This window comes from Vipera berus (assembly GCF_964194415.1).
Source record: "Vipera berus genome assembly, chromosome: Z".
Classification (NCBI taxonomy): domain Eukaryota; kingdom Metazoa; phylum Chordata; class Lepidosauria; order Squamata; family Viperidae; genus Vipera; species Vipera berus.
The window spans coordinates 40,802,629-40,911,694 of NC_138205.1; the positions used below are offsets into that span (position 1 = coordinate 40,802,629).

Consider the following 109,066-nt stretch of genomic DNA (forward strand, 5'->3'; position numbering starts at 1 on the left):
TCTTTTCAAATGTAATTACTAGGCAGGTAGAGTTAATGTGTAAATTACAAAAAATTGGCCATATAGCAACTGTAAATTCTATAATCTTTCTCCTTGTAAATGTCTCATTTCACATCAGAGTTAAACAATGTCTTCATTTCTAACTTGACTTTACTGTTGGATAATAAAATTTGTTGCTACTTTCACTGGCTCCTAAATCTACTGTAATTCTAAACAAGTAGATTATTTTCTAGAAGCTTAAAGTTGTGCCTTAATAATAGGTTATTCCTTAATTGGCAAGAGTCTGTAGTCTTGTCTATTAAAAGCTGTACTGTACTGCATTTGAAATCTTGCTTGAATATCCTGCTAATTTGATCATAGTTATGCTTTAAACAGCAATATCTTCCCAGTTGGTACAACAGAAAGCTGAAATAGACCAGTGAGTGTTTTTGATTGTATGTGACTTCAGTTGTCTGACATTCATATAATTGTTATTAAATTTAATTCTTTGCAAAATTAAATGCTGTTCAGAATTGGAATCATTGCTTTTGCAATTCGGTAACCTAATGAACTTACGGAATTTGTGGTTCAAAAAATTGCCACAATAATTGGGAGAAGCTATTTTAAAATATCTCCTCAGGACCAGAGTGGCTGGATGAAAAGGGCAAGCAGCCTCTAATTTTGCCATTGAAAACTTAATTTGTAAGTACTGTGGTTTGGGACTGTAGTCTGTAGAATCATATTGTACTGTATTCTCTCAATAGGTAAGAGTTCATGTGAAAGAATGTAGTTCTAATATATGTGGATAGATGAGTAAATTCTATTTTTAGTTGTCACCTAATTTCAAGTTGGAACTGTTTAAAAAAATTATGGAGAAGAAAATGGCTGCAGAGCCAATCACCTAGTTCCTAACTGGAGATACCCTTTAAAAAAAAGTGCAAATTGCCCTCTGTAGATTATATAGCTTTCTCAGTCAGTGTGCTGTGGAAATCTTGACTATTTTAAGCAACTTCTTAATTTGCAGGAATGGATGATTTATGATCCAATCAAAAGAAAGAAACATAGCAATATGAAGTATCTATATGCATCAGGGGAGTAACCAATCTTCACATTTTGAAAAATCTGAAAGTTTATCTTGATATCTTAAGTACCTGTGATTGTAATCCAGGGGTCTTTGCCTCCCCAGTTAATCTACTTGCAGCACATTGCTTCCTGCAAAGGAAGTAGCGGACCCTAACTCAAGAAATGGGGATCTAGATTAATATACAGAAAAGCACAATATTTTTTTTCATCATCATCATGCATGCTTTCTCCATTTGTTTTGTTCTTTGGTATAAAGTAAGAAGTTTTTTTTGTCAGATTTGCAATTGTGATAAGTTAGTGATAGTGAGCTCATACCAACTGAGCTCATGGATCATAGATCTGCACATGTGTGTTCTTTTATAGTGTGATATATATAAATTAACTCTCTGTAGCATCAAGTCAAGCCACAATGGCATATTGAGCAAATGATGAAAACAATTTGTTCATAGTATTTAGGAGCATTATATGAGAGTTTGGGCTAAAATATTATTAGCTTTCTGTGTGGAGAATTTATTAATTTTCTTGCTTCCATTGTTCAAACTGTTAAGTAACTAATTTGCTTGCAAAGTCTGTCCGTTTTTTTCAATGTTGAGATTATATTGATTTTGAAAAAGCCAACAGATGGAATGCTAGAAAGCCACAGCATTACAGCCTCTCTATCTTGGATACTTTTCCCTCCGGTCCAGCTCCAGAAATGCCACAAAGCTTTTTAAAATGAATAGAATGAAAGGATTATTTGGAACAGCTCTTTAGATTGGAGTTCCTTTTGCCAAACCCAGGATAGTAATTAGAGTGGCCTAAAGATGCTTCTAAACTGTGTTCTTGAAACTTCAATTGAAAGTGTTCATTTTGTTGTTTTCAACTTAAAATATATTTTAATGGAGGGGGGAAAGAGGGGAAAATAAGAACATACAGATAGATTTTAAATGAAAATCACTTACTATGTTCATGTGATGCACTGAACCACAAATTTGCCAGCTATATTTAGTCTAGTGTTTTCTGAAGACCTGTATTAGCTGTATTAGTTTATGGTTCAGTGTGCTGTTTTCAGTCCAGAAAAATAAATCTTATTAACTGTATAATCATGTCATATAAGCACAATATATGTTGTCTGTGATTCTGTGAAGATTAAGAGTAACTCATACTGCTTTTTAACTTTGTAAAGTGTGTGAAGGCTAAATATACCTTTTTCAATCAAGGAAATTAAATCACAGTGCCTCTAGCTCATATTTTTGTGGCATCTATTTATTTCACTATTTTTCTACTGTTCCTCTTTTCTTTGGAATTTTGGCTAAGGGTGGGTGGATATCGATGACTCAGTAATAACCAAGTGTAATTTATGAATTTGCAACAGAAGCATACAATGGGGCAGATGTGACAGTCCCATTACAAACCAAAATCATACTGTCTCCCACAATGATTTATTTGGGAAGGCCATAAATCATGCTAATGACAAGGGGTGTCTACTGTCCTTTACCGTAGGGATTGCTTCATAAAAAATTAATGCCCAACATTGATAAGTATTTGTCTTTTGAAGAAAAATTTCATTTTCCACATTTTAAATTGTAATTCATACAACTTACAATTGATTTGTAATTTGGAATAAAAAATTGGGAATAAAATGTTTGCCAATTATGGGGAAAGCTGGGAAACAGCCATTATCAGGAGGGCTGCTGAAGGATTAGCTTTGTGAATGAGTTTGAGAAGCCTTTCTTTTGCCAAAACAACAATAGAAAGGCTATCTTTACCCATGTGCAGCTGAAAATTTGAACTCAAAGTGCTGGCATTTCTTCATTCCCTTGCACATTGCATTTTATCCAATTCGAGGTTTATTGTGTTGTCTGGATCCGAAACAATTATCACTGAAGCTTCATAACTTAGCCTTGTCATAAAGTGCAAGGATTTTGTAAAACCAAAATACTAACCATTTTGGCTCTAGATACTGTAAGTTTCAATCTTTAATTCAAATCCTACAATGCAATAAGAGGGAGGGCTTTAAAATATTGTGAGAATGACTAGCTTGAACAGCTTAAAGTCCCAAGTTCATCCATGGATACTTGAATACTTCTTAATGGATATTTAAGTGGTATCTTTAGGTCAGCCATTTGCTGTTAGCCCAGCCCAAGGTGGCTGTTGGGATAAAATGGATGAAAGTCACTTTAAGTCTGTAACACATATGGGTTTATAAATCAGATAAAATGATGGCGTATTCATGTACATTCAAAGCATTTTGGTTTAGTGTGGTAGAAACCTGACCTTAAAATTTAGAGTACTGTATATATTTTAATCACACAATAGTAGGGGAGGCTGAGACTAGAGTCTACTAGTTATATAAGCAGAAGTGTGGTATTCCAGCAGTGGTTAGTCCAGGGGTCTTCAGACTTGACCCTTTTATGACTTGTGGACTTCAACTCCCAGAGTTGAAGTCCACAAGTCATAAATGGGCCAAGTTTGAAGACCCCTAGGTTAGTCTCTCAAACATTTGATTTCTGAAACTGATCAGACCAATTTATCTATCCGACATGTAGTACTGATTTCAGAGGGAAATCATTCTGAATCTGTCATGGATTAACAACTATCAGATATGCTTGCAGTACAAAAATGTGTTCCTTGGCTAACCTGGGAAGTTGAAAACACATTCTGAAAGGCAAACTACATCTGGTGAGAAAAAGTGCATGGATATAGTCATCTGCATTTTAACTTAAGTTGCAACACCTTTTACAAACCATTTAAATTAATGGTTTTATTCTTTGGGGCAGGGAAAGGTAAATAGCCTGTGAACTCTAGGTGAGAATGAATGAGGTGGCAGTTTTGTGCTGTCAGTGGTAAAATTGATACTTATACTGTTCACTTGGATAGTTTTTCTTAATCACAACATCTAGAAGATATGACACCGTAGAACAGGGCTTTTCAACCTTTTCACCCATTGTACCACTTTTAGGATAAGGCAATATCCGAGTACCACCAGTCAGTCACCCAGTAAGGTGTCAAAAACTGACCAAAAAAAGAGGAAAAAATGATAAAGTACAAGTAGTCCTCGACTTACAACAATTCGCTTAGTGACTGTTCGAAGTTACAATGGCACTGAAAAGTGAATTATGACCATTTTTCACTTATGACTGTTGCAGCATCCCCAGGGTCATGTGATTTACATTCAGATGCTTGACAACTGATTCATACTTATAACATTCAGTGTCCCAGGGTCATGTGATCAATGGCCAGGTCATCACTCAGCTGGCGGGGTGCCTGTGTGTGTGTGGGGGGGGGATCCGTGGGTCTGGTGGAGGGGAGTGGGACTGGGATGGGTGCCTTCCATCTCTCCCATTGTCCCTTCCTTCTTTCTTTCCTTTCCTTCTCTCCCGCTTTGTCGCTCCCTCCTTCCCTCCCTCCGTCCTGTGCTACGCCACCCAGATCGCAGCCTGGTTTTGGCAGGTAGCAGTGCATTCTCATCCACACAGAGCGGCCGGGCAAAGTAAAACCACTGACAACACAGTCCTGCCTGTTCACACACAAAGGCAGAGAGCGCCTGCACCTCAGCCTCTGCGCACGCACACAGGCAGGGTGGAGATGTCACCAGTTCACCTCCTGTTTTCAGGCATGTACATTACGAACTGACTACTTCTCCCAGTCATTTTTCCCCTCCCGGAGCCCAGCATTTGAGCCAGGTTCCCCAATCCTCTCCGTGTACATCATTCTTCCCATAGCTCTTCCCAACGCTGTCAAGAGATACCCATTTCTGGCCGCATTGCTACCATTGTTAAGTTACATTTGCACCCATCCGAAGGAAGAGAGTGACGCTTTTCTCCCTCCTCCAAAGGAAACAAACCCGCATCGCCACCAAGTCACCCTTCAGGCGAAGTAATCTCTGGACCCAACTTTGAGACTGTTTTAGCCTGAAGCAGAGTCGGAGAGCTGCGTCACTCTCACCATTTGGATTCTACTTTTACGCCCTGGGAATAGCTTGCCTTTCAAACCTCCAATATATATAATAGAAGGGGAACCAGCTGCAAAGGCCCGTCTCGCAGAGTCTTTCCCAAGCGACGCCTGCACTCCACTGCTGCAGAAAAAGAAGTGCTGCGTTTCTCACCAGTGCAGTCAGCCCGGGTCCTGTGAGAGGCTTAGTGGGAATGAAGCAGCCCTAGGGTCTGTGCTGCAGAAAAGCCGCAAGCTCCGGTGTTGCCTGGGCTCCTCCCCAGCTCACTTGCTTGCAGAAAAGAGGCTGCTTGCTAAGTGAGCTGGGAAGCAGCCCGGGATTAGCGTTTCTGAGTTCAATTTCTGAGCGCGACTCAGCTGATCCCGGGCTTCTGCCCAGCTCACTTGCTTGTGGAAAAGAGGCTGCTTGCTAAGTGAGCCAGGCAGGAGCCCAGAATCAGCTAAGCTGCACTCAGAAGTCACTCTCAGAAATACTGATCCCAGGCTCCTGCCTGGCTGAGACTCTGGATTTGAGCCGACCAGAGGAGAACACCACTGATCAGCTGGGAGGCTGGGACTTTGGATCCGATGCCACCAGACAGCTGGAAGTCCCAGTGGGCGGCCCCGCCACTGCCAAACAGCCAGGAGCATCGGCAACCTTCTCTCATGGCGCCAGTCAGCTGGGAGCGCCGGTGCTTTTGAGCAGGAGCGGCTCTCAAGCCCTGGCGTTGGATCTGGAGTCCCAGCCTCCCAGCTGATCAGCAGTGTTCTTTGGTCCACGGCTCAAATCTAGAGTCTCAGCCTCCCAGCTGATCGGCAGAGCAACGAGCGGCTGGCAGGCCAGGTAGCCGGGTTGCTGCACAGATCCCCCCCCCTCGGTGGTTTGTCAAGCCCGGGGCTTGATAGCCGCTCCTGCTCGAAAGGCAGGGTTTGGCGGCCAGTGAGACGCTCGCGCTGGGCTCTCCCGGAGCTGGCGGGTGATGGGGGAGGAGCAGGCCGATCGCCTTATAGGTACCTGGGACTCCGACGCGCCTTCCCGGCCATGTGTGCCTGAAGAAGCGCCAAGCAGAAGTCAATCTGGTTGCTGCACAGCAATTCCCTGGGGAGGGCGGGGTCTTGCTCTGCGCCTGCGCGCACCCTCTGTAGGGTTCCTGCAGGCCACTGCCAAGCAGCATGCTTTCCAGCAGCAAGTGAGCTGGGAAGGAGAGGAGCTGGGGGGGAGGAGGAGGTGGGGGGAAGCGGGGGGAGGAAGGCGACCCTGCGTACCTCCAGCCAGGTACTTGCGTACCGCTAGTGGTACGTGTACCACTGGTTGAAAAGCCCTGCCTTAGAAGACTAGCTTCGGTTATGAAAAGTCATTATTTACAAACCAGACAGGGCAAGTAAGTTTAAGTGTACCAGTTGGGTAGTGTAAGCTCCTTTGCTTATCCCACGTCTTGACTAGAGTTCTGAGCTTCTATGAGTTTGTGATCATAGGATGCATCTGTGGACACCCTGATATTATTGCAACTTGCATTGCTTCCTCTTTGAGGGATTTCTTGCAATTTTGAATATTTCCTGTCTTCCAGTGTGCTTCCCAAACAAGAACATAATTTTCATTGTTACAACACATGTATTATATTTTCTCATTTGTTAACTTGCTTTGGGTTAAATGCAATTCACACACCATATATAAAAATAATGTATACAAGTCATGTAGAGCATTGTGGCTCATCTACAGGATTCAAGGCATCTTAAGAAAACAATTAAGTTCCACATTCAATTGTTTTTCTAACCATTCCTCCCACCTTTCCCCTTGCTCCCAGACATGGCATAAAGAATTGTGCTATTCTGAGCATTTGCTGTGATAATTTTAGTTTTTCTTAAATTATGGGGAAAGCGATGGTAGCCTAAAACTGGACTTCTAAGCATACCTAGTCTACAACAGGTTTTGGATGGACAATAGGGACGTGGCCATATATTGCTAAAGGCGGTTGAGGATTTGGTTTCATCGAAGTTGAGACTGAACAAATTTGTAGTCCATGCATATCTAATCTCTCCTGAAATAGGTAGTTATTGCAATATGTTATTGCATGCTGGAGTTTGAGAGGGAAAACAAAAGTGCAACTTTGCATCAGTCTTAAAGTGCTCCAGAGGGAGTCAGATTATACAAAATGAAGGTATTGTAACCCATGCCTCCTCCACACCCACCCACCCGAAAAAGAGGGGCATGGACAAGTTGCTTTTCCCCTCTACATACTTTAGAGAATATAATCTGTTCTCCCTCAGTAAATGAAGGGAAAGCTAGAATCCATAAAAACTGGCTTGATTTGGGAGAGGAAGTAAGATGTATTGTCTGTTGCCTGTACAATGGAGCTACAAAAGTAGGGGGGGGGAAAGCATTTTTCATGAGTTAACCCCATTCCCCAAGCTTCCGGCAAGTGGGGAAACATGCATTTGGATTAGGATGTGGTATCCTTCAGATGAACTAACAGTTGTAAAATCTCAGTATAGAATTAGAACTATGCATTGTAATGATGGATTAAATCTTTATTAAAGATCTCCTGAGTTATCTAATTACTGTCACCTTCACTCTATATTTTTCTGTCTCTTGTAGTAAAGCTCCTAATAATATACATCTGAAGGTTGGAAGTGGTGAGATAATATATTATAGGTAATATATACTGGCAGCAACCCGGAAGAAAGAAGTGTTCAGCCACAGAAGAATGACACCATGTGGCAAGAAAAAGAACAGCAATTCCCATAACCAGTGTGATTGTCACCAACACTCAGAAGAATGAGTAGTTTTTGAAAGTGCCAAACTTTTGCTAAATCCTGAGATGCTGTTCAACTGACCAGATTAACTCCCTAGACTGATTGTTGTGCTAGAAAAGGATGCTGAACTCACTAAATATTCTAGAGGAATATATAATCATAGGAAACTATTTGCTAGAGGGAGGAAGAGAAGAGCAACATTGTTTTCAATGGGTTTCTAATTACATTGGATGCAACGGTCATGCAGTTACAGTTGACATGTAGTAGAATGTGAAATATAGATCACAATATGGGGCAGACCTAGATAGTATGAAAATGTATAAAAAGGACAAAAAAACCAACCCATGATTCCTGTTCTTCCCTCATTTCTCTTTTCACAACTCTAAGAACTTGTCATATATTCATAACTCTTAAGGAAGCAACAGGGCCATATGTGGCCAGGACCAAAAGTGAGATTTTGCAAAAAGAAAAGGTTATAGGCCACTGAAGCCAACTCATTCCATATCAGAATGCTGAATATGGTTTAGATTCTAAAGTGATGAAATTAATGCAGCACCTTTGCAGAAAAAAATTAAAAAATGCTAGAACAGAATGCTATTGTATATATGGTGTTTGCTCCACTCAAATAGCTTGGATTTACTAATTAGCCCTGTTTTGCTATGCTATAATGGCTTAAATGATCCTGAGGTTACACTTTCTCAGGAAGTAATCATCCTTACAACCACATCAGTACTTAGACAAGCACAATTTTTGTGACACTTGAAGGAGAACAGACAATCCTCTCCCGCCTTGCCTCTAGTATAGAAGAGGAACTGAAGAACTGAAATAGAATGAATGCCTTAGATAAAGAAACCAGAATAGTTGGATATAAAAGAAAGCAGGGGGGAAAGGATCTGGATCAAATTGCTTTCTTCTTCTGCAGAGGCAGCAGCAGCCACAAAAGTTTTTGGAGATTGAAGATGCTTCTTGTGATTTGGTGGTGGAGTTTTCTAGCACCAGTGGCTGTCCCTGTGTTAGAGATCTGAGTCTCCCCATCCTGCTGACTGCTGTCATGGTAGGTCAATCAAATGTGGCCAAGATGATTGTTGCTTATTAGATGAAGCAATGTTGTTGATCCAGTGGGCAATGTAGCCAGCAGGACTTACATGTGCAAAGGTTATAAGTGAGTGTATATGTGGGGGAGGGGAGAGGACAGTCATTCTGGCCTGAATCCCTTTATTCCTTGGAGGGAAAAGTCTTTGGTCCAGGCCTGAGTCCTTGCTTCACCCAGCAAACCAAGGCTTATTTAGCTTGTTCTCATTCAAGGCTGTCACAGTGAGATCTCGGAGGTCACCTGAAGAGTCTGCCCAGTGGCCCGTTTTTTGCCACTGTGCCGACCAGTGTCCCCACGTCGGTATGGCTGGATTCGTAGACCTGCCATGAAAGAAAACTCAATTATGGCTTTGGAAAGTACATATTCTCCACCCAACCATAAAAAACCCCACAGAACATCTTCAATAAATAGGAAAGAAATTATTTTACTTGCTTCTCAGTATTCACTATGTTCTAAAAAATGTCGGGATTCCAGCTTTAAAGTTTTGTTAAGAGTATCAAAAATGTGGCTGTTGCCAAGAATACTTTAGAGAAACCCTACATCTTTGCATCAGACACTAAGATTTCAGTACAAATTTAAAATAAGCACGTATCATAAAAGTATTTGTTTTTAGCTCTTTACTTCGGAAAGCAAGATGGATATAATGGGGAGATTAAATCTCCAGTCATGATGCTCATCATGTAATTTTCCTGTCAGATGAGAATTTGAGGATAAAAAAGAGGGTCCTTTTTGGGCCATTCTGCCAGACTCAATGAGGATAGGTGCTCCAAATAGATTTAGAGAATTTTCTCGCTGTTGGAAAGAGTTAATCTGCCAGGCTAATTGGTATCTGCCATAAACCTTCCCCCAAATAAATTCAGCTCCTGCTGCTGACCAATGTTACCTAAAGCCACAAGTTACAGTGGGCTTTCTTCATTGAAGCTGGCATCGCAGAAGAGGCGAGATGAACGTTTCCCCGTCCGAGCAGTAAAAGGAATAGTTTTCAAAGCTAAAAAAGGACAGTTCAGGGAGGAAAGAAAAGGGAAAAGGGAAAAAAAGAAAGGAAAAGCAGTAGGCAAGTGAAAGAATGGGTTGTACAAAGAAATATGCCTTGATAGTAAGTTGCATTACTCTACTTACTACAAAAGGTACCTAGGGAAAGGCTACCTGCTTTCTCTTAGAGAGTCTCCACAGCCATCCAACCCCCAACTCCCCATGTCATATTCAAGGTTAAGATGCCTTTGAATGAGCTATTGGTTGAGTCCGTGCACTTTCCTTGGCAATGATATCTAAGTGATTACCCAGGCTTATTTTTTTCCTCCCAGGCTTCTCAGTTTAGCAACTGACAACCTCATTTTACCAGATGTTCCCCATCCAATACTAACAGGTTGCTGCTGTGGAGAAAAATAGGAAGCAGGAGCATTGTGGATACCATTCTGAGTTCCTGAAAGAGGTAGAATATAAATCAAACAATTAAGGCTGACCTCCTCAGTTTCTGAAATTAGCACATTTGGCTAGATGCTGATGCCGTGACACAATATTAATCTCCAAATTCCCTGTTTGCACGATGGATGTATTCTTTGAGAATCCAAGGCAGGAGAAAGATATTGGTATTATCTAAATTGAGCGTGGTATCTTGCAGGAGTTAGTAAAAGCAAATGAACATGACTTCCAAAAGAAGTGATAAGGCTTAAGAAGGGCAAAAGAGAAACAAGTCAAAAAAGTCAGAAGGAAATGAATAGCTAGCCTCAGAAACTTCCTTTAAAGTCCCACAGAGCTTCAAATCACGAATCCATGTATAGCTTGGTTCTACTAATCTATACAAATTTGCCAGAGAAGATAAATCCAGATTTAGGCATGAATTGGGATTACAGAAGTAGAGATACTTATTACTTTTGCCCCCACAGCCTTTCTGCGTTTCTATTGATCAGTTTAAATAGTTTAATGTTTTGATAGTGCTTTGAGCATATTACCCCACCCACCCCTGAAGAAAAGAAATTCAGACAAGGCATGGCTTGTAATCAATAATTATCTATTTCATTGTTATTCCCTGCTATTATTAATTGGGATTTGGCAGGATAAAACTGTAAGAAAAAATATAGTTCACATTTGCAATAAGAAAAATTAAGTGGGCACTTTAAATGGATCTTAGAAATGTGCTACAGAATGCTAGCTTCTCAACAAATATGGTAGGGACCCAAAGAAGTAACATATGTCAGCTTATTGCTACCCAGAGATAAACAGAAAGATCCTCAACAGTACCCATGCAATGAAAAATATTGCTACACCTCATTTGCTTTTCCAAAAGAAAGCAACAGTATCTAAAGAGCAACAGTAACTTGGAACAAATTATTTGTAGGTCACAAAGGATCAGTTTTCCCAGTCAATAGGATTCTGAGCAGTTCTCACTTCATGTTTGGGCCTCTAGGGAGGATCTGCAGAGATTTCAGAATTTTTTGATAAATCTGTCAATTTCCCTTCTCACCTGAAATAATGTCTTCAATGGCGCCATCCTTCTCTTCATAAATGAGAGGCTCCTTCACCATCTGCTTTTTCTTCAGCTCAGCTATGAGGTCCATCTGTTGTCGCTTGGCCTTATGGGTGGGAGATTGTTAAGGAAGAGAAATTGTTGCTATGGTTACCCATGTATCATGATGAAAGTGAAGATGTCTGTAAAGCTCACCCAACAGTGATGTATAGGAAGTAAGTCCACTTATGGAGAAGATATGTTGTACATTTTGGAAAACAAGGAAAGGATGAGAAAATCTTAACCCTTACCTTAGGTACTGCCTGTTCCTCCTTGCCAGGGGAAATTGACTCCTCTTCTTTGGCTGCTGCTTCTTGCTTCTTCCACATTTGGATATCTTCCTCTGCTTTCTTTATATTAGTGGGATGAGAAAAAAATAACAATCCTATTAAGCAAACATGGATATCTCAACTAGACCATTGTTTTTCAACCTTAGTAACTTTGCTGATGAGGAATTCTGGGAATTGAAGTTCACACATCTTAAAATTGTCATGGTTGAGAAACACTGATTTATTATACAATGAGATGTTTTCCCCTCAACAAAGATTATGGCCCATTCCTCCTTTGCACACCCTGCTTTTTTTTCTTTGAAATTATCTTGATATCACATGGTTGCCATTTGTGACCTTCCCTCCTGGCTTCTCCACTGACTTCGTTTTCAGAAGCTGGCTGTGAAACTTGCAAGTGGCAATCACATAACCACAAGAAACTGTGATGTAATTGTCAGCTGGTTGTCTGGCCCCTGGATTGAGATCATGTGACTGTGAGGATGCTGCAACAGCTAAAACGGCAAGCACTGGTCATAAATACCACTTGTTCAGTGCCATAAGCTGAGCAGTTGCTGAACAAGTGACTGTTAAGCAAGGACCATTTTTAGGAGGTTGAAATAGCTTTCAGTTGTTACCATGATATTAATGCATTGATTAAGGCCGCACTAAATATCTTCCTATTGGAAGCATTCAAAAATAGCTAGGGTGAGTCCAGGATGTGGGGTGATTCTATGTATAATAAAGATGGGATATGTTTGCCCTATCTGACTGAATATCAAATTCCAGACCCTCTACTTGAATTCTGCTAAGATTTATTGATGCCTAAAATATGTAAGGCTGTTTTTGAGAGAACCCAATCTATCAGATTGTGGTCAATTTGCTTTCATAGAGTGGAACCAAAATCTATTATTCATAGTAAGATGAGCCAAGGAGGTCCTCCAATGAATTTATTTTGCCAAGACATTAAGGACATAGTTTTGCATGGGCCATGTATTACTCTCTTCTTCAGATCCTAGAGCTTCACTCAACCTGTTAATGAAAGAAGCTTGTTAGAGTTATGAGAAGTGTGTAATTGTTACATTTCTTTTAATGTATAAACTTCTCAAATATGCATGCATACTAATATGCAGAAACTTTCTTTTTTAATATTAGAAGGAATTAAGACGTAAGAATGAGCTGCTATTATTGGAAGAAACTATTTTTAACACCCTTGCTTATGAACTACAGTTACATTCATGCAATTTTCTATGAATATCATCAATAAATAGTCCTTTACCACGAGGTTGTTTTGTATCCCTGCAATAATAACTGTCAGGAAAACATTAGAAATTATTAGCAGCAAATGCCATCCACAGAATGATACTTTAAAATGAGACAAGAAAATGAGGCAATTTCCATGATGGACCATAGCTTAATAGCTGCAGTCAATTAAACAATTTGGAAGAGAACTGATGGACTCTGTCAACCTCCCTCCCCACACCTGAATGGATTAACTTCTACCTGAGCATTTTTCATAATTATTTAATTAATTTCTACACCACAATTATTGTCTTAACTTTACATCGATTTAGTGCAGCCCTCTCCAATGTGATGCGCTCTAGGTATAATGGAATTATGCATTTCATAACTCCCAGCCCAGGTGACTAATGATGTTTTGGGTTAAAGAAAAACTGGTTTAGTATATTTCAAGAATTCAAGTCTCTTTATATCGATCTTCTGTCCAAACTTTATAAAACTTCAATAGAGGAAACTACTTTAATAATATTCATATTGCAAAAATGGCACAGAAAACAGAAGAGAATAGCCATCTCGAGAATCCATGATTCAGGCATGAGATGAACCCAAATACTCTCCATGGGTCATTAGGCTACAACATATTGGAAACAGGTGTTTTGTTTTACCTGGTATGCTTTAATAAAGCGCACAAATGTAGGGAAGAACATAGTTGGGGGAGTAGTCTTAGGATTCTCCCCAAAGTACTCCACTGTTGACTCATATGCCTCCTATGGAGCAAGAAAAACAATCACTGATTCACACTTATAATTATAAGAGCCATTGTGTCAATCACAAACTCATTATTGTCTGTCTGTCTGTCTGTGTCTGTCTGTCTGTCCGTCTGTATCTATCTATCTATCTATCTATCTATCTATCTATCTATCTATCTATCTATCTATCTATCTATCTATCTATCTATCTCTATCTATCTATCTATCTATCTATCTATCTATCTATCTATCTATCTATCTATCTATCTATCTATCTATCTATCTATCTATTGTATTTCTATACTGCTCATCTACCCTACAAGGTGACTCTGGGTGGCTTAAAATTGTAGAAGCAAGTAAAAATAGTTAAAAGATTAGAACAAACCAACATTAAAATATTATTAAAAACTGGGCTAAAACCAAGCCTACAGGAGCCAAGAGATAGACAGGCCAGGGATGAGATCTTCTTACCCTGTCAACCACCTCCCGTAGTGAGCAGCCTCCTCAGGGCTCCAGGCCAACTGGCAAAGCCAGGTTTTGATACCCTTCCAGAAGACCAAAAGGAAGGGGCAGTTCTCATCTCCAATGAAAGAATGTTTCACAGGGATGGGATCACAGCAGAAAAGGCTCTTCTTGATCCTGCGTGCTTCAATTTCTTAGCAGACGGGATTCATAGCAGGCCTCTTCTGCTGGCACAAGTGGAGCGGGCTTGTCCCATCAGGGAGAGACAGCTCCTCAAATACCCTGGACCCATGCCGTGTAGGGCTTTAAAGGTAACAACCAACATCTTGAATTGGACCTGGAAGCAAACTGGTAGCCAATGCAACTTGCACAGTAACGGTGTTATAAGTGGAGCCTTATCAGCCCCCAGGTCTGTGCACACCACTGCATTTTGCGCTAACTGCAGCTTCTGAATATCTTCAAGGATAGCCCAATGTAGGGTGCATTGCAGTAATCCAGCCAAGAGATGACTAGGGCATGAGTGACCATGGATTGTGCGCAGGGCCTCACCATCCAGGTAAGAGCACAACTGGTGCACAAAATGCAAAAGTTGCACAAAGCCCCTCCTAGACATCAAGAGTTAACAATGATAAGTCACCGGATCTTTTTCCACCCATAGCATCTTGCCTGGGTTCTTTTGAAGCCTGTGGCCCCCTCATCCAGAACCTTATAGCCTCCAGGCACTGAGAAAGGGCAGTCACAACACTGCTTGGATTTTTAAGTCTATGGATGTATAGAGTTTACAAACATCCATTTAAAACATGATTTATGGTTTGAGAATTCATAAATGGATTGTGGAAAAAGAAATACAGTTTTATTTTCCCAACATGGATGAACTCTCTTCCAAGCCCACAAACATCGTATTGTTGCGACAGCCCTTTTAAACAAAGGCTCACTTTCTCCTTACCTGCGCAGTTTTACTGTCTGCCTGAAGCTTTTCCATCATTTCCGTGTTCATCTTTAGGAAATCCTTGAGTACAATACTGTCATCCTGGCGCATGAATTCTTTGCGTGCTAGCTCCATGCCCCGCTGTAGGCTTCTCACATCTTGAAGCACACTGTCCAGTGACACTATATAGGTGGGAAGGAAAGAGAAAAAGCATGGACAGGTGAAGCAAGAACAGCCAATTTGGATTACTTCCACCTCACTTACTTTCCCTTTTAGGTTCATTTTTTTAATAGGACAAATCCTCTTCTACCTATTGCCATCCTGCATTTTCCATAGGCAAAGAGAAAAAGCAGCACTCTATTTTTCATTAGGAAGCTGACTCAATGTTTTCTTCTTGCCCATAACCTGCCACTCCATACCTATCCCTGCTTTGTCCAAAAAGTGCAGCTCACTGGAAAAGTTCAGGAGATCTGGATATTTTTCTTGGATCACCCGCACTATATAATGAAGTAGTGTCTGTTTCCGGTTTGTTGATTTCATGTCCAGAAGCTACAGGGAAAAATAGCAATTAGGATAAGAAAAAACTAAGATATCAAAGCCGTTATAGAACACTTGCCCTTTCTTTTTCTTTCCACTTCTGCTTAATTCCCGTTGGTATGGGTAATGTATTATATGAACATACCTCTGATATTGTGAAGACATGTCCTTGGAGTACAGTATCAACATTCCCGATAAGTTGAACATCATCAGGGAACCCAAGGTAAGGAAATGCTGAATGGCTCAAACTATAGTAGCTTGGGGACGATTACTAGAAAGCACAACCTACTGCTAATTATAAAAGTCTGTTCTGAAATGCTGAAGTACACATATTAGGTGGTGTGTGTGGCTGATGCATAATTGGAACTCAATACCTTGCACATTGCTCTCAGCCTTAGCTCTTTCCTGATTTGTGGCCACAACCAACTTTCAAGTTCACACCCTACTATTTGGCCATGTTTTTCTGCTAAAAGCAGGTCCTACAGATTCCATGCCTCCTTCCCACCTACCGCATCAAGGCTCTGCAACCGGAATCCATAAGCTGCTCCCCGTTTGCTGCTGTTCAGATAATTCCCAAATGCCAGGACAATCTATGGAGAGGCAAACAGGCAATCAAAATGAGTCATATTTAACTGGAATCTCTTAGATGATAGCATTGATAGGCCAGGGTATAGGAAGGATATCATTTTATGTGATCTCATATGAATGGCCAACTACTGGAGGGGAAAATGGATATACAACAATGATGGCTTTGAAAGATTATACATATTCATAAAAATATGAATGGTTATTAATAATTATAACACTGATTTTACTATGTCTTTGATGCCCAGTTATCCGGGGAAAGAGTGAAAGGGTGAAAACTATTGCCCTCAGGTTCCACCCTCAGGCTTGGGAAATGAATGTCTATGGTGGCTCTGATGTCTTTATAGCATAATATTTCCAGGCATGCATAATAGACCAGAGTTCTGTATGACAATCAATTGGTTGCATCACATAATCCAATAAACTCATGAATCAAAGGAACCCACATAGCAGATCCTGGCTACTGTGAAGGTCCAAAAATTCATTCTTTCTTTCTTTCTTTCTTTCTTTCTTTCTTTCTTTCTTTCTTTCTTTCTTTCTTTCTTTCTTTCTTTCTTTCTTTCTTTCTTTCTTTCTTTCTTTCTTTCTTTCTTTCTTTCTTTCTTCCTTTCTTTCTTTCTTTCTTTCTTTCTTTTTCTTTCTTCTTTCTTTCTTTCTTTCTTTCTTTCTTTCTTTCTTTCTTTCTTTCTTTCTTTCTTTCTTTCTTTCTTTCTTTCTCTTTCCTTACTTCCTTCTTCCCTCCCTCTCCCCTCTCCCCCACCACACCCACACCACAAATTCACATAGAAATGTACTGGGAGACTTCTGTTGGTTAATGTTATTAAAAATGCCTGCCAGTATGGTATACTGAATAACTTTGAGATAGTCCTATATTCAGTCTCATGGGATTGCTGTGTGTGTGCATGCGTGCGTGTGCACACGTGCACAGGGGAATTAGAATACAATGCATGCCACTGATTTCCTGGAGGAAATGTGGTATACAAACCTAACAAATAAATAAAACAAATAAATGAAAGTATGCTAAGGTTTAAGAATATGTAGACAACAGGGTGCGACTCAGTTGTCAAAATTCTGGGAGCCAACTTAATTATTACTACCCAAGACCAAAGAAAAATTGTCCTTCAACTTAAATGGTTGTGGAGACCTCTTTATCTTTAAGGAACCTCACCTCTAAAATCTGACGCAGTTTGGTAGATGACTTGACTGACATTGAAGCAACAATCACAAAATTTAGTTGCTGCAAATGAAATGTGAGAATAACATAATCAGATTTCCTACTTGGCTTGACAACTTCTGACCTTAATTCTGACCCCAATTTCCTACCTACCTTAACTGATATACTTATTGGAACTAAGTGTAAATGTGGACATTTTAAGGTTACTTATCAGACTTTGAACATTTATATTTTGTGTACATTTCATTTTCCCATTAACACTTGATTTTTTAAAAAAAATCATGAAATTGAATATTTTAAATACAATCAGAACAAAAAAAAATTAAAGCACCATTTTAGCGGCCAGCACTGCTAGATACTGCATAAGATACTTAATAATCCTAGTTTATCATGCAAGGTGTAAGCCTGGATCTTTTCAAAAGGAGATAATTGCAACCTTTTCCCTGAGGTAATATAACATAGCTTGAGAATTTGATGACAAACCCTGATAATGCCATAGAGGTTAATTTCACATAATGGCTTGGCAAGGCCTTGAATTGCTTCCACAATCAGCACGTTGATAGAAGAGAATTTCTGTAACACTACCATCAACAATAAATACAAACCCTACAGCAGTCTCCATCACCAGTTTCTCTATGAATTTCCCCTATAGCTGGGCTACTGAATGTGAGTAAACTTTCACAGGTATTTCTGCTGAAATTTAAGAATTCTTCCCAGAGAGACTGTTCATGTTCTTAAGTTTTACTTTTTATAACAGACAAAAAAGGTTAAAAAAAACTTTAAAAGGATTTGCCGCCTGCTGCTATTTGATGTCTTATGTGCCAGATTTGTTGCTGTCTCCCCCAACAATACTGGATACTTAAAAATGCTATAGTTAGCCCCGGATCTACTTCCTATGCAAAGTTGCAATTTTCATTCTGCTGCCCTTATTAAGCCATTCAGCACATCGTGCCTTTTTTTCTGCCATCTGGAATAAATAAGAAGACAGAAAAAGAAGAAAAATACTATTTTAAAAGAATCATCAATCAGGATACGATATCAACTTTTATAACCATTTTTATACTCTTCCAACTGATATTAATCCAAGATATTATTGATTGACACCGCTTCTTGGTTATAATCAGTTGCCTGCTTTGTTCCTTACTGGCAGAAGGAGTTGTACAGTATCTGCAAAACTGCCTAAGAAGGTCATGATGTTCATGCGTTCTGTTAGGCGGGGAATTTTGCTGAATTTGATCATGAATTGGTCCTCATTGGAAAGCTCATCCTGTGGATGTTGCTCTTTTTCATATTTGCGGATTAGTGTCATCTCATATTCCGTTGGGATGAAGCGCATCAGTAACTCCAGAAAATCCAGACTGAGGGTTTGTAAGTCATATCTAAACAAGAATAAAGCAAGCCAGGAATAACTAGTTAGGTAGGAGAGGACTAAAGTGTTTGTCTAGATTACAGAACTGTATGTCGTTACAGTAAGTAACTTCCCATCACAAAATTAACCATTTTGCATATCTAATGTGGATATCAAGAACATACACATACGTGTTCACTTCAGTCTTCCCTCTTGATTGGCAGGTGGAATTCATGAGAAAATGTGGACATACTTACGTCTGAATGGCTTTGCAAATGCTGTCGATATTGAGCCCCCCTTTACGGAGGGTGATGGCCAGGTTCTTTGCCCGGTTGCATTCAATCAGTGAAACCTTAGTGGGAACTTTCGGTAAAGTTTTTGCCTTTATGGAACTGATTTCTTTGCTTGGACCCTGAGCTTTGGTTTTGAATTGTTCTTCAAAGTCACTCATGTCAAGCTCCTGCACCAAGGAGAAGCCAAAATAAACAGAGTGATATGCATTTGGTGGGAAGGGAAGAGAATAGGAAAGGAAAAAGTAAAGGAGCACCCACCTGAAGGACTTTTTCATCATTGAGTTCATTGAAGATGGTCCCATTGATCTGGTTAGGCTTCAAAGCGACCCAATTGAAAACAGGCATACGGAATTTGGTCTGTATAGGCTTCTTGATCTTGACAGCTTCCAATGAATAAGAAAGTTTGTTAGTGCTTTATAAATCTCTACAATCTCAGTTACAGATTTGTCTCTTCCCAATTTTATTTTTCCAGAAAGAGCCTTCTTACAGATTGGGCATAAAATGAAAAAGAAACTTTTATCTGTGATAAATTGGATGTGGCTAAATCTTTCTAAACAGTAGAAGCATTGAGCAATCATTGATAAAATATTGGATTGAGAAGACCTGGGTTCAAATTTACACAATTTACGCAATTTCATGATGCCTAAAGAGTGAAACTGGCTGATTTCCCCAACATATTAAGCCATACGATTGCTTATTTATTTGGAAATGCGTCTCACATAATACAAAAATTTAAACCCACCAATTAAAACAACCCATGGCATCCTGGATAAATGACATTGCCAATTATAAAACTTCATCAGCAACAGGGCTAACCTAACCCCCAGACTGGAACACCTGGGGGAAAAGCCAGGTCTTCAGAGCCTTGCGAAAGGCTACCGGGTTCTCCAAGAAGTTGCTATTCCACAAATCTGGCTTTAGCTTACCAATAGGAAGTATAGCTTATGACTTAGCAGTAATGTATGATCTCAGCCATGTGTGGCTATGCAATAAATCAGGGTTAAACAAATCACTGTTTAGCACTATATTTGAACCCAATCATTGTCTTTCAGCATAATTCTTTATGAATGCCGTTTTAAGCAGAAGCAAGAAATAAATGCAGTAACTAAATAGAGATAAACCAACTCAGCATGGAATATAAATTCTACTCACTTCGTAATTTCTAGCCCTGAGTATTCTGTAGGCTAGAAGCTAGAACTTAGATCTGAAAGATCTTAACTTTAATTTCTTTAAAAGTCTGCTGCCTCTATTATTGAGGAAAAACTTGGTAATGTTATATATTAATATAATATATTCATATGATATTTTAAGAAAGAGCAATTGAAAAAAGAAAATGTCTGGCAAGTAATTTGCCATATTTCCTCTCTTCCCAGTGTTATTGTTTTTGGTATCTCCTTTACACTTTCCAGTAAATATCAGCAAGCTTCTGTCCCCCTCAAGAAAATCATATAACATTGTTAGGAATGTAACATGTAACCATGTAACCTGTTAGGCTGAAAATCTGTTAGGTTCAGCGAGTTTTACTGAGCTCACCATGGTTCTGACATGCCCAGTTTAGAATTGCCCTGTTAATTAATTACATGTATGAACATAAACCTATAAATGATGCTTTAGATTAATTTTAAAAATCAATTTCTTTATAATTACATATTATGATTTTTAATGGAAATTTTTATAAAAGTACAGAATGAAAACACCATCTCAGAGGAAGTATCCCAACTCTCAAATAAAACTCTGAATATATTATTTATATTTAGTTATCTTAAATATTTCAATTTTATCTTTCTGTTATATACAATAAGATACTCAAGGAACTCTCTCTCTCTCTCCATATATATTTATATAAAATTTACACATGAATAATATGCAAATAGAATGGCTGTTAAGAAAGATCTATATATGCAATTTACCTGCAGTAACTGTACTTGCTGGCAAAGTTGTCCCATCAGTCATGGGAGGAGGAGGAGGTGGTGGAGGAGGAGGAGCAACAGGGCCACCCAATGTTAAGAGGAGTGGTGGTGGTGGTGGAGGAGGAGGAGGAGCTTGAGATTTAGTTACAGGCAGTGGTGGGGCAGGTGGAGGCTCACTGATCCCTAGTGAGGGTGGTGGTGGTGGTGGTGGTGGAAGAGATGTTGGAACAGGTGACAGCCCCTCCTCTTGAGAAGAATGGAAAGCCACAGAATCATTGCCTTTCATGAAAAGTAAAGGTGGTGCAGGTGGTATTTCTGGAGCAAGAGCAGGGACAGGCGATGTAGATGGGGAGGGATAATCTGAAAGAAACAGAATAGATATGTGGAATGTCTTCTTGTCTTGCCCATTGGAAGATAATCCTGCCTAAATCTCCTGGGGAAGAGAAAGTTATGTCCCAACCATATTAAAACACTTGTCCCTGTATGATAGGTGGTGATTTCTTAGCTAGTGCATATCATGGAGTGGTCTCCAAGAGATAAGCCATTTGGAAGACCATAGGGTACAAAGGTTGATGTGTTGGGGCAGTTCAAATTGGAGTATTGGCTACCTGAATAATCTTCTATTAAGACAAAACATTGCAAACGAACAAATCCTCTGTTACATACATAACCAAGGAGGAAAATTTCTAAACCATTCTTGTCCTTGATCTGCTAGCTATATATGGGAATATAGTCATATAGGGTAGGGTTTCTCAAACTGTGAATGGTGAACCATCAGGAACACATTAGCAACTTGGGATTACAATTTTTACCGAATTTAATAGATGGGAACTTTAACACAATTTAAATGGTGAAAATCTATTTGCTGTACAGTACAACTGAGACCTGTCTGTTTATTTACTTATTATGATTACCCACTAGATTGGTGGCTAAAAAAAAGATCTTGTAAAAAATATCCAACTATTATTGGATTTTTATAATCATTTGATAAAGACTACTGATAATTGTGTTTGGCTTTTCTCAGAAACACTTGTTTCCCTCTGGAATTTCTGCCAGCAAAATAGCAAATTCAAATTCCTTTGAGTAACTAAGGAAATACATGTATAAATAAAGTTCAGTATTTTTAATCCTCTTTGTATATAAAGTTGTAAGGTTCTTTAACTCATTTGCTTCACATGTAGATTAACATTTAATTTGTAGAACTGAGCAATATAACATTTTGTTTTATTCAATGAGAAGTCAGACAAAAATTTACTATAACGTATTAACATTGCAGAATTGCAATGTTAAACAATACCCAACAGAAGAAAAAACTCAGAAATATAATTCTTCATTTATATTGCAAAATGCTCCAAGTAAGGCTTCACCTTGCTTGTTCCATGAGGATGTACCTGTACTAGTTGATGAAGATGCTTCAACAGTAACAACAGGGATGACCTCAATGCCAATGATGATGTCACTGCCAGACCCCCGCTGAATCCGGATTAAACCTCTGTCTTCTAGTTCTTCCAGGTTGTGCTCCAAAGCAGAGTACTGTGGAGTTATTTTTGACTCTTGTGGAAGCAGCATTGGGAGCCAAGAAGGACTTCCTGGCTTGTTAACTTTGCTGATTTGATCCAGCTTGCTCTGAGAGAAAAAGTTTAGAGTATCATAAGTTTTGAATAAAAAGTCTAGTGAACTTATTCTGTTATTCTGCATTTGAGCAGGTTTTATTTTCTAAGATCTTGAATTTGCTGCTATGGTATGGACTTGGCATTTATTTTCCCAATTTTTTAAAAAAAAATATTCTGGGTTTATTGGAATAAACAATATTTTTATACAGTACACTAGCTCATATCAGTTTGAGGGGAAAAACATACAAAGACAGACACTTCTCAGAGATGAATGTAGCACATGTTAATGTGACAGGTTCTGAATTTCAGATACCCCTATTTTCATGATTGATCACGACATAGGGGAGATTGTTGTGTCAGGCAAATAATATAACCCAGTCAACCAATCCATTAAATCTTGAGAGATTTAATTTTTGCTCCAAAAGAAATTTGGGACTAAATTAACTTTCTTTTGTTCAAATGGGTTTAATGTCTTCTACAAAAATGCAGCTTTTCTATTCACTTTTTCTCCACTGTTTTTTCTTTACTCTTTTTCTTCCTGGGGGATGAAATAGAGCAAAAAGAAAGGGGTGGGTGGGTGAGTGGGAAGAGTGAGGAAGCCATTTCCATGACTCTGGCTTTTGCAGAGCTGATTCTAACTGCACTGCATTTTTTTAACCTTTAGGAAATAAAAGAAACAAGCAAACAAATACATTTAAAAGCCAGGAATGGGGTGGGGGGAGGACATAAATTTCTAACTAATTTTTGTGACAGTTGGGAAGATTAAACTGGGATGGCTAATAAGCTGACCAATCACTGACTAGCCATCTCCAGACTATGTCGCAGAGAAGAAAAGATGAGGGGAAGGCTGGATCAGGTCAGCCCTTTCGTGTGAATATGGCAATTACAGTTGCAAGAAAAAGTATGTGAACCCTTTGGGATTACATGGAGTTTTGCATGAATTGGCCATAAAATGCACTCTAAACGTCATGTAAGTCACAACAATAGAAAAACACAGTCTGCTTAAAATAATACTACACAAACATTAGCTGTTGTCATGTTTTAATTGAACATAAGATGGAAACATTCACAGTGCAGGGTGGAAAAAGTATGTGAACCTTTGGACTTAATAACTGGTTGACCCTCCTTTGGCAGCAATAACCTCAACCAAACGTTTCCTGTAGTTGCAGATCAGACCTGCACAACGATCTGGAGTAATTTTGGACCACTCCTCTGCACAAAACTGTTTCAGTGTAGCAATATTCTTGGGATGTCTGGTGTGAATCGCTCTCTTAAGGTCATGCCACAGCATTTCAATCGGGTTGAGGTCAGGACTCTGACTGGACCACTCCAGAAGGTGTATTCTGTTCTGTTGAAGCCATTGTTTTGTTGAATTACTTGTATGCTTTGGGTCATTGTCCTGTTGCATCACCCATCCTCTGCGGAGCTTCAGTTGGCGGACAGATGGTCGTACGTTTTCCTGCAAAATGTCCTGATAAACTCTGGAATTCATTTTCCCATCAATGACAACAATCCGTCCAGGCCCTGAGGCAGCAAAGCAGCCCCAAACCATGATGCTCCCTCCGCCATGTTTTACAGTGGGGATGAGGTTTTGATGTTGGTGTGCTGTGCCTTTTTTTCTCCACACATAATGTTGTGTGTTTTTCCCAAACAACTCAAATTTGGTTTCATCTGTCCACAGTATATTTTGCCAGTAGTGCTCCAGGTGCTCTTTTGCAAACTTCAAACGTGCTGCAATATTTTTTTTGGACAGCAATGGCTTCCTCCGTGGTGTCCTCCCATGTACTCCATTCTTGTTTAATGTTTTCCTTATTGTAGATGTGTCAACACAAATGTTAGCATGTGCCAGAGATTTCTGTAGGTCTTTAGCTGACACTCTAGGATTCTTCTTTACCTCATTAAGCATTATGCGCTGTGCTCTTGCAGTCATTTTTACAGGACGACCACGCCTAGGGAGAGTAGCAAAAGTGCTAAACTTTCTCCATTTGTAGACAGTCTGTCTTACCGTGGACACATGAACATCAAGGCTTTTGGAGATACTTTTGTAAACCTTTCTAGCTTCATGCAAGTCAAGAATTCTTGATCGTAGGTCTTCTGAGAGCTCTTTTCTGCGAGGCATGGTTCACATCAGACAGTGCTTCTTGAGACCAGTAAACCCAAACAGGTGTGTTTTTAAAGGGCAGGACAGCTGTCAGCAACACATCCAATATCATCACACTTGGTTGGAGTCAAGGTTGGCTCACTCCTGGCTCCAATTAGCTCTTGGAGAAGTCATTAGGCTAGGGGTTCACATACTTTTTCCACCCTGCACTGTGAATGTTTCCATCTTATGTTCAGTTAAAACATGACAACAGCTAATGTTTGTGTAGTATTATTTTAAGCAGTCTGTGTTTTTCTATTGTTGTGACTTACATGACGTTTAGAGCGCATTTTATGGCCAATTCATGCAAAACTCCATGTAATCCTAAAGGGTTCACATACTTTTTCTTGCAACTGTATGTTGAGCACATTAATACTCTTCCACTATTACAGGACCTTCTCATCATCCATTACCTCCAATTAATTCTACATATCTGCCCACCATGTGCAGCTTGTGAGCTTTGTGGAGGGGTGACTATGTTAGATGGATACTTGCCCTGATGCAGCAGATCTCCTAATTACATATGCAATTTATTTCAAAGATTCTGAGCTTAGGATTTCTGAAACCTGGTTTTAGTTGCACAGCTGGAACTATCAATTTTGAGGTTAGATTTGTTCAAGTAAGATTGAGATGAGTCTGAATTCTTCTCGTAAGATCAGACTTTCTAAGGTTGGAAGGGAATGTTTTGGATCCAGAATGTTTTAAGCTTGAAATGCTTTGCACTTTCCCCCCCACTTCCAATGAGATGGTGATGCAAGAGGCTGCATGTACTTGAATTCCATCTGATAATTTTAACATTTATTCAATAAACATAGATTTTTTTAAAATTGAAACACACAGTATCAACTGAGGTTTGAGTGCAACAATCTAAATTTACTCCAGAAGTGTGGATATACTGATAACACAGAATGTAAGTTCTTTTCCTAATCTTATTTTGAAATCAGTTCTGATCAAAAGCTCTCCTAACACTTTACTATTTGCTTTCATACCGGCTCATCACTTGCTCTTGCTCTCAGGATCTCCAGTTCATTGCGTGACTGATACAGCTGTTTCTCTAGCTCAGCAATTTTGGCCTCGGATTCATTTTCTGCATCCTGGAGTTTCTCAGTGAGCTGTGAAAAGAACCACTGTATTGAGAATATGTTTTGGGAGGGCCAAACTGTAAAGCAGTCAACAAATATCCTATGTACTGAAGCAAGGATGCACTTTGTCCATATGAACTCCAGGTGCAGGAATGGAATATATTCTCCTGGTGACCTGATTGTCACCAACCATCCCACCTTCCTGAATTGCTGCTTCTCGATCATCTTAAGATGTGCATTGTCCATAGAATTTGTTTAGTCAGCTCCCCTACCTGTCCAACTTCTTCTTGCAAATCCTCTATGTGTTCCAGAATGGCATTTTTGGTCTCGGTCTCCTCCAGCAAGGCACCAACATCAAAGATGTTATCCAGGTAGGCTTGGATCTGCACTTGCAGTTTGTCACTTTCTGTACAGCGCAGCTTCTGTTCAATCACAGGAAGGAAACCTTGATTTAAAAGTTGGGTCTGGATGATCATTCTTTACAACGTGAACTTTTGGAATTATAAATGTCAGTACACGGTCTATCTGCAAGTGTTTCTTTTCCTTCTGTTTTTTTAATAAAATGTTTGTAGGCATTATTTAATTTTCTATGACACAAAATCCAAATAAACATGCTAAAAGAACCAGGCCAGCAAATTTTCCCAGAACATTTTTGAAAAATGCTCTTATCACCTCCAAATCTACTGCAAATTTTTTATTCCTTCAAAACCTATATATTATCAATTATGGTGCAGACACTTAATGCTTCAGTTTTAAAATGAAAGTTTACTTAGATTGAAATGTTTATAAAGAAAGTAAATAAAAAGGCAAATATAGTTATGAAGAACTTAATTCTAATTTCTACCAGTATATAGAAAACAATTTCCAAAAGTAATAAAATAGCATCAGCAAAATAAGTAGAGAAGCACACGAATTCTCCATCTCTATTTCCTATTTTGAGTAATAAAATTAGTTATTTTGTAACTAATGTTTGTTGCTTGTTTCCAAGAATGGTAAACATTTCAGAATTGCTAAGCACTTTTCAAATGCAGAACAATTAATGGGAAATTAAGAGCAATTAAAAATAACCACATACCTGTAGGTACTCATCAAGACCTAACTGTGTGAACTCATATTGTAAGAAGGCACGAAAGTTCATGTTCTCCACAGAATGAACCACAATATTGATGAACTGCATACAAGCCACCTAGATGTTTGGGAATGGAGAAAAAAAGGGCGTTTTCTAGAGGATTTACAATTTTGAAGGGCTGGGATTTTGGTGGTTAAGACTCTCTTGGCATGTGGACTTTTGTTACTTGGTTTTCATACTTTTTGCTTATTACATCCCTACACACAAATATTCGAGATATATATTTTAAATAATTGGATATTAACTTTGGGAGAACCAGTTTGGTGTAGTGGTTAATGCGCCAGACTAGAAACTGAGAGATGGTGAGTTCCAGTGCCACTTTAAGTACAAAGTCAGTTTAATGCTCTTGGACCATTCACTCTCTCTCCAACCCTAAGCAGAAAGCAGTGGCAAACTACTTCCAAAAGTCTTCCAAGAAAACTGCAGGGGAGAGAGAGAGAGAGAGAGAAGAGAGAGAGAGAGAGAGAGAGAGAGAGAGAGAGAGAGAGAGAGAGAGAGAGAGAGAGAGAGAGAGAGGGAGGGAGGGAGGGAGGGAGGGAGGGAGGGAGGGAAAGATGCCAAAACAAACAAACGGAGAGAATGTGACTTCTTTTCCTGCTATAGGCATAAAGCCAACTGGGTGACCTGGAGCCAATCACTCTCTGTTTTAGGAAACAGGCAATGGCAAGTCACTTCCAAACCTTTCGAAGAAAATTGCAGGACTTGCCTGGGCAGTCATGAGGAGTCAACACAAACTTGAAGGCACACACACCCCACACCCCCACCCCGCAAAAACTAACTTTGAGCTTTTTTGAAAATTAAAAAAGTGTTTACTGATATTGAGAGTTTCAGGGGTTTTTTTAATCATAGGGAATATCATTATATAGTTCATTTAGTTTTTAAGCCCCTTAATGACAATTTTAAGAATACTTTATTGAGCTCTTAGTAAGGCCAAATATGCTTTGAAAATGATTCAGAAGGCATGCTTAAGATTTTACCTAAGCCCAAAACAGCTAGAGACATTGTTCATCATACTATCAATTTATGCAGTACAAGATTTCTCCAACATGTGCTCCATAAGGGCTGATACTTTGAGGATTGTTTTTAACCCTGTTTTGAGGATTGCTTCTCTGATCCCAAAGCATTAATTACTGGATAAACTTAAATCGTGTAATTATTCTTTGCTAATTAGGTATAGGAAACACGGCATGAACATAAGCGAATTTCTTGGCACAGTGTGCCTATTGGAGAAGAGTATTAGAAAAAATCTTATGGGTGACCAAGAAATCAGTCCCTCTGCTTCATTTTGTTACCATGAAATCTATGTTGCTGTCTTCATTTCTGAAATACTCCATCAGCTTCTCAAAACGGTTCTTCTCACCACAAACCTTTAGGGAGAGAAAGGGAAGGAATTCTGTTTGATGGTCACTGCAGACCTGCCATGGCAATAAAGAGTTTAAACTGTTGATACACATATTAGGAGCTTCCAGCAACTAGACTCAAGTATTTTATTCTCTGTGTTCTCATGGCAGTCACCAAAAAGGGAACCGCTCGCTGCTTAAAACACTTCCGTTTTAATTAATTTGTGGAGGATTAGATGATAGGTCCCCTTCATGGATTACTGCCTTGTCGTGGCGAAGGGGCTTGCGTAATTCAATGAAGCTATGAGCTATGCCGTGCAGGGCCACCCAAGACGGACAGGTCATAGCTGAGAGTTCTGACAAAACGTGATCCACTGGAGAAGGAAATGGCAACCCACTCCAGTATCTTTGCCATGAAAACCCTATGGACAGTACCAAAAGGCAAAACGATATGACGCTGGAAGATGAGCCCCTCAGGTCGGAAGGCGTCCAATATGCTACTGGGGAAGAGCAGAGGGCTAGTACTAGTAGCGCCAGAAAGAATGAAGCGACTGGGCCAAAGCCGAAAGGACGCTCAGCTGTGGATATGTCTGGTGGTGAAAGGAAAGTCCGATGCTGTAAAGATTTTTTCTCCATAGGAACCTGGAATGTAAGATCCATGAATCAAGGAAAGCTGGACGTGGTCAAACAAGAGATGACAAGACTGAACATCGACATCTTAGGTATCAGCGAACTAAAATGGACAGGAATGGGTGAATTTAATTCAGATGACCATCAGGTATACTACTGCGGGCAAGAATCCCTCAGAAGAAATGGAGTAGCCTTCATAGTCAATAAAAGAGTAGGAAAATCAATACTGGGATACAATCCTCAAAATGACAGAATGATCTCAGTTCGAATCCAAGGCAAACCATTCAATATCACAGTAGTCCAAGTCTACGCCCCAACCACCAGTGCTGAAGAGGATGAAATTGACCGGTTCTATGAAGCCCTACAGCACCTTATAGAAGTAACACCAAAAAATGATGTCCTTATCATCATGGGGGATTGGAATGCTAAAGTAGGAAGCCAAAAGATAACTGGAATAACAGGCAAGTTTGGCCTTGGAGTACAAAATGAAGCAGGGCACAGGCTGATAGAATTTTGTCAAGAGAATACGATGGTCATAGCAAACACTCTTTTCCAACAACCCAAGAGACGGCTCTACACATGGACATCACCAGACGGTCAACACAGAAATCAGATTGACTATATGCTCTGCAGCCAAAGATGGAGAAGCTCTATACAGTCGGTAAAAACAAGACCAGGAGCTGACTGTGGCTCAGACCATGAGCTTCTCCTTGCAAAGTTTAGGCTTAAACTGAAGAAAGTAGGGAAAAGCACTAGGCCACTCAGGTATGAATTAAATCATATCCCTGTTGAATATACAGTAGAGGTGACAAATAGATTTAAGGAATTAGATCTGATAGACAGAGTGCCTGAAGAACTATGGACAGAGGTTCGCGACATTGTACAACAGGTAGCAACCAAAACCATCCCAAAGAAAAAGAAATGCAAGAAAGCAAAATGGCTGTCTGAGGAAGCTTTGCAAATAGCTGAGGAAAGGAGGGAAGCGAAAGGCAAGGGAGAAAAACATAGATATGCCCAATTGAATGCAGAATTCCAGAGAATAGCTAGAAGAGATAAGAATGCCTTCTTAAATGAACAGTGCAAAGAAATAGAAGAAAACAATAGAATAGGGAGGACCAGAGATCTTTTCAAGAAAATTGGAGAGATGAAGGGAACGTTTCATGCAAAAATGGGCATGATAAAGGACCAAAATGGCAGGGACCTAACAGAGGCAGAAGAGATTAAGAAGAGGTGGCAAAATTACACAGAAGAACTATACAAGAATGAGCTTAACGTCCCAGATAATCACAATGAGGTGGTCACTGACCTCGAGCCAGACATCCTAGAATGTGAGGTGAAGTGGGCCTTAGAAAAGCTGAGCAACAACAAAGCTAGTGGAGGTGACAGTATTCCAGCTGAGCTATTCAAAATCTTAAAAGACAGTGCAGTAAAAGTGCTACACTCAATTTGCCAGCAAATTTGGAAAACTCAACAGTGGCCACAGGATTGGAAAAGATCAGTTTACATTCCAATTCCAAAGAAAGGCAGTGCCAAAGAATGTTCAAACTATCGCACCATTGCACTCATTTCTCATGCTAGTAAAGTCATGCTTAAAATCCTACAAGCTAGACTTCAGCAGTATGTGGATCGAGAACTACCAGAAGTACAGGCAGGATTTCGAAGAGGCAGAGGAACTAGAGATCAAATTGCCAACATACGCTGGATCATGGAGAAAGCTAGGGAGTTCCAGAAAAACATCTACTTCTGCTTCATTGACTATGCTAAAGCCTTTGATTGTGTGGATCATAACAAACTGTGGCAAGTTCTTAAAGAGATGGGAGTACCAGACCATCTTATTTGTCTCTTGAGAAACCTATATGCGGGTCAAGAAGCAACAGTGAGAACTGGACACGGAACCACTGATTGGTTCAAAATTGGGAAAGGAGTCCGGCAAGGCTGTATACTGTCGCCCTGCCTATTTAACTTATATGCAGAGCACATCATGAGAAAGGCAGGGCTAGATGAATCAAAAGTTGGAATTAAGATTGCCGGAAGAAATATCAACAACCTAAGATACGCAGATGATACCACTCTAATGGCAGAAAGTGAAGAAGAACTAAAGAGCCTCTTGTTGCGGGTGAAGAAGGAGAGTGCAAAACTTGGGTTGAAACTTAACATTAAGAAAACCAAGATCATGGCATCTGGCCCTCTCAATTCCTGGCAAATAGATGGGGAAGAAATGGAGGTAGTGACAGATTTTGTTTTCCTGGGCTCCAAGATCACTGCAGATGGGGACTGTAGCCAAGAAATTAAAAGACGCTTGCTCCTGGGGAGGAAAGCCATGGCAAATCTAGACAGCACACTAAAAAGCAGAGACATCACCCTGTCAACAAAAGTGCGTATAGTCAAGGCTATGGTCTTCCCAGTTGCAATGTATGGCAGTGAAAGTTGGACCATAAGAAAGGCTGAGCGCCAAAGAATTGAGGCCTTTGAACTATGGTGCTGGAGAAGACTCCTGCGAGTCCCTTGGACCGCAAGGCGATCAAACCGGTCAGTCCTAGAGGAGATCAATCCTGACTGCTCTTTAGAAGGCCAGATCCTGAAGCTAAAACTCAAATACTTTGGCCACCTAATGAGAAGGAAGGACTCACTGGAGAAGAGCCTAATGCTGGGAAAGATCGAGGGCAATAGAAGAAGGGGACGACAGAGAATGAGGTGGCTGGATGGAGTCACTGAAGCAGTAGGCGTGAGCTTAAATGGACTCCAGAAGATGGTAGAAGACAGGAAGGCCTGGAGGAATGTTGTCCATAGGGTCGCGATGGGTCGGACACGACTTCGCGGCTAACAACAACAAAAGATGATAGGTCCAATGGATTTTTAGTAAGCCCTATGAGACAGCAATAATGGTTTAACCTTTGTTGTGTGCTGTTAATGGCATTCCAAAAAAAGGAGATAAAATAGGTGGGGCCAGGAACCACCACCACCACCCCCAAAAAGAGAGAGAGAGAGAGAGAGAGTATAGCTTTTCTCCCCTTTTGTCACATTTGAAATTATAATTTGGGAGAAGCTTTGGGGACACATGGCTTTGAGTCTCAGTTTGCATGCAAGGCTAGAAAGCCTCCATCCTGATTAGTATGTTTCAGCAATTATAGTCCTGCTATTTGAGTCTGTGTTTCATTGCTTACCAGCTGGCTGGCCCAAATCTAGCTACCTCACATGTCTCCTACCTTCTCTCACTTACTTTACTCTTTCAGGTCACCAGCCCTAGTTCCTCTGTCCTGAAAAATGACTTCCATGGGGGGATAAGAGAATACCATTTTCCTCTTTTCCCTAGCACTGGTTCCTAGATTCCCTTGGAATGGAAGCCATGACAGTTTTGGAGAGAAAATCATGACAATTTTAGCACCATGCTAAAATGAGATGCTTGTAATGATACTACCATTTGATCTGTCTTATTAAAAGTGACAACAGGCTGGTTATCTAGTGTATATTGTAGCCCTGTCTTAGCCAACTTTATTTTCTAGTAAATAATAAATAACTATATCATAATCTAATGGCATGAAAAGTTTGGATTTTGGATTTTAATATAAATTTTACAAATCTTATACAGGCTTCATCTACAATTCAAATACTGCTCATTTGGGATTTCTACTCACATTAACAACATGCACACATTTGAGAACTGATGTGCAAGTGAAACTCAAGGTCACTTCTGGCATTATGGGGAGAAAATAATGTTAAATTTAAATTATCTAGATTGTGCCCAATAGCAAAATAATTTGAGCTAACACAACATTTATTCCAAAGAATTATGAAAGCTTTATGATTGTAACTAAAGACTCTGTACACAAAATTCTAGTAATACACAACAACTCCTAAAATATCTCTTGATCAGAGATACTATTATTACTCTGCCAAGTATTATTGCAACAGTCAACTCCTCTGCCTATGACAGATGTTGATTTAGGGGATAGTGGTGTATAAGAGAAGGGGGGGAAGAGGTTACTTCCATGGGAGGCTGTTGTCTCTCTTTTGCCCAGCTGCCATTTATAATGTAGATAAGTTACCAGATCTGAGAGCAGCAAAGGGTTACATTTTTCTATTGGTCACCCAGATTTTTGCAGCCCCAGTCTTTAAGGTAAAGGTAAAGGTTCCCCCGCACATGTGTGCTAGTCGTTTCCGACTCTAGGGGCCGGTGCTCATCTCCGTTTCATAGCCGAAGAGCCAGCGCTTGTCCGAGGACATCTCCGTGGTCATGTGGCCGGCATGACTAGACGCCAAAGGCGCACGGAACGCTGTTACCTTCCCACCGTAGTGGTCCCTATTTTTCTACTTGCATTTTTACGTGCTTTCGAACTGCTAGGTTGGCAGAAGCTGGGACGAGTAACAGGCGCTCACTCTGCTACGCGGCACTCGGGATTCGACCCAGTCTTTAGGATATTAGAAAAGCTCAGGTGCACTGCTTTCCATCTGTAAGTGGAGAAACCTTTTCCAGAACGTATTTTGAACCCATGAATGAGCCAAATATCCTTACATAGAACCAGTCATTTCAGGCGGCTGTAAATGTAAAACTGTAATGGCATAAGGGAAAGACTTTGGGAGTTGAGGCAAAGATGGTGCCTCGGGAATAACCAGGTACAGGACAGCATAGCCTGCAGCTAGATAATGGGTGAGGCAACTGGCTTAGAAGAGACCCTCCCAAGTTTCACAGGCTATAAAGGAGAAGCGTACTTTTATATTTGCAAGATTCTGTTAGTGTAACTTTACAATAATGTAGAATTAGCTTATTTGCTGCATTTCCTATCAGGTCTACCCAGTGGTGGGATTCAGCCAGTTCACACCACTTCGGCAGAACCGGTAGCTAATTTTTTGTTGCCCAGGCCCAGAATGGACTTCCGGAAGTGGCATCCACACAGAGAACTGGTGGTCTACATATTTGAATCCCACCACTGGGTCCACCTGATAAGGCTGGCAAAAGCTCTCAACAGTTATCAAGCTCTCAATGATGACAAATGTTTCATAATTACTTATTTATAAGAATTTGTTTCTAGAACAACAGAATACTTGGCAGCCAGATCAGTACACGAAGATTACAGTATTTAGTATTCATTCCAGTAAGCTCAGTGACATACAGTAAACAGATTTTGAGTTAGTGCAATTGCTCTCATTTTTTTCACCTTACATAAGTTTAATATCTGCTGAACTTTTTTTCTGGGTTTATCTCAATAACCTTGTTTTTAAGCCTGATTCTCACAAGCCACTTTACCAGCCAAATGTAGATTACTCAGCCATGCTGGGAATAGGATCAGTTTGCATCTATTCAGTAACTGGAATCCTCCCTCCTAAAGGTTTTAGTGCAAACCAACTGTTCTACTGCCTACCATCCTGGGTAATTTAAGTGGTCTCTTGTCAGATATCCATGGATCAGTTTACAGAAAGCAGTATGAAGACCAAAGACCCAACTTTCCTGTCTGTCTGTCTGTCTGTCTGTCTGTCTGTCTGTCTGTCTGTCTGTCTGTCTATCTATCTATCTATCTATCTATCTATCTATCTATCTATCTATCTATCTATCTATCTATCATTATTATTATAACAACAACACAACAATAATAGAATTGGAAGGGACCTTGGAGGTCATCTAGTCCAACCCCCTGCTCAGGCAGGAAACCCTATACCATTTCAGACAAATGGCTGTCCAGTCTCTTCTTAAAAACTCCCAGTGTTGGAGCATTCACAACTTCTAGAGGCAGTTTGTTCCACTGATTAATTGTTCTGTCAGAAAATTTCTCCTTAGTTCTAGGTTGCTTCTCTCTTTGGTTAGTTTCCATCCGTTGCTTCTTGTCCTGCCTTCAGGTGTTTTGGAGAATAGCTTGACTCCCTCTTCTTTGTGGCAGCCCCTGAGATATTGGAACACTCCTATCCTGTCACCCCTAGTCCTTCTCTTCATTAAACTAGACATACCCAATCCAAGCAACCATTCTTTATATATTTTAGCCTCCAGTCCCCTAATCATCTTTGTTGCTCTTCTCTGTACTCTTTCTCGAGTCTCAACATCTTTTTTATATCGTGTTGACCAAAACTGGATGCAGTATTCCAGGTGTGGCCTTACCAAGGCATTGTAAAGTGGTATTAGTACTTCATGTGATCTTGATTCTATCCCTCTGTTAATGCACCCTAGCACTGTGTTGACTTTTTGGCAGCTGCAGGACACTGCTGGCTCATATTTTTAAGTGATTGTCCACTAGGACTCCAAGATCCCTCTCACAGTTACTGCTATTGAGCAAGATTCCACCTGTGCATTTGGTTTTTCTTGCCTAAATGTATTTATTTGTTTGTTTATTTAGTGCAGGGGTAGGCAGTCTTGGCTCTTTTATGACTGGCTCAGGAATTCTGGGAGTTGAAGTCCACGAGTCATAAAAGATCCAAGGTTGCCTACCCCTGGTTTAGTGTATTCCATTTCCAGAAGCCTTTGCAACATCTCCAGGGATTCCCATGGAGTATCTTAAAAACCAAGTTAAGCAAAAATGGGTAATTTCCTCCTAATGCAATCTCAAGCTTCAAATGAAAAATATTTTTTTCTGGGTGGCAAAGCAGAGAAATTTGCTGTGACATTAATTCCCACTCTGCCTCCAAAGTGATTCAATTTGCATTTTAAAAGGAATAGTACTAAATGCAAAATTATTTTTTAAACCATGTATATCAGACATGTCAAACACAAGGCCCGGGGGCCAGATCCGGCCCGCGAAGTGGTTTCATGTGGCCCACGAAGCCATCCTGGAAACAGTGAGGGAACGGCCCCCACTGCCTTGGCCCTGGCCCAGAGACCCTCCTTCTGCCAGAGACCCTCAGATCTGTCCCACTCCTGCCCAGGCCCCCATAGGCACCCTTGATGCGAATGATGTAGAGCTGGCCACGCCCACCCAGTAGGCCATACGCACTCTAACCACGCCCACGCAGTAGGCCACGCCCACCCTGGCCATACCCACCCGGCCCCCTGAGGGCAACTGCAATGCTGATGCGGCCCTCAATGAAATTGAGTTTGACACCCCTGTATATAGATACTTCATTCATTTTCGCTATTCATATGTACTGTACATATTACATTATAGTGAGAGGACATATCCCCTTGTATTTGCTTCTGCTTTCATTTTTAAGAGCCATTGAAAAAAATATTTCAACAAATATTTCAACAAAACCTCTGCTTTCATTCTTCAATTCTTAGCACTTCAGTTCATTTGGGCAAGGGCTGAATTATGTTCAGGCAGTTAACAACAAAGGGATCCAGAATAAAATATATGGAGCTGGGTGTGGCCTCACATTTATCCCCTTTCAAAGTACCTGCACTTCCCTTTCTGCTCTCACTGATTTAAATCTGAAAGTGTGTTACACTCTTACAACTGAAGACTTTCTTTTGAAAACAAATAATTATTGATCTGCTTTTACAGAAGTTCAGGTTATGTTATTCCACATAGTAATTGTCTTGGGTATACTCCTTCTGTGGGTGCTACAACTTTGCATGAGGTAGCAATGAAACATACCAATCACATTTCAAACAAACTAATAGCAAAATGGAATAATTTTCATTGGAGCTTTTTTTGGAAAGAGAACATTAAGTAATGCAGCCAATTAACATGTGATCTTCTAGAGCATATTTTGGCACCAGTCCTGATCAGATATTTTGAGAGAGAAAAAAGTTGAGAAATAGCAATATTGATTTGAGCAATTTTGAAGGAAATGAATATATACACTGCCATCTAGGAGAGAAGTTTTTGTAAGGCCATTAAATCTAGAATTTAATATTAAACTTTAGCTAGTTATACACCTAGAACATTTTAAAAATATATAATTAACTTCCCTCCGCCCAGTACACTCCCACAGAGAGGGCCTCCTCAGGGTGCCATCGGTCAAAGAATGCCGACTGGTGGCCCCCAGGGGGAGGGCGTTCTCTGTGGGTGCACCGGATTTATGGAACCATCTTCCGGTCGAGCTCCGGATGGCGCCCGATCTCCGCTCCTTCCGGCGCGATCTTAAAACCCATCTCTTTAAACAAGCTGGCCTGGCCTGATGGGACGGGGTGGGATTTTTATAAATGAACTTCTATTTTAATCTGTATTAATTTATTATGGGCATTGTTTAATCACGTTTTAATAATTTTTAATTTTTGTATCTAGTTTTTATGTATTGCCCTGTTCACCGCCCTGAGTCCTCCGGGAGAAGGGCGGTATATAAATTAAATAAATAAATAAATAAATAAATAAATAATTATTTTATATTAAAGCTCCAAATTGGTGAACATCACTTTACCTAAGTACCAATCACAAAACAAGAAGGTAGAGCTCACAAACCTCTTTGAAGTTGTCAAAGGCAGCCAGAATAATATCATGACCTCCTCGGACCAAGCAAACAGCAGCCAACAGCTCAAGGACAAGAGCTTTAGTTCTGCAATACAGAAGACAATGAGAGCAAAGGTTTCACATTTGTTCAAAGAAACTGGGGTCTAAGAGTGAAACAAGTGGAAGAGAGTGAGGCCAACATAGGTCAATGACTGGAGGCAAAGTCCCCCGAAGCAACAAACAAATGGTAGATGATGGAGAAAAAAGAGAAAGAAATTAACTAAGGTGGTAAGCTTCATCTGCTAGTTCAGGTCTTCTTATTGGTTTATTTGAATTTAGACATATTTTTTGTTTCTCAACTATGATTACATAAATGGACTGGGCATATTTGTGTTTATATCAAGGACAAAGTTAATTAAACGTAGTAGCACACAGGGGAGCACAGTAATAGAATGAAGGACAACTATGTCCCAAAACTGCAATTAGAACTTAGGGGGGCAACCAGAGAACTTTAGAGGTACTATTTCTCTACACACCTGACACCTTAATTGCTGCTGCTAATATAGTATAAGCAGGAAATTGCTATTCCATAATGCGGTTGGCTTCTTTGTGACTTGACATGTTATATGAGCAGGGATTGTAATATGGATTGTAAACCATGATTTAGTGACAGGTGTAGCTTATTCAATAATCTGTGGTTAAACTAAGCAATGGCTTAAGGAAATGTATGGACTTGTTTTGGATAAAGTAATCAAAAAGAAAACTGCAACCAAATGTTCATGGGAAAGTATTGCTCCTTGGAACCTTAGTTTTAAACAGATGTAACATGGGAAGCTGAATAATGTTTATTGCATAGATGCTACAGAAGTTCTATTTTTTGTCATATGCATAAGCTAAAATATTTAATTTTCCTAGAATAGAGCAATCTATAATTAATTTAAGCCTGTACAAGAATGTAAGAATTACCCTCTTCTATTTGGATTACAGCATCATTTAATCCAGTATATTGCTTCCCAAGCAAGGGCAGCTAGGTATTCTTGGAAAACGATGCTCCACTCTTCCAACACCTGGTGGTTGGAAAATAGATAAAAGGACTGAAGGATATATGAAAGTTGGGAAAACTCGTAAATCACATGTTAAACTTTATATCCCAGCAACCACTCTCAACGTGGCCAGTAGTGAAGATTGCTGAGAGATGCAGTTTAGGACTATTTTTGCAGACCACAATTCCCTATTCTGATGGATATTACATATATATCAGTAGCCCTCGGTTAACAACTGCCCTGTTTAGTGACTGTTCAAAATTACAGTGCTACTGAAACAATGACTTCAGAACTGGTCTCAAATTTATAACCATAGCAGTGTCTCCATGGTTGCATGATCATCATTCAGTCCTTTCTCAATTGGTGTGCATTTGCAACCATCAAAGCATCCCACAATCACATGATTGCAATGTGAACTGCACAGCCAGCTTTTTACAAGCAAACTCAATGGAGAAGCCAGCAGTGAAATTGCAAGCTATGATGTCTGCCTTAATGACTGTGTTGTTTAGTGTTGGTGTTGCCAGTCCCAGTTGTGCTTGTTAAGTAAGGTTTACTCTATGTAAGGACTAGGCATCATAGCAAAGAGATAGACTAAGTCACTGAGCAAGGTATGCTTTCTAGATGTGGATGAAGCTATCTGTTGGATTCCTGCATATGAACCATTGCTGTGAAGCTAAGAAAGATTTAGACTGAATTGAATGATCTGAATCTAAACACAATTAGCTGAATTTCTTTAGTTCAGAGGGCAAGTACAACATGACCCTCTATAATGCCAAGAATTTTTGAGGAGGTTGTTATTATTAGGACAGACCCAGTTGTGCTATATTATTATTAGGACAGACCCAGTTGTGCTATAGTAGATGAGCAGCTGTATAAGCCCGATAGATGATGATGATGATGATGATGATGATAGATCAATAGATAGATCGACAGATAGATAGATAGATAGATAGATAGATAGATAGATAGATAGAGAGAGAGAGAGAGAGAGAGAGAGAGAGAGAGAGATGTATAGATGTGGATATATTTGTTTAAATGTGTAGATTAAAGATTGTAATTTTAAGCTATGAGTTTTTAACCACATATTTCTGAATAATGCATATGTGGCTGAAATCATATACTGTAAATTAATCCATTATTTACAAATTAAAACAGAGATACGATAGATGATAGATAGATAGATAGATAGATAGATAGATAGATAGATAGATAGATAGATAGATGATTAGATTTACATAACACATTAAGGCAAAGACAGCCAAACTACATTATGATTTCCTGCAATGTTTGAATCTGTTGAACCGAGGTGTATTCCATATCCCTTACCACTAGTATACCAATATTGTACTCTTTGCCCAAATATTAACTCAGAGAGTTATTATTAGTCAGAATACTATGAGATTTAACCAGTCCTGAGTTTTAGTAACTCACTCCATAAAACTAAATGAATACTGAGAACAGGTCAGGATGCTTGTGGATTTTGTTTGGTTTGTATTGCAATCAGCACTGTGAAGTGAAGTAATCTGCTCCATGCCTCTCAAACATCTATGCCAACTGAAGCCCTTTGGATGTGATGCTTCCATTCTCAGCTCAAAATACATTCCAAAGTGCACACAGAACGTACATTATTAGAAGATATATTTAAAAATACTGTATTCTAGGAAACATTCGTTGTTATTTTATTTAAACATTCATTTATTTTATTTTAAAATAAAAGTAGTGTTTAAATGCAGAAATGATATAAAATTCATCTCTGACACTGACCTGGATAGCAATTGGCTAACACAACCATTCAGACTGAGAAGGATAACCATAAAGAATTCCTACCTGGGATTCTTGTTGTTGAGACTGAGTGTGATCTCATTTACACAGGCTGGATGGGTCATCACAAGGCTGAATCCAGACTAAGGGAGAAGTGAGACAATTAGCAGCCAAAATTAGCAGCTGAAGTGAATCTAGATGACTGAAAGTGGAAAGACACACAGGCATGGCTCTTTGGTTACAAAGAGATTCAAAGAGTATAATTTTTTTAAGCAAACTGAGGCCATATGGAATGATTGATTGTGGCAAGCCAAACTGCTGGTTACCCATTTTCAAGTGATAATTATGAATTTCTTTGCACATAGAGTTTTAAAATCTCTCTTTCTCTCTCTCATTTTCTATCTCACACACATACACTTTCATAATTTAACCAAATTGTTTGTGTGATGTCATTTAACAATAACATATAAAAGTTTTAAGAGCCATACTAGTCCTTAAGACACCTGAGCTCTTCAAACATTTGATTATTGCTCAAATATTGGGCATTCCACCAATTCCCACAACCATATATGATGGGAGTAAAACATTCTTTTTCGAACAAGCTGGCCTGGTCTGACGGGATGGGGTTGGGTTTTTAAAACTAGTTTTAACTTTAATATGTATTGATTTTATGGGCATGATGTTTAATGACTTTTTAATTTTTGTATTCGATTTTTATTGTGTATTGCCCTGTTCACCGCCCTGAGTCCTTCGGGAGAAGGGCGGTATAGAAATCAAATTATTAAATATTAAATTAAATTACTGGGCAACATCTTCCTTTCAAAAATAATAGTGCAAAATATTGTGTAAAATGATTTCCTAGGCATACCTACCTACTTATAAGAATTCATTGCAAACAGATTGTGCAAATCTGTCTGTACTGTACGAAAAATTCCAGTGTTTAAATTTATAATAAGTTTGCTTTTAATAGTTTTAATATGGTGTTTATGTTGTTTTAATTTTTAATTGTGAGCTACCCAGTTTGATATAAAATGAGCAGCTGCATAAATGTTTTAAACAAACAAATAAATAAAAGAGGGTTCATCAAATCTAACATTGGTTTGCAACAAGCACCACTGACTACTTTAAGGGCTATTGAATTCTCTCTTTCCAATTTGCTTACTGTGGTCAAAACCAAATTCCTCTTATATGTTGATGACTAAAAGCCCCATGCAAGCAGGCCATTTAATAATTACAGATAACAGAGTCCAACAGTTTTGGAAAGCACTAGCTGCTTACACTCCATGTTCTCAGAAAACCGCAAAACAATGAAATCTGGAATTCTAACATTAAAACATTAGGATTTTTCTTAGAATGCATATAGGCATATTATTCCTACACCTACATCTGATTTATGAGTCATTTGAGATGACATATTAGAAAACTGCCCAATATTGAACATTGTTTATTCAGATTAGCTCTTCAAATGGGAACCTTTCCAGCCCTATCTAGAAATATTGGGGATGGATTTTTTTGTATGGTACAGATTTTCTGCGGGGTTTTTCCTCCTTGCCTCTCCCCGATACCATGAATATACATCACTTCACACATCAATTCTAAAATGTAGGCAAGTTTCAAAATCCCTTCCCAATGTTGTATATCTATTTTCTACACATGGAAACTTTCACCTTTCTTATCCTCTTTCTCAATTACCTGATAATTCATAATAGCACGGAGACACATGATGCAGACATGAACATCATCCTTCTGGCTGACGATGCGTGAGTTCCGTAGTGCCTTCCTGTTGTGTGCCGGATTGAGTCTGGGGTAGAAATAAATTTAAAATGGGGAAGAGAGGGGGGAGAAACAGCTCAATGACAGTGGATGTCAGTCTCATACAAGAGTCCAAAAGTATAAAGAATAGCATATGAGAAGAATTTGAAGGGGAGTAGCAGGAGTCAGTATTAGTAGCAGGTTAGTAGTTTAAAATTTCCTTTCCTTCTAAATTTCCAATATAAATAGCTTCCAGGAATAGTTTTATCCAATCTGTTGTCCTGCAGCTGTGTTGCACTTTAGTCCCTATAATTTCTAGATGTGACTGGCTGGACATTATAGAAGTTAAAGTCCAACATATCTGGAAGGTGAGAAATTCTGGCCTACAGGATGTTGTCACCTTTGAAGATTTCCAGTCCAGTTTCCAGGGCATTGCTGCTTCCATATGATTGGACATGGAAAAGAATCTCAAGAATGGAGCTAACGACTATAGGAAAAAATATTATGCAAAGCCTTTCACATGGATATGGTTGAAGGACAATACAGAAGATGGATCCTGGTATCAGTTCTTCAGATTCTGAAAAACTGGTGGCTTTGGTGTCAGCCTTACAAAAGGTTTCTAGATGTCATGACTGAAGACAAGCCAGATGAAACTTTATATTATTTTTGTAAAACTTCAGGCTCATCTAATGCTCGACATTCCCTTTCCACAACCTCTGTACATCTCAGCCAATTTCCTAAGCTTCATGACAGTAGCAAGAAAAAATAAATAAATAAAGCCAAAACAAACTAACCAAAACCCCTTGGGATGACTATTGAAAACAATGAAAATCTAAACATGCAAATATCCCAGATTTTCCAAAATAATTCCAGTGACTGAACTTTTAGGGATGGATTGCCTCATTTGGGATGTTTAAAATAGCAAACCTCCAGCCCTCAAGACTCCCAGTGTTCAGTATCTGGAGTGCCTATGCATGAACACAAAGGTGAAAGAAGGGCGAGGGTGGCCTTGTCCCAGCCAATCCTACAGCCTCTGGCTGCATATGTGGGAGAGGGGGTTCTGATGAAGTCTGGGAGAAGCTCACCGGGGTGAGTAAGAGTTGACAGGTGGCCTGGGCTTACAGTCCTGCTCGGTGCCAGGGGCGCTGGAGGAGGGGATGCTGGGGTGGACTTGTTGAAAGAATGTTTGGATCTGCTGGTTCAAGTGGCAACACCTGAAGGAAGTGGAAGAGTGCAACCCTGCAGGACAGGAGGGAAAAATAGGATGCTTCAGGTGGATGCCTCCCTGTCCCTCCCCCTTCCCGAGCATGGTGGGAAAGTGACAGTTTTGGAATTATAGGGAGGGTCACTTGCAAAACAACCTTGACATCCCTTTAGCATTTTCTTTAGGTAAATCCAGCCCATTATTACCCAATTTTCCAATGCAAGTCTACTTCTACTCTTTGGGATTTTCTCTGCGTTATGGGCAGGAATATTTTCTTCTCTAAATTGTGTGGCTTTGTTTATCCCAAGATTGTGTGGGGGGGGGGGAAATTGCCTGCAGGAGTGGGGAATCCACCTTGGGTCAGTTAAGTCAGTTGTTTTCCAAAGTCAACACCATCCTATTCAGGATTAGGATCTTATGTTACAAAAAGGCTGATTAGCCTAAGAAAATCTGGAATCAGTTAAAGCATTTAGCCCATTGAATCACAAGGCCCAGCCCCTCCAATCTTGAAGGGGGGGGTGTATTGGTTTTCACTTCACTTCTGAAATGTAAGTAGAGAGAAAGGCTTCTAATGTTGCATAAGAAATCACATTAACAAAGCATGGAAGGTGTCTTTTTTGCACTCCTCCGAGATGGGGTAGGTCACATATCGATTAATGCCTCAATGCCTATCAAAAATGAAAGAGAACGAGGAAAAAAAACATACATGTGGGCTTCCTTTTCAAACTATGATTCAATGGATCATAGTGTTGAATCTCTCCAGAGCTGATGAACCCAAACTACACACGTACTATATCCCATCAACTATATTCTCCCTATCCAGGAAGGCAATATCTGGGTACCTACCATGAGGCATTTCCCCAAAGGAAGCATGCAAAAGAAGCGTGGGGTTAGAATAAGAAGGAAGAAAAGGAGTTAGGACAGAGATGAGAGAAAGGAGAGGAAAAGATAACACTGGTTTTGCAAGTTTGTTAGAAAGTTAGCAGTTAACACGGGAAAAGCCCCCATCTTCTCATATTTGTTATTGAAAGCGCTACCTTTGAGGTAATGTGAAAAACTTGGAAACTAGATTATGATTCTATACTATTATTTTAGATTGGTTTACTTAATATAGTAACTCTAGCATGTAAGAAAATGTTTAAAAAACTCTCCAACTACAACCTGGCTCCTTTGTAGCCATTTTCCTCTGGGGGAAGAACAGTGCACACTGCATTCTTTGCATTGCAAGTAAACTTTTAATTTCTAAACTAGAGATTGAAAAATGAGTAATCTCTTGGGAAATTTTTTTTTTAACTTTAAGAAATTTTAAGAAATCTGGTGGGATCAGAGCTTTTAGTATTAGTTATTAAGCTGGCCTACAGAAGTCAAAAAACAGGAAACAATCTGTGGAGCATTTCCTCATACTGCTTCCTACTGGGCTCATTTTAATGAGCAATTAATCTCATTGTTCCATTTAAACTCGGAGCTATCTTAAATCCAAAATATTTCTGATTGTTTTAGATGGTTCTGAGATTCACCCTATACATATACTTGTATATACATAGATAAGTAAATAAACAAGCTACACCTAGCCAGCCTGCCACCCTCTGTCATACAATTCTTTCATTTGGCATCATTCTGGCCTGATCTAAAAGAGTAAGAAATTGTGGCTTACACTAACTGAAATGGCCTCTGATTTCCACACTGCTTATATTATAGCAAATGATAACTTTATAGCAAAGGCTTTTTAACATGTGCCAAAACCTAAGACAGGGGTCCCCAACTCCCGGTCCATGGACCGGCACCGGTCTGCAGCATGCCAGAAACCAGTCTGTGCAAACAAGCCAAGGCCCATCCACAGGATGCAAGCAGCGTGCAAAACCACACCCGCTCTGGTCTGCGAAAAAACCTTTCCCCATGGAACCAGTCCCTGGTGCCCAAAAGGTTGGGGGCCACTGCCCTTAACTTGCTGGCTTTTCTATAATTTTTGTATTTTATTTTCTAGAGAAGTTTGTTGTGCAGAGAAAATATAAAACGGGGCTGCCTGTCTTTCTGTCCCATGTGCTTCATCTGAGTAGTGGGAAAGTTGTTTAAGAAAACCTACCCGAATTTCATTTGGTTACCTGACAGTCAAGTGCCTTGTTTTGATGGAACCCTGTGTGGGAGAGCAATTGTTTCTGCTGAGGTCCTCTAAAGATCTGTCCAGGGCCTTTCCCTTGTCTGACCCGGGGCTCCCATTGTCAGTGCTGTCCATATCATACCTGGAGCCACACAGACAAACACAAATGTGCATCAACAGGTGAGTGGGTGGGGTTTATTGAGGCTCTGGCAGTGAAATGGAAGAAGATGGCATTACCATTCTATACATTTCAATAAATTCTCCTCCCTGTAAAGATTCACAACTCAGTTGCTGAAATAAACATGGCCCTTAGGCTCCATTTTGGCTTTGGCAGCGTCAAAGCTGGGCTGCTATCCAAGGTGCTAAGCAAACTGTCTTTGTGTCTTTTACTTTGGTGTAAACAGTTTCCAGGATTCTTTCTCTCTTTTTAACTAGGTTCCTGAGGTCCACTAGCTGGACTCAGGCACAATGTTATTATAGGTGTAATAAATGGAGCAAGATGGTAGCTTAGGAGGCGGAGTCATTATATACTTTATATGGAAGGTAGCTTACACATAAATACAAACTTACATCTGCATTACTTCAGATTAATAATATTAACAGCTTTTTTTTACCAAACTGCTAATTGTTTTATTTTTTTATTGTCATAATTAATATTTAAAATCAATGAAATATTGTTGTCAAGAAATCATTGAACTAACAGGTAGTCCTCGACTTACAACTGTTCTTATAACAACAGTTCAACATTATGACAGTTTTGGAAAAAAGTGATTAAGGCCTGTCTATACACTTTCAACCACTGCATCACACACACACACACACACACACACCTGCAGTCATGTGATCACAACTGGGGCACTTGGGAACTGGATGGCATTTATAACTGGTTGCAGCATTTTGCAGTCACTTGGGCTCAATTGCTTGACAATCACATTTGTCAATTTCACTTCCATAAAAAAAACCTCAACTGGGGAAGGTGGATTTGCTTAATGACTGTGTGATTCACTTAATCATAATCATAATAGTAAAGTTGGAAGGGACCTTGGAGGTCATCTAGTCCAACCCCCTGCTCAGGCAGGAAACCCTATTCCATTTCAGACAAGTGGCTGTCCAGTCTCTTCTTAAAAACTTCCAGTGCTGGAGCATTCACAGCTTCTGGAGGCAGGTTGTTCCACTGGTTAATTGTTCTAACTGTCAGGAAGTTTCTCCTTAGTTCTAGGTTGCTTCTCTCCTTGATTAGTTGCTTCTTGTCCTGCCTTCGGGTGCTTTGGAGAATAGTTTGACTCCTTTGTGGCAGCCCGAGATATTGGAACACTGCTATCATGTCACCCCTAGTCCTTCTCTTCATTAAACTAGACATACCCAATTCCAGCAGCCGTTCCTTATATGTTTTAGCCTCCAGACCTCTAATCATCTTTGTTGCTCTTCTCTGTACTCTTTCTAGAGTCTCAACATCTTTTGTACAGTGTGGGGACCAAAACTGGATGCAGTATTCCAAGTGTGGCCTTACCAAGGTATTGTAAAGTGGTATTAATACTTCACATGATCTTGATTCTATCCCTCTGTTAATGCAGCCTAGCACTGTGTTGGCTTTTTTGGCAGCTGCAGCACACTGCTGGCTCATATTGAAGTGATTGTCCACTAGGACTGTGATGTGATTCATTTAACAATTTTGACATAAATGGTTCTAAAATAAGGTTATTCATGTGATGACTCACTTTATGACTTCCCCAATTTATGCCAGAAATTCTAGTTCCAATTGTGGTCATAAGTCAAGGACTATATGTACGGCAAGGGATTAATTATCTGTCCTTGATCTGGATCTACCTCATATGCACTTCTACTAGATATTGTTGAGGTATGTTTACAGGTAGTCCTCAACTTACCACCATTCGTATAATGACTGTTCAAAGTTACAATGGCACTGAAAAAAAGTGACATGACCGTTTTCGCACTTACGACCATTGCAGCATCCCCATGGTCACATGATCAAAATTCAGACACTTGACAACGGAATCATATTTATGAAACATGCAATGTACCGAGGTCATGTGATCCCCTTTTGTGACCTTCTGACAAGCAAAGTCAATGGGTTAACAACAACAACCGGGTTAATAACTTAACAACTGCAATGATTCACTTAACAACTCTGGGAGGAAAAGTCATAAAATGGGGCAAAACTCTACTTAACAAAAGTCTCACTTAGCAAGAGAAATTTTGGCTCAATTGTGGTTGTAAGTCAAGGATTACTTCTATTTTTCCTATAATACGCAGTGAAGTTTGCTTTTAGTTTTGGGCATAAAAACCTGCAGGTGGCCATTTTTTTGCCTGTAATGGCGGAAGCAGAATAAATTTATGCTAAAAGAACATATACAATTGTTTCATTTGTAAACAAAGCTTCCTTAATACAACATACTAAAGCTGGGCACATGAGATCGGCTGGGAGGGTTGCTTCTGTACCAGCCTCTCTGCTGCAAGGCCACCTCCCTGCTTGAGCTGCTTGACGGTGGGAGTTTCCCAGGTTTGTGGATCTGGAGGACTTCAATCTGCCATCCTTTCAGTCTGCCTCAGAGGCAGCCCAGAATTCATGGATGCCATGGTGGTCATTGGCATAGGCCCAGAGCATCCAAGGACCTCCTCAGGATAGCAGTCACTCTGAATATGATTTTCTTGTTGGAACAGTGACAATGTAATCTGGTAGGGGATTTGTCATTATTCCCAGAACACACCTGGTAGCTGTGAGATTTTCCAATGCTCACCGCCACGCAGGGAGGCAGACCTATTTGGGTGATTAATGGACCCACATGGGTTTCAGAAGGAGCTGGGGGATATCCTGGTGGTTCTGCTGCATGGCCCAGTGGAGGCTTTGGCTGCAGCCTGGAATCAGAAAGCAGTCGAAGCCCTGGACAGTATCACTGCCATGCACACTCTCCTGGCCCAACAGTCCCCAAGATTTATGGAGGAGCTGAGGGTGCTGAAAAGAGACAAAAGACAGATAGAGCACTGCTGGAGGAAATCTAAGAATGAAGCTGACTGGATACGGATCACAGCCACAATTAAAGCCTACCTCATGGCAGTAAGAGTGAAAAAAAAATCACTATTTCTCCAGTCTTATTGCATTCTCAGAGTGTTGCCAGAGGCTCTGTTCAAAGTCCCTCCTTGAGAAGTGGGGCTTTGATAATCATTTCAAGAGCCCCGCTCACATCCATTCTCAGTTTGAATCCAAGTGTGGAGCATGTCCATTGGAATCATTTGATCCTATTGGACTTGAGGAAGTGGACAGGATCTTTGGGGCTGCTAAGGCAACTACTCACTTATTAGATCCATATCCCTCTTGCTTGGTGAAAATCTCCAGGATAGTGACCTGCAAATGGGTCCAAGTGGGATTAACACATCAGTGCAAGGGGAAGTGTTTCCAACACCATTTAAGGAGGTCTTGGTGTACCACTTCCTCAAGAAACTATCACTGAACCCAAGTCCTTTGGACAATTTTCATCCAGTTTCCCACCTCCCCTTTCTAGGGAAGGTGATGGAGAAAGTGGTTGCCTTGCAGCTCCAGAGGGTCCTGGATGAAACAGATTATCTGGACCTCTTTCAGTCAGGTTTCAGAATGGATTATGGGATGGAAATCACATTGGTCATACCATCAACCATAGTATCCTTTTGGCCAGCTATGGGCTTTGAGGCTGAGTGGCACTGTATTGCACTGGGTCAGCTCCTTCCTCCAAGGCCAGTCCCAAGAGATGTCAATAGAAAGCAAGAGGTCCAGTCCATGGCCACTCCTTTGTGAGAAGCCACTGGTACTTTTTAACATCTACTGAAAACCACTGGTAAGATCATCAGACCCTATGGGATTAGATATCCTCAGTATGTATCTCCATGATGCAGTTTTACATACTCCATCCTCTGGTAATCCAAATGATGCTGTGGCCATCTTTTCTCAGTGCCTGGAGGCTCTAGGGATCTGGATGGGGGACAACAGGCTTCAGCTTAACCCAGGCAAGATGGAATGACTGTGGGTGGAAGGGACTTCAGGATCCAATTGTTTATCATCATTAACTCTGGATAGGATTGCACTACCCCACACAGATCCGGTGGGGGAACTTGGGAGTCCTCTTTACTCATGACTCCTGCACAAAGAGCAGGTGACAGTTGTGGCAAAAAGGGCCTTTGTGCAACCTCATGTTGTGCCCCAGGAACACCCTTACCTGGATCATGAAGCACTGAGCATGGTCACTTATGCCCTAATCATCTCTCAGCTGGATTACTGCAACAGACTCTATATGGGGCTGCCCTTGAAGAGTATTTGGAAGCTGCAGCTGGTATAGAATGCAGTGGTGCACACACTCCTGGGAGTCCTAGGACTGCACATATAACACCACTACTACATACTGCAGATTACCAGTTTGCTTCTGGATGCAATTCAAGGTGTTGGTTGTTACCTTTAAACTCCTACATGGCTTGGATCCAGAGCATCTGAGGATCTGTCATTCCCTGATGGGACAAGCTCATGCCAGCAGAAGGAGCCTGTACTAGGAATCCTATCTGCTAAGGAATTCCAGCAGGCAAGTTCAAGGATAAGAGCCTTTTCCACTGTGGCCCCATCCTTGAGAACTGCTCCCACCCTTTTGGTCCTTCAGAAGGATATTAAAATGTGGCTTTGCTGGCTAGCCTGTGGCTCTGAAGAGGCTACTCATTGCTTAAGGGTTGAGAGGGTAAGAAGACCTTATCCCCTATCCTGTCATCTCTTAGTTCTAGTTTTAATATACCTTCCATACTCTTAATCTGTGTGGTTTTAGTGTGTTGTAATATTTTAATTATTTTTCTATTCTTTTTTAACTTGTATGCTGCCCAGAGTCACATGTAGGGGAATGGGTGGCATAAAAACTTAATAAATATTAACAATAATACTTGGCCTTGAAGAAATGAACTGGTCTTAGACTGTCAGTCATGGTTAGAGAAGCAACCACCCATATCACTATGGCTTAAATGTCTTCATTTATTGAGGAATTACTCCTCAGTAAAGTGGTATATGATTAACATATATTTAACAGAAAAGGGTTTTTTTCTATAAAGCATTATGTTTCCTTTGAAATAATTTACAAAGGGTTCATTATAGTAAGACCAATGCTATAGTCTGTTAGCAGAATCAACTCTCTCTCTCTCTCTCTCTCTCTCTCTCTCTCTCTCTCTCTCTCTCTCTCTCTCTCTCTCTCTCTCTCTCTCTCTTCCTTAACATAAAAAAATAGCTTTTCTGAACTGATACCTTGCAGATGTCTCCTGAAATTAAGTAGAAGTTTGAAAATCAGGCAAAAAATTACAAGTTTGCCACCCTCTAGTTTCCTGTACCAGGAAGTGGGAGGGGGGAACCCTTATGGCTCCTATATGACTCATCTATCCTCATTTGGGAGCACAGTTTCAGCAAAAACAGCAAACATTCTTATTAGTGTAACTTGACATTTCTCTTGCTGATTCTTTCTTGACACAGTTGGAACTGACTGATATTAACCTACATTGGAAATGTTTTTCCAATTCTTGCTTTCCAATTCCAATGTTAAAACTAGAAGAAGAAATCTATGTGATTGGAAACCTTGCTTTCCTGTCTTAAATGTGATTTCAGTCCAAACAGCTATTATCACCTTTCTCGTTATCAACAACTTAACAAGCTATTTTGTTTGAGGTTTAACATGTATTGTAATTGTGTGTCAACTGATTCATTGGAAAGTGACAAGAGCTGAATGAATATATAATCTTGGATAAGTTTCACTAGTAGAACTCCCCTCTAAAAGGATAATCTGATACCAATTTCATGCATATGTGTATGCAGACAAAATACAGTGTATGTCCAATTCTCAAAAGGTCATGGAAATTATTTCTGTGAGGTCAAGAAGCCTTTAGGCTCTTTCCCCATTAAACAGGATAGCAGGCTTCTCCTGAACATGACCTCAAAATTCCCTTGGTAATGTTTCAAACAATTTATAATTAAATAAGGAATGTCTCTCTAAGCAATATCAAACCTACCTAAAGAGTGACACTATTGAGATAAAGCAGCTACTGGCATCCTTATATCACTGGGTGCCCAGACTTGTGTTCGCTGCACAACTGGATTAAGCAACTCCCAGTTTTAAAGCTATGTTTATGACAGAAGCTTCATCACAATTCTGCTTTTTTCCTTACTTATTGCTTTTAGTAAACAACAGTGAACTTACGTGACAGAGCACTGGGCAAAGGCGAGATAATTCACCAACACATCAAGACCTCTATTCTCTTCATTTAGGAACTCCTGGACCCAACTGTGGAGAAGAGAAAACAACACATGAATTTACTCATTTACTTCTCCCTCTGCCTGGAACTTCCCCAGGACACTCACTTCCAATAGGGTACAGCTCAGGGCTGAATAGTGGAGTCCCAGGTGTTGTTTGAAGTCTATTTTCTTGCAAATATGTTACTTATCTAGATAACATCTTCAGTGCTAGAAAGGAGTAGGATTTGCTCTCTGTTTACATACAATAACTTGGTAGGGGCATGGTTTGTCCTTGGCAGTTCCTTGATTAGGCTGTTGCTTACTGTTTGATTGTTTGTCCAAGCTGGTAGTTCCTTGATTAGGATATTATTTACAGCTTGTTTATTTATCTAGTGCAAATCCCTGCTTATTTGGGTATTGACTACTGAAAGAGGTGTTCTGAAGATAACTCCTTAATTTAATTATAATGGACAGAAACTCTCATAGTTTCAACTGGAAAACTGAGCATCCTAAGCCAGGCTAAATCTGGCACTTAGGCAACTCAGGCATCAACAGGCACATAGAGATAAATATTTATATACAATTCAAAAGAGGCAATAAAAAGGAAACAAAAACACCATAACACCTCCTCACCAATCAGCACCCCAGGTAAGCAGAGATTTACACTAGATAAACAATGAAGTAAGAAAGAACATTCTAATCAAAGAACTACCAAAGAGAAAACAATACCCCCATCAATTTGACAGGGCAAGCTGCCATATATAAACAGAGAGCAAACACCACTCTCTTCTAGCACTGAAGATGTTACCTAATCAGTAATGAAATGTCTACAAGAAAACAATCAAGATCAGAAAGTACCAAAGATTCCAGAGAATACTTGCTTGTTCACACATTATTATTTTTTTACTATGGTAAATCGAAGGTACTTTGATTTATAAATGTGTCATATTGTAAGTACCATAATTCCTTTGTCAACATTTGAAGAACAGAAATTTGAGAAAGCCTAGTCCTAACAAGTATTTTCACTATTGATTAACATGCTATGTAATCATTTATAGCAATTTTATTGTGTGCATTAGTATCTTCTTTTATTTTTCTTAACAAATGTTCTCCAAGTTATATTTCTTGTGCTGTAATCCTATATTCTATCTGCCTAGCATTAAAATCAAACAAACGTAATTGAGGATTCTTCTTCATTGGCATATGTAGGATAGACGCAAAGGCCTTTTCAAACATGAACTGAAATTTACATTCACATAAATCACTAAAATTCTGGAATAATCACTCAGTCAGGCAATGCCCATTCCCAGAAAATCAAGTATTGGGCAGGATGCATTCAATGATGGTGGCATGCCTTCTCTCCTGCCTATCCCATCCTACTCCCACTTCATCCTCATTTTCTGTGTTGCTTGGTGTTACTCAAAATACTTTTCTCCATTAAAAGTATTTATTTATACCAATGTTTTCAAAATCTGCAATTTTAAGATGAGTGGACTTCAAATTCCCAGAATTCCTCAGCCACCATGGGGAACTGAAGTCCACTCAGTTGCCAAGTTTGAAAAAAAAAAACTTATTTATATTATGAATGTTAAGACTGAAAGGATGAATTTCTCCTTTGCCCAGAAAAAAAAAAGATGGGGAACTAAAATATGTTTCGGTGCCTGAAGTTCTAAAATGATAAAACTTGAGATTTTGCACCCATAAAAACCTGTTCTCTCCATCTCCATCTACAAATTCTCCTTAATTAATCCTTACAATGTTTTTATTTTTCAAACTTTTGTGCTATACAATTTTTTTCTAGGATTTGTTTTTAAATTAGTAGTAGCTAAATAATAAAACTAAATATGGCACTATTCACACAATTAACAATTGTGTGGATGGCTTCTTGAAATGCAAAAGAAGAAGACTGTCCTACTGTGACAGATGGAAGTCATTAATAGCTTGTCTGCCATTAAGATCCTAATTCTCATCCTGGATTTCATTTCTCTTCTCCCCCCTCCCCCGCAAAATTAGCTTTCTATGCAGAAAATGGGAACTATAGCAGACACAAGGGGAATCTAAACTGAGATGGTGCAAAGCAAAGTATTAAAGAATAGTTTGGCATTCCAATGAAGTGTGTGAGAGTATGTATATGTGCCTACATCCTACTTTTATCTGTGGAATTCTAATTATATAGTTTTTCCTTTTTTATACTAGTCTACTCAAAGATAGTACAAATTAGCACTATGCATTACTTTGGAATGAAAGGGGAAAAGGTGTTTAGTATAATCATGTAGTACCTGGTTAATGTAGGTAATATACAACAAATTATAAATGTGATGCAAATGCCAAAGAAAAGGGGAGGAGGAGGAGGAGGAGGAGGAGGAGGAGGAGGAGGAGGAGGAGAAGAAGAAGAAGAAGAAGAAGAAGAAGAAGAAGAAGAAGAAGAAGAAGAAGAAGAAGAAGAAGAAGAAGAAGAAGAAGAAGAAGAAGATTAAGAAGAAGAAGAAGAATCTTTAATGGCCAAGTGTTATTGGACATGCAAGGAATTTGTCTCAGGTGCATAAGCTCTTGGTGTGCATACTATGAATTCCACTATGTCATGAAAAAATTGTTTGGTACCATTTCTGCTGGGTTGCATTGCCTCTCCTGGTACCCAGGACCTATATCTCATTGTAATGTGTAATTTGTTTTGTCTTTTACATTGTTTTGGGCTTAACAGTATATTTGATCAGAAAATGCTGACAAAATGTGGGCTTGTTGGCTTCCCTTTTATCTCCTCACTGCTTGGCAGGCAGTTGGTCCAGAGAGATAAATGCTTTCTCATTCAAACTGTTAATTAGCCTGCATACATCACTGTCCTTAATGGTGTTGGCTGCTGCCTCCGACATGCCCGGGTCACCTTCTCTACAGAGGGCCAAGGCCTTTGCTGGAAACGTCAGAGGACTTTTAGAAACAGGGAAAAGAGTGGGGTGGAATTCAGCTTAGCTCCCGGCAAAAGAAATTAGCCACTTAACCAGATTAATTAGTCAGTTAACCATTGAGGCTGATGTTCATTTTAACAATTAAAATGTAACATCACACAGACAATTCTTAACACATTTTTCATCCCCCTGGTGCTTCAGCAGAAGGCTAACTAGTGAGAAATGAATTTATTCTGTTCCCCTTTGTCTTGGTTTCTTCTCTTCAGTCATTAGTTTATTTGTTCCAAAAGTAAGACACTAAAGGAGTTGGTATAGGATTACTAGTTGAAGCACTGAAAAAGAAAATGCAGGACTGAACCATAAGACAGGGAACTGCAGTCAATGAATTCAGTCTACCTTCCCTCTTAAGTTTCCAGCTTAGCCCTGATTCATAAGATCCTATTGATATTATGTACTGTATTTACCTTCTTCCCTTTCAATAAAGTCACAAGCAAAGAGTCTTCAGTCTATCCTACTTTAAGCCAGACCAATAGTTTTAGCACATACCTCCCCTCATTATACCTAATTCATGTGTTGGCAACCCGCGGCTCCGGAGCCACATGCGGCTTTTTCAGCCATCTCCTGCGGCTCCCAGTCCTCTGCCATGTGCAGTCCCCCCCCAAAAAAAGTTCAACCAATCAATTCAAACTTCTCACACACAAAAAAAAATCTCACAGTTTCAATTGATTGGTTGAACTTCTTTGGTTTGTGGGACTGCCCACAAACCTCTTTTCTTCTTCGGACTGCACATGGCGGCAGAAGGAGGAATGCTGGACAGAAGGTGTGTGGGTTGGTCAGATGGGGTGTGTGGGGGAGGCGGAGGATGATTGAACATGCAGGTGAGGCAAAGGTGCTGCTCGGGGCTGGAGGGGAGGCCGGGCAGATTGCCCCCGCCCTGCCAGGCAAGCGGAGCCACAGCACTGTTCGGCAGGCACAAGCAGCCGCGATCCAAGCACAGCCCCTCCCCACCCTCCTCCTCCTCCCCTTGGAAGAGCTACGGGGCTCAGGAGCCTCCCCCCATGGTCCCCCCTGTTGTGATTCAGGGTCAGCCTGTGGGTTCGGCAGTTGGGTCGGATAACTCAGATGAGGGGGAGGAGGGGGTGTTGAAGAACTTGCTGATGATGGCTTTGAGGCTCTGCAGAGCCCCCAGCCAGGCCCCTCCCACCTGGTGGAGACCCAGCTGTGTGAGCCTGACAGCGTGGATGAAGATGACCCACAGCTGGCCCTGTTCAAGGACGCCCGACGCAGGAGGCAGTCAAGTAGGAGTAAACAGAGGAAGGCAATGGGGCTTCTCGGAAGGAGGGAGAGAGAAGCCACGCCCTGAACTCTTTATAAAGGACGTGTGGGGAGGGCTGGTTTGCTGAAAGCAACCGCTCAGATAGTGTTTCAAAGCTCCGGTATCTTGGTTCGTGTCTTGTTTGTTTTTGTAATAAATTTGGCAGACGTATTCCAGCCTCTTGCCGTCTGTAAAGGGGTTGCCTTTTCTGCAAGGCCGGTAGCAGGCTGGTACAGAACACCCCCATCCACACGAGGGAAGAGATGCAGCAACCGGATTGACGGCGCCTTCTCCTCCTCCTCCAAAGGCGCACTTCCCAGCTCCGAGGGATGGAGGCAAGCCGAGAAACCGAGCTCCACTTTGCCTGATGCTTACTTTTGCTTTCCAAAGTGGCCTCGGTGTCACCTGGCCAGTGTCCTTGCTTGCAAGGAGCTCAGCCTGGATCAGCTGGTGGGCAGGTCATGCATCCTCCTGGCCTTGCGGCTCTCCTCACTCCCACTCTTCTCCAGCCCAACCTGCTGCCCCAGTTGGAATGCTTGCAGATTCCCCCCCCCCAAAAAAATAAACAAATAAATAAATAAATAGAAAAGGCTGATTTTAAAGGTTGTCCAGCTAAAAGGGAGGAAAGAAGCTGGGCTGGAGTGCCCTGGAAAGGTGAGCAGGCAGCGCTTCTGCATGGGTTGGTTGGGATTTTGGCAGGTTTCGCCTGCAATTAAGGCAGGGCAAGGTTTTTGGCTTACAGGAGGCTGAGGGGGGAAGCTGCTTGTGGGGGCATGTGTCTGATCACATAAGTTCGAATGTGTTTCTTTTGCATAGAGGCTGCTTTGCTGAAGGTTATATCTTTCTTCCTTCCTTCCAGGAAAAGTATGTGTGTGTGTGGGGGGGGGGGTGATTCCCAGCTGCAATTCCCGTGCAAGATTTCCTGCTTGCAAAAGGGCAATCACTTCTGCCTCTCTTGCAAACACTGGGATTGGGCAAAGAAGGGAAACCCCCTGCCCCACCGCCTGCCTTCTACTTTTGTTCTGCAAGGGGGGGAGGAGGAAGGAGGCGGCGGAGAAGCAGCGGGCGAGATTGCAGCCTAGCCCAGAGAAGGGGAAGGAAGAGCCGCTTGGAGAATGCGTCTTTCTCCCTCCACCCGCAGAGGGAGAAGCCCCCCTTGCCTGCCTGCACAAAGCTGCCAGCCACGCAACACGCCCGGCCACAGCGAGTCAAGCGGCAACCGTTTTCTTTCTTTCTCTTTATTTTTTCCTTCCTTCCTTCCCATATCCTTCCTGCCTTCTTCCTTTCTTGTCTTCCTTCCCTCCCTCCTTCTCTCTCTCTCTCTCTCTCTCTCTCTCTCTCTCTCTCTCTCTCTCTCTCTGTCTGTCTCTCAGTAAGCAAACAATCTCGGCTCTGACTGGCTGCTCCGCACTTCCTCCTCCTCCCCACCCCCCCCCCAAGTAAACTGCATGCAAAAATCCCACAAAAAACCCCAAATCCCACAGCAGGCTGAAATAGGCAAGCCCAAGCAGCAGCCTCGGAAGATTTGCCTCAGCAGCTTCTCCCCGTCGGCCTCCCCCCCCCCCCCGCTCCCTCGGAGCAGTCTTTTCCGAGGGGAGGAGAAGCCAGGATGGCAGAGCCATCCATACCAGAGCTGGACAGGGGGCTGGGCCAGTGCATGTCTTGCCTTAGGTAGGCTCCACTCTTTAATCAAGCGCCCTGTTCTGTGCATGCACACATTTTGCGGCTCCCAGGGTTGTTGTTTTTTTTGTGAGGGAACTGGTTCCAAGTGGCTCTTTCACCGATTCAGGTTGCCTACCCCTGACCTAATTGTTCATTCCAAACACAGGTAGAGAATCCCTGGCATTCTTGCCTACTTTGAGGCTGAGAAAGGGAGGATCAAGCCTGGATTTACTTTCTTTCAAGTGTCACTTTCCCACTTCACAGGCATTCTCCAGGTCAACACAGATTGCATGAAATAGTTTTTACAAAAGCAGAGATAAGAATTTAATGAGCTTGAGGTTCAATGCATATGAAGTCAACAGCAGGAGCAGGAGACATTAACTATCGTAAATTATACCAAGCTGTAGTTTCTCGATTAAGTCATAAATAACATTAAACCTCTAGTGAAGGGCTTACAAACTGTATTCTAAACTGGAAACCAACAAAGCCATATTATGTGTAAAATGTGAATTCCAGCAATGTTATAATCAGTTTGGTTTCATTTACTTCAGCATTTCAGATGTATTCTAAAGGAAACTTTATTTCTTCATTCCCTAAATTGATATGCTCCTCAGCCCCAGAGGAACTCAGTGGCTAACAGCCAGAAACTTCATTTTAAAAAGTCCTCAATAATGATACCCCCCATTAGAAATCTCAACAGCAACATAAAAGATTAAAAATAGATATGCAAAGTCATGTTTATGCATTCTGACATTCAAAACATTTCTTCCTCCTGAGCTAGATGGAAGGGCCAGCTCTTAACTTCTCATCTATAATCCAGGAAGGAATCTCCATATACATAGAATGAAGGCTACTGCTAAGCTTGTAAGCCGCCCTGAGTCTTCGGAGAAGGGCGGGATATAAATGGAATTAAAATAAATAAATAAAAATATGGAGAGAATTCCATAAGCTGGGACAGTGACTGGAAATACTTGTTTCCTAGATTTCATTAGAACATAGGTAAGCTGGATCTGAAGAGACTTGGCCCTGTTTGATCTGACTGGACAAACAAATGAATGTTGGATGTACTGTATATAATCAAGTCATCTAGTTATTCAGATAGCCTAATTCAAACCTATTCAGTATATGAGGATTGGACCATTTATTTATTAATAAATACATTACTCAATTACTTATGATGTTTAAAAACACAAAACCTAAACAAGAATTAAGAGCTTGCCAGAATTTCGGAGTGGGAGGGAGGATTACAAAAAAAATCTGGAGACAGTAATAGCTAGTTATCAACTATTATGAGCAAGAGTATATAAAATTGAGCTTTAAAGTTTTTTTTTTAAAAAATCCATTTATATCCCGCCCTTCTCCGAAGACTCAAGGCGGCTTACAAGCTTAGCCCAACAGAAAATAGAAAAAATAATTATTCTGTTTTATTTTTAAATTTTTTATTTGGTGTCAAGAATCACTTGGTGAGATGGGTGGCAAAACAAACAAATTTAAAAATTACTGGTCTTATATCATTACATTATTTACTTATTATATTTGTATATTCCCAACAACTCGGGGAGGTTAACAGGTAAGACATAGGAAACAAAAATAATAGTAAAAACAGGGAACAAAAGTTAACCTCAAATCAGCACCAAAGCCTTCAAATTGCAAGCAAGGTGGTTGACTCAACAAGCAAAGCAGTAAGTCCAGAATGGCCAGTACCAACATTAATCACTCAGTCTAGTAGCTGCCAGATATCATTTAAAAACTCAGTGGTCTTAGAGCAGGGATCTTCAAACTTGGCCCTTTTCTGACTTGTGGACTTCAATTCCCAGAATTCCTCAGCCAGGCACACTAGCTGAGGAACTTTGGGAGCTGAAGTCCACAAGTCATAAGAGGGCCAAGTTTGAAGACCCCTGTCTTAGAGGATATACTTTATTGATGAGCTATGGGCAGTTTGCAAAAGACATTATTAGAACCCATAATTTTATTTGGACCCTTACAATATCTATACTGTGTAAGTAAGGTCAGAACACCATTACTGCCATTGTTTGCAAAACTAAAAATAGACCTTATGTGTAAGCCCTGAGGATACCCTCTTGATCAGGGGTGTCAAACTGCCGGCCCGCAGGCCGGATGCGTCACATGGAAGCAGCGCGCACCCCATTGCTGGCAATGGCAAAACACTCCTGATACATTGCGTGACATTGCATGATGTCACGAGTTTGACATGTCTGCTCTTGATTAATCAATTTGTATGTCAAACCCGGAAAACAAATGACATAAAACGGCATTTTTCTGGCTGTTCTACAGTTATGGGACTGTCTTCCCACCCAGAAAATCATCAGAGATTTGAATGTTTGAACAAAAGGTTATAAATAGCTATTTAGCAAACAAGGGCCTTGTCTCGTGGCTTTGAACTGTTGATATATTGTATATTACAGACTGTAGTTGCAATTCCAATTTCTATTTAAATATGTGCTAACATCAATTCAAGCTGCCATTCTTATTGAGCCCTAAGGAAAGAGCAGGCCAAAAATGGAATGAAGAAAAGAAGTATTAAAAACAATCACACAGATTCTAAATACTCCCCACCCTCCCAGCTTCATCTCTTCAGTTAACAAATCCTCTGGAAGAACATCCAATCTACTTCAGGGCAAGGGATATTAACTTCTGTCTCTTGTGTTCAGATCTTTTGTTACCCTGGACTGGTCCATCAGGAAGGTGAGATCTGTTGGATCAGTTTGTCCAGGAGTCTTATGGATCCTGTTGGTTTACAGAGAATGGTTGGGGAGTTTTCCAAGATTGTGGTGGGCTATTAAATAGAGATTTTAGTCAATTCTTGGAATGAATGGAGGGTGACAGCCCTTCATTGGATTGCTCTTAAGTAGCATCTCTTTGCCTATCAATGCTAAGCTTGTAAGCTTGTAAGCCGCCCTGAGTCTTCGGAGAAGGGCGGGATATAAATGGAATTAAAATAAATAAATAAATAAATAAATAAATAAATAAATGCCTCCTGGTTCACTGAGGAGCTCTAGGAAATGAAGCAACAGAAAAGACATCTATGACATTGTTGGAGAAAAACTGGGAGTGAGCCTGATTAGGCATCCACAAGATTTTAGATTAAGGAGTATCTTATGGCAGTAAGAACAATAAAACATGGTTTTTTTCATTTTTAGCATATCTGCAATGTGTCACCCAACTGATCATATTTGGGGTGAGCTGTACTTTTTTAGGAAGGGAATGTTCTGATGAACATCTTGAAGAGATGCTGTGAAGACCACACTAAGTTTCTATAGATATAATCACTCAGATTATTATTTCTGACTAGGTGAATCCTATTGAAGTGGGTTAAGCTCTATTATCTGGGAGGAATTTGAACCTATGAGTCTTGAGGAACTGCATACCGTGTTTCCCTGAAAGCAAGGCCTACCCCGGAAATAAGCCCTAGTTTGATTTTGGAGGGTGGGTCTAATGTAAGCCCTGCCCAAAAACTAAGCCCTATTTTTGGGGTGAGGCACAGAACTAAAAATCAATCTAGGGAGGAGGTAGAGATGTGGAACTGCCCCACGTGCCCTGCACCCACTTACCTGACAGCCAGGTGTCTCCTTGCCAGTACACATCTTCTGTGGTGTCTTCTGCAGCCATGCCTGCATTTCTCAGTCACGGGCCTTTCCAGAAGACCATTGCAGCCAAGAACTGAGCTATGATTGAATCTATAGCTCGGTACTTGGCTGCAGTGGCCTTCTGGAAAGGCCTGACTGCAAAATGCAGGCTGGAGCTCCATTCTGAGCTGCAGAATGAAGCTGCTCCTTCGGCTGCAGAAGAAATGGGCTGGCTGGGTGGAGTTGTCGGTGCCAGAGGTGAGTATAAAAGACATCCCCCCCTCTGAAAATAAGACCTGGCGCCTCTTTTGGAAGCCAAAAAAAAAAAAGACACGGTCTTATTTTCAGGGAAACACGGTAGGATTTTCTGAACTGTGAGTGAAAGTCATTCAAAGTCAGTCATTCAAAGTAGGTAAGATCAAGAAATAGAAACAGCAAGGATTCCAAGGATGCATTTTATTGCCATAGAGTAGAAGAATAGAATCTTGAAAGCCTGTCAGAGTTTGTCTCTGCTCTTTCTCTTACCAAAGAAAAGATTAAGGCAGGAATATTTTGAGTTCCTTTCTCACACTTTCCACTTTATTAGGACTAAGCTATCTTTTGTTTTTCTGTCAGTGATTCATTGCTCCCTTTCTCCTTTTGAAGGCCAGATCCAGATCCTTTAGATCCATGTCTCTTCTGACTGGTCAAACCCACCTGGGAGATGACACGTGGTTAGGTCCAGATGGCAATGAATTTATCTTTGAAAGAGGAAGTGATATGCCCCTTCCTTGACACTAGTCCCAATTACACTGGATAGTTTTTCTCCAAACTCCCATGGGGGAGCATCACTATCAGATGGATTAGTAACTGACTGATCAATCACACTCAACATCTAGTCCTTAATGAATTTGCATTTACATGGAGGGAAGTATGCAGTGGGCTACCTCAAGGCTCAGGCCCAGTACTCTTCAATATCTTCATAAATAATTTGGATGAGGGGATAGATGGGGAACTCATCAAATTTGCAAATAAGCTGGCAGGAATAGCCAACACTCTAGAAAATAAGCTCAAGATACAGATGGATACAGACTTGAACACTGGGATATATCTAACAAAATGAAATTCAGTGATGAGAAAAGTAAAGTTATACCACTTTGGTAAGAAAAACCAAATGCACAGATACAGAATAGATGGTACCTGGCTCAATAGTAGTAACTGTGAGAGGGATCTTGGAGTCCTAGTGAACAAACACTTAAATATGAGCCAGCAATATGCTGCAGTTGCCAAAAAAAATCTAACACAGTCCTAGATTGCATTAACAGAGGGATAGAATTCAGATCATATGAAGTGTTAATACCACTTTATAATGCCTTGGTAAAACCACCTTTTGAAGGTTGCATCCCGTTTTGGTTGCCACAATATAAAAAAAGATGCTGAGATTCTAGAAAGAGTGCAGAGAAGAGCAAAAGAGATGATTAGGGACTGAAGGCTAAAACATATAAAGAACCCTTGCTGGAATTGGGTATGTCTAGTTTAATGAAAAGAAGACTAAAGTTGACATGATATTTGTGATCCAATATTTGAAGGACTGCCACAAAGAAGAGGGGGATCAACCTATTCTCCAAAACACCTGAAGGCAGGACAAGAAGCAATGGACGGAGACTAATCAAGGAAAGAAACAACCTAGCAATAAGGAGAAATTTCCTGACAGTCAGAACAATTAATCGGTGGACCTGCTTGCCTTCAGATGTTGTGGGTTTTCCATCACTGGAGGTTTTTAAGAAGAGATTGGATAGTCATTTGTCTGACATGCTTGAGCAGGGGGTTGGACTAGAAGATCTCCAAGGACCCTTCCAATTCTGTTACTCCGCTTTCTTTGGGGTAATTCCACTCAGTAGTTCCACTTTGGGGCCAATTCCACCTTTCCTTGAAGAAAGGGAGAGATGGAATCTGAGGCTCATGGTTTGGATCTCTTATTCCTATTTAATCTTAACCTATTCTTATCCAACATCTACCAGGGATTGTTGGGGGCGCTTATTGGGGGAGGGCATGGAGTCAGGTATCATCAGTATGCTGATTTGTACATTTGTATATTTTGTACATCTTGATCCCTGGCCATCCAGGCAATGTTATCAATGTGCTCTCCCAGTACCTGGAGTCTGTTAGGATGTAGAAGGGGAGTTAACAAACTTAGGTTTAACCTTACCCAGGCCATGTTGTTTTTCACAGAGCCCACTGAGCACAATGAGAAATGCTCTGTATTCTTGTCCAAACATATACCTCCTTGTCTCTCCAATAGGCATGGCATTCTTTGGGGCATTTATTTACAAAAAGTGTTATTTCTAACTTTAGAAAGCATACAGAGTATAATTTTTGTAGAATATAAACTATTTTGAGAATTCATTCATTCATTTGTTCATTCAATTTCTATAGCTGCCTAGTTCAGTCAATGACTCTGAAGGAGTCGATGAATGACCTAAGTGCTAAAAGGTAGTCTCTGAAGTGGTCATGAGGCTTCAGGTTTTTCAAATAATGTTCTATAATATTCAAATAATGAATATATTATAATTGCTAATAATGAATATAATTTGCTCATGACTAGGAATAGCAAGTTGGAGAGTGCACAACAAGTAAGTGAATAACTAATGACTTTGTTTTCCACTGTTACTCACCCAATGTGGTTTGTTCTCAGGGATATCTCTAATTCCCGAAGAACCTGGGTAGATTCTTGAACTCGTCTCTTAAACTGGGTAAAGAAAGCAAATCAAATCCCGTAGAAATTACAAACCTGGCATATATTTATCTACCTGTGACTTACTTATGAATTATATAATGATCCTGGGTTTGAAAAAGTTATCTAGGCATCAATGGGAAATAATATAGATAGCACAAAGAATTTCAGGCTGCGAGTATGCCTTGCAATCAATAGTGAATTACGAAACAGTTCTTTTGCTGGTTGCATTTTCATACTGATTGCAGGCAGATTATGGTTATGAGCAAAGAAAAATCATACACCCAGAAAGCAAATAAAAATACCCCAAATAAAGGGATCTGTTCAAATAAAGCCTATGGCTCAAATTTTAAAAAACTAAGACTATAGGAAGTGTGAGTTTCTGGCAGGTATATCAAGGCATTCAATTCATTCAAAAGTGATAATTTTTTATTACTAAAATGTGATCTATTTCTTAACATAAGGCTGTCTGTGCATTTCCTATTTTGCTCACATCACAATAATTCCTGCAAATTATACTTCCATGCATCTGGCCAGACCCAGAAAGAAATACTGTGCATGCCATCGCCAGTCTATCTTTTGTGTTAGATGCACAGGTGTTGCTATAATATAGAATATGTAAATGTGCTCCCCCCCCCCCCAATCCCACACCCCTATCAGGCCTTTAGCATCACTGGCTCTGTGTAAAGGATCTTGTGACTGCATTTCTTTTTCAATAATGCTCATTGTATTTCATCTACAATTGCTTATATTGTTTGCAATCTAATGAAGGATTGTTACTCTGAAATACAAATAGCTGCAGTAAATAAATAAATAAATTTGTAACTGCATGCAGAGTAGTAATTTCTACTCATTTGGGAAATCAAAAAGTTTTTTTTAAAAATCCAGTTGTATTTGTCTACTGAAGATTTTTTTTGATTGATGGTTTTTGCTTTGTTTACCTAAAAGTAAAATCAGTCTTGGGGAAGAAAACTATGATAATCAGCTGCTAATGGTTTGTCAGAAAAAGGACATCTTTTTTACATTTACTATATATAAAATTAGACAGCCTGTGTCTCATAGGGTCATCTTTTCAGAGATATTTCCTTACTACAGTCCCTCTATGGCTCAATTATGACAGAATAACTAATTACTCCCTTCACTGGAAAAAGCTGGGATATATTCAGCGATGTATCTGCCTTGAAAATAGCTCATGCTGAACTTTGTAGCACAAACATCAGCACAGGAAATGTTTTATATTATTTTGTATTATGTCATAAAGTGTTTTATGATTATTTTTATGTTATAAAATGTTTTATAAAGTTTGCCACATTTGAAATCTACAGTAATCACAGGTCGAAGATTTTGGACACATTCTGTAAGTTACTCCATTTGAGGTACATTGGTTCCAAAATTATTGCCCTATGATGCAGCATTTTGCCAGGTTAAAGGTTATGGGAAGGAATGTTTTAGGCATATATAGATTTCCAGCTGAGAGAGAATAGAAAGAACAGGAAAGCAATTGTGGGAGGCAGAGAATATGAAATGGCCACATTAGCCACAAGTTACCTTTCCACTGAATCCACCTGTGTCTAAATAGCTCTTCAATTTCTGGATATAGGCAGATGGTGGGTTCTTGACCTGGAATCGTTCCTATGGATAGGCACAGATGGGGTAGAAGAAGAGAAACAACACATTTGTTTTCATTAAATCCATAAGGAATAGAGAAGATTCTGAAAATGCAAACATGTTATGAGGATGTGCAAGTTAGGTGTCTCTTTTTATCTATTTTTGTGGAAACTGCTGAGGAGACATAACCAAAATTACAAATATTGCAGGTGCTTCTGGGCACAGCACTAGCAGCCTTTAGCTGCCAGATGTAAATGTTTATGCATCATGCTAAACTGTCAAAGTATGAAAAGTAATATGAAGAGGGAAAAAAAGTCTCAATATTCAAAGGCATTGGATATATTCTGGCCTGCTGAAGTTTAGAAAACTCCAATTTTACAGTCCAGCCATTACAGGTAGTCCTCAGCTTATGACCACAACTGAACAAAAATTTTATGTTTCTAAGCGAGACAGTTATTAAGTGGGTTTTGTCAGATTTTATCATCTTTCTTGACACAATTGTTAATTGAATCACTGCAGTTGTTAAGTTAGTAACACTGTCAAGTAAATCTGGCTTCCCCATTGACTTTGCTTGTCAGAAGGTTGCAAAAGATGATCATATGACCATGGGACACTGCAACCATCATAAATATGAGTCAGTTGCCAAGTATCTGAATTTTGATTAGGTGACCATGGTGATGCTGCAATGGTCATAAATGTGAAAAATGGTCATAAGTCACTTTTTCAGTGCTGTTGAGACTTTGAACGTCACTAAACAAACTGTTGTAAATTGAGGACCACCTTTACATATATGTTCCCCTATCACAACAATACCTGTCTCTTAAAACACTTTAGCCTGCAAATGTATACTTTGGAATGTGTTATGGTTTTCACCCAACTCTGATCATTGTAAACGTAAACTTTAAAGAATCTGTGGATCTGTAGAAAGAGGTTGCAGATAATCCTTTTCATACACGCTATTTAAATGTATAATTCAAATCAAATTAGTCCCATGTAAGTCACCCTGCTTGTTTTTCCCATAATAACTGGATTGCATCACCCTGTGCCACAATATGACACAATGTTTCACAAGAGTGATGGTGCACTGCCTCCTGTTCTTAACTGTTTGAAGCATAAGTGCTAAAACATTTACTTCAAAAGATTCTGCAATAATTAGAGGATGCATTGTTAATATTGTAGCAATTTAAAACCTGGGTGTGTGAATGAATGAAAGTGTCTAAAAAATAGAGTAAGGCAGGAGTGTCCTCAGAGTATGGTAAAAGCTTCTACTTTATTGTAGCAGTTACCATTTTTTTTTTGGGGGGGGGTTGACCATTCTCTGCAGATGTCCCTGGAGCAGTTCAAGAAAAAAGTGAGAGAGATGACAAGGTGATGTGTATATGTATATACATGTAAAAAAAAGGATTGTTCTTGAATGTGCATGTGGACTAATGCTTTTTGGATGATGTGTTTGACAAGGAATTTTAATTCTATATATTTCTAGGGCTATTTCTGGTCTAGGGCTAAAATATTGGCCTGCAAAAATTTCAGTGATCAGAAGCATTCATCTTGACTTTTATAGCCTGGGACGCGAGGTCTAAGAGATATGAAAAAATTTAAAAACTCAGAGCTGCTTCCATCTGTAAAAGTGGGGATGCTGCTTTCAGCCTATCTTTTGAATCCATAAAAGAACCACTTTCCCTTACAAGCAGATGATCCCGAGATGGCAGTGGCGGGGCAGGAAGTGATCTTAGGATTGTGGTGGATATATTTATTTATTTATTTATTTGTTTGTTTGTTTTATATACCGCCCTTCTCCCGGAGGACTCAGGGCGGTGTACAGAGCAATAAAGTAAGAATACAATAAAGCAATAAAGTGAGAAAATTTTAAAACCCAAATCCATCAGGCCAGGCCAGCTTGTTGGAATAGATAAGTTTTTAGATCACGCCGGAAGCAGCGAAGGTCGGGGGCCATCCGGATTTCAGCTGGTAAGCGGTTCCAAAGGATTGGCGCACCCACCGAGAATGCTCTCCCCCTGGGGGTCACCAGCCGACATTCTCTGACCGGTGGCACCCTGAGGAGGCCCTCTCTGTGGGAGCGCACAGGACGGAGGGATGTTGACGCTGGCAGTAGGTGCTCCCGTAGGTAATCCGGACCCATGCCATGTAGGGCTTTGTATGTCATCACTAGCACCTTGAATTTCACCCGGAAGGCAACTGGAAGCCAGTGCAGCTCACGGAGCAGAGGTGTAATATGGGAGTATCGGGAGACCCCCAAAAGCACTCGTGCAGCTGCACTCTGCACCAGCTGAAGCTTCCGAGTGGTTCTCAAGGGCAGCCCCATGTAAAGAGCGTTGCAGTAGTCAAGACAAGAGGTCACAAGTGCATGGGTGACTGTACGCAAGGCGTCCAGGTCCAGATAGGGTCGCAGCTGGCGCACCAGATGAACCTGGGCGAAGGCCCCTCTAGTCACAGCTCCTATATGATCTTCTAAGGAGAGCTGTGAATCTAAGAGGACACCCAGATTGTGAGCCTTATCTACGGGGGGTAATAACTCACCCCCGATATTAAGAGATGGAATAATCTGAATATCCTGACATGCCGGTATGTACAGCCATTCAGTCTTGTCCGGGTTGAGTTGAAGCCTGTTCCTCCCCATCCATTCCCGGACCGCTTCCAGGCAACGGGACATCATGTCGAGGGCATCACTGATGTGGTTTGGGGTCGAGATGAAAAGCTGGGTGTCATCAGCATACTGATGATAACCCACTCCAAAACCACGGATGATCTCACCTAGCGGCTTCATATAGATGTTAAACAGGAGAGGTGAGAGGACCGACCCCTGAGGAACTCCATAAATGAGAGGCCTCGGGGTCGATCTCTGGTCACCCGCCAACACCCACTGTGAACGTTCCAGAAGGTAGGAGGAGAACCACTGAAGAACAGTGCCTCCCACTCCCAATCTCCTGAGACGCCGCAGTAAGATACCATGGTCGATGGTATCAAAAGCCGCAGAGAGGTCTAATAGGACCAGGACAGAGGAATGACCCCTGTCCCGAGCCCACCAGAGATCATTCATCAGAGGGACCAATGCCGTCTCCGTGCTGTGTCCGGGCCTGAAACCCGATTGGTACGGGTCTAGATAATCAGTATCTTCAAGGAACAGAGGAAGCTGATGCGCCACTACGCTCTCAACAACCTTCGCAAGAAAGCGAAGATTGGAGACCGGGCGAAAGTTGTTTAAAACAGCTGGGTCCAGGGAAGGCTTTTTGAGGAGGGGTCTCACCACCGCTTCTTTCAAGGCTGCGGGGAAACTGCCCTCTTTCAATGAAGCAGTTACCACTGCATGGATCCAGCCTCGTGTCCCAACCCGAGCCGCATAAACCAGCCAGGAGGGGCACGGGTCCAATAAGGATGTAGTGGAGCTTAGCTTCCTCATGATCCTTTCTACCTTGTCCAGAGTCACAGGATCGAACTCTTCCCAGATAACATCAACAAGACTGTCCATGTTCTCATCGTCAGACTCTGCCCAGTTGGAATCCAGACTGGTCCGGATCCGAGCGATTTTGTCCAGCAGATGTTGGCTAAATTCCTCAGCACGACCCTGCAAGGGATCCTCCTTCACCTCTAGATTAAGGAGGGAGCGGGTCACCCTAAACAGGGCGGTCGGGCGATTATCTGCGGACGCGATAAGGGCAGCAAAGTAATTAGACCTTGCCCTCCTTAGCGCCGCAAGATAAGACCTCGTAAAGGACCTTAGTCGCGATCGGTCGGATTCGGATCGGCTGGATCTCCAACAGCTCTCTAGGCCCCGTCTCTGATATAGGTAGTCCCCAACTTACAGTCATTCATTTAGTGACTGTTCAGAGTTACAACAGCATTGAAAAAAAGTAACTTAGGATCACTTTTCACACAACCATAGCTACATCCTGAAGTGATCAAAATTTAGATGCTTGACAACAGGCATGTATTCATGAAAGTTGATCATGTGATCCTTCTGCTGACAAGCAAAGTCAATAGGGAGTCAGATTCAGCTAACAATTGTGTTACCAACTTCACAACTACCGGATTCACTTAACTGTGCCAAGTAAATTTGTAAAATTGGGGAAAACATAACTGTCTTGCTTATCAATGGAAATTTTGGGGTCAATTGTAGTCATAAGTCGATGATGACCTGTAATTAGAAGCTGTTCAACATGTGTACCTATGTTATATAATCATTATCTACCCCTTGAGGTAAATGCTTTAACTTATGGGAGAGCTGCCTCTATATATTTGTTCCATTTTTCTGTGAGCTACACTCTGTATTCACTGCCATTTTTCATTAAGAATTTCATTTACAACAGAACAGCATAATTAGCGAGGTTGCCTGGATGGCTGTATGCATAGCATATTGTTGTTGTTCAGTCACTAAGTTGTGCCGAACTTTTTGCAATCCCATGGACCATAGCACACCAGGCTCCTGTGTCCTCAACTGTCTCCAGAGTTTGCCCCAATTCATGTTCATTGCATCAATGCATACCAAGCTTAATTTGAAGTAGGACACAGGGGTTATTTATTTAATGGTTTAACTGATCTGTATACTCACTCCTTACTAATCCAATTGGGAGTCAATATGTTGTGAGTTAAATGTGCTGTGTGAAGACAGTTATACAGGCACCCATTATATCTTCCCAATCAAAGAGCAACATCTCTACAACCCACACTGCCACTTCCTGTATGATTCATGATAAATGAAGGCCAAACTAATTTTTTGTCCATCATTCAGCTGTATTTCTTGTGAGCTAAAGCAGACACTAATAGGTTCCACTTCACAGGGGTCCTGTGACTTGATTTCATTCAAACACAGAAGAGCAAGTGAGATATTTTCTTGATTCCTAACTGCCCACTCAATAAACACCTTAAGATTATTTTCTGGAGTAAAAGGGCATTCGGAAATCGCCCTGTGCCGGAGCTGTTTTAGCAGGTCTGTGAAGACCTGGATCATACAGACACATTCACATAACCCAGAATGAGTCATTCTCCTCTTTTTCTGTTCAGCATCATTCGCAAGGCTGTGCCTTTATTAAACTGAGGAATATATAGTTTCACAGCATGAACAGGTGCCATTTCCCCTCCCCCCCGCCAACAGCTTGTTTTCACAAGAGAACTTTAAGTAACCACCTCCTTGTTTAACTCAGGATGGAGAAAGACTGTTTCTCCACCACTACTAAACGCATGAAGACAACTCAAAAGAAGGAACAGCTGTTTGTTATGACACACCCCATTTTCATATGTACCCATTTAGTTCTGGCAGGATTTTGAAATGTTTTAACCAAGGTGGTAGTGGATTTTTTTTTACTAGGTTCATATCACAGTGTGGCTTCTTTAGTTTTGGCTTAGTAGAAAGTGTGAACTTTGCAAACAATGGTTTAGACCAGGGGTGTCAAACTGCCCGCCCGTGGGCCAGATGCAACACGTGGAAGCCGCACCCACCCTATTGCTGGCAATGGCCAAACCGTCCCGATATGTTGAGTGACATCACGTGACGTCGCGAGTTTGACATGTCTGGTTTAAACAAAAAAAAAACAATTTAACATTAAAATGAGCCCACTGAAAAATGCTTCTTTTGACACCACTTTTGGTTCATCTTGGTAGGTACAAACAGATCTAAAAGCTAGAGTTATCTCTCCCCACAAACACAAAGTCATTGTTTTTCCTACCATGTAGTAAACCTGGTTTAGTGCTCTGAAAAACAGATATACTTCCTTTAAACCAAATGCACTGCAGTGAGATTTGATTGAGAGGCTGAAATCTGCCCAATCACCTAGCAGATCTCTTGGATTTACGCTTTTGTCCTTATTCAAATAGCTAAGGAAAGCATGTGATCAGGGATAAAATCATGCCTATTTCTTCTATCCAAAATAAATTTCTGTGAACACCTGCAGGACAAATTGGTTTCCCTAAAAATTTAGACACTTGCGAAGAGCATGACAGAGTACATGATGAATGCAACCAGACTCTCATATATTGGTATTTTGAATATATTACACTGCTCAAAACCTAAGCTACTTGTATTAGGGCATCAACTCTGAAATTCTGGATGTTTGTTGTCCTGCTGACAGACCTACTTTATTTTTCTTCTCTAACTGTTTCCTGTGGGAAAGCAAAGATAGAAACAGCCCTGCTTATCCTGTCTTCTCAAGGACAAACTACACAAGATTTCCAGTTATACTGAACTGCCACAGGTGTCCTATCAAGAATCTCTGACATTTATCATGTTAGGTCAGAGCTAAAACAAGCATAATTATAGTACTATCCACAACACCAAAATGCTTGTAGAATATCTCTCAGCGCCTATAAGCTCTCTTGCCCAAATCTTATTTTTAGAACCATTATTAATAAATACATAAATAAATGGGAAGCTGTCAAGTTGCAAATCATAGTTACAGACTTTTGTACAGCCCTTTGGTAATACATCTTTACCTATTAATAAAACAGGAAAGGTAAATTTAGGGGAGGGGGGCTACAGAGTACCTAAAGCTCTACTGGCAACAGTGGTGGGATTCAGCCAGTTCGCACCAGTTCAGCAGAACCGGTAGCTAAATTTTGCTGAGTTCAGAGAACCGGGTTAATGCACAGTCTTCCAGAAGTCCATTCTAGGCCTCGGAGGTCTGGAGGAGGCCTCACAGGCCTAGAATGGCCCGCCAGAAGTGCATGGATACCATTTCCAGAAATCCATTCTAGGCCTCAGAGACCCAGGCCTGCATCCAATAAGAGAACCGGTTGTTCAGGTATTTGAATCCCACCACTGACTGGCAACTGCAAGAAACAAATTCACCACTTTTTATTTTTTTACTTTACAATAAATAGGTATTTTGTTACAGGTCCTCCTTCTATAATAGAAAGGATCAAAAATGATCACCAGACACAGAAACTACAACTCCCAGAATTCTCAGATAACTGTATATGAGAAGCTTTGAATATTAAACCACATTGGAAACTATTTTAAATTATGATTTCTATAGCTCAGGGATATCAAACTGCCAGCCCATGGGCCAGATGCGTCATCAGGAAACTGCACCCACCCCATTGCTGGCAATGGAGAAAAAGCTCCGATATGTCGCACGACGTTGTGAGTTTGACATGTCTGCTATAGTTACTTTAAATATACCATTCTGGTCTCTTACCTGGTCACATATTAATTCCCACTTCTTTTCACTATCATACTGACTCAGGAGCTTCATTTTGTCTGGCGGCAGATTCATAGAATTCTAAAAAAAGAGAGAATATTGTTAATACAGAATAATTGCATAACAAGAATTGTGATACGTTCAACCATGTAAAGTTCTTAATGCAGGTAGTCCTCGACTTACAATCACAATTTGAGCCCAAAATTTATGTTGCTAAGACATTTGTTAAGTGAGTGTTGTTCTGTTTTACAACCTTTTTTGCCACAGTTGTTAAGTGAATTGCTATAGTTGTTAAGTTAGTAACATGGGTATTAAGTGAATCTGGCTTCTCCATTAGCTTTCTTTGTCAGAAGTTTGCAAAAGGTAATCACATGATCCTGGGACATTGTAACTGTCATAAATACAAGCCAGTTGGCAAGCAGCTGGATTTTGATCATGTGACCATGGGGATCTTGTAATGGTCATAAGTGTGAAAAATGGTCATAAGTCACTTTTTTCAGTGCCACTGTAACTTTGAACGGTCACTAAATGAATGGTTGTTAAGTTGAGGACTACTTGTAATACTGGAGGAAAAAGGCAAGGCAATGGTAGAACAATTTGAGGATACACAGAGAAAGCTTCAGCTATGCAGTCATGACTTTCATCTTGATTTTTTTTACTCTAACTCAACCCCCCCCCCCATGTCTCTGTTTTGAGTAGTACAAGCGGCTTATTTGGCACATTTGTGGTGTGTTACTCCCATAATCACTGTTTTTCTCCAGTGCTCCCACAGCTTGTTCATTGAAGTTTCCTATAAAACTATACTTTTCTTAATTCATTTTCTTTATCTATTTTTACCAGACAGCTACAGATATACTCCATGTTAGGAGATCTTCTGTAGAGATTGTTCGCTCTGTGTCAGCAGCTTCTGATACTTGGGGGTGGGAGGGGGGAAGAGAGCCTGAATTTGAGGGGAGGGGAATTCCACTTCTTATGGTTATTTCCTCTAAAGATTTTTTTTTGTACTTCTGAAAGTGTCAGAATTGGTATTTTCCTCTTCTATATGAATGATACCATTTTGGGTTTATTATAAGGGGCTCATACCTAAACATCAATTTTAAGATAAAATAATCAGTTCTGTATAGGGCCAGCAACATATAGCAAGGGGCTAGTGGTTGATTAATGGGAAGAAAGGAATAATGTAAATGCAGAGGGTGGAGAATCATTTCCAGATCATTTTAAGAACAATTTTAAAAAATCTGGGTCCTCTAGTCTAAATTGTATGATCTGAGTGTATATTTTTCCATTTTTATTGTGAGCTTCCCAGAGTCTATAATTGGGACAGCAGTTATATCCATTCATGCGCGTCACTAATTAGATGACGAGGCATTTGGCTAATTCACATGTATTATTAGAGAGACAAGACGAGAGAGGGTACGGAGACCCCCCCATCAGGTCTTCTAAGGCGACTTGGTCGCTAGCCCAGGTGTCGGCCAGAGGGGTCACCACCTAGTGCGGTCCTATGGGTGCTCCTTAGCAATGCTCGGGAGTCCCTCTGGCACCGCGTGTTCCCCGCATGTACATGTGACTCAGCCTTCCATCCTTCCGAGGTAGGTAAAATGAGGACCCAGATTGTTGGGGGCAATTAAGCTGACTTTGTAATAATGCCTCTTGGGGTGTGTGTGTGAAAGCCCTAACAAGCAGGCATATACATAGAATGAAGGCTACTACTAAGCTTGTAAGCCGCCCTGAGTCTTCGGAGAAGGGCAGGATATAAATGGAATTTTAAAAAATAAAAAAATAAAAAATATACTATTTGACAAAGGTTCTAAGTTGTTGTGTTTTAATTGTGCCTTTGATTTATAGTTAATATACATTTTTTCCTATATTCAGTTGGAGGTACATTTACAAGATGGCCAGAAACATCTCCAGCTATAATTACATCAACTCTCAACTAATAAAGTTCAAGAACTTCTCCCACTTATTTCTACTTTCCATTTGAGTTGGGAGAATATCTGCACTGCAATATGGAAATTTCATTCAATGGAAATTAAACTTTCCTTGGATTGACCTGGTAAATCAAGTCTACTAATAGTCACATGCTACTCAAAAGGCCTGGCTCACTGTACAAAGGCCTGGCTGCCCAAATAATGCTCATATTCATGGACTGCTGTGTTCCTCTTTTGCTTCAACATAAAGAACAACAACCAAAAAAGAAGTCTTTGGCTTCTTGTGATTGTGCTTGAATGAAATCAGCATGTATTTAGAGGAGATTATCTCAGTGGCAGGAAGTTGCAAGCTGGCTGTGCTTTTGGTTCTTGCAACCATTCTTTCTCAACCTGTTCTCATTTCCCTTACAACTTGCTGATTGAACCATTCCACATAGCATGGAAAAAAGGACCATTGGTCAAAACTGACTGGTGATGTGCCAAGTTTTCTTCATAAGATACCAGGGTTGTAATTTTGGGGTGCCCCAGCTCCTATTTTTGAAAACTCAAATAAGTCATTTTGAAAATATGACTATTATTTTTTTTACTCAGTAATAGCCATTTTGATTATCTTGAGAATTTCCTGTTAAACCCCTGACAAACAGTTGTTGTTTTGACCATACTGTTTCTAACTATTCTAGACTATTTTCAAAGATAGTTTCATTTAGATTGCCTAAGTGTTCATGCCAGACTATGCCTGTCCAGTTCCAGCTGCATCTGTTGTATGAGCCTGACATGATCAAATATACTCCTAGCTTAGGAGCAAAGGCCACCTATATCTCCACTGACAATGATAGATTCAGAAACGTCATCTAAAAGATAGACTCTTTCTCCAAACCAGGTTAAATATCATCGAGGTAGAAACTGAAAAATTACAACATTCATCTTGCCTCAGCTGCAGATCCAGTTTATTGCCCCTCAACCAATCTATTATTCTGTTTGGACATCAATTCAAGACATCGCGTAGATAAGACAAAAAGAGATAAAACTACATGTACTCAATATAGCGGATACCTAAGTAATCTGCTTACGGTTAATCCTCAATTCAGACACATTCAAAATTATGAGAGTGCTGACAAAAATTACAAGTGGTCCTCGCACTTACAACCCCTGCCTTGTTCCTGTGATCACCTAATCAAAATTCAAGCCCTTGGTAACTTCTATGGATTTGTGAGGATTGCAATGTTGCAGAGTCGCACGATTGCCCTTTGTAACCTTCCCAGCTGATTTCTGACAAGCAAAGTCAGTGGGGGATGCCACATTTACTTGATGAACATATGCTTCACTTAATGACAATGGCAAAAAGGTCATAAAATCAGGCATGACTCACTTAACTACTTCACTTAGTAATGGAATTTCTGGTCCCAATAGTGGTTGTAAGTTGAGGACTGCCTACATGTCATTTCATGAACGTGGAAAAAGTAATGTGGGATAAATAGTAGTACAGTATGATGAAATTAGGCTTATTTGGTCAGAAGTGGCATAGTTTCTTAGACAGTTTAAAGCTTTGCTGTTCCTACCCAAAAAGGATAAACATCTGTATATTATCTCATCTCTCATTAGTTCTTTTCTTGGCAGAGATGTATATGCCTGAGAGGAGAAATATTTTATTTTTCATTCATCTGGACGACCAGCTGATGATAAACAGTTGAAACTTTATGTTAGTCTGACTTGAACAGATAGCATAAAATAGGTACACCATCAAAAATCTTCAATAGTTAATTCCAAGAGATCTCCTCCTCCTCCTTTCCCACTATAAACTCTATCCAACAATCAGTTATTTCTCATTTTCCCATTCTCTCTCTCTCCAAGCATTAATGCCCCAATACATTTCTTGGAAATGGTAATCCAAGTTGGAGTATAAGGCATTGCCACCAATGGCCATTTCTGATTATTCATCCAGAAAGATATTGTGATTGTTGAGATGGAAAGCTGCTGAGGTCTCCAATTTTTTATCTTCTTTGGCAAAAGTAATTCCACTGAAGGACCGAAGTTCATTTTGACCTGAAAACCAATCTAAAACCAGCAGAAATGGATATTTTAAAAAATCAACTTTCTTTAAAATGCTTAAAAATCAGTCAATATTCACTTAAGCAGCTTGCCCAGATCCATTCTTTACAGCAGTGTTTTTCAATCTGAGCAATTTTAAGATGTGAACTTCATCTAGGAGAACTACCTCAACTTATGACCAAAACAGAGCCCAAAATTTCCATTGTTAAGCAAGACAGTTGTTAAGTGAATTGTGATCCATTTTATGACCTTTTTGCTACAGTTGTTAAGTGAATTGCTGCAGTTATTAAGTGAATCATGTGGTTGTTAAGTGATTCTGGCTTCCTCCATTGACTTACCAGAAGCCAGCTGGGAAGGTTACAAATGGTGATCACATGATCTTGGGACAGTGGAACAGTCATAAAATACACACCAGCTTTCAAACTTCCAAATTTTGATCACATGACTGTGGAGATGCTACAATCACCTTAAGGGTAAAAAACAGTCATAAGTCACTTTTTTGAGTGCCATTGGAACTTTGAATGGTCACTAAACGAAGAGTGGAGAACTACCTGTACTACTTTACAAAATGCTCTGTGTTAGATTCATTATAATCTAGGTTCAGTCCAATGAGTGGGGAACCGGGCTCACATATTATGCTAGGTTGGTTTAGTTCTGGCTTAGTGCAGTGTAACATTCAAACTCTATAGTTTAAAACTCATGGTATATGTCTAGTGTGGGAATGCAGTCCTAATCTCATACCTAAAACTAAATTAAACAAAAACAAAAACTAAAATACAGGAACGACTGGTACATTTTAGCAGTGCAAATTCAGAGGGGGCTTAAAATCATAAAGAAACATTCCAAATAAATGCATTCAGAAAGAAATCAAGGTGAAAAACAAGCCCTAAATTATTGGTGAATGCTCCATGTTGGCCTCATAAATTAATCTAATACTCCTCTTTCTCACTTTCAAAATCTCTTGGATACCGAGAATATGTGATTTTGAGACTACAGGAATTTCCATCTTTGTTGCTATTAATAGCAGCCATGCTGAAAGAAGCTGCTGGCATTCAAATTACCAGGCAATTTCAAAAACTGCCACAGTATAAAAATCAATAGGTCTCCTCTGTCTGATACAAAAAGGAAGAATTCCAGCTCTTTTTCAAAGGAAACTCATAGCAAAAAAACAAACAATGCATCATCATCTTGTTGATCTTCATTAGATCTCATATAGCATTGTCTTATCTTCCAGCTGACTTGCAGTTCTGCTCTATGGTGAATGCTTGCTTCCATGGCATTACTGGGCAATTGGATGACAAGGTGATACAGGGTTCACTGATGTAGGAGGCCAGGAGGTTCAAATCTGGCATGGGCTGCAATCATAATCTAGTGACAGAACATCAGAACTGAGGGAAGCAAGCCATCTTTGGGACAGTCTTTGTCATGAGATCTGGTCTCAGAGCCACATCCCTTTCATGTTTCAAGTGTATAGAGTCCTAACCAAGCCCCCTTTAAATGACCTTACCGAATGGACAGAGCAATTCTGAATTAAATTGTCTCTAATTCAACTTAGTACTGTGCCATGCACAACTGTGTAGGTCATAATCAGAACTCTGAATTGGATCTGAGTTTACTAGCATCCAATGGAGAGACTTCAGAATAAGTGCTATATTATGGACCAATTATAGCCTCCAAGTCATCTTCAAAGATAGTGTACTGCAGTAGTGAAGACATATGATAAGGATGTGGACCATCATAACTTACAGTGGTGTTGGTTAATGGAAACCATGTGGGGAACTAAGCATTGCAAACATAGCAACTTCTGCTTGGGAGCTAGTTTGTAAATCTGTTTATTATTTTGCTATACTGCATCTTTTAAGAAATGTCCATCAGACATAAGTGGTAGGAAATAAGAGGTCCTGCCACAAATGGCTTTTGTAAATGGGTCAATTGATAAATCAAAAAGCAGGGCAGCCTAACTCAGCTATGAATGTATCCAAAAACAGATTTAAAGTTGTCAATTTTGATGTGAGCTGATGAAATATTATAAAAATATCATAATTGCCTGGAGTAAACTCCTGCCAAAATTTCTATTCTTCAGAAGTTAAAAAAGACTTTCTCCAAAAAGGCTTTATAGAATTGGGTGACAATAATATTAATTGGTGCTTGACTTTGCTTACAATTCTGTTCCTTGTTTTTCTGATATTTTCTGCTGTGTGCCCTAGGCAACAAAACCCACACCTGTTAGCTTTATTATACTATTTCAGGACCTCATTTGGGTGATGATTACTATAAAGAAATGTGAATAATTTTGCAACTTGGTTTTAAAAGGGCTAATGTTGATAGAGTGTCCAGTTTAGGAATGATTAGGATTTTTATGAGATAGTAAAAGTTTCTTCTAATCTAGAGGAAGCTATTAAGCAAATAATGGTTTCTTAAGGTAATGAATGGCACAGATGTTTACCACTGACTTTTGTTTAAATGGATAGTCCATTTATGGGCCGCATCAATTCCAGGAAATCCTCGCGTCCTACACTATTCTTGGAACATTCAGTTTTCTTAGTTGAGATTTGTTGGCCCATTTTTCCTTAGTGAGATATTTTGACCAAAGACTGGGAATACTTCTAGTTAACCTTATAGCCCTGGAATATCTGCTGGCATTCTCTCCTCCTCACCCTACCCCCCACCCCAAATACTAATCTGGTCCAATCCTGTTTATTCTTGAATTCTTGAATCAGCCAAAATCAGCTAGCCATTGATCATACATAAACAAATGCAAATCCTAAAAGTATCTTATTGTAAAGTACAGATAGTCCTCTATTTATGTTCATTTGGTGACCATTCAAAGTGACAACGGCCCTGAAAAAGTGACTTTTTTCATATTTACAACAGTTGCAGCATCTCCATAGCCACACAATCAAAATTCAGATGCTTAGCAATTGGTTTATATTTATGACAGTTACCGCGTCCCGGGTTATGTGATCACCTTCTGTGACCTTTTGACAAGCAAAGTTAATGGGGAAACCATTATAATCATGTTACTAACTTCATAGCTGTAATGATTCACTTAACAGTTATGGCAAGAAAGATCGTAAAATGGGGCAAAATTCACTTAACAAATGTCTCACTTACCAACATAAATTTTGGGTTCAATTGTGGTCCTAAGTCGAGGACTACCTGTATGGTACTGGGCCATATATGGTGAACCCACTATAAGGGGAGGAATCTTTGACAGAAGGAATCTTTGACAGAAAATGAACAAAAGATAGGAAAGGTTTCTTGAAAGTAAGAGACCCATTTCCTGAGCCTACAACAAATTTACCATAGCATATTGTTTAGGAATCTATTTAACTGTTAAGAAAGGTACCTGGCTATTTTTCAAAATGCTCTTTTAAAGCATACTGGAATATAGCACTCCTTCTAAAAGAATGAACATAACCTCCTAAATTTCAAATTAGCCACACCAAACCACTGCAGTTAACCACTCTTATTGCCCTCTTATTGCTGTGAGGATCTGTTCGCTCTGACTTTTAATGCTTGAAAATAAATCCTATCCCCAGAATCACTGATGCATGATTTGCTTTCAATTTTCTTGTCAGCACTTCTCAGGATCAGAACATTAAGGAATAAAAACAATATCATCCTTCTAGAGCGATGCCATTGACCTCTTCTCTACATGGTACTCCAAGGGCAGAGACTGAATCAAACGTTTCCAAATATGTGGCGTGAACATTAGGAAGAACTTCTTGATGGCGTGAGATTAGAACAAAGTGCTATAGAACTTTTATTTTTAGAGATTCTTAAGCAAATGCCTGGGTCCCTGAGTAGGCTAAGGGCACCATTTCCTGGCTATAACATTGACAGTAACACTTTTACTTGGAGCCATATGTATATTTACTTTGCATTGTTTTAACCATTTAATAGGTTTTATGATGCAGGCCACACAAAGTCATCTTTTGAGATGGGCAGCTACACAGCCTGAACACTACTCAGGGTTCCCAGCCTGAGCACAACTCCTTGTATCAGAGCTGCTCTCCAGAATGATGCTAATACAGGTAGTTCTTGACTTACAATCACAAGTGAGCCCAAAATGGCCACTGCTAAGTTAGACAGTTGTTAAGTGAGTTTTGCCTCATTTTATGATGTTTTCTGCCATAGTTGTTAAGCGAATTACTGTAATTGTTAAATCAGTAACACAGTTAAGTGAATCTGGCTTCCCCTTTGACTTTGCCTGTCAGAAGATCACAAAAGGTGATCACATGACCCCAGGACACTGTGACCGTCATAAATATGAGCCAGTTGACAAGCGTCTGAATTTTCATCAATGGGCATAAGTATGAAAAAGTCATTAAGTCACTGAACAAATGGTTGCAAGTCAAGGATTACCTATATATTTCTTGTAATGGGTGTTAAAATGTGGGTAATGTTTGTTGCATGATGATCTGATAGATTTTGAAAGATCAATTTGCTGTCAGTGAGGACTGCAATAAACTGAAACAACCTAGGGAACAGAGAAACATTCTTGTATTTTGTTTTGACCCTCACAATTTGATTTTAAAGCACCCTGCCCATTACTGCTTGAAATATTTGTGGACCTATTTCTATCTCTTCATTAAGAATCTCTTTAGTACTCTACGGCCTTCTCCCTGTAAAGGTACTTATTTGAAGCCATTTGCCAACTTGAAATCATCAGTTAAGTGTTTTTACAATGAGCTTAATGGATCCAACCTCTTCCCACTTGTCTTTCAGATTTTTTTTATATCAGACTTGTTTACCTACTTTTTAAACTATTGTATATTTATAAATCATGTTGAGGGGGAGAAATGTGGGATTCCTATTGCCATTGAGTGGTTTGAAGAAATCTGGTTTGCACTTTCTTTAAGTTAAAAATAGGGAATAATTCATTTTAGCCTCCTGTTTATTTACATCAACATTCCCCATCCTGGAATTCTCATCTATTATTAAATAAATTAGCTGGGAATTCGAGGAGTTGCAACTTCAGCATTATTAAAGGAGCCAGTCTGGGGCAGAAGGCTTGCATCTTTTAAAACTCAACACTTAAGGGAAATGAATCAAAAGAATCTGGGGAAAAGAGATGGCCCATAAGCTCCCCAGAATCTCTGAAAAATTTCAGCTATATTATATGTCTTAGGTAGGGGAAATTAATTAACATATCAGTTAATGTTTTGGTTTGTGTGTGTATATGTTTGTGTCTGCCTTTTCAAGTCAGTGTTGACTCCTGGTGACTGCCAGGACAAGCCCATGCAGTTTTCTTGGCAAGATTTTGTAAGTGGTTTGCCATTGCCTCTTTCCTGGGGCTGATACAGAATGACTGGCCCTGTAGGTTTTACCCTGCTAACTGTAACTGATTTTAATGGGCAGTGCTCATCTCCGTTTCTTAAACCAAAGAACCAGCATTGTTGAGGTGTTTCCATGGTCATATGGCTGTCATGACATTATGCCACAACAGAGAACATAGGGTGAAACATGGAAAACCATTGGGCCTAAGACAGGACTACAATTCACTGTTTCCCTCTTTCTAACTTTGTGCCTTAACCACTGCACGAAAGTGGCTCTCTATCAAGTAGTTTTTCCTGGTCCTACCTATTTCCTTATCCTGACCATGCTCAACTTTTAAACTATGGGTTATAATAAAGCTATGAAAAGCTGCTGGTGACCTCAAGCCTTTAAAATATTGCACTATATACAGTAACAAATTAATTAACTAATGTTTACATAACCAAAACCTATTTATGGCACACAAAATTTGCATGGGTTTACCAACAGTCAGTAAAAATCTACTCAGTTCTACTTGTTTTATGGATTTGGCTTGCCCAAAATCATGCAGAATCTTAAATGGAATTCTGAATGACAGTTTCTGGGCTAACATCCCAGTTTCCAGCCACCTATGATTATTGATGGATTCAGCCATCTAGATTCTGCAGTGACAGCACCATTCTTAAATTAACTATTCAAAGTGGGGGAGAGTTTTTACCATTTTCTCTTGGTTTTAAATTTCTTTCTTATAAAAAAAAGTCCCTTACAGACCTGCCTGTATTTGCCATCACAACAAAACACAATCACTTTTCTACACCAGATCTGGGCACTGGCATACATTTGGCTAGGCTAGATCATTTACTAAAGAACATTAGTGGAATCTCAGCATAATGATACAAATTAGAAAGTCCTCAAGGGATCATTTCTCCAATGGTCTCTAAGTATTAGATTTCCCAGAGAGCACCCTTATGACTGAATATCAGAAGGATCAGGAATTCTTTGGAAAGTTTAGCAATCTTTGCGATGTGTAATGAATTTTATCTTACAGGCAGGAAACTTGCCTGAGACATGAAAAGATACATATATAATATTAAAACCTAAAGAAGAACAAGATTTGACTAAGAAAAGAAATTATAGACCGATATCACTACTTATTATAAACTGTTCACAATGATCATAGCTTATTAATACATTGAAAATAATATTACAAGTTATTAATGAAGATAAAGATGAATGTTTACAAAAAAGACAATTAAATATTAGAATGGACGTTTAATAATATTTTGAACAGCACAATAAAAAATACCTTGCATTAATTTTTTTTTGATGCAGGAAAATTTTTCACAATTTGAACTTTTTTATTTAAAAATTTGACAGATATGAACTTTGGGGAGAAATGTATTAAATTGATAATGTTGAATTATACTTCACAAAAGACACATATAATGGAGATTCATCTAAACTGTGCAACATAAAAAGGAACAAGGCAGAGTTGTACATTGTCTCTTCTTTATTCCACCTTTAGAAATAGTAAGCCGAGAGTTAAGACAAGAGATGATTAAGGGGATGGATATATATATATATATATATATATATATATATATATATATATATATATATATATATATATATATATATATATATATATTCCATCCCCTTAATCATCTCCTCTTGTCTTATATATATATATATATATATATATATATATATATATATATATATATATATATATATATATATATATATATATATATATATATTCTGAGGTTTTCGTGGGTGTTTGTATGTAGATCTTTGGTCATTCGGGTTTTTTCCCCACGTAGAATTGAAGGTATAAGAGCAACGTTTCGACAAAATCTCATCCGTCATCCTCAGGCTGGTGGCTTCAGCTTCGTTCTTCTGGGAGAAGTGTGTGGTAGTGGCTGTTTGTTCCTCTTTTTTAAACTGCCAGAGGGGGTGTGTTCTGTGGGTGGAGGTGTGCTCTGATTGGGTGGGGGTTAGCTGTGTTCTGATTGGGTGGGGGGGTGTTTTGTTTTTTTATTAAAGAGTTTTACAAAAACAAAATTTTACAATATATCCCCAAATCCCTCCCACCCCAAACCCACCCACTTCCCCCCCCCACTTCCCAGAGCTAAATACAGGATTATAGTTACAATAATCATATTCTAAATAAAAATTATGCATAATATAAAATTAACGAAATTCATAATGCGCTTTAACTTTCTTTTAACATAACTACAAACAACGTACCAATAACAATATCGCACTAAAATCTACTCATAAGCTAAATGGAACTTTTTAGTCCCATATTTGTTTTGAATATAATTTATCCATCTCCTCCAAACTGAAATATATCTTTCCTGTGAATGATCCTTTAAATAAGCAGAAATCTTGGACATTTCTGCAAAATTCGAAACTTTAAACACCCATTCTTCTACAGTGGGCAAACTATCCTTCTTCCAATATTGTCCCACCAGTAACCGTGCTGCCGTTATCATGTTCAACATCAAGTTAGTTTCTTTAACATCACAATCTACAACAATACCCAATAAAAACAATTGCGGGGAAAACTTTATCTTTCTCTTAAAAAATCTTTTGAATGTTCCACCAAATTTTAATCCAAAAAGCTTTTATATTTCTACAAGTCCACCACATGTGAAAATAAGTAGCTTCTAAACTACCACACCTCCAACATTTAGACTGTAAATTAGGATACATGTTGGACAACTTCTTGGGATCCAGATGCCATCTATAAAACATTTTATAAAAATTTTCTCTTAAATTTTGAGCCTGGGTAAATTTAACATTTCTGACCCAAATTATCTCCCAGTTGTCCAACGAAATTGGTTCCTGAATATTTTGTGCCCACTTTATCATGCAGTCTTTAACCAGTTCCGTTTCCGAATCCAATTCAATTAAAGCATTATATATCCTCTTTATATGTGCACAATTTGAATCTCTAATTTGTTTTACTAAATTTTGATCTGTAATTGTGATGCCAACCTTTTGATCTGACTTCCACCTAGCTTTCAATTGGGTATATTGAAACCAAGAGTAACTTATGTTTTCTTGTCTTAACTCCTCTACTGGTTTAAGTTGCCAATCATTCCCTTGCAATCTAAGTAGTTCCTTATAAGAAACCATATCCATACTCACTCCCATAGATACGTGTGTCCAGGAATTCCCCAAATCGGTATTTTATAATTTAACTTATAATAATACTTTTTCCAGACACGCAATAAAGCACTTCTAAGAATATGGGATTTAAAAGCCCTATCTACCTTCTTATCATAAGTTTTGCCTCATTTTATGATGTTTTCTGCCATAGTTGTTAAGTGAATGACTGTAATTGTTATATATATACACACACACAGTGGCTCAGTGGGTTAGGACGCTGAGCTTGTCGATCAGCGCCTGATATATATATATATGGAAAATTTTAAAAAATGTGGAGCATTTGCAAGTTTTAAGATCAATAAAAAGAAGACAAAGATGTTAACAGAAAATATGAATATCCTGATCAAATAGAATTGATGAATAACATGAATTTTAAAGTTGAGAAGATGAAACATTTGGATATTAATGATAAATATGATCTATATGCTGCTTCAAAATAATTATGTTAACCCTTGGATTGTAATAAAAAAACACATATTAAGATGGATGAAACAACAACTATCATTGTTGGGAAGAATTTCTGTGATTAAGATGAATGGCATGTCTTCAAGCAAAAAGAAAGACTGGTTGCCTTAAAAAAAAGCACCTTTGGAACAATCATGACCTGGATGACTGAGAATCTCCATAGATATGTATGTATAATTGTTAGAAAAATTAATAATAATTAATAATAATAATAATAATAATAATAATAATAAGAATAAGAATAAGAATAAGAAGAAGAAGAAGAAGAAGAAGAAGAAGAAGAAGAAGAAGAAGAAGAAGAAGAAGAAGAAGAAGTTGGAAGGGACCTTGGAGGTCATCTAGTCCAACCCCCTGCTAAGGCAGGAAACCCTATACAATTTCAGACAAATGGCTGTCCAGTCTCTTCTTAAAAACTTCTAGTGTTGGAGCATTCACCACATCTGGAGGCAGGTTGTTCCACTGGTTAGTTGTTCTAACTGTCAGGAAGTTTCTCCTTAGTTCTAGGTTGCTTCTCTCCTTGACTAGTTTCCATCCGTTGCTTCTTGTCCTGCTTTCAGGTGCTTTGGAGAATAGCTTGGCTCCCTCTTCTTTGTGGCAGCCCCTGAGATATTGGAACACTGCTATCATGTCACCCCTCACCCTTCTCTTCATTAAACTTAAGTAACACCAGCTGCCTGCAATTAGTGCAGGTTCGCATCCCACCAGGCTCAAGGTTGAGTCAGCCTTCCATCCTTCCGAGGTAGGTAAAATGAGGACCCAGATTGTTGGGGGCAATTAAGCTGACTTTGTAATAATGCTGCTTGGGGGTGTATGAAAGCCCTAATAAGCAGGCATATACATAGAATGAAGGCTACTGCTAAGCTTGTAAGCTGCCCTGAGTCTTTGGAGAAGGGCGGGATATAAATGGAATTAAAAAAATAATAATAAAAAATAAATAAACTACACATACCCAATTCCAGCAACCGTTCCCTATATGTTTTAGCCTCCAGTCTCCCAATCATCTTTGTTGCTCTTCTCTGTACTCTTTCTAGAGTCTCGACATCTTTTTTACATTGTGGTGACCAAAACTGGATGCAGTATTCCAGGTGTGGCCTTACCAAGGCATTGTAAAGTGGTATTAGTATTTCACGTGATCTTGATTCTATCCCTCTGTTAATGCAGCCTAGCACTGTGTTGGCTTTTTTGGCAGCTGCAGGACACTGCTGGCTCATATTTAAGTGATTGTCCACTAGGACTCCGAGATCTCTCTCACAGTTACTACTATCGAGCAAGGTACCACCTATACTCTACCTGTGCATTTGATTTTTCCTGCCTAAATGTAGAACCTTACTTTTTTCACAATTGAGTTTCATTTTGTTAGATAGTGCCCAGTGTTCGAGTCTGTCCAGATCCTTCTGTATCTTAAGCCTATCTTCTGGAGTATTGGCTATTCCTGCCAGCTTGGTGTCATCTGCAAATTTGATGAGTTCCCCATCTATCCCCTCATCCAAATCGCTGATGAAGATGTTGAAGAGCACTGGGCCCAGGACAGAGCCCTGGGGCACCCCACTACACACTTCCTTCCATGTAGATGCAGTTCCATTGAGGACCACAGGCTGAGTACGGCCTGTCAGCCAGCTACGAATCCATCTGGTGGTGATGCTATCTAACCCACATTTTTCTATCTTATCAAGTAGTAGGTTGTGATCTACAGTAATTAAGTAATTAAAGGAGTTCTTGGTTTTAAATAATGTAAGACTGAAATAGAAATGGAGCTAGGTACAAATGATGATTATATTATTACTAAATTTATAAACTTTTATTGAAATACAAACCAAAAGAACAAGTGAAAGAATGTAGGATAAAATGGGGTTTAAAAAAGTTATAATGTACCTATGGATCAGTAGGAAAATATGTGGTGAAAGGTCTGAAATTTATGTTATGTTATAGTCTTAAAAGAGAATTTTTATAAAATGATAATAACATTGACACATGTCACTGAAAAAACTGACTAGAATGTAGTCAGGCTCTTCAAACATATGTGGGAAATATAACCAACAAGAAGGGACATTTTATCGTGCTTCGTAGACATGTAAAATGGCAAAACGTTTTAGGCTCAATTACACATAATAAATAATACAGAAGATTTTAAAAAGTCATATACTATTGAAACTATTGGCCTTTGAGATTTGATGGATAAGCAGCTGGGGAAAAAAACTATGGAACTTTATGAGAACTGCAGGAAACTGTTATATGCACAAAGGCAGAAATATTTGATTTTACCCTAAATCTTTGATCTATGGTCCTGGAAATTGCAGAGTTTAGAAAATCTTCAGCATTATCTCTTGTTTTTATTTCTCAAACTCAGGGAGATGTGAAACTCATATGTGGATGTTAGGAACAGTCTTGCAACTGATGAGGACAAACAAATTCTAATATAATCTATGTAAGACAAAGTTGCTGCAAATAAAGAAATCTAGCACTCTGGAGGAAGAGTTACAATTGGGTTTAGGTAATTTCCATTCTCACTGATTTCCAGTGCAATTTCTGAGTGAACTCTAAAACGCCTATTAATCTCTGTTGTCTTGAATGATATGGGACCAAGTTACTTGTACTCAATCCAAATCAGCCCATCCTGTTCTAAGATTTGTAGTGGGAGCTCCTATTTATTGTTTAGTACTAAGAATGGTCCAATTGGCAGAAGTAGGGCAGAAAGTGCCCCTTGAATTCATTACCATTCAAGGTTGATCAATCTCCCTAACTATAGACCTTGAGGAATGCCCTAAAATTATTTTTTCTATAGTCTTTTCTTATGGGATTGCATTGGTTTTCAGTTGTCAGTGTTCTTAAGGGGTATGTTAGTTTTATTATTTCTAGTTAGTACAAAATATGATCTGCAAGATAAAATGGAAATAGCAGCTGTGGAAAAATAGAAGAGGGGAAGCAGAGCAAGAAAGCACATTTTCTTACACACTGAGGTAGCAATATGCTTTGAAGAGAAGAAATGTTATAGAAATTCTGCTCCTTGTAATGTTTTAAGTTTATATGCTAAAACAAGATTTAAGAAAATAGATACAGGTTGATATTAGAGACGCTGTGATCTAAAGAATGCAAGAGAAGTAGAATGAATGTTGGTCTATCCTCAATCCCTATGTACCTCTTTGTATTCCTTTTTCCGGTTGTCTGACAATTAACACTGTCAGGGGTTCCACATTGTTGTATGCTGGTAGGACTACAAGAGTGGATTCCCTTGCTAATGTAGTTAGATTTTTCTTTTCCTTTTATTACTTTACAGAAATGTTTCTCTAAAGCATAGTACCCAACAGAGGTTCATCTGGAATCTACTGGCAGATTTTTCAGATGACTTTATGTAGATCTGCAAATATTTCTGACTTCCAATTACTTTAAAAGAAAAAGGCCCTCTCGCTCTGAACCCTTCCCCTCAACTATCTTAAATGATCAAACGAAGAAAGATTTATAGAGGGTTTTTTGCATGAAAATCTGTGAACTCAGTTTTGACACAATAATACTAGCACTAATGCTAATACTGATAATTTAGTATTAGAATATAATGGAAGATCTAGTTTGGTCTAGTAGTTAAGGCACCAGACTAGAAACCAGGAGTCACTGGTTTCTAGTCCCACCTTAGCCATGAAAGCCAGCTAGGTAAGTTTGGGCCAGTCACTCTCTCTCAGCCCCATCCACATCACAGGTTCATTGTGAGAAAAATATGAGAAGGAAGGAGGTATTATTTGCCCCTTTGAGTTATTCATAAAAATAATAAAGGAGGATAAAAATATTCTTTAAAATTATTATTTATTCCACCTGTATATTACCTACTCTTAAGGTCTCTGAGAAGCTCAAGACAAAGAAACAAAATCAATAAAAAGCAAAGATAAAAGATGCCAAGTACAAGGAAGTGAGGGAGATCTCACTCTCCCTCACCAAAGGCCCAGGTGAAATATATTGTCTCCAAAAAGGTTTTGAAGCACTCCCTCCCTTCTCAGTTTCTGGCTTTTGTACTAAGATTACAATTGATGGATTTGACAGACCAAAAGACTACCTCTTGAGTAGGACAGCCCTGCTGGGAGCTTCTTATAGAAAAGTTGCTGGATCTTGAGGCCTTCTATAGGTGCCACTTCCTTTTTGTACTACTCTGAAATGAAAGTAGTTTTGGGTGTGTGCATATACTGTATGCAGCACTTGGGCACTGTGAGAAGACATCAACAGGAAGTGGGTATTATTTTGAAAGAAAAATGTGGCTTGCTAGCCTGCAGCCCCCAAATTGTAAAATAGAGGTACATTTGCCTCTGAACGCATTGTTTCCACTTCACAAATATGACAAATGATTGCTAATGGACCTGTTCTCTAGGAAAGTCTGGTTCATTGATATTGCAATACCAGTTGATGCACGAATTGAAGAGAAACAGCTACAAAAAAAAAAAAACAAACCAAAGCAAAATACTGCTATCTGCAAATTGAAGTTGAGCGATTGTGGAGGAAAAAATCAATGGTTGTACCAATAGTGATAGGAGTCCTTGGAGCAATAACTAAAAGGCTCCCTAGAGGAAAGTTTGAACTTATTAGACCTGAATATTGTGACTTTACAAAAAAAAACCCACCTTACTCAGAACTGCCTATATATTCTAATGTTACCTTAACAGCTCTTAGGTCCTTAGTTAGGACTTGAACTGTAATATTTTACCAGTCTCAGACTGAAAAGAATTGAAGATTAAATCTTATATAACAACAACAGCAGCAATAACAGGGAAAGCAAAGAAAGAGACAGAGGGGCTAAATTCTGGCTGCACAAGGCCAACCCTTAAGAACAAATGCATATAACGCCAGAATTGAGAAGGTGGCAACAGACATCAAACACTGCTTTTTCAAAGAAGCTGAAGAAATAGTATCACCTAGTTAGCTGCTGCAAGAAAATTGCACAAAATGACTGCAAAACAATAGTAGGTCAAAGTATCAACAATGATACATTGGAATATCTGCATTTTCCTGCAGGCAAGAACTGTTGGGACCACAAAATTGACAAAGTACTGGTAATCTTTACTTAACAATCAATTATTTTACAAAGCTTTCAAACAGGGCAGCCATGGAAGAGGTGCTTTAGGAGCCATAAATATCCCTGGCTGCTTTAAATGGTCATGCTGCCTCCCCCTCACAGTCATGTGACTGCATGTCAAATAAATCAGCTTTACAACTCGTTGGGGTGTTCGATGGTCACATGTCTGTGATTCATGATGTTTTTGCCAGTTTCCACCAAAAAACACGCATTCACATGAATCAGTTCACTTAACAATAGTGATGCTCACTTAACCTTGAAAAAGGCTGGAAAAGTACACCCAGTCACATGGATTCCTCGATGTACAACTGCAACAACTTATTCTAGGCTCAATAACAGCTGTAAGTTGAGAACTACCTGTAATAGAAAATTAACAAGCTATGGTGCTCTAGGACATTAGAATTCAAATAGGCAAGCACCTACTTCATAATATCCCAGGCTAAGTAATTGTTGATAGGAAACATCTTGAAAATCTTTCCAGAGAAAATACTGTGGAAGTGACTCCTGTAAGAATGGTTTTACATAGGAAGAAATAGGTGATATTAGCTAAAGCTTGGATATGCTTTACTTTCACCTGTTAATCACCCATTTTATTCAGCAGTTAACTTACTACTTTCGGCATTTTTTGCTTCTGAAACTACAAAATTTATGCCTAATTGCATGTTTAATAATAATTTTAACTAACAGCAACATTAAAGAAAAGATATACAATTTCTGCTGTATCTGATGAACTGTACAATTTGGACAAATAAATCTACTGATTGTATATATCAAGCAAGATAAGAACTTAGAGAAATGGTTATACTATACTACACATAAGTATTACTATTACTATACTATACTGTACTATACTACACCTAAAAACATTACTATTACCTACACTATACTGTCCTGTCCTGTTATGTATATTGCTACCAGTTTATATATTTTATAGCATATATTGTTATACTCTACTCTACTACTATACTGTATAGTTGGGATCTTTCCAACTTCGTTTCAGTTGAAGTTAGAAAGGTAAGTATTGTTAATGGACCATAAACCAAATCTTAATTCAAATGAGACAGAGGTGCAGCCTGTGGCCCTTCCCCTAACATGTTATGCATACAAAGTCATCCTGTTATGGACTGCCTACTTGCTTCTGTACTAGATGCTATCCCTAAGTATGCTCCATTCAACAGGTATACAAGCTAAGAACAAGAGCTAGGCCTGGAAACAAAAGATAATACCTGGTATAAGGTCATGTGTATCTTGACAGATTAGTAGGCAGGTACCTAGTTGTTAGATCTACCAGGTCCACAGGTCTATTTCTGATTGAATCTGTTCTTAAAGATTTCACATATATGATGTATGTTTAGATGAATTCCCATCTGGACATTTTAGGGCATTTTCTATATGGAGCCGCTTAGTGTGCAAACTTTGCTGATCCAGAATAATATGAATGGTCTGAATATGAGACTTGTGTGACTCCCTCATTTAAACAAATCCAATAATTACACATTTGTTTCTAGCATGTTTGAGGTGTTCATTCTGCTGCTTGGGCTTAGCTTATCTGAAGAGTACGTTGTCCTATAGAAGTCTATCTGGTTTTTAGGAAACTTGAGGAAACAGCCTTCTTTTTATCTTGCCATAAAATCAGCAATACGAGGAAGGCCTTCTCAGTAGATCTTAATGGAGTTCAGACTTTATTGCCGCTTTGCCAGTAAGCAAAGAATCATTGTTTTAATGATTGTTACTTATAATTCTTTTTTTCCCCATTTTTATTATTGTTAGTCTGCCAGATTTTAAGAGATAGGCAACTCAGATCACTATTGCTCCCACTTTGTTTTACTTATATAGGAACTCAATTTGTTGCCCTTTCCAAGGTAATGCTTTCCAATGTACCAGGGTAATATTTATTTCTGTAAAACAGGGCTTTTCAACCACTAGTACGGGTACCACCTGTGGTACATTGGCACCTGGCAGGTGGTATGCGACCATCCTAGAAAAGTGGTAGCGGGGGAGGGCAGTGAGCTGAACCAGTGGCCGCACCGCACAAACCTGAGCGAGAGATGGCTGGAGCTGCAGGGCAGTCAGGGCTCAGAGGAAATGCCAGGATCAGTGCTTCTTTGGGGCTGTCAGGGCTCAGCAGAAGCACCAGGATCAGCGCGATCTTGGTGCTTCTGAGCCAAGAAGAAGCGCCAATCAGCTGGAATGTTGCAGCATCTCCAGGGTCTTGTGATTTACATTCAGATGCTTGGCAACTGATTCATATTTATGATGGTCACAATGTCCCAGGGTCATGTGAAGAAACCTGCTGCAACCACCCAGCCGAAGGGGTGAATAAAAACCAAACACCCCCCACCCCACCCCATACGCTGGATCATGGAGAAAGCTAGAGAGTTCCAGAAAAACATCTACTTCTGCTTCATTGACTATGCTAAAGCCTTTGATTGTGTGGATCACAACAAACTGTGGCAAGTTCTTAAAGAGTTGGGAGTACCAGACCATCTTATTTGTCTCTTGAGAAACCTATATGCGGGTCAAGAAGCAACAGTGAGAACTGGACACAGAACCCCTGATTGGTTCAAAATTTGGAAAGGAGTCTGGCAAGGATGTATACTGTCGCCCTGCCTATTTAACTTATATGCAGAGCACATCATGAGAAAGGCAGAGCTAGATGAATCAAAAGTTGGAATTAAGATTGCCGGGAGAATTATCAACAACTTAAGATATGCAGATGATATCACTCTAATGGCAGAAAGTGAAGAGGAACTAAAGAGCCTCTTGTTGCGGGTGAAGAAGGAGAGTGCAAAAGTTGGCTTGAAATTCAACATTAAGAAAACCAAGATCATGGCATCCGGCCCTCTCAATTCCTGGCAAATAGATGGGGAAGAAATGGAGGTAGTGACAGATTTTATTTTCCTGGGTTCCAAGATTACCACCGATGGGGACTGCAGCCAAGAAATTAAAAGACGCTTGCTCCTGGGGAAGAAAGCCATGGCAAATCTAGACAGCACACTAAAAAGCAGAGACATCACCCTGCCAACAAAAGTGTGTATAGTCAAGGCTATGGTCTTCCCAGCTGCAATGTATGGCTGTGAAAGATGGACCATAAGAAAGGCTGAGGGCCAAAGAGTTGAGGCCTTTTAACTATGGTGCTGGAGAAGACTCCTGTGAGTCCCTTGGACTGTAAGGTGATCAAACCAGTCAGTCCTAGAGGAGATCAACCCTGACTGCTCTTTAGAAGGCCAGATCCTGAAACTAAAACTCAAATACTTTGGCCACTTAATGAGAAGGAAGGACTCACTGGAGAAAGGCCTAATGCTGGGAAAGATTGAGGGCAAGAGAAGAAGGGGACGACAGAGAATGAGGTGGCTGGATGGAGTCACTGAAGCAGTAGGTGTGAGCTTAAATGGACTCCAGAAGATGGTAGAGGACAGGAAGGCCTGGAGGAACGTTGTCCATGGGGTCGCAATGGGTCGGACACGACTTCGCAACTAACAACAACAACAATGCATCTTCAGGGCATTCTCTTGAATCTCCCAAAACAAAACTCCTGAAGAACAGTCAACAATATTGGACTATACTGAAGGGTTCCCATTCACAAGTCTCATTCCCTTCCTCAGAAAAACAGGCATAATAACTCTGGGTGATCTTGCTATGTCAGCATGATAGTTTTCATCCTCCTGCAATGTGTATATAATAATGGTGGAGTTTACCTGCATGCATTGGCAGGATTATTTTTATGTTTCCACTGTCAGAAAAATACCACTAAAAAGTTCAACAGTTAGAAATATTACAAATTATTGTCTTTCTTTGGTTTTGTTTATTTGTTTTAAAATAAACACATGATTAGATTCTGATTCTTTTCCCCCACAGAGCAGCAATCACTTCCCATCATGGAATTGTGTTAAAAAATACTGTCTTACTGTGAAAAGGAAATCAGAAAATTTCTTCCACTGTGCCTTCTTTCATTGTGTGTGTGTGTGTGTGTGTGTGTGTGTGATGGGAAAGAGTTTCTTAAAGTAAATGAGCAGAATAGTAGCCTTTTTTTGCTTCATATCTTGGCTTTTAGAACTATTAAGGAAATTTCCTGCTCCGTTAGCTGAAAATGCAAGTGATATATATTCTCCAATCACAAAAGTCAATGGGCATAATGAAAAAGCAGGACTGTGCTTAACTACAAATAAAACCAAACTGACATGGCAACCAGAATTGACAATGAAGCTATTGAAGTGATGGATAACTTCTGATTTTTAAGGCTCATTATTAACAATAAAGGAACCAGCAATCAAGAAACCCACTGCAGCCTAGAATTTGGCAGAAGAGCAATGAAGGATGAGGAACAGATATTCAGATGCCGTATTGGTATCTGTATGTACAAGGATTAGAATATTGCAGGAAGTGGTTTTCATTTGACAGTCTATGGAAGTGTAAGTTAGACTTTGAAGAAGCAAATTAGGAAGAGTTTTGTTACTTTTGAACTTTAGTGTTGAATAGATTCCTGAGAATACCATGGGTAGCCAAGAAAACAAACAAATGGGATTACAGAACAAATCAATCTAGAATTCGCACTCAAATATAAATGATTAACTTCAAATTATTATATTTTAGAAATGTTACGCAAAGACCCAACTCCTCTGGTGAATCATAATCTGGAAACGTCAGAAGGAAATTTTCTTATTAGAATAACAGAGTTGTATGGGATCTTGTAGATCATCTAGTCCAACCTCCTGCCCAAGTAGGAGACCCTATACCATTTTAAAAAGAGGAAAAGCCACAAGGTTGATTAACCCAATTGTAGCAGTGATTATACTATTTGAAAACCTGAAAAACCAGGTTCCAGACAAATCATTCTAAAAAGAGTCTATTTATGTGGATGTTAACACCAAATGATTGCTCTTAACCAACCAACCAACCAACCAACTGGAAAGTTCCACATAATTCTCTATTCATGAAAAAGATGGGATATGGTTAACAGACTTGTTTTTAAAAGCCCGGAAATCAGATTTAGCACATAAGACGTCGAATGCTTAAAACTCAGCTTATAGCTACATAAAGCACTAGAAGATTTCTGCACTGACCATTAGATGCAGTAATGATCTGTTATATGTGGATATATGCATAGCATACAAACATTCCGTGTAAATGTAAGTAAATTGCAAATTAGCCTGCATAGTTGAAATGTTTAATGTCAGATCAGACCCAGTGGTGGGATTCAGCCAGTTCGCACCACTTTGGCAGAACCGGTAGCTAATTTTTTGTTGCCCAGGCCCAGAATGGACATTTGGAAGTGGCATCCACATAGACAACCGGTTGTTCACATATTTGAATTCCACCACTGATCAGACCATTGGATTATTCATTCCTGCATTATCTACTTTGATTGCCAGAATCTCTTCAAGTAGTTCATGATTTTTTTTTCTATTCTAGATCCCCAATTTTCTATTCCAGATATGGCAAGGGTTGACCATGGGAACTTTGCCATTGTAGAGATTATACTTGGCAACTATCTTTTCCCTAGTTCAAGACAACAGAGTGCTATTAAAGGGAATCCATTCACATTTCTAACCAATGTTATTAAATCCGAGTTGCATCTTTGCACCTGGGGACTTACCCATAGGCTACTGTTGTTATATAAAGAGTGGATCGGCATCACAAGTAAAAGGGGAAAAAAAGCTTTTACTTATATATACAGATTTGAACTACAAAATTAGATTATAAAAATTGAATAAAATTCCTCCACAGTTCTTTTACAATTTTTGAACAGCTGCTAGCATACTACCTTTGTCTTTGGCAGTTTCATCTTAACCGTTTACTCTTCACCACATTTCCTTAAAGTTATTGACAAACGGGCCGTGTGCTTTTGCAAGAGCTGAGCTCTCAAAAGACGGAAATGTCTTGCACAAATCCACTTCCTGTTCATGAAGATTATGTGGGTTAAAACAGCAACTGAAGTTTGAAAACTTATTAGGTGTCCCTAGCTACAGAGTTACTTCAAGCTGACATGTTGTTCTTTCACTTCACTCTTCTTCATCTCCTTCCTATTTCTCTTCTTCAGGACCTCTCTTCCCACTAGAGACCCAGATTAAACAGTTTCGTGGCTTCAACTCATACTGGCTCTGATCTCAATAAGGAAAGAAATTATGTTATTCCTCCTGTCATTCTTTACTTATTTTGTTCCTAATATCTTGCCCTTTCATAGGATCTGACAGAGGCCATAGGACTTAAGCCATCAAAGTGATAGTTGGAAAAGCATAATTAATTATAATAAATTAAGATTCTTGTAATTAGAAAATGATTAATTGACAGAATATGCTGTAGTGCATCAGCCTCAAGAGTATCCTATATGCATAACAATGCTTCTGAGCCTCAACAGATCCCTGGTGCAGTTCAGAAATGAGACTGTGACTGCAGCTTGCAGTGTTTTGCTTGCCTCCTGGTACAAATAATTCTCAACCTACGACTACAACTGAGCCCAAACTTTCCATTGGTAAGCAAGACAATTGTTAAGTGAGTTTTGCTCCACTGTATGACCTTTCTTACCACTGTTGTTAAGTGATTCACTGAAGTTGTTACGTAGTAACACAGCTGGCTTCCCCCATTGACTTTGCTTGTCAGAAGGTTGTAAAAGGTGATCACATGACCCTGGGGCACTGAAACCTGTATAAATACATGCCAGTTGCCAAACATCTGAATTTTGGTCAGTTATCATGGGGGTGCTGGAACGGTTGTATAAACAATGGCCACAAGTCACTTTTTCCAGTGCTCCTGTAATTTTGAACCGTCACTAAACAAATGTGTTTGTAAGTCAAGGACTACCTGTTTACATGAACGTCTTGTGAGTGGCCATAACTACTGTGGCAACCAATTTATGGGAGCATCCGTGACCTGTGCACATTAGCACTTCCATCACTGGGGCTCCTGCCTTAAGTGCTTCATTCTGTAGCACCTTTCTGCTTTAATCTGGGGATGGAGAGAAGACACGTTTGTAGTCCATCCATATTTTCCATGACTTTCTGTATCTTTTCCTTAGCACAGAAAAGAAAACCCAGAATAACTTTTTCCTTTCTTTTCCTTTCCTGATTGCCTACTAAAAGCTGTATGTTTTGAATCAGTCCTTATGTTTGCCGTATTCCTTTATGACATGCAATCATTTAATCATTACAAAAAAAAGGCTTTGCCATCTCAGTGCAGGTTTGAAACTATAAACAGAATCCAAGAAAGCAGTTTATCCTATTTGTGTGTGCAGCTAATTTTGAGTGTTTTAGTATTAGTTTTTAAAAAAAATATAATCTGCAGGGACCTTTAAAATTTGACCTAGTTTAATGAACTTCTTGTTTTGAGAGCTGTTTTATTTCTAAGGCTTGAAATGATTAAAGCACCAACTTTAAATCAGGAACTGTGGATTAAAGGCATATTTAACTTTTTAAAGCTACATTGGTTTTCATATATTGTTGCTGTGAGAATATAATGCAAAATATAAAATATCTTTTCTTTAATGGATGGTAACACCCATCTCTTAAACTGTGCATTTCTTCACACTTCCTTATCATAAAAAGGCGGTGGTCTTCCACTTTTGATAACATACAAATACATTTAATCAGTTAACTGGCTCAAAGATAGATGAATAAGAATCTCTTAATCACTGGGAAGTCTGGGCTCTTTTTATTTTTTCCTAATTTTGTGGGATTTTGCTCAGTTGCATAAGTCTGTTTGTTCATCAGCTACTTGAACTGGTAGCACACTCAAATCCTGCTCATGTGTCAAGAGAAGAAGCAGGTTTTAATCTCTTCCACCTCTTGCTGAATAACTGGGAGTGAGTGATCCACCCGCTCCAGATTATAATGGCAACATGGCCTTCTCAGGGATAGGGAATCTGAGGACCTCCAGCTCTTACGTACTATATGTACAGTTCCCAACAATCCCAATTAGAACAGTCAATCTGAAGAATGATAGAATTTCATCAAAATGTCAGTGGTCATCAGTTCCTCATCTCTGTCTCCAAAGAATCAGTTTTTCATGCTGAGATTATTCTGGATCCAACCTTGTCCCCAGAGATTCCAATAGTATCTGTAACAAACTGTTGTGACTTGACTTGCCAGTTGGGCTACTTATGTGTGGACTACAGTATTGCAGTAATGTTAAGATTGACTACTATAATGTATACAATCAGGAGATGATTTTGTTTAGAAAATGTAATACTAAATACAGTTCCTTAGCTATTAGATAAGAATATATCTAAAGATATTAAACGTGTTAAGTGTATTTCCCAAACTGGTTCAAAGTCCCTTTAAAATTCTACATGGCGTAGGATGCAGATACTGAAAAACCATTTACAGGTAATCCTCAACTTAAGGCAGTTTGTTTTGCTCAAAGTTACAATGCAATTGAAAAAAGTGACTTATAACCATTTTTTTTACACTTATGACCATTGCTGTTTCATATTTATGATGGTTACAGTGTCCTGGGGTTATATGATCAGCTTTTGTGATCTTCTGACAAGCAATGGGGAAGCCAGATTCACTTAATAACATGTTACTAACTTAACAACTACAATGATTCACTTAACCACTGTGGCAAGAAAGGTCATAAAGTGGGATAAAACTCACTTAGTAAATGTCTCACTTAGCAACATAAATTTTGGGCTCAATTGTGGGTGTAAGTTGAGGACTGTCTGTACTCCCATACCACCTAACTCATAAATAAAGACAGGTGAGGAGAGATCTTTCCTCCAGGCAACTTTCACCACTCAAAGTAAAACAGCAGAGAAGGAAAAAACCATCTCAAATTCCCTCCAGAGAGGCCTACCTATTAACACTATTGCTATCCTTTGGCACAGAGTTTTCACAAATGACCAAGCTCAGATTGCTCTATTTGGGATGCATTATGTAAAGGCCAAAGCCTTTAGACAAGTGTCTTCAATTTAATGGAGTCTTATAATTCCTTCTGTAAGTAGAAGGAAATAGGAGAGGACAACCAGCAGCAAAATGGATGGACTCAGTTACAGTGGCAATTGATGGTTGTTGGAAGACAGAGTTAGGAATAGACTGGCAGGCAGAAAATCTATGTGGTTGCTAAGACAACAACATGACGATACATAATTAATCAGTATCTTTGGGCATAGGGAAGATTCTTTTCTTCCCTAAAATTTTCAATGGGTTGTCCCTTTCCCCAATTTGGCATCCCCCTAATGTATTGGAAATGCAACTCTTAGAATTCCCAGCCAGGATCCCACTGGAAGCTCTAATCCCATATCTGAAGGACACCATACTGTGGCTATTTTTCCTTCAAATTAATATGTTTTATTTATAAATTTTACCTTGTTTTTATGGAATGGCCTGGAAGCTTTGCTGAATGGCAGCAGGTAAACTTTTCAATTAAAGATGAAACCTTTTAAAATACATAAATAATGGATTTCAGCTCTAATGTTTATGGAGGAACAAGCTCCATTGAACAGTATGATTTACTTTTGTGTAAAAATAAAGCTTGGTGAGAGATTTATAACGCCAAAACTTTACCTGGATAATAGGTTAGAGCTTCTCCACTTTTATGAATCTATGGCTAGCAGGCTTCTTTCTCAGACACAGTTTTTCTCCTCTTTTCTGAGGCAGATTCCTGGGAGGAGGGAGGACAAGGCAGCTGTGTGATGTTACCTCAGGAAAATCAAAGCAATTTCAAGGATAGGCAGGCAAAAGCTACTGCTGTATAGACTAGGACTAGGCAGCGTGGGCTTTGCCCCTGATAAACTCATATTTCCATTCAATCGTGAGAAATAAAAGGTGGGAAAAATTCACTTGCAGTTCAGAAAATAAATAATAGGGAAATCCCCAGGGATTTTGATGAGAAGCTGCAACCACAGATGGGATGTTTTTTATGAGCACCTGACAAAAGAGAAATATTCCAGAAAGCCAGAGTTCTTTTGCAGCTTTCTTATGCAAAGGGCAATTCCTGACCAGTGTTTGTCCAAAATGAAAAGGATTACTTGGTCTCAAAGATGCATTTTAATGACCTGTTGGGGCAAAGGTCCACCTGGTGGAAAGCTAATGCATTAACCCATTTTGTAATCGTGGATTATGATCTTGGTTTGTCTTGCCTGTGTCATGTTTTTGGTTTTTAAGTTGTTTTCTGGTTTAATCAGTCACCCAGAGCCACAATTTGTGAAATGGGTGGCCATATAAATGGATTAAATAAATAATAAAATTCTAATAGCCGCTAGATTCTTGACCTTTCCTTATAACTGGTAACTACACTCAGATACACAGGCTTTCTAGAGACTTATCACATAACTATACTTTTTTTTCTTAGCACTAAACTGAAGTTATTTCACCTTACATTTTAAAATGTTAGTTTTTCAGAAAAAATAACATTTTACAACTATTGAAATTTATTTTCCATAGCTTTTCAGAAACCAGGATGACTCTCTGCCTCCCACTGACAAGAGATATTATTAATATTAGCATTATTTCTATTATAATTAAAAATACAAATTCTAATAAATTATGATTTGTCTTGCAGTAATAAGACAAATCTTCCTCTTGAGTAACAATGTGGCTAAAGAAAGAATCATTAGTAGTTGAAGAACTGATAGTTGTACTTTAGCTCTACAGCAGGGGTGTCAAACTCAATTTCATTGAGGGCCGCATCAGCATTGCAGTTGCCCTCAAGGGGCCGGGTGGGTATGGCCAGGGTGGGTGTGGCCTACTGGGTGGGCATGGCTAGAGTGCGTATGGCCTACTGGGTGGGCGTGGCCAGCTTTACATCGTTCGCATCAAGGGTGCCTATGGGGGCCTGGGCAGGAGCGGGACAGATCTGAGGGTCTCTGGCAGAAGGAGGGTCTCTGGGCCAGGGCCAAGGCAGTGGGGACTGTTCCCTCACTGTTTCCAGGATGGCTTTGCGGGCCACATGAAACCACTTCATGGGCCGAATCTGGCCCCCGGGCCTTGTGTTTGACATGTCTGCTCTACAGAATTAACAGGTATACAACTATATCATAAGGATGGATACAGAATACATTATATTTATACATTACATTATATTTATTATTATTAATAATAGTAGTAGTAACAATAATAGTATTTATATTCCTGTGGTGTTCTTTTTCCCCTATTCAATTGTGTCTGACAGTCCCTAAAATGTTTGGCAAAGTTTTGTTAAAAGTAGTTTGTCATTTCCTTCTTCCTAGGGTTGAGAGACCGTGACTGGCCAACGGTCATCCAGCTGGCTAGGTGTCCAAGGCAGGACTAGAGCACAGGACCTTCCAGTTTTTAGCCTGATGCCTCAGCCACTATGCCAAACATGATATGCAATTAAGCAGTGGGAATAATTTTTCCAAAATAATTAGTTAACGTTGTTCCAAGTAAGAGGTGTTACTTTTTTTGGTTTTAAATAAACTAAGTTTAGCAGATTTTTATTTAGTTCATTTTCCACGGGGAGCAACAGGAAATCCTGCTTCCAATTTTTGGGTAATTTGCTAACAACTGTTAATAGTGCAAATTCTGAGTACTACAGAATTTATATAAAATGGTTTCAGAGTCACATGAGGTCCAAGAGTTCCCATCTTTGTACCAGTAACTGCTTTAGTTTGCCAGAAGCAGTTTACCCAGAGCTCACCACTGGCTTTTCCAACTAATGCTTTCTAAATAGGCTAGAATACCCCATCATAGATGAGGAGGGTTATGTTCTGAAGATGAGAAGAGTTGTTCTAAGCACTCTAGATAGCAACTGGAGGTTTCCGTCAATAACTAAGGTGGCAAGGGAATTCCAGTAACCAGAAAGGAAAAGTAAAGGCCTCTTTCAAATCAGCATCTTCCACGTATTGTCTCTCTGTGTTATTAATCCAGGCAAGTCTTTATTCATTTACCTAGATACACTGGTAACAGTGTTTTTTTACCTTCAGGTAAGCTGGTATGATGTTGTAAGAGTATTAAACACCAATACAAATACTGATGTTCCTATTCAATACAAGTCTGATTGAAGTTGATGTAGTCTGATAGGATTCATGCTGGACTTCAGTAGACTGTCAATGGGAGGCAGAGTGTCTGGAATATATATTTATATTCTAGGAAGCTGTAATGCTTGCAAGGGAACAAACCATAACATCTTATTATATATTTAGGTATGTAAGCCACTTAAAAAATGGTATTGATTGGAGCAGCATATTAACCTGATAAAATAAATTATTATAAAGGAGGACACGCTCCAAAATAAACTACTGCCTAATGTTAAGCAACCTTTCCTAAATGTCTGATAAATACCCTAAAAGTTCATCCTTAGATTTCAAGTGAGTTCTTTTTCTTGCCAACAAGAATTTTTACATACCGTATATATATTTGCACAGTATTTCCAAGTGTTCACCTCACTTAAACTGGAATCTTATAACAATCCTGATAGGTCAGATTATTATCCAGCAGATTACAATAGGGGGAATCTATTATTTGAGCTTCAGAAGGTACACAGTGTTAATGGAGTATCTATTCATCTAGGAAATAGGTTCAAGAGTCTTATTATCTCTATAAATCTTCCCTTGGTGCAAATACAATTACAAAGAGGAAGGAAAATGTGACAAAGAAAATAATCAACTTTTTATTATTAAATACATTGATGTTATTAATGCTTGACAATTCTTTAAATTCAATTTCAAAACGGTATTTCATTGCATATGTGAGTGCAATACAGGTAGTCCTTGATTTACAACAGTTCATTTAGTGACTATTCAAAGTTACAATGGCACTGAAAAAAGTGACTTATGACCGTTTTTCACTTATGACCATTGCAGCATCCCCATGGTCATGTGATTAAAATTTGGACTTGGCAATTGACTCAGATTTCTGATGGTTACAGTTCCTTTTGAAAAGCAAAGTCAATGGGGAAGCCAAATTCATTTAACAACCATGTTGCTAACTTAACAACTGCAGTGATTTACTTAACAACTGCCTCACTTAGCAACATAAATTTTGGGCTCAATTGTGGTCATAAGTCAAGGACTATCTATAGTAGCACTTGTCTGCCAATGATTGCATGGCAGTTTTAGAAGGCAGTCCAATATTTTGAGAAAAGTTACAGATATTTTGATGAATTTGAGACCAATGCTATAATTCACACTTCTGCACGCTCCAAACTATCTTTCTGGAATCAGACCCAAAAAACTTTAGAGCCCTAAATGCAATTCTGTAAAATAGGATAAGGAAAACACACCAAGGAGAAATGGGGACGCTTCAATTCTCTCAATACTTGGATTTTTTCCCCCCTTAATGCACTAAAGTATCTCTAGACAATTCTGTTCTCATCGAACCTGCATTATCTGGTTAGTTGAAGAAATCTCTGCAGCAACGGAAATTAAAAAAAAGTGTCACAAAAATGTATTAATGATTTTTTAAAAAACTTTTTTCCTTTAATACAAATAGAGCACATAAACCTGCAAAGGATCCTTTGATCCTAAATGACAGCAGTGACATTGATCTTCACACATTACTTTGCAGACCAGTGGAATGAGTCGTGTAGTTTAACGGTGGAGCGAGCAATCAATTTCATGTGTTTATAATATCCAAATTTGTATATGTATTCCTGGAACAAAGAGTAAGCCTCCTGTTGCACTTAATTTACTATGATATTGTTTATTAAGTATTTTTTTGTCTTAAAAAAGAAAAATGTGCTTATGTAAATTATCAACACAACTCTTCCAAAAATTCTGTCAAGTAGTTCTCTTGTCTAGAGAGCTTCTTATGAAATGAGTTACTATTACTAGTAGAGCATTGTATGAGAGTCAAAGGAATTCCATCTTCAACCCTTTTGATTCCTACTACTAGACAGAAACTACAGAGGAAATGTTCTGTTTTCTCAGCTTCTGGAGGCATCCCATGACCCCGGCTGGAAGATGATGGATCCTTGAGGGTAAATAGCAGGAAAGATGATAAATGTACATAAAATTATACATTGAATAAAGAAAATGGAATCTTCCCCTCCTCTCTCATAATACTAGAATTGGAACATTTAATGAACTTGAATGGCAGGTCAAACTAGCATTTCACCACAAAACACATATTTTGACTTGGAATTCCTTTACTTAACATATAATAATGGCTACCGGCTTGGATGTCCTTAACAGCAAACTAGACAGATTCACAAGTACCAAGACTATAAACTAATTGAGGGTAATATACTAGGATTTAAAATCCCCAGGCAATTGTTCTTCAGCCCCGCTACATGTCCCTCCAATCACTGTTAATTCTCCATAGAAGGAAGAAGAAACATGGGCATCACATTTGAACCCCGGAGCTTTTAGCCAGTGTTAAAATTCTGGGAACAGCTATATGGTTTTTCCAAGAACATAAGCAGAGAATCTTTAAATAACAACTTCTAGAAGAAAAGGCGATTGCTCTCATTCTTGGGTGATTCCTATCTAATTGGTCACTTTGGGAAATGGGCCATTGCCTGATCCAGTGTTCTTTGGATTACACTTATAGTTTGGTTTGCATACACCATCCATTCAGATAGTTGTTCCAAACATATCTAACTTCCCTAAAGTTTTTCTATCACTTGGTTTCCTACTGTCCTTTTTTGCATTATCCTGACATGATCAGAATAGATGAACTGAGAGGGCTTTCTAAATAGGACTCAGGTTTGTAATCAGGTTTATCTTATTATCCCAGTGCTGTAATTATCACTCAATTGTTTAGTGCTATACAGATGTCACACCTGTTGTTCTTCCCTAATATCTTATGGGTGGAGATTTATTTTGTTGGTGGAAGTACCCTATCAAGGCCCCATTTAACTATTTTTTTTCTGAATTCCAGGCTTTTAAACAAAATGTAACACCATGCATTCTTTTTCAGTGTGAAAACAGGCATTTTAATATGAATTTCAAACACTTACAAAAGTACCCTCTACAATTAAGTCAACTACTAGTTTCCCCAAAGGCTATATTGTTCTGAGAAATAGTTGTGGACCAAGATACTGCTATTTCAAAAGCAGGTTGCTGACAGGTTCAATAGCAAATCATTGATTGGATTGGCAATGAATGTGAAAAGAATAATTATTATTAACCATGTTGTTTGACTATCAGTGCTTGGGTATATCTGTATCTGGAGCAATTACATCACATTATTAAATTCCTATGTAGCTAAAAGTAATTTCCCCTGTGTTTTAACTACAGATACTATTCTCTAATTTATCATTTCTATCCTTTTGCCTTGCAGAAGTATTGGACTGTAACTCCCAGAAATCATATCAGCATGTTAGCTGAAAATTCTGGAAGATGTAATCCTAACATATTTGCAGGGTGTTGTATTCAGAAGGCTGCTCTATTGCAAGCAGGACTGCAAATTAAGTTACTCCATACTCATCACACAGAATTTTGCCCAGAAAAAAAATATGCTTCTGAACGGTGTAAAGGGCAAAGTGCTTTGCTTTTATTTCATGGCATCTAAAAACATGTGAATTGTTAGACCATATATAAGGATCAGCATAGCTACAGAGCTATGGCCCCAGTCTGTTTCCCCCCCCCCCATGCTGTCAGTGGCAGTGCTGTGGTATTCATGCCAAAAAAGGGGAAGCTGAAAACTTTTTATTCTATGTATAAAATGTTGTAATGGATCAGTGACGAGGAGCACTGCAGAAATGTAACCGTTAACAGATTTGGCTTATGACTGCTGATTATCCGAGTTTTTGTATTTTGGGAAAGGTGGAGTGACCTTAGGTCAGAAAAGTTTAATTTAACTATCTACTACACCTGATTGTTTCCGAGCAATTGTGTCACAATTACACAATTTGTGCTAACTTGCTGAGTGGCTCAACAATCAATTTATTTTACAGAAAAAAAGTGTTATTCTTTTCCTCTTCAACCTTCTGACAATCAGTTTTGCAACATTCAGAAAAGGATAATTTACAACCAATCCTTTCCTCTGCATGAAACCTCTCTGCCTATTTGCCTGGAAGTTGAGGCTCTCTGAACTGCAAATTTCAAAGCTTCCTTGCTTAATCAAAGTCCAGTTTTTAAAGGAACATATTCCAGAAACATGAACATGGTAGATCAAGCTATGCAGCAATTTCAGCCACAAGCTGGATCATTCCCAGAGCCTGGATAATAGTTTTTTAAAATCAGGAGATTCGTACTACTCCTCACTATGTATAGAAAACAGGTTGAAAGTTGCATTCCTAATTGTTGCAGAGTAATTTATACAATTATACACAAACCTAGAACTAGTGATGCCTTCTCCATTTTACACTCGTACTCTTGGTTTTATGAGAAGATTTTGCTAATTATGAATATAAAAATGAATATTGACATTTTTATTTATGGTTCTATAAGAATTATTAAAAAAATAAGGGAGAATAATCTGCTTTTAGCAATATATGAGCACACATTTCTAAACATCTACAAGTGAATAAATGTTCATTCAACTCTCTGCTCTTTGCTGACAATACCCATATCTCCTGCTTTTCAGATGTCTTTTTTTCCCAATTCAGGCATCTTCTTTTGAATATTGTCAAAATAATATTCAAGCAAATTTGCACAGTATTTCAATTATTTATTTTAATAAAGCAAGTACCATTTCTAGCTGGTCCCAAAAAGGTAATACCCACAACTATGAATTTACACAAAATGCCACACACAAAAGAGCAGGAACTATCTGAAGGCACAACTCCAGCTTCAAATAGAGAACTGTACATCATACATAGTTCTGCTACCATCTTCCACACTAGAGCGCTGATCATTCCTTTCAGGATACTTAAAATAAACCAATGTTTTGTTTTGTTTTTCTGGCAGGCACCTGGATTATTGTAAAGCTTTGGAGCAAACTAATAGGATAAGAGTATATTAGTATTTGATTTTTTTTTAATGAAGCTATGGAGTACAAAGTTCAGTCATGGTTCTCAAAGAGGTTTATTTTCTGTGTCTTTAAAGTGGCTTGCTAAGGATTTATCTTGTCACATTTAAACTTAAGTGCTGAGAATGCTGTCTCCCTAGAGACAAAATCCAAGGTGATTCTGAAAACCACCAAATCCAGAAGAAGAAAAAAATCAGCTATGGCCAGACTGTCTCAATCCAGTTTTTCCCACATTGTGTTGGGATTACAATTACCTTGAAATCTCAGCCCCAGCATGATGAAGGCAGGAACCAAGAAGAATGCTTTAGGAACATAGCTGTAAGCTGTGACATCAGTGATAAAGCACTGCTCTGTAGAATTTGGACAGGGTAAGCCCCTTCAGGGGGAACATTATTCCCATTATTCCCAGAGCTGGGTGGCAATGGGTGATGTAGTCCTACTTCATTTGGGCACTCAAGATTGGAAAAGGGCAGTGAGGAATTGGCTGTTGTTACCAACATCAAATAAGAAAACAGGAAAAGGAGAGCTAACTTTTTATGAAGTTGATCTGTGGTTTACAATAGATTTCTGAGAATGCTAAGGAAGATTTAACCTCCATTTGGAACTGGAGGCAAGACAAGAGCACATACCTCTCCAGATAAATGAATTGGGAGTTGATCTCACTCTCTTTCCTCCATCCATGGTCACACCCTCCCTCTAACTTAGCTAGGACTATGGGTCTGTGAATACTGTTCTTGTTGCTTTATTTTATCCCCATTACAGATTTTCAGCACAAGAACTGCATTTCATGTCGTTTTAATCAAGAGAGAAATGTGGCACAAGAAGTACTACTGATAACATAATCCACCAACAGAAGTCTCAAACATTATCTCATGGGCTGTTAGGCTTTTAAATGGGACATAATCTTATGCAGAATTGACTTGGGAGGCCGGTGTGTGGTGTAGTTGGTTCACATGGTGTGGTGGGATGGAGGGTTTGTTGTCACTGTGTGTTGGGGGGAGAGAGCAGGGGGGGGAGGCTCAGCTAATCTCAATGTACACATGTTGTACTTTGACAATAAAGGTTTATTTATTTATTTATTACCAGCTATGGTCACTTCAAAGACTCTACACATCAACAACCTCTCTGTTCTGCACATAATACCTCTTCCCCTTGTTAGGTTATCTTGCCCTTGATATCTCTTTGATGTTAAAGACCCCCCTCCCCTATCCAATCTAATACAAGGTAGCAAAAATGATGAAGGGGAAAGGAAGGTGAAGTTAAAGAATGGCTTTGGCAACCGGGAGGAGGAGGTAAAGGTTGAGGAAGGCTTCCGAGAGACTTACCAGAACATGTCCGAATCGTTCTTCCAATTCCTCAGCATTGGGCATAGGTAGTTTGGGGGTTGCAGGCTGTTTGGGGGGTAAAGGTGAAGAAGCAGTCGGTTGGCTTTTAATCTCCTTCGCTGGAGACATTTCCAAGCTGCTGGCTGCATTGCCCATTCTCGGATTTTAAGATTACAAAATAAAATCAGGAAAAAAGGCTGCGAGTTGAAAAATCCCCCGATTTTCCCTTGAAGCAGAAAACAGATCAAGGGGAGGTAGAGTCTCGTACAAGAAAAATCTCCCCCATAAAATAAAATAATAATAATAAAAAAACAGGCGGGAAAAAGATGGGAGGGGGATGTTCCAGAAGCTCCCTACACGTGTTTAAAAAATTTTCAAAGGCAGGGAGCCGTGACGGTTGCCCATGACTTTGCTCTGGCGTTTGGAGTTACCGGAAACAGGAGAAATGGCCGTGGTGGACTAGAGGGAACGTCGCCCAACGAGGTGACCGCTGAGCCCTGCTCCTTTGGGGCCACCACTAGGCAGGAGAGCTCTGCCTCGCGCTTTTCTACATTCAAGTTGATGGGTTCAATTTCCACGCGAAGGTAGCAACAGAACTTTTTTCAGAAAAAGGTGCATCCTCTGATCCGCTGCAAGCGGCAGAGAGACAACGCGTGGTGGCTCTTGAGAAGGCGAGAAGTGACGAGCTCCTCCGCTTAACTTCCCCCTCGCCTCCACCCCCAAAAGAGGAAGGATCGAAAGCGAGAGCACAGGAAGTCACAATGCAGGTGTTTGGCTTGGAATATTCGTGCACCGAAAATAAGCTAGCGGCAACTTTTCTACACCGCTGCGCTGCAGGTCCTCTTCTATAGAGGTCGCAGGGAAAAACGTTAAATCTCTCGTTGGGTGGCTTCGTCC

General features: G+C 39.5%; 1 protein-coding gene across 1 annotated transcript; it reads right to left on the reverse strand.

Annotated features, from left to right (window-relative positions):
- Positions 1–6,500: 6,500 nt before the first annotated feature.
- FMNL1 (formin like 1) lies at positions 6,501–108,806 on the reverse strand. The gene is made up of 27 exons (XM_081344415.1): positions 108,170–108,806; positions 72,103–72,186; positions 64,895–64,978; positions 63,288–63,361; positions 51,132–51,215; positions 44,927–45,064; positions 42,706–42,834; positions 41,561–41,669; positions 39,935–40,011; positions 37,077–37,170; positions 28,075–28,149; positions 26,729–26,839; positions 25,926–26,075; positions 25,561–25,683; positions 22,210–22,444; positions 20,819–21,178; positions 19,167–19,291; positions 18,873–19,075; positions 18,412–18,646; positions 17,262–17,330; positions 16,018–16,098; positions 15,391–15,520; positions 14,990–15,153; positions 13,498–13,599; positions 11,579–11,677; positions 11,286–11,394; positions 6,501–9,141 (listed from the first exon to the last, which is right to left on the reverse strand). The coding sequence occupies exons 1-27, from the start codon at positions 108,323–108,325 to the stop codon at positions 9,038–9,040; spliced, it is 3,504 nt and encodes a 1,167-aa protein (XP_081200541.1). The 5' UTR covers positions 108,326–108,806; the 3' UTR covers positions 6,501–9,037.
- Between the last annotated feature and the right edge of the window lie 260 nt (positions 108,807–109,066).

What these genes read in the sequence shown, in the direction of transcription:
- FMNL1 (XM_081344415.1), bottom strand. Translation starts at nt 108,325, where the DNA reads ATGGGCAATGCAGCCAGCAGCTTGGAAATGTCTCCAGCGAAGGAGATT. An exon ending in ACAGCAACATAGATTTCATG is followed by an intron (nt 26,840 to 28,074) that starts GTAACAAAATGA and finishes CCAAACATCTAG; the next exon opens with GTGGCTTGTATGCAGTTCAT. An exon ending in AGGAACAGGCAGTACCTAAG is followed by an intron (nt 11,395 to 11,578) that starts GTAAGGGTTAAG and finishes CCCACCCATAAG; the next exon opens with GCCAAGCGACAACAGATGGA.